This window comes from Arvicanthis niloticus, chromosome 25 (genome assembly GCF_011762505.2).
Source record: "Arvicanthis niloticus isolate mArvNil1 chromosome 25, mArvNil1.pat.X, whole genome shotgun sequence".
Taxonomy (NCBI): Eukaryota; Metazoa; Chordata; class Mammalia; order Rodentia; family Muridae; genus Arvicanthis; species Arvicanthis niloticus.
The window spans coordinates 19,922,047-20,066,225 of NC_133433.1; the positions used below are offsets into that span (position 1 = coordinate 19,922,047).

General features: G+C 40.3%; 2 protein-coding genes, 1 long non-coding RNA gene and 1 pseudogene across 6 annotated transcripts in view; 1 reads left to right on the forward strand and 3 right to left on the reverse strand.

The window, feature by feature from the left end:
• Nucleotides 1–13,357: 13,357 nt before the first annotated feature.
• Nucleotides 13,358–16,526, reverse strand: LOC143438391 (uncharacterized). Its single transcript, XR_013107256.1, has 4 exons — nt 16,414–16,526; nt 16,245–16,294; nt 14,494–14,626; nt 13,358–13,472 (listed from the first exon to the last, which is right to left on the reverse strand). It is a non-coding gene; the product is annotated as an uncharacterized LOC143438391 (long non-coding RNA).
• Nucleotides 16,527–17,856: 1,330 nt separating this feature from the next.
• On the reverse strand, nt 17,857–80,295 carry Rad54b (RAD54 homolog B). 4 transcript variants are annotated; one of them, XM_076924177.1, is made up of 15 exons: nt 80,164–80,295; nt 76,217–76,367; nt 71,651–71,762; nt 42,508–42,702; nt 40,825–41,106; nt 37,323–37,485; nt 34,805–35,030; nt 32,862–33,069; nt 31,361–31,500; nt 29,115–29,405; nt 25,119–25,294; nt 23,321–23,582; nt 21,447–21,513; nt 21,073–21,273; nt 17,857–18,223 (listed from the first exon to the last, which is right to left on the reverse strand). In XM_076924177.1, the coding sequence occupies exons 2-15, from the start codon at nt 76,349–76,351 to the stop codon at nt 18,012–18,014; spliced, it is 2,670 nt and encodes an 889-aa protein (XP_076780292.1). In that variant the 5' UTR covers nt 76,352–76,367; nt 80,164–80,295; the 3' UTR covers nt 17,857–18,011. The 4 variants fall into 4 exon arrangements, with proteins under 4 accessions (XP_076780292.1, XP_076780289.1, XP_076780291.1 ...); XM_076924174.1 differs by lacking the exons at nt 71,651–71,762; nt 76,217–76,367; nt 80,164–80,295 and adding exons at nt 51,265–51,764; nt 51,907–51,981; nt 55,649–56,111; XM_076924176.1 differs by lacking the exons at nt 76,217–76,367; nt 80,164–80,295 and adding an exon at nt 51,265–51,764 and having other exon boundaries at nt 71,651–71,761.
• An 8,077-nt stretch (nt 80,296–88,372) lies between these two features.
• The window catches only part of Virma (vir like m6A methyltransferase associated), a 57,981-nt gene continuing 2,174 nt past the window's right edge, over nt 88,373–144,179 (reverse strand). Inside the window, exons 2-24 of the mRNA XM_076924179.1 lie at nt 139,037–139,152; nt 135,928–136,014; nt 133,816–133,864; nt 129,219–129,387; nt 127,742–127,864; nt 126,646–126,918; nt 120,754–121,894; nt 114,843–115,331; nt 113,125–113,279; nt 111,899–111,981; nt 108,863–108,956; nt 108,177–108,721; nt 107,428–107,663; nt 106,507–106,759; nt 103,591–103,808; nt 101,413–101,545; nt 96,485–96,637; nt 95,902–96,062; nt 94,321–94,417; nt 91,949–92,115; nt 90,886–91,217; nt 89,441–89,584; nt 88,373–88,693 (exon numbers count right to left, since the gene is read on the reverse strand). Of these exons, the coding sequence (XP_076780294.1) occupies nt 88,539–88,693; nt 89,441–89,584; nt 90,886–91,217; nt 91,949–92,115; nt 94,321–94,417; nt 95,902–96,062; nt 96,485–96,637; nt 101,413–101,545; nt 103,591–103,808; nt 106,507–106,759; nt 107,428–107,663; nt 108,177–108,721; nt 108,863–108,956; nt 111,899–111,981; nt 113,125–113,279; nt 114,843–115,331; nt 120,754–121,894; nt 126,646–126,918; nt 127,742–127,864; nt 129,219–129,387; nt 133,816–133,864; nt 135,928–136,014; nt 139,037–139,152 (5,373 nt within the window). The 3' untranslated portion in view covers nt 88,373–88,538. The remainder of the gene's footprint in view (nt 88,694–89,440; nt 89,585–90,885; nt 91,218–91,948; nt 92,116–94,320; nt 94,418–95,901; nt 96,063–96,484; nt 96,638–101,412; nt 101,546–103,590; nt 103,809–106,506; nt 106,760–107,427; nt 107,664–108,176; nt 108,722–108,862; nt 108,957–111,898; nt 111,982–113,124; nt 113,280–114,842; nt 115,332–120,753; nt 121,895–126,645; nt 126,919–127,741; nt 127,865–129,218; nt 129,388–133,815; nt 133,865–135,927; nt 136,015–139,036; nt 139,153–144,179) is intronic.
• Nucleotides 104,318–104,419, forward strand: LOC143438668 (U6atac minor spliceosomal RNA; annotated as a pseudogene).

Genomic DNA, 144,179 nt, shown 5'->3' on the forward strand with positions numbered 1-144,179 from the left:
AAAAGAATAAAAAGAATAAAAATTCTAGCATGAGTCAGAAAGAGACCTAGAGGTTCTCATCCCATCAGACGACTACAGGGAAAGAGTCCCTTTTCTTGGGGATGCAGACACTAGTAGGTGCTCATGCTCCTGTGGGAGACTGCATACCTGTCTGCATATGGGCAGCATGAACTGAACTCTGGGGGATATTAATTACACAAAATTGAAAAAGGGGAGGACATGAAGTTGGGAGGAAGATGAGGAGCACTAAGGAGAATTAAAGAACCATACTGGTGAATTGAAGAACAAGAAAACCTACTCCCACAAGGTGTCTTTTGACCTCCAGACACATGCCGTGGCATGTATGTGAGCACACGCATACATACACGTACACACATACATACACACACATGTGTGCACATGCACACATGCATACATGCATATACATGCACACATGCATGCACATTCATGTACACGCATGCACACATGCACACACACACATACATACACATGCCCAATGCACATTCATGCACAAACATGCATACACACAATGCACACACACACATACACACATATATGCACACACGCACATACATACACATGCCCAATGCACACACACACATACACACATATACGCACACACGCACTCACAATCTTCAGCATGAATGGGGGAGATAAATTCATTATTCCAGTCTTCAGGATGGTAATACTTTCTGAAGAAGGAACCAGGGTGTATTCCCACATATTTATTACATTTTATTCCTTAAAAAAAAAAAAAAAAAAAAAAAAAAAAAAGATGCGAAGCAAGTACTGTACTCTGTTTTCGAACATGGTAAGTGTGCAGCGTGTGGGGGAGACTCCTGTGGCTTTTGATCTGGCCTTAGAAATAAATAGGCCTTACAACAGAACAACAGGAGCCATTTAACGTGAGCTCTGCTCAGCACAGAAGCCCTCGTGGTGAGGCTTCCCTTGGTTGGGAGGACTCAGCAGCGTAGTCAGGGATGAGCAGTTGTGCTGAGGAGGACAAACAGGCAAGTTATAAACATCACAAGGCAGGGGGGCAGGGCTAGGGCTGGGTGTGGATGTCATACGTAGAAAGATAAAGGGGAGTTAATGATGTCTGTTTGCACACGTTACTTGTCTCCACTTTCTGTCCTTGCAGACGAGAGTGATGTGTTCTAACCCAGGCAAAGTGGTCCACACCCGTGACCCGAGCCCTTGTGAGGATAAAGTCACCCTGCTGTACAGACCGAGTTCCTGGTGACCCAGGGCTACAACACCACCCTGTCCACTCCTCCAACTCACAAAGGACAACACTCTTCCTTCTGCCGTCCAGAGGATGTCTTTCACAAGGGAGTCTTAACTCCCCTTTTAAGAACCACAGCAAAGGTTAAAGTGACCTTGTCGCACCTGTTTCTCACGTGCCTTTAACGCAGAATGGTCAATGTGCCATCGTGACCTATTAGGGAAACAGACAGTGGTCTAATGGTGACGTCGTTGATAAATGAGAATGTGTGAACAAATGCATACAGCCAAGAAGTATAGACAGGAGCAACAGAGGGTTGTTAGGCACCATCACTGATGGCTTGGGCTTCACAGAGCCTGGATAGAAGAGAACAGGCCTGCTTTTGTCAGCTGCAATTTAAACACAATTTACTCCTATTTATAGATGCAGCCCCAGCCTAGGAGTCCTTAAAGGTCTCCACACAGGCGGCAGTTGATGAGCTCTGTCTCCTTGGGACTCAGATAAAGAGATCTTTATTGTCAGTGGCTGACAACCCAGCATCTTGAGTCAGCGTCCGAGGAGAAGCGTGTTACGGCAATGCTGCAGAAAGGAGAGTTTTGGATTCTGTACATATGGATTTGTTCCAAGGGAGACCTGAAAAGCCGTTGTGAGAGGCCATGGGCCAGAGCCAATCAGATCTTCAGAACACTCAGCCACACTCAGGGGAGATAAATATAGTTTGAGCCCTGCAGAGCACCCCACCCTTATCTGAATTTGAATTTCAAAATGTTTGGCAACAGCTAGCCAGGATTTGCTGTGTTTTCAGGTTTCTATGGATATTATCTGTGTTACACAGGACACCCTAAATAAATACCAGCTTAAATTTCACTTTTTATTCACTGGAAGTAAAACATAATAACACCTAAGTTGTATAGCAAATCTGAGAACACAAAATTACCTCATCAGCAATTAAAGCAAAACAGAAATCTCGAGATGTGAGTGGTATCTTATCGGTGTGTCCAGAAAACAGGCCTATCCACCAAAAGAAATAAATTAACAAATCAGATTCCATGAAAAGTTCTAAGATTTGTGTGTAGAAAGGCAATTTCACCAGACTAAAAGGGCAATCCACAGAATAAAGGGAAACTTTTGGAAATCATTTAATCTGATGAGAGATTAGTATCCAGAATGTATAGGGAACTAAGACTCAACAAAAACACACAACAAGGAAGGCCACTTCAAGCCTGGAATGGGTCTCCACTCCACAGCAAAAGGCTGAAGCCAAGACTAAGGCCAATGTAAAAAGATACCAACTGAAATGTATAGGACAGACATATATGCAGGCAAAACGCTGCTTATATGTCAAGTAAATAAATCTTTAAAAAAAAAAAAAAAAGTCAGGTGCCTTTAAGCTCAGCACTTGGGAGGCAGAGGCAGGTGAGCTCTCCAGGTTCAAGGCCAGCCTGATCTACAGAGTGAGTTCAGGTTACAGGACAGCCAGGGCTACACAAAGAAACCCTGTCTTGAAACACACACACACACACACACACACACACACACACAAGTGAAATGTCTATGGCTGGAGAGATGGCTCAGGGGTTAAGTCCACAGCTGCTTTTGCAGAAGACCTGGGTTAGTTCCCAGCACCTACATGATAGCTCACAACTATCTGTAACTCCAATTCCAGGGGATCAGACAACCTCTTCTAGACTTCAGGGGCACCAGGGACACATGAGATGCCTTACATATATTGACAAAACATTCATATACATAAAATCAATACATAAATAAAATCAGAATAATTTAAATACTCTTTAAGAACAGACAAATCAATAGTTAGTTTTTAAAAATGCCTTTTCCAGCCTTGATGTGTTAGCATATGCCTGGTCTTGTCACAGCTTGTCATGCCATGTTTGCTTGATGACCCCTTGGAGGCCTACTCTATTCTGAGGGAAGGGGTGATATCTGGGGGAGAGTGGCAGCAGGGGGAGAGGCTGAGGGTAGGGAAAGGAGGACAAACTGCAGTTGGGATGTAAAATATGAGAGAAAAATAAAGGAGAAAATGTAGAAATAATTATTTAAGTACTTGGTACCATTTTCTGACAATATGGAAAGAATAGATTCTGTAAGTGTTGATATTATTGGGGAATTATTTCCTAAAACATTGATTCCTAACTCATTCCTCACACCAAAATTACCAACAACAGAACATGAAGAAATTAAAATAAGCATCTTTTAATCTAGATATTTTACAACAACAACAAATCCAGAATTTGTTATATGATAAATAGCAAATGCATAGTTAAGACCTCAAAGATCTCTTGTGACTTACTATTTGTTTAATTTTTCCATTTATCCAGCTAATCTATGGAGCCCCTGCAGCATTATCCACTGTGCTGGACCGTTTAAAGGCTCAACATATCCTGGGCCACGAAGCACCTTTCTCCCGAGAGCCTGGTTGGCTTACACTGTGAGCCACAGTGAGGCAGTTCTTGCTGCTGCCAGAAGGGGGCAGCAGCAGTCACGGACTCTGTTAGACAAGTCTCATGGGCGTGTCCTCAAGCACAAGTAATGCAAATAAAACATGCATTTCGGTTTTTATTACTTGTGGAATAAACATCATCTGTTTGTTTTGTTTTCTATATTATTTGACAGTTGGAAATCCTTTAATAATTTTTGCATAGGAAAACAGAAAAATTATTACTGGAAGACTCCTGAAACTATCACAATCAGGTAGCAAACCATTCGTTTTTATAAAAGCTTGTTAAAACTATGTCGATCTTACAGGAAAATCAGAAGTTGGTGATTAAGGTATTACTGATTCAACACTATTTATATCAAGTTTTAAAAGGGTTGCTCAATTTTTTATCATATTTTTGTTGACTATTCGGAAATTTCATATCATGAACCCCAAGCACACTCTTCTTCCAAGACCTCCCAGGTCTGCCTCCCACCCACCCTTGTGACCTCCCCCCAACTCTCTGCAAGAAGAAGGGGAAAAGCAAGTCCAATTTGTGTTGGCCACACACTCACTGGAGCAAAGTCAAACTCCTAGTGATCAGTCCCTTAAGAAAACTGAGGCCTAGAGCCTGACAAACACAGAGGCGGATGCTCCTCCCAGTGGAGGAGTTAGAGAAAGGACTGAAGGAGTTGAAGGGGTTTGCAACCCCATAGGGAGAATAATATCAACCAACCAGACCCCCCAGAGCTCCCCGGGACTAAAACCACCAACCAGAGTGCACATGGAGGGACCCATGGCTCTAGCCACATATGTAGCAGAGGATGGCCTTGCCGGGCATCAATGGGAGGAGAGGCCCTTGGTCTTGTGGAGGCTCGATGACCCAGGGTAGGGGAATGCCAGGGCAGTGAGGCAGGAGTGGGTGGGTGGATAGGGAAGCATCTTCATAGAGGCAGGGGTAAGGGACACAGGATAGGAGGTTTGCAGAGGGGAAATATGTAAATAAAATATCCAATAAAATTTTTTTTAAAAAGACAAAAGAAAACTGAATCCTTCCCCACCCTCACCCCGCTGCCCAGAAGGCATCAGCTATGGAGAGCTTCACTTCAGAATTCTTTTCACAATTTTAAGAGTTCTCTGGTAGATTTCTGTCTAGGCTGTTACTGTTTTGGGGGAAGTGATGAGGGTAACAGTTGTCATGGAAGCCTTCTATGTCCCTCTTTCTCACCTGTGAGTCTGCCGTCATCAATACCATGGCAAAAGTAGCTTCCTTGCCCTTTACAGTCAGCCGGAGCAGGGATCATGGACTTAGACATGGTTTCTGGATATAGCAGACCACAGACATCCGCATGGTCTCCGGCCCATGCTGGCTTCAGCATGTCCTCCAGTGGTAAAACAGACCACAGAACCCTACTCACTTTTTATTTACTTAAATAACGTACTGCTTCTGGCCCTTCACCCACACAAAGAAATGTAAAACCCTGGCGATATAAAATGATAGAGAAAATAACACCGTCAAGACATAGGGATAAGTGAAATGGGTTGTAGCTTTTACAGTTACCAGAATGGAAACAGAAGACTGTGCTCTAAGGCCTGATGGGACAACTGTGAGCTGTTGCTGCCCCCTGCAGGCCATCTATAAAACAGCATTTTATATACAAATAGTTCTTGCTAGGATATGAAGCATAAAGTTATAGATAATAAATTAACAAATATTTTATATGGTTGGTTTATTAGTCTTATACTTTATCTTCACATTTTTATTACATTTATTTCACGGTGTTGGGGGCATGCCACAGCCCGTGGAGGTCAGAGAACAATTTGTGGGAGTCTTCTCTCCTACAGTGTGGGTCCCAGGGGTCAAACTCAGATCATGAACCCTAACGGCAACCGTCCTTACCCACTGAGACGTTCCACTGACCCAACATTTTTTTCATAAACCCCCCAAATCCTTGGTTTATTTTGTTTCGAGATTTTGCTCTCAGTAAATACATCTTGATATATATGTTTCTGGCATAAACAATAGAGGCTCACGATACTGATAACTGCTAAAGACAACCCTTAAATTTTCATTTAACTTATGAATCAAATATAGAAATTCTGAAACCGGGCTGGAGAGGTGACTTAGCAGTTAAGAGCACTAACTGCTCTTCCAGAGGCCCTGAGTTCAATTCCCAGCAACCACATGGTGGCTCACAGCCATCTGTAATGGGATCTGATGCCCTCTTCTGGTGTGTCTGAAGACAGCAACACTGTATTCAGATTTGAGCTCTCATTTTTCTCCCCTGTAAAATGGAGAAAATAATAATAAAGACAATAATATCTAAGTTTTGAGATTGTCGTGAATAAAATTAAATAAGGCATATAGATTCAGTAATGTCAGACATGTAGCCAGGAATCCACAAATAATTTATTATTTCTAATTTTCTTATTATTAAAAGAAAGTATGCATTTTAAGTGACTTTCACACAGTCTATGGGAAGGCTAACTAGAACATCCAGACCTGCTGACTGCAAGCCAAGTGTCAGACTGTCACAAGTATGCTCACTTGCTCTTCCTGTAATTAATATAAAGGCTCAGGGTTCCGTAAGATAACCACACAATTCCTGCAAATGGCTATCTTAAATCCCTTCCTATCTAAGTCCTTTATAAGCCCAGAGCATCATAAAGTTACTGACAATCTACCAACATCTAATGACTTCATTGCATTGGAATGACAAAAGTAGTTTGGCTTTTGTTTTTGTTTGATTTTTAATGTATTTTTAAGATTTATTTACGTTTTGCTGACATGTGCCTTTGCACCACACAGACGTGTGCCTGGTGCCTGAGGTCAGAATAGGCTTTAAGACCCCTGAAACTGGAGTTAGGTGTAGTTGTGAACTACTATGTGGGTCCTGGAGACAGAAGCCTTGGGCTCTGTAAGGACAGTGTTCTTAACTGCTGAGCTAGCTTTCCAGACAGATTTTATACTTTCAGATGGGATCTTATACCATAGCAGAGGTTGTCCTTAAACTCATGGCAATCCTCCTGCCTCTGCCTCCCCTGTGCTGGGATTGCAGGCATCAGGCACTATACCTATTTGACAAAGCTGATATTTCATGACACTGTGTCTCATAAAAAGCAACTACATTCCATTTTCCCCTCCACTCTGAAATCTCCTTTTTAAATGCTTTAGATAAATATTTAGAAAGACATCTAAAAAATATCTACTACTTGTTTTTATCAGGCAATTCATTAATTATGTTTCTGGTGGAGCAGAACCAGAAGCCTCATTCCCCAGGGGAAATCATTGCTTGTCAGACAAAGCCACGGTGTCTCCTTGCTTGGCATTGGCGGGTCCAAGTCTTCTAACATTCCAATGATGATGGTTCCAAGAAACTTGAGATGCTACAGATTTCCATCTAGTGTCATTGCTTTAAAAATAAATAATTAAATTAAATTAAATAAAATGTGGGTTCAAGAGCTGGGGGAAAACCCTGAGGCACCAAAGGTCGGGGGGGGGGGTTTGTCTTAGTAATAAGTATCACACAAGTACTTTTTTTTAAAGTTTCCCTGGAGCTGGCTGCTCTTCAGAGGACCTGGGTTTCATTCCCAGCACCCACATGGAGGTTCATAACCATCTGTAACTCTAGTTCCAGGGATTCTGCCACTCTCTTCTGGCCTTCACAGGCCCCAGGCATACACATAACATACATACACACAAGCAGGCAAAACATACACACACACACAAAAAAAAAAAACAAAAAAAAACAAAAAAAACAAAAAAAAAAAAAACAAACCTGTGTTTAAAAAGTGTCAGCCTGTTTATGCTGGCCCTGGTGGCTTTCATTGTGACATTTCCATACATGCACATCACTTGCTCTCTTACACACACACACACACACACACACACACACACTTCTCCAGTGTCCTCCCCAGTCTTTCCTCCCGTCTTAGCTTGCTTCTCTGTCACTGTGACAAAACACGACCAAAAGCAACCCGAGGGAGGCAGGGGTTGCAGAGGGGAAACCAGGAAAGGGGATAACATTTGAAATGTAAATAAATAAAATATCTAATAAAAGAAAAAATAGTGTCCCCACAGGCATGCATGGTCCGTTCATGATAGAGACAAGTCCTCAAGTGAGGTCCCCTTTTCCCAGATGACGCCAGCTTGTATCAAGTTGACAAAAACTAACAGCACACCCCTCTTCCTACTAGTCCCTTCCTTCTCTAAAGCAGCCTCCCTCCCTTCAGGTTTCAGGGCACATAAATCCCATTTTCTTCTTTTTCTACCTTCTGCTTTAGACCCCTTGGTCCCCTTTCTAACTCATGACTTGAACATATACATGGATCCGTCTATCAATATTTAAACTTAACAATTTTGATGAACATTTTAAATGTAGATTGTGCATATGAAAGAAAACATGTGGCATTTGCCTGTGTCTGACTTATTTTGCTTAACGTTTATCTCTAATCTCATTTTCCTGTAAATGTCATGATTTTGTTTTATTTAAAGATCTAATTTCTTATTATGGGTGTATATGGGAGGGAGGTATGTGCATGTGAGTGCAGTGCCCATAGAGGCCAGAGGGAGTTGGATCCCTTAGTGCTGAAGTCCCAGGTGACTGTGGGCCACCTGATGTTGCTGGGACCTGAACTCAGGTCCTATAAGAGCAATACCTGCTCTTAACCACTGGGCCATCTCTCCACCCTGATTCACCCTGATTTTACTTTTCTTGGTTGAAAAATGTGGAAAAAGGTTAGTATGATGTATAATACTTTTCTTTGCCATTCATGCACTGAACTTGCTCCCACTTTCAGCTACTGTGAATATTGCAACAATAAACACGCATGTGCTTCTGGGGCATGCCAATTTAGAGCCCTTTGGGCATGTATCAAGAGTGATGGAATTGAGCGCCCTAACTGTTCCCGTCAATTTGAAGACCCCACACTGCCGTCCACAGTAGCTGCACAGCACCTTCCCAGCGTCGCTGACTGAAGCCTCCTCTCCCCCGTCCTCACCTGCATTTGTTCGTTTTCTTTTTTAGACAGGGTTTCTCCACATAAGCCTGGCTGTCCTGGAACGATGTAGACCAGGCTGGTATCAAACTCACAGAGCTCTGCCTGCCTGTTTCCCGAGTGCCGGGATTAAAGGAGTGAGCCACCACAGCCAGCTGCCATTGTGCTCCTGACTGCGGCCATGCTGGCTATGGTGAAGCTTCAAGGTGCATTTCTCTGGTATGGAGGATGCTAAACACCTTTTCTAGTATTTGTTGGCCATTTGTAGTTCTTCTTTTGAGAACTGTATTTTAATTCAATAGCCCGCTACTCACTGATGAGATGGTTTGATCTGGGTATTTTATTTTTGCAGTTCTTTCTACATTCTAGATGCTAATTCCGTGTGAGGTAAAGAGTGAGCTGGGGAAAGTTTTTTGGTTTATTTCTCGGCCCTATGTTCTTTTCCACTAGTCAAGAATCCTGTTTTGTGTCCTTTTTTTATTACGATGGCTTTGAACCATAATTTGAGATATAACAAGGCTTTGTGAATGCTCTCTTCCAAGGTTCTGCCTTCCAGATGGCCAAGTGAATAAATATTAGAGCAACCAGCCCCTTGTACTACAGCTGACAGTGTCTTCTTTGCCCATGATCAAATGTTAAAATATAAGAGGATTCAAAGAATAAAGGTTGAAGTGACAGCTACTGCAAAGGTTTTGCTTACAGGAGAAAGCAGTCATCACTAGATTAACACTCCCAAGTGCTGATACAAGCCCTAGCTGTTCACATTTGTGCTGTTCTCGTGACAGACTAGTCACAGTGACATAAACCATCGTGGTCCGAAAATTGAAAATAAATACAATAGCAAAGACAAACAAAAATGCAACCTTTGCAGAACTCTGTTATACGTGACTTTGTCAAAGCTTACTTGTGCCTCGCTCTCTCCTCAGTCACCCTCATTGTGACTGAGTGATTCTCATCCCTCGATGCTCACTGACACTGTGCTGTCTCTGCAGTTCTGCTGAGGACGACTCAACTCTATCCCTCATTGTGCCTTTCTTAGCATCTACCCTGGGGAGGAATGGTTAATCTCACTCCCTGATACACTAACAGCGGTTAATGAAAATTAAATCAAATTTGGCACATCATTTGACTTGGCCCTTCGGGTGCAGGCCTGCCATTCATTGACCATTGACTAGAATGCATTAGTGATTTTGGGAGCCTGTCCACACAAACTACGAGTGTGAGTTCCCAAAGACTCATGGGATCTGCACTGCTGACTCAGGCTTCTACCTGAGACATAATTATATTACAAGGCTTGGAAGTCTCTTCTGTAATTAGTGCAGAGAGGTGCAGTAAGTACATAGAGAGTTTGCATTGTGGGCACAAGACTTCAAAAGAAATTTATGACTCCCAAAATATATAATGACTAAATTACATCTAACACTCCAGACTTTCAAGTTGTATAACAAACTCCAATAAAGCATGGTCTGAACTGAAAGACTTTTCCCCACAGTATTTTTTTTAATGATAAAAGCTGAATCCTAAATTGAAGGGAGCCACACAGGAAACTGGGCCTAGTCACCAAAAAAAAAAAAAAAAAAAAACCCTATGTGACACAAGGAAAAGAAAATGATATCCCGTTACACCAAAACTAAATCAGCAAACCCCTCTAGGGCTCAAGTCATCTGGGATCAAATTGGAGAAACAGTACCATCTGCTGGTTATGTGTGATTTCAGCAAGCCCTAGGATTCTGAAGTGGCCAGCGCAGGGTCAAGACAAAGTTGCCTGGGCAATGGGACTGTGGCGTGAAACACAGCTGGATTCTACCTGTTCACTACGCACAACCTTCCAGAGTGGTTACAGAAGACAGCCTGGGTCCAAACCTTGAATTAGGGGGAATCAGAGGCATTCATGTTTTAAACTTAGTGACTCAGTACTAATATGATTAAGTATATTTGCATTGTCATTTAAAAGCAAGGTCACCATTGTAAAAGGTGTACAAAAAAGTGTGTGACTAGAAATTAATTCTGTATTATAATCACTATTACTTCTTGCTGTGGATTCGGTTTAATGCTTGCATTATGGGTTTCCCAAATTACACGGGAATTCACACATCTGCAGATCCCTGCCCCCAGCTGGCTGTAACTGGTAAATGAGGTGGCTGGGCACAGAGGCAGGACTTTGAGGTTCCCAGGCAAGGAACTCGAATGAAGGGAGACTCACCATTGCCGAGGAAGGAAAAGGTCCTGGCCTGAAAAGTGGGAGGACAGCGAGACTGCCAGCATGTAAGGGTCAGGGATTGCGGCCCAGGATGCTGCAGGCCTGGGCCCCTGGTGGCCATGATGGAATAATTTATTAACAGTAATTACTATTTAATAATTTGGTTTAGTAATAATTCAGGAATATCGGAGGGGAGAGTGTGTTAACCACAGGGAGGTTTGGAAGTGTCCAGCCATTGTGCTATTTAAGGCATATTAAATATAAGGCTCTCTCTCCCCTGCTTGTGTGTGTGTGTGTGTGTGTGTGTGTGTGTGTGTGTGTGTGTGTGTGGAGTGGCAGGATGATAGAAAAGCAGCTGATAGCCATATCCTGAACCACAGATGGGGGTGGGGCTTGACGTGGGCTTTTGAAACCTCAGAGCCCACCCTTTATGACACATCTCCAACAAGGCCATACCTCCTGACAGCTCATCAACTGGCAACCAAGCATGCAGATGTAAGAAACTATGGAGGCCAATCTCATTCAAACCTCCAAAATTGTTAACAATTATATGACAGATTGATAGAAATCATGGAAACAAAAAGAACCTGCATTGTTTGGGGGGCTTTGTTGTTGCTGTTTGGTTTTTGTTAGCAGTGGTTTTGGTTTTTTTTTTTTTTTTTTTAGGACTATTTATGTTTTTTAAGATTAATTGTATATATGTGAATATACTGTCACTGTCTTCAGACACATCAGAAGAGGGCATCAGATCCCATTACAGACGGTTGTGACCCACCATGTGAGTGCTGGGAATTGAACTCGGGACCTCTGGAAAAACAGTCACTGCTCTTCACCGCTGAGCCATCTCTCCAGTCCATTGTTGTTTGTAAAGAAGACTTTATTTTGGATTCTGTTTCCAGAAGGATGCAGTCAGTGATGGCAGTTGGCTAGCATGATGGCAGAAAGCTGAGATTACATCTTCAACCTGTGCTGAGAACACAGCAGAGAGCAAACTATAAACTCTTATAGCCTACCCACAGTGATGCACTTCCTCCAGCAAGGTTCCACACCTTTAAAAGTTCCAAAACCTTTCCTGACCCAAACCCAGAAATAAGGCTCCCAAATAGCAAGGTGGGGAGGCATCAAGTAGCAGAGCTGTGGATTCGAAATAAAGAAACCAAAAGCAAAAGCTGGGACCAGGAGTTGCATACGCTGCTGGCTTATGCTAAGTGTACTGGCTGGTTTTGTGTGTCAACTTGACACAAGTTGGAGTTATCACAGAGAAAGGAGTCTCCCTTGAGGAAATCCCTCCGTGAGATCCAGCTGTAAGGCATTTTCTCAATTAGTCATCAAGGGTAGGATGGCCCATTGTGGGTGGTGCCATCCCTGGGCTGGTAGTCCTGGGTTCTATAAAAAAGTAAGTTGAGTAAGCCATGACAAGCAATCCAGTAAGCGTCCCTCCATGGCCTCTGCATCAGCTCCTGCCTCCAAGTTCCTGCCCTGTGTGAGTTCCTGTCCTGACTTCCTTTGGTGATGAACAGCAATGTGGAAGTGTAAGCTGAATAAACCCTTTCCTCCCCAACTTGCTTCTTGGTCATGATGTTTAGTGCAGGAATACAAACCCTGACTAAGACACCAAGTACTAAGAAGTACAGCATCAGCCAGGTGATGGTGGTACACACTTTTAATCCCAGCACTCAGGAGGTAGAGGCAGGCAGATGTCTGAGTTTGAGGCCAGCCTGGGCTACACAGAGAAACCCTGTCTCAACAAAGAAAGTACAGCATTATACATACTATTTGCAGGAAGACAGTGGCCATGGTCAGAAAAAAGCTAAATCAGATAATGTCGGCAAAGAGAACATAGGATACCTCAGACACAGCTGCTTAAGGACCGACAATCACAAACCAGGGGAGAGAATCTGGCCCCCAGAAACCACACTTGATACTTAAGGTAATTTGAATAAAAATGGTCCCCATAGGCCCACAGGGAATGGCACTATTAGGTGTGTAGCCTTGTTGGAGTAAGCGTGGCTTTCTTGGGGTTCACTAAGGTCAATAAGGGGTGGGCTTTGAGGTCTCAGAAGCTCTAGCCTGGTCAGTGTGACTGTCACTTCTTGCTGCCTTTGGGTTCAGGTATTGAACTCTCAGCTTCTCTCCAGCACCAAGTCTGCCTGCATGCTGTCATGCTTCCCATCATGATTACAAGAGATAAAACCTCTGAACCTGTAAGCCAGCACCAATTAAATGTTTTCCTTTATAAGAGTTGCTGTGCTGTGGTCATGAAGTCTCTTCACACAACAGAAACCCTAAGACAATTCCTAAAAGAAACTGGCTGTAGCCCTAGACTGGCCTTGCCAAGTCTATCTCTGGACAAAAATACAGAACTGAAGTTCCCTTTGTGCTCTCATTGAGCCCTGAGAAAGTCTTGAGTTGGTCTGGCTCCCCATACCGCCCCCCCACCCCCCAGTGCCACCAACAGAGGACCAAGTGTTCAAATACCTGAGCCTATGGGGAACATTTCTACCCCATGGTCCCCACAGAGTCGTGGCTGTGATATGCGTGTTGGGGACCAGCCATGGTTCCACGTCCTCCATTTTGTCCTTCAGGGTGTCCGGGCACAGCTGCACACTAAGCTGGAAGGATGAAGGGGGGTCCAGAACAGGTGGGGGTCAGCAGGATCTAGGTCCAGCTGGGGATGAGTGCTGGGTGAGGGTGGGGATCTTCTCTGAGGATTTTAGTTTTAGAGCTCTTTTGGACAATACTCAATGAACCAACTCTCTCAGATGATCTTCAGCGAAACAGCTCGTGTGCACTTTATCTGGGGTAAACAAAGGCTATATGTGAACCTTAAAGCGTAGGAAGGAGTATTCAGGATGAATGTGGATCACTGGCTGGAGTTAAAGCACTGTGGACACCTTATTTGTATGGAGAGGCATTCCAGGAATCCCAGGTACTTGCTGGGCAGGTTCTTATCAAGAAAAAGGAAGCCAGGCAGTGATGGCACCACACACTTGGGAGGCAGAGGCAGGCAGATTTCTGAGTTCGAGGCCAACCTGGTCTACAGAGTAAGTTCCAGGACAGCCAGGGCTACACAGAGAAACCCTGTCTCAAAAAACCAAGAAAACAAAAAACAAAAAAGAAAGAAAAAGGAAGCTACACTTGTAAGTTTGCCAAGGAATATGTGACTTCCTCAGGTGGAAGATTGGAGGTAAGGCTCCTCGTATCAAGCAGAGAAAAGGAACTCTTGCTAAGAAAAAGGAGTCCTCCATTTTGCACCAAGCTCAGAGCAGCTATCCAGACATGGCAGACTGCAACCTTAAGCATCAAGATGCAATACATGGCCCCATCATAATATAAAATGCATGTAATCCAAATTCAGAAGTCCCCATAGTCTTTCAGTCTCAACACTGTTTAAAAGTCCAGAGTCTCTTCTGTGACTCAAGGCCATCCCTTAACTGTATGTGCGCATGCATGGGCAGTCAGTTCTTTCCTGCCACCTACAAGTGGGCCTCAGGCTCGTGTAGCAAGTGCCTTGACCTGTGAAACGTCTCACAGTCTCCTCTTGGCCTTTTTAATGGTGTGGGACATGGCTCTGTGCTCAGATATCAGTTTAGTACTTTAAAACTAAATCTATGAGCACAGAAGCCAACCGACCATTAAAGAGGACAGGAAGTACATCCATCGTCATTCAAGTTCTAGGCGGCTGCTGCGTGGCTTGGCTCACAGATGGTCCTGAGATAGAACCAGTCATGAACAAAATGAAGTCTCTGTCTTCAAGGAGCTCAGCCTAGTGGGAAGAGCAAAGCAAGTTGTCAGTTAAGAGAAAAATGTGTTACGTGCCACACAGCAGAGTCAATGACTTGGAGAACAGAAGAGAATGTTTTATAGATGTAACTCCAATGTCAACAGAGGCCTCTCAATATCTAGAAGTGAGTCTAAACCCCCACAGTCCTTGGCCTAGTAAAGTCCAAATGCTTCTGAGTCCCAGAGACCTTAGCATCTCCCTGCTCCACCACCCTGGGCTCCCATATCACTCAGCCTTTTACCCAGGAAACACAGGTTCTCTCATGAAGCTCAGCCTCTTCTTGGACACACGAGACTATATCTTTAGGATAAGAGTTAAGATTGGGCAGAGATAGAATTGTAGCTTAAAAAATACTAGTAAACATTATCTACTAATCTTATCTTCTTAGCTCTGGAAAAAAACAACAACAAAAAAAACCTTATTTTAAAAAGAAAACTCTTGCATCAGATAAACATTTTCAAAAAAGTAGCAAAACACAAAATCAGCATGCAGAGGCTGAGGAATTTACCTTAGTTGGTAGCCTATCTCCATAGCATGTACAAAGCCCCGGGTTCAATTCCTAGCACAATATAAACTCGATTAGTAGTTTATGCCTGTAATTCCAACACTTGAGAGGGCAAAAAATTAGCTATTCAAAGCCATCCTCAGCTACATAGCAAGTAGAGGCCAGGCTGGACATGAGACACTGTCAAAAAAAAAAAAAAAAAAAACAAACAAACAAAAAAAAACTCACAAGCAAAAGCCAGCATCAAGTTCTAGAATAATGAACTCATCAAGAAAGAAATCAAGGGCAGTGTAGTCCCTGAGTGGCCACCACAGGAGCTGTCAAAGCCACAGTGCCTCTTTCCCACTCCAGCCTGCAGCCCATAAGGCACCACCTATAGGGGCTGTCAGAACAGCTGCACCTCCTTTCCCCACCTCAGGAGCTGTTCATGGTGGCAGAACCTCCTCTCCAGCCTCCCAAAGCGGTTTCCCCTCACTCCCGGAGCGAAGGCACTGCAGCCAAAGCCCCCTGCAGCCTGGAAGGTCTTCCCATCCTAACCCAGGAACCTAATGAAGGAAGAGGGGGTGAAAAAAAAACCACAATCCCCGAGTTCCTCAAGCCGAGGAGTTGAAATCCCACCAGTCCTCACTCTGGACATCTCTGCCCTGCAAAGCTCTGCCCTTTGTTCAATTTGCCTCTGTTCCCTCTGGGGGAGCAGACTGCCAACCCTGGGTTCATCCCACCACACCCTGAACCCTCCCAATAAATCTCTTTTATGAGATGTACTACCTGGTGTGACCTTCTCATCGGAAGAAGACAAGAAGCAATGATGAGAAGAGAAGAAGGAGAAGTGGAGTGGGGCTCAGGCTCCTGAGTCCTCAGCTCAGCTGGGGATCCCCTCCCCTGGGAGCTGCAATGCCTCTGCTGAGGAGGCTTCTCAGAGCTGTGTGGTTCCTGGACTTCCAAGTCATAGGACATCTTCCCATCAGAACAGAAACACTTATAGGGGGAGTGTCCCATTTACAAAAGTTTCAAAACAACAAAACTACCCAGCATTAATTTCTAGAATGAAAACTTTAAGGCACCCGAAAAAAATTAATAAATTGAAAAACTTACTGGAAGATGGAAAGACACCAGCATGGGTTGGTAGAATTACCAAAAGCAATCTGCAGATTAAATGCAATCTCATTAAAAGCCCAATAGTGTGCTTCATAGAACTAGGAAAAAGAATCCTAAAATATATGGATAAGCACAAAAGGCCCCAAATAACACAGGCAATCCTTACCACAATATAACATCCACAGTCACAACAACAAAATCATGATACTGGCACAAAACAAATGAACCAGCCAGAAGCCAGAAGCCAGAAGCCCCTCAAGGCACACTAGAGGCCCTTCCTCAGGTCCTCCAGCCACCAGGTTCCACCCACAGAACACTCTTACCTGCCATAACTGCCAGACTCTGGCCCCACCCCACACAGTAAAAAGCCCAAGCTTTGCACTTGAAAACCCACCAATCTCCATTCTGGAAAGCCCCCCACCACTGCCCCTAAGAAATCCTACATAAACTGTTTTCTGCTTAGTTCCCAAACAGAGGCAGCCACCCTCCTCAAAAAACTGGGTTTTTCCCTTCCAATAAATGTGAAGTTTGTTGTGTGTTGTGACTTTGTTGTATTCCTTGGCTCCTGGCTGCCAAGACAGCTCTCAGAGCAGAGCTGGAATCCTCTGCTCAGAGCAGAGCTTGCACTGACGAAGCCTCTCCTAGGAGCAGAGCTGCAACACTTCTGCTGGGGAAACTGCAGGCAGCTGGAGCAGAACTTCTGCAGGGAAACCCTTTCCCTTCAGACTTGCTACACTTACAGTCTCCATTTGTGGAACACCACTGGATCCATCTTTCTCACTCTGCACAAAAATCTATTTAAAATCACGACTGCAACTGTGTAAACTGCTAGAGGGAAGCACAGACCCTGCAAGACACAGGCACAGGCAGGGGTTTTCTTTTTCTTTCTTTCTTTTTTTTTTAAAGATTTATTTTATGTATATGAATAGACTGTGGTTGTCTTCAGACACCCCATAAGAGGGCATCAGATCCCATTACAGATGGTTGTGAGCCACCATGTGGTTACTGAGAATTGAACTCAGGGCCTCTGGAAGAGCAGTCAGTGCTCTTAACCACTGAGCCATCTCTCCAGCCCTTTTTTTTTAAAAAAGGGGTTTTCTTAACAGGAAACAATGTGTGTGCCCACAATATGTCGGAAGCGGCGGCTCCAAGATATAGCTTTCACCAGCTCAACCACCCTCCTATTCCTGCCCTGCTGTCCCTTCTTAAACTCCCACTTGTAAAAGCAACACAGAGACGAAGCCCTGAGCATAGCTCAGGAAACCATCACTAGAGTAAAGACATCCTGTAGGATGAGATCTTTACAACACCTCAGGAGAGTCATATCCAGGATAAAGGACCACAAAAACGAAACAGAAAAAGCCCCAACCCTAAATCATCCTATCAATGAACAGGCTAATGAACTATATAGACAGCTCTCAAAAGAAGAAACAACCAATACACACTGCGGAAAGTGAGAGGCAGCCTTGGCAATCAGGGAATGCAAGTTAAACCGCTGACACAGGACGTGTATCGATCATGGACTCGTGCAGAGCATGAGCAGACACAGGACAGCACATGAGTACTGACAGCACATAGTTTATTTCAACACTTAAGGATATACACAAGAAAGCAAACAACTCAGCTTTTATTATATTTAAATAGGCATATTGTGAAACAAAGTTCACTATCATAATTTAAATAATTTTGTTCATTTTTCAAAATTACATTTAATTCCTATATTAATTTTAAGGGGAACAAAGGAATGTTAGAAGTAGTCCTTCATTAGATTGCAGGAGCTTGGTTGGTTATATTCTGGAAAAAGAACGACACATTTTCTCTTATTCTTTCAAGAAATGGGTCTGGAAGATTTAAATGGTCTCCAGAAAAATGTTTCCATTGCTTCAGCTGTGACATGGACAGAGGTCTCAAGGAGTTAGACTTCTGAGGGCCGAGCTGACACTGTCTAGAGGTGACAGGGCCTTCCAGCGCATCATCTGAAATAAGTTAATAAACAGTAAGACCCTTTGGAGAGCAGATACCCCATACATACAGAGTCATGTGATGTGCCACATCTGATCACCGTAGTTCAGACCAATCAACCATTCATCCCTTTTACAATCGTGATCCAACAGCTTTAAGGTCTAGTAAGAGAGACACACATCAGACAAATGATCTCCCAAAGAAATGTTTACAAGTACACAGTATATTAGGTAAGGACCGTGGAACAGAGCTGGGTGGAGTCACGGGTAAGTGAGCCTAAGGTCTTGTGTGCCTAAGGTCTCTGGTCCAATCTCCAGCAACAATAAATAGACAAGTTCTGTGTTTATTTTTTTCTATGTTGCAAATACAAACATCTGGATCCGAACTCCATCAATCAATTTCCTTAGTTCCTGCAGGGAGCACACCAGCAGACTCTGAACTGGCTCCCTATGACATGAGCCACAAAGACTGCTGCACTCAGGAAGTCAGGTAAGATTTCTGAAAAGATTTGTTTTTATTTTCTAATTAAGTGGTTTGTGTGTCTGCACGCAGGTGTGTGCATGTGAATACAGGCGCCCAAGGAGGCTAGAGCAATCACAACCTCTGCAGCCGGAATTACAGTAACACTAATAAGTTATCTGACAAATGTATACTTGACTGCATGGGAAAGGGTGTATAAATAAAGGTATATAACTAATTACACATGTAGTGTGGTGCATGGGAAAGGGTGTGTAAATAAAGGTATATAACTAATTACACATGTAGTGTGGTGCATGGGAAAGGGTGTGTAAATAAAGGTATATAACTAATTACACATGGTAGTGTGGTGGGTAAATAAATGATTATACATCCATACAATGTACGATGACACAGCTGAGCGGGGCAGGACCTCACTCGGCTCTGCAGATTGCTCTCCCTAAAAACTTGCAGTGATTTATCGTGTCTACATCACACACCTCCAACTACTCTCTCATCCCACTCACTTTGAAATCTACGGCCTCTTTTATAATAACCATTGCTACACACACACACGTAACACGGGCTAAATTTATTAATATTACTTGTGTATATATGCTTAGAACTGAATTTTTTAAAAAGGGTTAAAAACCATTTTAGAAAATAAGTTTGGGGCTGGAGAGATGGCTCAGTGGTTAAGAGCACTGACTGCTCTTCCAGAAGTCCTGAATTCAATTCCCAGCAACCACATGGTGGCTCACAGCCATCTGCAATGGGATCTGATGCCCTTTTCTGTTGTGTCTGAAGAGAGTGACAGTGTACTCACGTACATAAAATAAATAAATACTTTTTAAAAAGTTAAAAGAAAATAAGTTTGAAAATCATTAAGTCATGCTGGGAGGTGATGGAGTATGTCTTTAATCCCAGCAGAGGCAAGAGCATCTCTGAGTTCAAGGCTAGCCTGGGCTACAAAGAGAATTTGAAGCTATCCCAGGCTACCTAACAAGAACATGACTTAAAAAGAAAAATTTTTTTAAAAAAAGGATAAGTTTTACAAAATAAAGCAGAAAAAAAGTACATAGTAAGACCAATGTCCATGAAGAGAAAAATGAAAATATTTATCTAAAGTTTTAAATCTACTCCTAAAGCAGGGTTAAGATTACGACCTATGAGAAGGAGGCTTGCCTGTCTACATATAAATTCCAGACCAGCCAGAGCTACAGAATAAAACCCTGTCTCAAAAACTAAACAAGTAAAATAAAATCTACCCTAAGAAATAGAAATATATCAATATAACTGAAATATAATTATGATTATGCATAATCATATCTATTAATTCTAGTATGTGCAACATAAATTTTAGAATATGTAAATTTATATAAACTAGATTATATGTTACATAAAACACTAGCTTTGGGCTGGGCTTGTAGCTCAGCGCGCAGAGTACTCAGTCAGCATGTTCAGAGCTCTAGATTCAATCTCTAAAACCACAAAAAAAATTGTATAACATATGAATATGTGTACATGATTTAATGTGTTTATCTGTATATGTGTGTACATCAATTTAATATGTTTGAACATGTTTCGTTTTTGAGAATTTCATATATAAGTAGTGCTTACACCATAAGCACACCTCAAACTCCTTCCTCCCTTTAAGAAGTTAAAAAAGAATAACTTAAATATCAATAAATAACTTAAAAATATTTTTTATCTTCTAAAGACTTATTTTATAATTTCTGTGTTTGCACTTTATGTATCATGTATACAAAACACATGCCTAGTCTGTTACACAGTGCTAGGATCCAATGTCCAGTCCTCATGACCATGCAGCAAATACTCTTAACTGCCAAGTCACCTCTCCAGCCCCCAACAACATCATCTACCAAGTGACCCTCCATCCCTGGACACGGTTTCCTCACTTCCTGCTCTCACCTAGTCCCCCTGCGAATAGGGTCTAACTGTAAGGACAGATATTCTCAGGCTTACTTAACACTCATGGTCCAACTACTGAGAGGCACAGGTGATCATTCTAAGCACCTCAAAGTCTTGCCCCATTATGAATAAATCTTACATGATTTAGACAAACAATATGTATTTCTAATAAGTATAAGATTTTTATGAAATTTCAATAAAACTTTAAAACATCTTTCTTACTCTGAAGCCATTCTATCAGGCTTTGAGAGATTTGCCGACATAGTGAATTTTTTCACAATGATTCAGAAATAAAAAACTAAACTGAGCTTAAGGTCCTACTGAATACATTCTCAAGTGAATACCTGGTACTTGCCCTACAACCCAGGGGATGAAGAAAACTAGTACATGCAAATGGCAGACATTTTAACTACTCTTTAAATATTTCAGACACAAGTAATGTATACTGAGGTAATGAAATCAACATACAACTCACCGGTGTGATCTTCTCCCCCTGTGCACTCACAGTCAAGCAGGTCATGGGTAACACACTGTGAATTTTCGTGTAATGTGAACAAGTTTTTAAGCTCTTCCACTGAAAACTGGATGTGTTCAGATGATCTGGTTAGGTCTACGACGGCCCCAGAAAGGCCCTGCTTACTGATCTGCCTTTGATATATCTTTTCCTCTATTGTCCCTGGGAAGAAAACATCCATTAGATTTCCTTCTTGTGTCTATTATTTGGGTCTGATAAAACATGTTTGTTACTTATTATCTGATAAAAGAATACATTCCAGATATTGAAACACAAACTAACAACAACAAAAAAAAATTAAGGAGATAAATTTTTGTGAGGTGGAGGTTTTTTACCTGTAGTCAGGAGTCTGTAAATATGCACAGGATGTTTCTGACCATCTCTCCATACTCTAGACATAGCCTAGACAAAAGAAGAGTTCTGAATACAGTAGAAGCCGATGGCCCTTGCCACATAAGCGATCCACGGGAATATACTTTACTATGGGGAATTCTGCATTTCACTAATAGTCAAAAAACAAGCAGAGTGCAGCAAGATGCCCGGAGGTAAGAACACCAGCCTGATAATCTGGTGTGAGCTAGAACCTACACTGTCTTAAGACAGTCGGCTCCTACAAGGTGTCCTCTGACCTCCACAGACATACCATGGCATGACTGGCATACACATGCCCTCTTTACATCCTTACCCTGGGTTCAGAGAGGGAGACTGGGCACTCATAGAGCCATGTGAAGTAGCCGCAGAAGGGCCATGCAACAGTGAGATGGGTATCTTAATGAAACATGAAAGCAAATTTGGACAGCCAAGATACAAAGAACCAAGCAGTCTGGGCATGCAAGGTCCCAGAAGCTAATAGTTCACCCTTGAAAATTCCTTAAGGTATCTGCAATCACTTTAGGCTCTCAGAGAGGATTAACTGGGATACTGTGTGTAGCAGGCTATTTCGGCAAAGGGTTGGCATTTATACCTTGCCCACTATCCCAGAATGGCTGCCTCCAATGCCCTTAATCCATGAAGCCTGTTACTGCATTCTTCTCTTATTGACCATGTGTACTGTCTTTTATCCCGACCTTATCAAAAGGGAAAACCTTACCAGGCACAGAACAACACCAGAATGCTTGGCCATCAACATCTACCATACAAAGTACCCACTGATTAAAGCTTACAAAAGAAAATCCACTAACTTGTGAAATAAACATTTCAAAGAGTGCCACTCCCAAGACCAACAAATCAGAGGCCACTTACAGAACCATGAAATGCCCGTTTTCTCTCTGCCCCTGGGCAGTCTAGATCTTGAGGTCAGGATTATTCCCTTTCCCTACTCCTCTCCTACTGAAACTAGGTCTGCATGCACACTCAGCTCAGTCGTATGTCTACCACCATCCTCATCTCCCTCATGCTGACCACCACACCCAGCTCATGTGGTGACCTCTGGAGGGGAAGACGATCGGATCGAAGGACTCCTCAGGCTGTGGTGGAGGCACTAACGCTACAGAACCAACTCCCAGCAGAAGCTCTGGACACCAAACCTTGGGTGAAGTGCCTTGGCTGGGAATGCCCCTGTGGTTACTGTCCCTCATCGGTGCTGAGAATTAAATACTGTTCATACAGCTCTGTGGGGAGAGATGGATAGAGTTTCTGCCTGATCCCTCCTGAACTCTGCCTTACACATTAGCTGATTTTAGTATCCTTGTAAAATAGTAACTGAGTATAGCTGCTTTCCTCAGTTCTCTGAGGCCTGGTAAACCACAAAACTTCACGGCTGTCTCAGGATCCCATAATGAAATACCAACTGAGGTAGAAATCTATCTGTTAAAACCTCATACATAAAAGTAGTCTGTACACTGAAAAAATCCTGGTCTTCTCCACAAAGTTTCCTAAAGAAGTTAATGTTGTAGCCTTACTGCAGCCTCCACAAATCCATCATAGCATCCATAATGTCCTCCCCAGACTCACCAACACCCTGCAAGTTAGCTGTACAGTGTGACCTGAAGCGTGGGTTTGAGTTCTCATGCTGGAAGGAGAACACATCCCCACCTCTCCACATAGAGAAAACACAGGCTACTAATACTAACACCACATGAGGTGGGTGGGAAGCAGTACAGTGCCAGATACAAGACCAGGGCCACCTCCTAACAACTATCAGCACAGCTTCAGCACAGCTGTGTTTCTGGGCACTCAGAATGTCGACTTAATTCGTAAAAATTCCTACCTGGATGTCAGTAGCTGGGTTCCAATCGATATCATAGAGAATTAAGTGAGATCCTCCAATAAGATTAAGTCCCACACCACCAGCTTTTGAACTTAATAAAAAAACAAAATCAGTAGAGTATGTACTATTGAAACTATCAACAATTTGCTGCCTTTGAGAGACTGGTGTCTGGCCATCAAGTCTTGCACAAGCATATCCGTGACGCTTGCAAACTTCTTCTAAGATATTCAAGGTTTGTCTGTAGTTGGATACCAAAATCACTCTGTCAAACAAAAACAAAACGTCATTACATATGTTTTAAAGCAGGATCCTGGATTGTTTTTCTAGTTGAAGGACAACAGTAACACTGCTATTACAGAAGCAGCAGCAGCACCACAGGGACTCCTCCCTTTTCCTTTAAAGTCCTTATCTAAACTTCCAGTCTTTAGATGCTAGAACAAAGAAGGAAGACCAAAGTGTGGGTGCTTCAGTCCTTCTTAGAAGGAGTAACAAAATACTCATGGGAACAAATATGGAGACAAAGTGTGGGACAGAAACTGAAGGAGGGGCCGTCAGGAGACCATTCCACCTGGGTATCTATCCCATGTGCAATCACCAAAGACAGATGTTGATGTGAATGTCAGGAAGTGCATGCTGACAGGAGCCTGATATAGCTGTCTCCTTAGAGGTCTGCCAGAGTCTGACATATTTAGAGGCAGATGCTCACACCTAACCACTGAACCGATCTAACTCCAATGAAGGAGTTAGAAAGAAGACTGAAAGAGCTGAAAGGGTTTGCAGCCCCATGGAGAGAGCAACAATATCAACCAACCAGAGCTCCCAGGGTCTAAACCACCAGCCTGGGAGCACACAGGGAGGGACCCATGGCTCCAGCTGTATATGTAGGGGAGGATGGCCTTGTCGGGCATAGGTGGGAGAAGAAGTTCTTGGTCCCATGAAAGCTGGATGCCCCAGTGTGGGGGAATTTGAGGGCGGGGAGGTGGGAGTGGGTAGGTGGGGGCACATCCTCATAGAAGCAGGAGGAGGGATGGGATAAGGGGGTTTCTGGGTGGTGGGGAATGGGGAAAGGGGATAACATCTCAAATGTAAATAAAATATCCATTTAAAAAAAGATGCTAGAACAAACACCTTGCATCCTTCGTCTCTGATGTTACCCTAAAAGGAGCAGAATAAATAAAATGCAAAAAAAAAAAAAAAAAACAATAACTCAAACTCTATCACATAAAGAAGGAAATGTTTATATGCAAAAGTAAAAGGAGAAAAGTAAGGCAGGGCTGGCCTTAAAAGAGCAGTGGGAAAGGAAATCAACACAGAGCGGGTTCCAGCAGAAATCAACACAGGGTGTTCACACCTCATAGTCTTTTCATTTTTAATCGTGTGCATGTATGTGTACATGCATGTGAGTACAGGTCCCCCAGGGGCCAGAAGAGGTGTCAGATCCCCTGTAGGTAGTTACAGGCAGCTGCTAGCTACCCGGTGTGGGTTCGAGGAACCAAACTTGGGTTCTCTGGAAGAGCAGTATGCACTCTTAACCACCGAGCAATCTTGCTACCCCAAATACCTTAAAATCTCACTAAGGCTCCATAGAAGCAAAGAATGTAGAATATCAGTACACAGAAGCCCAGGTCTCACCTTCATGTGACTTAGGTGACTTGCAAAAATAGGTTCTATGGAGAAAGTAAACAAAAGACCCTAAGTCCAGGGAGGACTGAAGAGGCAGAATGCAGTGACAGACAGTAACATAGGAGGCAGGATGCAGTGACAGACAGTAACATGAATGGCTGGATGGCGGGCTCACTTTTCAGTGGGACGGAGTTCACGGATCACTGCCAGGAGCTTCCCTAACACCTGCAGTTTTCCTGACTCATTCTCAGAGAACTGCAGAGGGTTGTAGCCAGCAGGGAACACCGTCAGCAAGCCTTGGCATAGATTCCTTTCTTCATTTTCTTCACAACTTGAGCTAAATTCTTTACCCTGTTCAAATGTGAGTTAATACTCGTTCACGTTACTGTTTTATTAAGTAAGGAGCAAAACTTACAGGGTAGTCCAAGCCAACCGTGAAGTAAATCTTTGTAGGTCACAATTACCATTTTGAAGCAGTACCATGCTCCTGCACAGTTCCTGGGCCTTTCTAAAGCCCTGGCATCCTCAATACTCTCACTCCCTGACACTCTCATCAATACACACACACAGACACACACACAGACACACACACATACTCTCTCTCTCTCTCTCTCTCTCTCTCTCTCTCTCTCTCCCCCTCCCCCCCCCCCCCGCATCCCTATCAATACTCTCTCCTCCTCCTCCTCTTCCTTCTTCTTCTTCTTCTTCTTCTTCTTTTCTCTCTCTCTCTCTCTCTCTCTCTCTCTCTCTCTCTCTCTCTCTCTCTCTCTCTCCTGGCATCCCTAACAATACTCCTTCTCCCTGGCATCTCCATCAATACCCTGATTACTTCCTGGCATCCTCATCAATACTCTTACTCTCTTACTTTCTCTTTCTCTCTCTCTCTCTCTCTCTCTCTCTCTCTCTCTCTCTCTCTCTCTCTCTCTCTTCCCCCTCACATTCCTATCAATACTCCCTCCACCACCACCTCCTCCTCCTCCTCCTCCTCCTCCTCCTCCTCCTCCTCCTCCTCCTCCTTCTTCTTCTCTCTCTCTCTCTCTCTCTCTCTCTCTCTCTCTCTCTCTCTCTCTCTCTCTGGCATCCCCACCAATACTCTCTCTCCTTTTCCCTTTCTCTTCTCCTACTACTTTTTCTCATGATTTGTAGGTGGCTTACAACATCTCCCAAATGACAAACTGAAACAAGACAACAGTGCCCTGAGTCATAAGTCATATCAGTTTCTTCATAAGAAGTAATGATGTCATCAATAGGCCAACAGAGAAATTTATATTATAACACAGTTGGCTTATATAACTAGAATTTGTGGTGGGGAATATGATGGAGGCTGAACCCAGGGCTCCTATTTTAACTCCAATTACTTTTATTCCAAAGTGATTATAGGTACCTCTGAAATTCTTTCCTAAAAATGCCTAGTTGACATAGAAATACATAAGATAACAACCCCTGCTCAGGTTAAATGGTCAGGACTGGCGCTCTCTCTACTCTTCCTAGTTTACCAGAATTCTCTTTTCTTCTGGAACTTTGTTAATCTACACCCCTGCCTGCTTGAAAGGCTTCTTCCTTTTCTGTTGTTATCTCAGTTCTATGAAGAACCAAGGGCCTGATGCAAATTTCACCTGCTTATTCAGAGCCCTCTCTTCCTTCAGAGTCTGACCCTAGAGACCAGGCTGGCCTCATATGAAGTATAAACTGGCCTTGAACTCAGAGATCACCTGTCTCCGATTCTTGAGTGCTAACATTAAAGGCATAAGCCAACACGATTGGCCAGGTAGTTTGTTGTTGTTGTTGTTGTTAATGCACACTATATTCACCTTTGACCTTATTTAAGTGAGTAGTTAACTACATTTTCAACTCCCCTTATAATCCTTTTTTAGTAGTGCTAGACAAATCTTTCTGGGTAGATATTTAATTGTAATTTGGCTTTCAACAAGGAAAAAAATACTTAGGTAAAGTCACTTGATTAAATATTTGTAGAACTCAAAGAGTTTATATCGGGTTAGATCTATATAATACACCTATAATTTGAAGAAGTCTTGACACAAGGTTTAAACTAAATATTTAAATATGCTATAAAGAACTAACTATTTGGGGTAGAAGCACATTCGCATATACCACACACACATACACCACATACATATCAAACACATATACACACGGGGGGGGGAGGGCATATGGAAAAACATTCTAAATTAAGTGATATATTCTGAGCCATCATTATTTCTTCCTTTTAAGGAAGAATTTTTGGCTTTTCCTGGGCTTTTTTTTTTTTTTTTTAACCATTTTTACCATTGTATATACAATCTGTTTCTTTAAAAGTTGCTTAATAAATTGTTATAACTCAGCTTTCTGCAGTTACACAAAGCTCACTTGTATAATGAACTAAGTAACCAGGATCCGCTGTAGGACAAACCTGGAGAATTCTGTTACAACACTCTATTTTTTAAGTATATAATTAATGATCTCATACATAAGTTAGCACCCACAGTTTTTGTTTTGGGAAGGTTATTTGTGAGGACGTATTTTGATTTTACTGTTTAAATAATTGAATATAAGCTTTCCATGGTGAAGTGGAAATATCATTAATGGTTATTGTGCAATTTCTTTAACTAGACATGGACGAGCTACTAAATTCTTCCCATAATTTCTTGTTAAACCATCACAACAATGCCATCATGAAGTAATTGTTAGCTCTGGATTCCAGATGAGACAACCAACACTTACAGATACAGCTTAATACAAAATTTGCCAAAAGTTAAAGAACTCAAGCTGGGACTTGTGGTGCACACCTATAATCCTCGCTGCTGGGAGGCAAAGGCAAGTAGAATCGGAACCCAGGGTCATGCTCGGCTACACACGGGAGTGACAGGCCCAATGTAAAAACTGATGCCATCCCTAATCTCAAAAATTCTCACCATGCTGCAAACTGCCTTATGACCATTAAATATGCACAGTTGACTCAACTACATCATCATTCAAATTCACACCTATAGAAGGAATATAATTTGGGAAATGGTCGAGAAAAAGACTATACATAAATATCTCTGAGTCCCTGTTTTCTTTCTTTTGGGTTTTTGTTGTTGTTGTTGTTATGTGTTTGTCTGTTTTTTCCCTCTCTTTCCTGAGTTTCTCTGTGTAGCCCAGGCTGTCTTGGAACTCATTCTATAGATCAGGCTGGCCCAGAATTCAGAGTTTTGCCTGCCTCTGCCTCCCGAGTGTTGAGATTAAAGCCATGTACCACAAAACTAGGGTGGAAGCTAAGCACAGTGGGAGGTGCTTCTTGTCCTGGCTATTCTGAAGGCTGAAGCAGGGGATTCATTAAAGAGCCCAGGAATAGAATACTAGCCTGGGCAGTAGAGCAAGACCCCTCTCTTAATAAAAATACGAATGACAGTAATAGTACTTATTCCAGATAGTTGCATAAAGAATAAATAAAACCAGAAAAGGACTTTGTTTTTGGTATACAGAGAATATTTAATAACTATTAGCTAGTACTATTAATAATACCAAAATGTGGTTTTGCTGGTTGGAGACTGTATAATCAGTTTATTTTTATTTTTGTTTCTGTTCTGCAACAGAATCTTACTCTGTAGCCCAGGGCGACCTCAAGGTCAAAGCAATTCTCCCTCAGGCTCCCACAGGCGAGTATTACAGGTGTGAGCACCACACCAATTGTTTATTTATTTATTTATTTATTTATTTATTTATTTATTTTATTTTTTTTTTTTTTTTTTGGTTTTTCGAGACAGGGTTTCTGGGTTTCTCTGTATAGCCCTGGCTGTCCTGGAACTCACTCTGTAGACCAGGCTGGCCTCGAACTCAGAAATCCACCTGCCTCTGCCTCCCAAATGCTGGGATTAAAGGTGCGCGCCACCACCGCCCGGCTGTTTATTTTCTTTTTGTGGATTTTCTGAATTTTCCAAATTTTCTTCAACAATCATGTATTACTTTTATAAAAAGAAAAATAGATTACTTTACTGCTAAGTTCTGTGTTTTCTAACATCACAAAAAACAAATGAGTATACTAACATAAACTAGGAAGGGAGAGGCCATGGCCAAGGCTGGAGAGATTCTACGACAGAACCACATAGGAGGGCTGCCTCACAAATCCCACTCGGGGGCCCACACAATCTAGCTTCGGGGCTCCCAAGCCACACAGCCCTCACTCACTCACCTTCACAGAGCTGAACAAGAGGCAAGGGTGATTGCACAGCTTCTTTAGGGCTCCGATGCAGATGAGGTGAGCGCTATTTTCCAGTAGTCCTTGCAGACAGAACCTGACAGACTGAGAACTGAGGAGCTTTCGGTAAAGTTCAATCTGCAATGCTCCTGGTCGGCAAAAGACTACATTCTCTACCTTAGGGGGGAGATATTTATTGATGACTTCCTGAGTTCTTCTAAGGATGAAACGTCCAGTGAGGCGTGTGAGCTCAGCTGCTCTTCTCTCCCCTAACTCCCTTTCTTCCTATAGAAAAAAGAGCAGACTTAAAAAGTGGCTATGTACAAAAATACCGTAATTATGATTAAAATGGACATTAAATATTATAGAATTATAAAGCATCATTAATTATTTCTATCAGATTTTAGGGGGAGGAAGGGGTGGCTTTTGAGACAAAGTCCCACTACAATAGCTCAGGCTAACCTGACACTCACCACATTGCACAGCCTGCTCATGAATTCAATCTTCCTGCCTCTACCTCCAGAACAGAGAGATTACAACATATACAACTACCGAGCCGTATTAGACATTTCTCAACAGAAGAAACAAAATACAAGTGTGGGATAGGGAACCCAACCATGGTATTTGGGAGTCTAACTCAATAGTACTGCATGTGCAGGGCCCTGGGTTCAATTCCTACCACTGGAGAAAACCAAAGCAAACCTCCATCACATTTTAAAATATATAGTTTCTACTAATTCTTCAAGACTTTCACATAAGCATACAATGTATCTTTATCATAGTCTCCCCCTACTCATCCCACTAACTCCTCCCAGATGAACCCCAATTCCCCACCTCCCAATTTCTTGTAGATAAAAAAAAAAAAAAAAAAAAAAAAAAAAAAAAAAAAAAAAAAAAAAAAAACCACTGTGGTGGTTTGAATAAGAACTCAAGCTCCTATAAGCTCAAATATTTAAATGCTTAGTTACCAGGAAGTAGCACTATTTGAGAATATTAGAAGGATAGGAGGTATTGTCCTGTTGGAGAAGTTATCTACCTCTTCCCCCTCCTTCCCCCCCCCACCCATACCAGTGGATCAGGATATAGCTCTCAACTACTTTCTCCAGCACCATGCCTGCCATGCCTGCCACCATACTCCCTGACAATAACAGACTAAATCTCTGAAACTGTAAGCAGGCCTCCAATTAAATGTTTTCTAAGACTTGGTTGGCCATGGTGTTTCTACATACCTCTTCACAGCAGTAATAAAGTGGCTTAAGTCAGCCACCAGCTCCAATTTGTACTAGCCACGTACTCATAGGTGTGGGCCATTTGCTAAAACATAGTGGACCGGCCAGGTGCCATAGCCTTAGAGAAGACTAATTATCCCTCTCCCAAAAGCCACCAACTGTCATTAGCTCCTTGGCTAGGGGTAGAAGTTCATGGGTCCCTCAATAATGGACAGTTGACTGGCTTGATCTTGAACAGAAACCAAGGCTGCTGTGAGTTGTGAGTCCCTTCAGACAACAGTCCTTTTATGTCCAGAAGATACTGATTTGCTCTGATCCTCCCTAGCCTCTGGATCTCTCTTCTACAATAGTTGTTTGTTTATTTGTCTGTTTGGTGTGTCAGGGTGGGATGCATGAGATAGGACCTTACTATGCAGCTCTGGCTATCCTGGAAGTCACTATGTAGACCAGGCTGCTGGCCTGAAACTTATACTTGCCTTTGCTTGGTGTCTGCTACCCCTGCCCACTGTGAGATGTGTGTGTGGTGTGTGTGTGTGTGTGTGTGTATGTATGTATGTATATGGTATGTGTGTGTGTGTGTGTATGTTAAATACAGTCATACTTTGCAGCCCAACCTCCCCTAGAATTGCAGCAATCCTGCCTCAACCTCTAGGATGCTTTTTAACAATCAATGTTTTCCTTACAATTTTAGTTGTGTAATCTTTAGTGAATGATGTATCTTTATAGAATGGTGTATCTTAGATTTAATAAAATACAGTGTATAAATGAATATCAAAATTATAATTCTTCCAGACATCCTGCTCTTTAAAAAAGAACCATTAGGGCTGGTGAGATGGCTCAGTGGTTAAGAGCACTGACTGCTCTTCCAGAGGTCATGAGTTCAAATCCCAGCAACCACATGGTGGCTCACAACCATCCATAATGAGATCTGATGCCCTCATATGGGTGTCTGAAGACAGCTACAGTGTACTTACAAAAAAAAAAAAAAAAAACCATTAAAGTAAGTTATACCTCAGAAGAAGAAGGCTCTCTTGACACAATGATGGGTTCTTCATATATTTTCCTATAAGACGACAGAGACCCTAATATTCCTGGATTAACAAAATCAACTAATGCAAAAAACTCTTGCAAATCATTCTGAACTGGGGTACCTAAGGAGAGAAAACAGTGATGAAATGCTGAATTTGTCTTTTGACAAAGCAGGGATGGAGGACAGCGGCAACATCTCCATGAAGCAAGTTACCAACAGAACATTCCTTCTAAATGAAATTTCAGAATCAACTTTCTACTGATGAGATCAAACTTAATTTGGAATACAAGGGTCGTAGTAAGCCTCTTACTGAGGCTGTGCATCATCTGCCTACTCTTGGGAAGTGCTATCAGCTATCTGACTCCGTGAGTGCAGCTCTTTCCAAAGCCTATCTTTTACACCCGCCTCAGTTGCCCTCCTCTCTAGAGTTAATCCTTTCTGTTTTATAGCTGCAATGCTGGCCTCACCCTAAACAGGGAGAAGAAATAATCACATATTAAAGCCAAATTCAGTCATTTTCCCATTGTTTCTCTAGTCTAACAACTCTCAAGATCCAAGGTTGATCGTGAAGTTACAAGAATCCACTCAGCTCCTCAAATAGCCAAAGACATGAAAATCACCTAGATTCTACTTCCCATTTCTCCAATTTCCTGTTTCCTTTAAACACAGAATTTTCTAAGTACTAAATACCAGCTTCTCTACAATCCAATTTTTATGTTATTATTACATAAACACATTGATTGGTTATCGGCTAAACATTGGGCATAGAAGTATATATGATATTTGATGCCAATTCTTTTCATCTTTTTCATCATCTTTAATTGATTAAATTTTTTTAAAAAGTAAAAAGAACTAGGCCCAGAGAGATGGCTCAGCAGGGAAAAGGGTTATGGTCAAGCCTCACAGCCTGAGTTCCACCGTGGGACCCACATGGTGGAAGGACAGAACAGATCTTATAAGTTGTCCTCTGACCTCCAAAGCATGTGCATACCCATACATATACACACAAAACAGAAATAGGTAATTAAAAAATTTTTTTAAAATAAGGCTGGGTATGCAAGAGAGAAATGTCTACCACATGACTGAACTAGATTTACACAGATCAAGTCCTCTGGCCTCACAACAACATCAGAACATGATGCCATTACAGCTCTACTTCACAGAACTTAGGAAATCGAGGAACCAAGAAGTTACTTTCCCAAGTTTCGAGTTTCACCAGCTGACTGAGAAACCAAGCACACCCGGTCCAGCCTCATCAACCTCATGCCTTACTATGATACCATTAAATTTATCCCTCAGAAGGCAGAAACAGGGCTGCAGAAAAGTGCACAGGGATTTGAAGATTCATAATCAATCAACACAGGTTTATTCATATGAATTCCCCCAACATCACCAGTTTTTTTATGTCAAGCATCAGATTACAAACTGTAAAGGTTCATTAAGCAAAAGTTCCATTCCATCTTCCCCAGAGTGACTACTAACCAGTGAGAATTACTCTCTTCTCACAAGAGAGGCTAGAAAGGGCTGCCGTTGTCTTGATACTACTGTTCTTCAAACGGTGCCCCTCATCACAGATCAGAAGGCCAAATGTTATGGTCTTAATTTGATCTAGGGAACGAAGTAACATTTCATAACTGATGATAAGGACAGAATGAAATGTAGAATTGATAAACTCCTCGACTTTATGGTCCTAAAGAGAGAAAAACAATATTTAATAAACCATAAACAGAAACTATATAATCAAATCTAAACAGCATATTTTGCCTACCAGTAACCAAATATCAGAATCCATTAACCCTTCCTGTCTCAGTCCTGTTGGGCTGCATTAAGAAGGCTTGAACAACAGCCATGACTTCTCACTGGGATGGGAAGCCTAAGACTGGCCATCAATGAAGACCAACCCAGCCGTGAACTCAGGCATGCTCATTTTGTTCTTTTCCTTCCTTCTGAGCTCCCTTGGGTTTCTCTCCTCTAAAACTGCATTAGATCCCAGGAACAAGGGGCCTGAGTGATGAATACTTTAGGTCAAAGGACAAAATTACACCCCCACACCCAGCAACAGAACCTCCTTAGAATCATCAAAGCCCCATGGAGCTGACCCTAACATAATGGTCTCAGGCAATACCAATCAGACCACAGCCAGACCAGTAAGATCTAGACTGTTAGCATACAGTCTTCTCCTGGTTTCACTGGGAAGCATGGCTCTCATAGTGGAAAGGGGAGATCTGATCTCTCCTCCTTTAGCACCAGCATACTAATGTCACCATCGGGCGTCATCCTTATTGTCTAACCCTAACCACCTTCCAATGCCCTATCTCCTAAAGCATTACAAGAGCCTGAGTGACTTCCAATATTTGGACTTGAATACGCCATCTCCTAAAGCATTATAAGATCCTGAGTGACTTCGGATGGCTGACTTCTAATATTTGGACTTGAAAATGGTACAAAAAGATAGCCATAAAGCCATTCTGTTTTCTCAGTATTCAGTAAAACAAAATATTCAACATTCTATTATAAAATAGATTTTTGTAAGGTGACTATACACAATGTTAGCACCCAGTCTCTGCTGAGGCCCCTGCTCCCAGACATTAACTGTGAACAGCCTTGCCATGTCATCTCAGCCAGGAAGTGTCGTCTGCTGGTCTATAACAAAGGGGTACCCATATTGTTCCTGAGCCACTCCATGCCTCCTGCCCATTCACCTCCTTATCCTCAAAATTACAGAGACTCCCTCTTCTGCCTCTTGGACTTTGATTCTCTTCAGAGACACTGCCATTTGGCCTTTCTGTACTGGGGACTGAACTCTCTTCAGAGTCACGCTGTTGCCTGTCTCTCTAAGTCATTAATGACATTTCTAATTAACTCCTTAGTCCGCAGTAATCCAACTCAGGGTCCTCTTGAATCACCTGCCCACACACAAAACCTGAGTTTTTCAAGGTACAAGCTAATGTACCTGTTTTTAAGCATATTTAAGGTAAATTAGGCTAAACTATAATGTATAAAATATTACATGAATGCATAACACACGTATGTATGTATGTATGTATGTATGTATGTGTGTAATGGGCTACGGTCTCATTATATAGCTGAAGTTGGCCTCAAATTCTGGATCCTCCTGTCCAAACCTTCAAAATTCTGGGATTACAGACATGTGCCCAGCTGTGTTTCTAACTCACAATAGCACATTATCACACCACAAGAAAATGAATACTTGCACACTGAGAGTCAGCACCTGAACATATGACTCTGAGGAACTAAAGATAACCATCCTATAACAACTCAAAATCAAAATGTAGGTCAAAACTCCATTTCTATCCAAGGGGCTTGTAGAATTCCATACACTCAAAAAGCTAAGAACTATACTTAAGTTAAAAGGATAGATATTTTAAGAATGTTTAAGATGTAAACCTTTAAAAATCCCTTACCTGATCAACAGTGAATATCTTGATCCTTTCACTTCCCAGCCATTTTTGAAATTCTTTTCTCCAATTCTTCACCAAGCTTCCAGGGGTAACAATAAGTGTCTTCTTTATTACTGGCTTGCCTCCATAGGGTCCCTGACACTGTAGGGTCCAGATGAGCGAAATACACTGCAATGTTTTTCCTAAACCCATTTCATCAGCAAGAATAGCACCACATTTGCCAATTGTTCTGTTAGAAATAATTATAGTTTACTGAAACACAAAGGGAAAATATTTCATGCCCCGACATCACCAAGAACAGGAAACTGGTAACAATGACCCTGCAGACTAGTTAAATGTTTCATTTAGCTGATAACAACCTATCAATTTTGAGTCTTTAACAATTATAACCATTATGTATTGCGAACTAGTTATCAAAACATGAATCTGAAGTTAAGGACCTGAATATAAAACCTTTATTAACTGTCATCTATACGTAGTTGAATACTAGAGATGAATTACAGTTTTGTATCTATAGTGAGATAATTTAACTATAGCTATGTTTCTCATCACTAACATTTGAACACTTATTAATCAATTTCACTATATCAAAAACAATTCAAAATACACTGAAACTTTAGTCAGCAAGACCTGAGCTGAAATTGTTTAAAATAAAACATATTCTACAATCAAAATTTATCACTCTCAGACAGACAATGGAGTCCTCAACCAAAATAGCTTAAAAAATGTCTGATGCCCTACAATAATACAACTTAAAATGAAGTCATTAAGAATACGTTCAAAATCACACACTTTATACTGCTTGATATTTTTAAGCTCTTGATAGCTACATGATATTTAAAAGTTAGAATGTCCGATGAAATTAGGGATATTACCAAAAACATAAATATAGTTTGTTAGCTTAATTGTATTTCTCTATTAGAAATAAGAACTAATAAGCAGAGTTTGGGAAGATGGTTTCATCAGTGGCACAAATAAAAACCTAAATTCAATCTCAAACCCCACATAAAGAGCCAGGCATGGTGGGACACACTTGTAATCCCCATGCAGTAGAGACAGGGACAGGCAGATTCCCAGGGCTCACTGGCCAGCCAGTCTGCCAAATCAGCAAGTTTGGGTCACTAAGAGGCCATAACTCCAAAACAACAACAAAAAACAAAAAACAAACAAACAAACAAACAAAAAACAGATAGAAACGACACATAAAATTGACTTCTAGAGTCCATGTGCTAGGTGCACGCGCACACACACAGGAACACACACGAAGATGATGAACAAACTCATCAAGAGTTAGTTATATCCTCCTGAAAAGCTTCAAGTGTCACTTCCAGTCGGCTCTGTACTAAAGAACGTCCTCACGGTAAACAAAGTCCAAAGGGAAGTAAGATGCACCCATGCAACTTAACACTCCTTCCCGAGTTCTCTTCAGCTTCCTCCATCACCCATGCAACTTAACATTCCTTCCCAAGTTCTCTTCAGCTTCCTCCATCACCCATGCAACTTAACACTCCTTCCCGAGTTCTCTTCAGCTTCCTCCATCACCCATGCAACTTAACATTCCTTCCCAAGTTCTCTTCAGCTTCCTCCATCACCCATGCAACTTAACACTCCTTCCCGAGTTCTCTTCAGCTTCCTCCATCACCCATGCAACTTAACACTCCTTCCCGAGTTCTCTTCAGCTTCCTCCATCACCCATGCAACTTAACACTCCTTCCCGAGTTCTCTTCAGCTTCCTCCATCACCCATGCAACTTAACACTCCTTCCCGAGTTCTCTTCAGCTTCCTCCGTCATCAGCATGACTTCAGACTGCCAATGATCCTGTGAGCCTCACGCCAAAAAATGGTATTTTCCAAAAACACACTTTTGTAGCCATGCGTCTTTGTGAATAGAGAAGCATAAGCTGACATGGGTAAGTCTGGAGCTAGATCTTTTGTTGCAGCCTATAAAATGTGAAAGTGAGGGCCAGATGAAAAGACTTGGTGAGGTCAGGAAAGTATGTGCAAAGCCCTGAGATCAATGCACAGCATGAAAGTGTGTGTGTGTGTGTGTGTGTGTGTGTGTGTGTGTGTACATGAGGTATCTCTTAGAAGCCACATGGTTTAGAGAACAGGGCCTTCAACTAAGAGCTGCTGATCCCTACACTGCGTCTAACACCGGCTCTTACTACCCACATAACTGGGAAAGTCAACCTCTTTACTTCCTCTTTAAATTCTTAGCATTGTCCATAAAATAAACCTGGTATTTCCCTACCTAGCTTAAAGTTTTGTGAGGAACAAGTGAAATACGATTGATAAAAAGACTAAATTAAATGGGTAATGTAGGCCAGAGCTACTTAAGGTCCTTGCTCATGGTCTACTTCTCACCAAGACACAGGGCACAGGACACAAGGCACAGGGCTTCCACCAAGGACCGCTGTGGAATGCACACACTTAGCACCAACTGACATTTATGGTGCAGACCTGAAGTTCATTCTATCAGATTCTTCTCAAAAAAGCTAATTGTGACCATTTATTTTCCTACCTCATTCCCATCACACACTCATAGAGGAAGATGATTCCGTCTTTCTGATGTGGTCTGAGGTGACGTACAAGATGAGGGTCTATCACCACATCCACAATAGGAAAGCTGTTCCTATTAAACACCCGCTGGTGACTCTTGTCTGGTTGTGGCATAACCAGGGCATCTGAAAGATAAGGTAAAAGTATAACAACACCAGAACTGCTCGCCGTTGTTTATGGTGAACTCTGTGTGTGTGTGTGTGTGTGTGTGTGTGTGTGTGTGTGTGTGTGTACACTAGAAATGAACACACACCTGTAATCCTAGCACTCTAGAGGCAGAAGGAAAAAAGGAAGTTCAAGGCCAAAGGGGGAGAAAAGGAAGGAACAGGAGAGCAGGGTGGGGATGGGAGAGGCAGGAAAGAAGGGAAGAAAGTTACAAACTCTGTGCTCTTTAGTCCTCCAGACGCTGAAATTCACTTCTGTCTAAGAAGGCATCAGTAAGCACAGCATTCCACTGTTAGAACAGACAGCCACTCCCACTGGAGGCACGGTTAGAATCTTGACAAGATGCACTTGCCAGTGTTCAGATTCTCATTCTGTGAAGACTCCCCAAGCTCAGCATAAAGGCTGCCTTTATTTTAAAGCCCGTACAAACGGATGGTGACCACCATTTCTATAAGCTTAGTCAGAACTGAGAAGGGCAAATTTCCCACTGACTTAACCATCATTATTTGCTGAAGGTTAACTATTACATTCGCGAATGCCAAATTCATAAGCTTTTACAAAGCAGCATGAATTAACTGTGGTCAATCCGCAGCGGCAGACCAGCGGCGGGGGCGGGGTCCTGATAGATACGAGAAAGTCCGGTTCCAAAGCTTTATTGTTCAGGGCGAATGTGGATGGGTCTGGATGTGCGCCCCCACCCCCACCCCCCACCCCCTCTCCAAGCCAGGGGAAGCTGGCTTAAACAGGGAGGGGAAAAGAAAAGGAACTGGGAAGGAATAACTTAATTGAGCTACGCCCCCTGGCCTTTAGATAACTCGTGAATATGGAAATCTCGAGGCGGAGGCCTGTAGCCACGCCCTCTACCTGTAGCCGTAGATGGTGACATAAAACCTCTCTGGGAGGAGCTCCTGAGCCAAATGTGTCAGCAAGGCTCAGATAAATGAAAGATGTGGACTCCTCTGCATGGAGGAGTCTGGAATCCGGGGTTGTGGGGAGATACATGCTGTCCCTCACAGGCCATGTCTCTCACAGGCCATGGTCCTGTTGGGTCTCCAGCTATCTCAAACCCAGTGCTCTACTGGGGAGACCAAACCATCTCTTCACGGCCCCACAAATAAACCATCAAATGATAATCTAATTTTTTAGAAATAAGGTAATGCAGCTTAAAGGATTTACTAAAATATCCCCCAAAGACAAAATCAAATGTAAAAGATGAACAGTAAAAAATGACTGGCAATTGATAAAACTGTTTTTGGAGTATGTTTGTTTGTTGGCAATGTGGTTAAAACTGAATTCAATACAAAATATAAACGAGAAAAAAAAGGAAGAATAAAAAGATGAGAAAGGAAGATAAAATATTCTAGCACTTGGGATAAACATCTACTTCATGGACATACAGTCATGGAATGAGAGCGTAGTTCTGTTCACGTTAGCAATGATCCATTCAATCTATCCCCTAACCAGATTCCTTTTTTAAACTCCTCCTTTGTGCTTGGCCACACTGTCAGTATACAGGCAGCAGTGTATGCCTTCCTCTACAGCCTGAGAACTCCCCTCCTAACCTCAAAGGTTCAATCAGAATGCAGACAGCAGCATTGCAAGAACCGATGACCCTGGAGATGCTAACAGAAACCAACAGGGAACCTGCTGTGGCCAAGCGTGGACATGGAAAGGGTTATTGTACCTCACAGTTTGTAAGTCTATCATTAGGGAAGCCAGGCAGGAACTAAGGGCAGAAGTTTGGAGACAGGATGATGCAGAGACTTGCTGGCTTGTTCATCATGGCTTGCTCAGCCTGATTTCTCACAACATTCAGAAGCACCAGGACAGGGTGGCGCTGCCCACCCTGGTTGGGCCCTCCCATATCAATCACCAATTTTTTTAAAAACACACTGCAAACTTGCCTACAGGCCAATCTTATAGAGGCATTTTTTTCTCAGTTGTGGGTCCCTCTTCTCAGATTACACTAGCTTATATCAAGTTAACATTAGAACTAACTAGCATCCTGCCTAATGCTCACAGAGAAACTCTGGTTTTGTGTCACCGAGGATGCAGCAACTCCAGACTACTTGTAACATAGGGACCATGGGCAACTTCTACCATAGGAGTCCAATCAGTCGATGAAGAAAGAGTGAGAACTTTGCGGTCTCTCACAGGAAGGGACTACACCCCCTCAATAGCAAGAAGTGGTTGTAAGATGTAATATCATCCTCCAGTTACCCAAAAAGCTCTCAGGGAGGAGCTGAGACTTGTCAGTGCAGACAGTAAAGTCAGGAAGAACTTACGCCAAAGCTACAAAATTTGCAATGAGGGATAAGCCTACAGGAAAAAAAAAAAAAAAAAAAAAAAAAAAAAAAGGAAGGCTGGAATCCCCAGGCACTGACAAACTAGAACCATCCTGAAGCAAAGGCAGAGGACTCCAGACCCGAGAGAATAGCATCCGCAAGGAAGCTCAGAGTACGCCAATAAGCCGTAAAGCCTGTGCTAGTGGAATGTAAGTGTTCGTCCTTTGTGTGGCACTGACACAGCGCTTCTCAACTCTGCTCTAGCCTTCTTCCCCTCCTTGGAAGTGTGTTATTTATTAATAAGCTTTCTGCTGTAGGTATGTGCATGCTCAATGCTTTCTTCAGGGAACAAAAACCTAGAAATCCTCATAGATGCACACCAACTACCAAGGTCAGCATATATCACTGAAATTATGAATTCACATGTAACCCAGCTCCCAGCAGTATTAGACTTCATCATTATCCCTTATGTGAAAGGGTACATCTGAATATAATCTTCACCTGCAATTTTCAAAATTTCTTAAGTTTTGCATGAGCACATGTGTAGGTAGGTATGTGCAAGCCACGGATTGAATGTGAGAAGCAAAGTCAGGTAATCAGATTTGGCAGCAGGTGCTTTTACCACTGGTCCATTTTCCAGTCGCTTACCTGCAAGTTAAGTTTTGCTTAGTTTTTAGTTTTGAGACAAATATCCATACATACTGCAGACTGTCTTTAAACTCACTACGAAACTCAAGCTAACCTCAACCATTTACAAATTTTAAAACAAAATGTAAATGTAATTCACATGTCAAAAACCTTTAGACGGTAGCCAGGTGGCAGTGGAGTCACGTGCCTTTAATCCCAGTACACAGGAGGAAGACGCAGGTAGATCTCTCTAAGTTTAAGGCCAGCCTAGACTACAGAGCGAATTCCAGTACAGCCAGGGTTGTTCCACAGAAAAATATCTCAAAAAAAAAAAAAAAAATCTTTAAACAATGAAATCAGAAAGTTCAATTATCTTTAAACTCTTACTTGGTGTGTTCGGGTCATGGCGTGGTTTGCAGTTTTGCCAGTCATTCCCTCTATTTCCCTTTGCTTGGGTTGACGGACACACACTTTTGAAAGGGTTAGAAAAGTACTTCCTGGCAGCCTGAGCACTGGGGACGGCAGAACTTCCACTTCCATGCTGAAAACACTTGCCACTGCTGAAGTCCTCAGAAGAGACTGTGCCCAGGATCTCTATCTCTTTCCCGCCAATCACCAGTGTTTGCCCTTCTTCTACATTTTCAAGTTCCTTGAATCTATATCCAATGCCTTTAAGAAAAAAAAAATTAATTGTACGGACATTGTAAGAAAACTTAGTAATAAAATAGTTACCATCCCATGACTATACAAAATAAACATTATACTTTGCATATAAATTATATATATATATATATATATCATCAGCTAGAAATATAATCTATAATTCTGATTTAAAAAAAAAAAAAAAAAAAAAAACCTTAAGAGCCAGAAAATAGCTCAAAATGCTAGGTGAACAAGCCTGATGACTGAAGTTTAATTCTCAGAATTAAAAAGCCAAATCTGGTTTTTAATGCAGTAGTGTCTATAATCTCAGCACTTTTTACAAGATTATTTATTTATTTGTATGTAAACAATATATGCACTTATGTAGGTGCTGGAAAGTGAACTTGGGCCCAAGGGAAGAGCAATATGTACTCTTAATTAAGAAATACTCTCTCATGCCCATTTCCCAGCATTCTTATGGTAAGATGGAAAATCTGGAACAGAACTGCTTGAAATGTCAAGGGCAAGTTAGCCCAGAGTACAGCAACTTGCAAAAGTTGTCCTCTTGCCTCCCTCCATACACACAACATACACACACCACTGTATGCGCATTCCCACGTTCTGGAGTTCCCTCTCCCTCCCCCACCCCTCCCCTCTCTCTGACACATACAAAAGGAAGGAAGGAAGGAAGGAAGGAAGGAAGGAAGGAAGGAAGGAAGGAAGGAAGGAAGGAAGGAAGAAGTTTTTAAAAGTATTTAAGAAATTAACACAGCTGAGATGACACTCCCCACCACACCCCACTGGTACTCCACCTCTGCCCCCACAACCCTGCTATGAGGCATGGTGGGGCAGAAGACACCCAGAGGCCCCAGGTGCCACTGAGATGGGCAAGTCAGCTATAAATCGCATTGATCTCTGAATCTTTATTCCTAGCTTAATGTTCTGTATTAGGACGTGTTACTCTGAAACAATGGTGCCTTCCAACTTAGCTGTATGGATCTAGTCAGGCCCAGCCCCTATGTCCTTACTCTGTATTTAAATTTTTTATTGCGTAGTACTGAAACTGTATAGCACTAAATGACAGCTCTTAATGATTTCAATCACTTAACATTGGGGGAGGCGAACGACGAAGACAAGCTCCTCAATCTCAGAAGAGTGCTAAGACAACTACAGCAGGCTGGCTCCTGTCAGAGGAAATTAAACCCTCGGACAGAATTTACCCTAATGACCTAGCATAGCTCATAACAGCATTAGGCTCACTATTATGAAAAGCAGTATATACTGTATAAAGTTGAGACACAAAATTCAATTAAATAACATCCCAATCAGTCCCTTTATAAAGCCCAATTGTGTTTCAATTGTACAGCAACAAAAATATGCTAATATTTTTGACTAAATCATACATACGAGTAATATATCTCACAATACCTCTTCCAATATCTTTTCCTTCCAAATCTTTCAATGTGAAGGACCTTCCTTTTACAATAAGAATAGCATCGCCTTCCCATGTTTTGTGTTTTTTCTTGGAAGCTTTACACCAAACAACACTGAAATATTTATACAAGCTGCTAGCTTCCTCTTCTTGGGCCTTGGACTCTAAGATTTCTTCAGAGGCCGAGTGAACTGAAATAAAAGGTAAATTTAAAGCATTATTATTGAGGATGACTAATTTCTAAGAATCAATCTCATTCAAACAAAAGTAAACTGGCACACCAATGCCATAGCATGAGTTCCACCCAGAACACTGGTGGTGGGGCAAGAGGACCAGTTCAAGGCCAAACCTAGGATACATGAGAGTCTATCTACAATAATAACAACAGTAATGATTATATGCACAAGAAAATTAGAGTGCATTAAGAAAGAATATACAAGTATCTGCGGGTCAGTGGGATGGTTCAGTGAGTAAGGCACGTACTGCCAAGCCTGTTGATCAGTCTGATCCCAGGAACCCACATGGTAGGAGAGAATCAACTCTCCTACAAATTGTCATCTGATCTCCAATGACATGCAATGCCTCTGACACACAGAAAAATAATGAATGTTAAAAAAAAGTAAAGAGTATTTGACATGTTCATTTTGGTATATAGAAACTGAGCAGTCCCAATACTGGGTGCAAGCACTGCTGAGTATAATGAATACAATGTTTGTCATGCTTAAGCTACATACATTCAACTGAAACAGTGTAGCATGCCACCATAAAAGCTTTGGAGCCTTAGAAATTAAAGCTATTATTCCAATGTCTAGACATGGAGAAATATATAAAATTGTGTTTTAATGACCGATTTAATTAATGGCAAGCTGAGGAAAAGATAAGCTTGCAGAGTTTTTTCAAATTAACAAAATTCTATTTTTCCTTCATTTATTTTTATTTGACAAATTTATATATATTGTGTCATACAACTTAAACATTATGTCTTGACTGACACCTCCCCCATCTCCCACCCCATGCCCTTCCTGGTGGCTGCCATGTTCTTCCTCTATCTCAACATTTACAGGTATTAGATATAAATGAAATCATACAGTATTTGCCTATTTCACCTGCATAATATCCTCCATATTCTCCTATGTGGCCACAAATGAAAGGACTTTGTTTGGTTGCTTGTTTGTTTTTTCAAGAGAGAGTTTCTCTGTAAAGCCCTAGCTGTCCTAGATCAGGCTTTGAAGACCAGGCTGGCCCTGAACTCGCAGAGATCCGCCTGCCTCTGTCTCCCAAGTGCTAGGATTAAAGGCACAGATGGCCACCACCCAGCATATCTATCATGTCTAACAAATGCAATTTTGCTAACTCAAAGTTTCTGTAACTAAATTCTGTCAGCATTGTATTAATCCAGCAATTTTTAGTTCAAAAAACTGATTAGTTTTAAAATTAGATCTTATTGGTTAGGCAATGGTGGCCTGCAAGATAGCATATGATACAGAGTGAGTTCTAGGCCAACCTGCACTATACAGTGAAGATGTTATTTCAAAACAACACCTGAACATGCATTAATTATTTTTGTTGTTTTTTATTATCAAACAGACAATTTTTAAGGTTTTTTTTTTTTTAAAAAGGGTGTTTTAGTCAATTTGTGAACTATAAAATAAAATAAATAAAATAATTAAAAAAAAAAAAAAAGAACATCTACTGCTAGGTGCCAGTTTGATCCCCAGAACCACACTGGGGGCTCACAATTGTCTATAGCTGTAGTTCCAGGAGATCTGATGCCCTCTTTTGCTTTCCACCAGCACCAGGTACTCAGGGTACACAGAATAACATGTAGGCAAAACACCCATACACATAAACACAATTCTTTAAAATGTGGGTGTGGTTATTCTCACAAAATTCCCACCAGGAGCAGTCATTATACATTGAGCAGACACATACCGCTTCTTTAAAGTTTGTTCTGCTTTCTTTTAGATTCCCCAGGGGGAGACAGAATTCCCCTATAAACACTTCAAGACTGTCCAAAGTTAGAGGGATATTTTATCAAATGACTGGAAACTTAGGGATGGCAGCAAGGGTCTGGGAGGCTGAGGAAGGAATGTCACAGTTAAAGACCAGCTGGAGCTGTATGCCAAGTTTTGGGCTAGCCCAGGTTTACATAATTAGACCTTGTCTCTAGAAGAAAAAAAAAGCTAGAAAGAAATATAGTAGATCAAATATTTTGCTGTATTCTCAGATTCCAAAATACATTGTTTTTATGTTGAATATTCTCATTCCTGAAAAAGGACAATTCAATTCTGTAAATTCAGAAATTATAATTAATTTTAAAACCAAAAGACTCTAGACTCAGCAGTATGCCCTTTCTATTATAGAGCAGCAGATGAGCACAGGAAGTGCCCCAAGTCAAGCTGGCCAGCCAGACTAGCTCTGAGGTCAGTGAGTGACCCTGCCTCAGGAAAGAAGAAGGGTACAATGAAGGAACATACCCAATATCAATCTTGGGATTCCAGAGCTCACACACACATATGTTCACACACACAAGAAGTTGCTAATTTATACCACATACACATACAAAAATCAGTTAGCTTAACACCTAACTCAGATGTGTGTGTACACACATCCATGTGCACATACACATTCATATAATGCTTGAAATGCAATTTGGTGCATAGCAGGTACACCTGAAATTCTGACTATCACAATCAATCCTTCTGTTCTTGTCCTTCTGCCACTGAACCCCATAAGTCAGGAGAGGGAAAAGATGAGGGACTCCAAAGAGTAGAATGAAGACCACTGGGAACAGCAGCAAGGAATATACCCTCCTACAGCAGACCACCTGTATGACAGAAAACATTAACTTATCATTTCGCTGACTAACCACCCCCAAATTCCACTATAAGAGTAATGCTTTTGTTTCTGAAATCCATTCCATTCTAGTTCCTCCAAGACCCTGGAACATGATTCCTAAATCAATTCAAAAAAAAAAGATAGCAAGAGACTTAAAGGCCTTTCAGCAAGAATAAAAGGGTAGAACCAAGTTTTAAGGAAGACAGGGTAATTTCTAATCAATAGCAAGCATCTCATCTCTTTTTCTTTGAGACACTATATACTCACTGTATTCTTAGTTGACATGGAACTTGATACACAGAACTCACAGTCATCCACCTGAATGCTGAATTTAAAGGTATATGCCACCATACCCAGCCTTGGCATTTTTTATTATAATCAAATGATTCCTAAGAATAGGATGACATAAATATCTATCTTTAAGCCCAAGCCTTTAACATTCTTTTAACAATTCTAAATATTCAAGTTGTTTTCAAGAGAGCATATGAAATTTAAAGTGTCTTATATAATCAATTCCAAAACTAAATATTCCTATAGATTATTTTTTGATTAAAATTACTAGAACCTCTAGAACTTTGAAATCTGCTGTCTTTGTTATTCTTGTACTGCTGTGAATAAACACCAAACTTATACAAGAGAGTTCTTAATTGTGGGCTTGCTTATAGTTTCAGAGAGTTAGTCCGTAACCACCACTGCAGAGTATGGAAAGAGCGGGCATAGGGCTGGATCAGTAGCTGAGAACTTATATCCTAAGCCACCCATAGAAGGCAGGAAAAGACTAGGCCTGGAGTGGGCTTTGAGGGTTCAAAGCTCACTCCTAGTGACATGCCTCCTCCAATCAGCTCATACTTCCAAATCCTTCCAAACAATCCACTCACTAGGATCCAACATTCAAATACATGAGCCTGTGGGGGCCATTCTCAGTTAATCCACCACATACGCATAGAGTTAAGTAAAACAGAAATTTAACAATTTTTTTTCTGGTAGTGAAAGTCCAGACTGGCCCCAAAGTCTAGCCAATGAGGACCTCGAATTCCTGACCCTCCCGCCTCTACTTTCCTGAGAGCTAGGAACCCAGGAGTACACAAGCACATACCACGTGCAATGCTATAAACTTGAACATCAGTTTCAAGCACGCTAGGTAAGCACTCTATAAACTAAGCTACAACCCTAAACTCAAGAAAGCTTTTATTACACGAGAAAAAAAGAAAGGATGAGGGCTGGAGAGATGGCTCAATGGTTAAGAACACTGGCTGTTTTACCAGAGGACCAGGGTTTGATCTGAGCCCCAACATGACTGTAGCTGTAATTCCAGTCCAGTCCTAGGGGAGCCAGTGTCCTCTTCTGGCTTCCACTGGCACAGGATTACATGTGGTACACAGACATACACACAGGCAAAACACCCATACACATAAAATAAATAATTTCTTAAAGTATATAATAACGTATGAATTACTTCAAATTGAAAATGACCTATAACTTTCTTTACCAAATAAAAATAGTGAATATTGGGCTGGAGAGATGGCTCAGTGGTTAAGAGCACCAGCTGCTCTTCCAGAGGTCCTGAGTTCAATTCCAAGCAATCCAGAGGTCCTGAGTTCAATTCCCAGCAACCACATGGTGGCTCACAACCACCTGTAATGGGATCTGATGCCCTCTTCTGGTGTGTCCAAAGAGAGCAATGACATACTCATATACATAAAATAAATAAATAAATCTTTAAAATTTAAAAAAAAAAATAGTGAATATCAAAGTTCAAGTGTTATGTATAAACCAAACATATTATTTCCTTCCACTCAAGATTTATACAATGACTCTAGGACAGCCAGAGCTACACAGAGAAAGCCTGTCTCAAAGGAAAAACAATGTTTTACATAATAAAAATGTAATGTAATAAGAGGACAGACACGTAAAGGTAGAATATAAAAACTTGAAGGTAGTATCCTTGTCAGGGTTATTATTGCTGTGACGAAACACCATGACCTAAAACAAGTTGGGGGAGGAAAAGGTTTCTCAGTGATGGATAAGACAGGAAGTCACATGGAGGCAGGAGCTGATGCAGAAGCCAAGGAGTGGTGCTGCTTACCAGCTTGCTGTTTAATGGTTTGCTCAGCCTGCTTTCTTACAGACAGTCCTCAAATACAAAAAGTCTCAATATCAAAAAGAAAAGAGATAAAAATATTTAGCTCAAAATTTCTGTGCCATATTAGGCAGCAGGTAGAGGGATGGCTTCAAGAAGGGTTCTGTGGTCAAATAACTAAATTTTTTTTTTTTTTTTTGGCCTTATTTGGGAATTCTCATAAACCATGTCTGAAATGATGGTTGCATAGGGGAAAGAATTAAAATAATGTGGCAGAATTATGTTACATAACTTTTATAATTAAAACAATATTGACTCATAAAAACGTCAGTGAGTTTACTCTGATGAATTCTAGATTTAAAATAAAGAAAAATTAAGTGTATTATTCTACATAGCCCTTAACTGCTACCAAATCGTGTCACTTGACATAGGGAAACAACAAATTTGAACAATGCCACAGAAAAATGTGATTACAATACTATTTTATGTACAACAAAGGAATTTTTCAAAGGCAATTTTGCATCTATTTTAATTTCCACACTGATTATAGAACCAAACCATCGAAAGAATGTACCTTAAACACTTTAAAACTGAATTATTTTCTAGAAACATTTTCACAGAATTATTTTCCACAGAAACACTTGTAAAATGGGGTTTGCTATACAAAGTCAATACTCTCTTTAAGTATGAGTGGCATGTTGAAATTATAACATGATTTATACTGCGTATCTTAACTTTTAATAACTTCAAAAAAGACATATTTACTCAAATCATATTATAAAATATGCTACACCTCAAATTAGAAGATTCATTACATTTCAAATAAAAGTCATAGCACAGATTACAAAGATAAATTGCCATAAAGGCAGGGCCATGGTGGCCACATCTTTAATCCTAGCACTCAGGAGGCAGAGGCAGGTGGACCTCTGTAAATTCAAAGCCTCATCTACAGAGGGAGTTAGTTCCAGGACAGCCAAAGCTACATAGAAAAACGTGGGGGGAAAAAGAAGAATACATCATAACCTTGATTCCCTGATCCTCCAGTGCCAAGTGCTAGGCTTACAAAGATGCACTACACTCACACACAGGGTTCACACAGTGTTGAGAATCTATCCCAGTGCCTCCTGGGCACTAGACAAATAACTATCACCTGAGCTACCCCCTCAGCCCTCGAGACATTCCACAATACAAGTTTTTACTAATGGAAGTATAAAGTATAAAATGCTTTTGTGATTCAATGAAGGAAATTAAGTAAACAAACTAACCTAATACCCTAAGAATCCACTTGATTTACTTTTTCTATTTCTATAACCATAATTTGTATCACTGAATTTGAGTGCATTTTTCCTGAATATCTTTAATCATGTCATCTTGATTATCAAAAAGCCATCAACAGCTTCTCACTTTATATTCAGTTCAGTCTGACTCCGTAAAAATAGCATTTAATGTAATGCATAATTTGGTAACAACTAACATCCAGTTGATACCCTCTCGATTCCTTTTGCCCACACTACTCTTCAACAAGAATTGTTGAGAAGCTGGCTGATTTAAGCACCAAGTTCAATTCTTACCCTTCAGCGAGCAGCAGAGTCCCTAGGGGACACTATGAGCAGACTACTGAACCCCCACCCTAGTTTCTGATTCAGGACTGACACTACTGTCTTAACTAGTGTGTGTGTGTGTGTGTGCTGGCTGTGGATGGAATCTGAAGCCTCAGTTAACACCGGGAAAGTCCTGGGTCCTAGTCAAGGCCCTCCCTGAGCTTTTTACTCTAAAGACCACCTGGGACCAAACTGGCAGGGCCACTGGCATGCCCAAACTCTGTTTTAAAAGCATTCTGAATGACTTGCAAACATTTAATCCCAGCATTATGGAGGTGAATAATCTCTGTGATACTGAGGCCAGGCTGATCTACATAGTGTATTCCAGGTCACTGTGAGAAAAAAAAAAAAAAAAAAGTCCCTTGTTCAAGTCACCAAAAGCTTTCTACATATCCTCACTGAAACCTGCCTGGCTTAGTGTATCTGTGCTTGGACATTTTGATCCAGTTCACCCGTTTCTCTGTGTTTCCACAAGAGTTTACTGTGACTCCAAGCCTACTTTATCTCCAGTTTTTCTGAAACTCTATCTGCCTCATCCAAAAGAAAGCCTGAATTTTAAAGTCCTTCTTCATCAAAATCCCAGCAAAAATGGAAATCAAATATGTAAGACATACATTAAATACATAACATATATTCAATATGTAAGCTTTATAAAAATTTTATTTCTATGAATACTATATTTACAAAAAAATCATACTTAAAAAAGACTACAAGTTTTATGTAAACATGATCATTATTCTTTCCATTCTAAGTAATTTTCATTTTGTTCTATTCTAAGTTTACTATGAAGGAAGTATTTCTCGGAAAGACACTTAAAATGAATTAAAATAATCTTACTCACATGGTGAAAATATGTAATATTTTCAATAAAAATACCTGATCTCTTTTAGCAGAACAAAAAAGAGGAGAGTGTGGGGTAGATACAACTCCCTGGCCTTCATAACCCAAGGATGTGTAAAAGTCAGGATTTTTTGTCACTTAGGGATGGGACCTCAAACACGCCAGAAAAGTGTTCTACCCTTGAGCTATATCTCCAACCAAAAACTGGTTTTAATTAAATAAATTCTCCTAGACCTTTATTTCTATAGAATAAATAAAGAATAAGAATTACCATTACCCCCCACACTATCCCCTACCACCTCCCCCAAAACACTAAGTACTCATAACTTACTCTACCATAAAAAACTCTGACACCTGGAATAAATTATGGTGCCCTCCCTGGTCTTCAATTTCATTACATCTAAACTGAAGAGTTTTCCAAGAATCTTCGAACTCTAAGTTCTACCACCACTCTTTCAAAAGATAAGGACAATGCCAATGTCATGCATACAAGTTTTTTGTTACTGTTAGCTTAACAGAAACTCATCATCTCAGTATTCAGAAGGCTGGAGCAGGAGGAACTTATATTACAGGCTAGCCTGGGCTACATAGTGAGATCTTGTCTCCAAAAAAGAAAAAATAGGAATAGGAATGGATGTAGCTCAACAGTAAAAGTATGTGCTTATCATTCATTAGGTAGCTTCTAATTCTTTCTCTCTCACACACACTCTCTCTCTCTCTCTCTTTCTCTTTCTTTTAACTCTTTTAGTCATCACTAAAATTGTTAAAGATTCAATTATTTGAAGTAATATGTATGCATTTACACAATTTTGTGAATTTTATTGTTTAACACAGGATTTCACATAGCACAGGCTGACCTTGAAATTGGTATGTAGCCAAGGCTGGCCCTCATCTTCTTTTCGTCTGCCTCTACCTCCCAAGGGCTGAGGTTACAGGCTTATGCAGCAGATGCAACTCTTTTTTTTTTTTTTTTATAATCAAAAGATCTTACATGAGGCCAACAGTTAAATGTCTCAGAAAAAAAATGAGGGAAGGCAACAAACTGGGTTACCATGTCAGCCAATCAGGAAATGATAGTATCTAAAGAGAAAATTAAATACTTAGAAAATTGTGTTTAAAAAAAAAAAAAAAGGTTCAAGGCCAGCCTGGTCTACAGAGATAGTTAAAAGACAGCCAGGGCTACACAAAGAAACCCTGTCTCAGGAAAATAAAGAAGGACAGTTAAGAAGAAAAAGAAGAAAATCACGTCAAAAGCTTTTTATAAGATAGATTAACATTCTTATAGGATGTGTGCTGAGCTTCATGATACTCCAAAATTAAAATAATTCTGAAAAATTAAAATTATCAAATTCCAAGAGTGGAGACTTGTTAGAGACTACTGTACTCAGGGAGACCATGCCGTAAGCGAGTTGCTTTCAGCTTCTCTACTTCAATCCTTGCTCTCAGCAGCTCCTCCTCCAGCCGCTGCCTTCTTTTTAATCCATCCCTCTTCTCCTGAACATACAATCCGAAATTCTTTTGATTTTCTAAAATTATCTGATGTTCCTCTTTTAACATTTGCAGGACCTGAGGGTCACATCTTAGCAGAGACCTAAAGTGCTCTCCACTTTCCTGATGAAAAATATCATCTCTCCTCGGGATGGAAGATGGAGATGACGTCATTCTCATATCAACAGAAGAGAGAGATGGAGACATGGATCCTTCCACAACATGCATTAATTCCTGCTCTTCTCTTTGCTCTAAAGTATCACTGAGTTGAGGATTTGAAACCAGGGGAGGAGATGGCTTAATGTCCTCTTCTTGCTTCACCTCTACAGTGATAGCAGCAGGATGGTGGTCCACCATTGCCTGCAGTGAACTGGTCCCAGCTTGGGCAGCCTCATCCAAGTTTGCACTACAGCACAGTAAAAAAAAAAAAAGCATTATGAACAATAAGCATAATATATTTATAGCAAAATCTCCTATTTATATATTTAATATTTAATATTAATGTACATTTAACTATACATCTTTGAATAGAGGGTAGTGGCACATACCTGTAACCCCAGCACTTGAGAGGTAGAGACAGGACAATCTCAAGTTCCAGGACAGTCAGGGCTACATACCACACCCTATGTCAAAAGAACAACCAAACAACATAAAAATGCCATTAATCCCAGCACTCAGGAGACAGAAGCAAGTGAATTTCTGAGTTCAAGGCCAGCCTGCCCTAGTCTACATAGTGAGTTCCAGGGCAGGCAGGGCCACACAGAAAAACTCACTTCAACCTCACCCTCCAAATAAAGCTATGGGTTTTGGGGTTTTTTTTTGTTTGGTTGGTTGGTTGGTTGGTTTGTTTTGGGAGTACCCTCTCCTCTTTGTAGAGGGCCTTTTTCTGAGTGTCTGCTGTACATGTTTTCTCACCCCCAATAAATGCCTTTCTTTAATGCTAATTCTATTGTTGCTATCTGAGATGTTTGAGATTCTTCTGCTACCTGTTGCAGCTCGAGAATTTTCCTGCCTTCTAATTCTTTACTTGGCATTGAAAATGAACCTGATCAAGACCCTTAGACTATATTACAATTACACAGTTGTGATCTGTCATATAGGTGCTGAGAATCTCTCTGTCTCTCTCTGTCTCTGTCTCTCTGTCTCTGTCTCTCTGTCTCTCTCTCTCTGTGTGTGTGTGTGTGTGTGTGTGTGTGTGTGTGTGTGTGTGTGTATGAGACGTGGACATATCATGAGTGTGGGTCCCCACAGAGACTCACAGACATTGTCAGGAATCCTCTTCCACTGCTCTCTACTTTTTCTTTGTTTGATGTGGAGTCTCTGAACCTGCCACTCATCTACTGAGCTAAAGCAGCTGGTCAGTGAACTTCAGTAATCCACTTGTCTCCAGTGCAGGGGAAACTGCCATTTTTAGCTTTTCATATGTGTTCTGGGGATCTGAATTCAGATCCTCATGCTTGCGTGGCAGGCACTTTACTAACAGAATCATCCTCCCAGACTTAAGTTTAAAAAGGTTTTCTACATTTCTTTCTTTCTGTGTATGAAGGTCAGAACACAATATACAGGAGTTGGTTCTCGCCTCCTTCCTTCCACCACGCAGGAACTAGGATCAAAGGCAGGTCATTGGACCTGGCAGCAAACACCTTTACCAACTGAGGCACCTCACTAGCCCAGAAAAGCCATTTTAATGTTCTCATTAATCGTCCCTACACTGCCAAGGTTCTTAGATGCTCTAGAAGTCATTTAGTATGTTCTCTTGCTTCTGTCCTAGACTGATCTACAAATCATAAAAGTTGATGACTCTGAGGAAGATAGTAAACAACTCTCTCCAGGACCAACCATTGCTATTTCAGAACTGTAATGTTGCTACTGTCAGGAGTTGTAATGTAATTATCAGATGGGACCCCCTCCCAATAGAGTCATGACCCACAGGATGAGAACCTCTGATCTAGAGTAAAGTCTAGAATCAGAAAAGGTTAAAACTATAAATAAAATTGTTTTAAATCATCTTCATAATTTTATTAGTATGTAGCATATAAATATAGGCATTATAATCCTATACAAATTAAAAATATGTTTACCTAGATTATTCATACCATTTTGGTGAAACATTCTAAGTAATAAAATATAACATTAGAAACAATATCTCAAAAGATAAACAGAAGTAAAAATTTCTAAAAACTAAAAATCCAAATAAATTTAGAGGATGAAAAAGATTATAAGACATAAACTACTTTCTAGTTTTAGAGACATAAAAATTTTTAACAATTATTTTAAGTTGTAAAGTTAAAAAATACAATAGATATTTTTAAAACTATATAACATGTACAGTAAAATTTCCTAGTAAAGAGTCTAATCAAATTAGTAATAATATTTGTATAAAAATATAATCAAACAGATTTATGAACTTCTGAGATAATTAGGATTTGATATGAGCTCAGCTAAATATATATAGCTGAGATAAATACATAAATGTATTAAATAAATAAGCTAGCAGAATATCAATGTAGACACTAACATATGTGGCATATTTTTTATATTCTTCCTTTTTAAAAACCTAATAAACAGAGTTATTTCAACAATAGATCAGAAATATACGAATCAGCTAGCTCATTTCTACCAGAGAAATGTTGGTGTGTCAAAAACTCATGTGTGTGTGTGTGTGTGTGTGTGTGTGTGAGAGAGAGAGAGAGAGAGAGAGAGAGAGAGAGAGAGAGAGTCATGATGATCAAAATTAAACAGGTACCTACTATGTACTCTTCTGTATTCACTGTATTTTTTAAATATGCCACTAACTAAAATCACAGTATCTATGTATCGTTCTCAAATTATAAAAATCCAAATTTAATACCCAAAAGGTATAATTTTATACCAGTAAAACAAAAACCATTTTTTTCAGGCTATTTTTGAAAAAGGCAAAATTCAAAACAAGTACTACAGTATCAAACACTTTTACTGTGGAGATTACCCATCCAACATAGAATCTCATTGCCATCACGGTGAAAATCTTTAACAGTGGTCACAAGAATTAGCCCACTGCACAGCCATGCCCTGAATTCTCAGATGCAGTGATTTTTTTTTTTTTAATCTATGCTATCACGAAGAAATAAGCAGTATAAGGTAAAACACTAAAAAAATATTTTTTAATGTTACCAAAACAACAGACAGGCTCAGCTAAAAAGTTTTCTCCCCTAACTTCAAAAAGTTCTACAGGTAATCAGCAATTCTGCTTATATAATGCCTCTCCAGGAGCAACAAAGCACACGGAATCTTTGTTTGAAAGGGCCTTCGACTAACAAAGAGTTTGCATTTCTGTAAAGTTCCCTGACTGATTCAGGAGACAAATGAGCTGCCATTTTTATCTTATGTCAAGAATTAAATGTAAATTAGTCACAGGTAACAGCTTTTAAGATTCCTAGGCAATAATCATACTAACCCAAAATTGTTTTCAACCCCTATTCCAGGTTTCCCTTATTAAAACTGAGTTTTATACCTTACAGAGAGCAGTATAAGAAAGTTTACCCTTTCCTATGACCCAATATCAAAGTGAAACTAGACCATTAATCAATTACAGTTTATTCTGTTATGTAACCCGAACTCTTAATTAGGTATTAAGTTCCTTTAGTTAATGTTTCTGTCTTACCAACTTCAAATACACTAGAGAAAAACAGTCTTCACATACACAATCATGTCATCAATGAGTTTGATTTTAAGTTTTGTTACTTTAGTGCATATTCAGGAAATATACACAATAATTCATAAAAAAAAAACCCAAAGTTCCCATTTGCTCCCAAAACTATTAACTTCATGTAAATTTTATGTAAAAAAAATTTTTTTAAACCATTTCGGTGACATGTAATCTTAAAAAAGAATAATTTATCACAGAAGCAAATAATCTAATTTTAAGGCTTTCAAGTTTATGAGGTACAAAGTACATACTAAATGTGTGAAAATGTCATAATAAACCGATTATTTTGTACAACATATGCTAGGAAGTCTTTAAGTTCATGTAGTGATGTCACAAGCCTCATCCCATTCATCTTTCCTTAGCCTTTCCTTCTAGAAACTACAAGATGAAAGACGGAAAGTAGCTTAAATCTAACAGAAAATTCCTCAGAGCTTTACCTTTTTTTTTTTTTTTTTTTTTTTTTTTAAAGAAAGCAAAACAAAGACACTGTTCACTGCTCCCCTTGTGGGGACGCTTGCTATGCACATGTCTAGCACAACTAAGCCAGAGCTCAAGAGATAGGAGGCGCCATAATTCCCACAACAAAATAAAATAAAGCTTACCTTTGTATGTGGTTCCTGTCTCTTATCAGGCAAAAGCTGGAAATCTGGGGAATCATCTCCATAACTTTCTTGGTTGGCTCCGAGATATTGCTTTTAAACTCTGCCTGGGCCTCCCTTTGCTGCAACAGCTCCTGTTTGGCATATTCTTTGAGCCTTTTGTAAAGGCTGCGTAGGCCCTGAGCTGTGCGAGGAGGGCGGTCTACTCCAATTGCATTATAGTTAACTGCTATGACATCCCAGCATCTATTCTTCTCCACTATTACTGAATTCTTATTAGTGTGCTCTTCGAGAATTTTCACATATGGCTTCACAAGGTTTAGCAAATCAAGCTTTTCAGATAAGGTAAAATTGGAAGACCTAGCCTTTCCTACCATTGTTCTTTTGGAATTAAGTAGGCCGTTTCTGAAACCACCATGCAGCCTTCAGCTCTGCTCAGCTCTTTTCACAAACAGAAAGATCAGGCTTAACTAGGCTAGCCTCATTTAGGCCCACGCCTACAGGGGAGGGCTTATTAAAATTCCTCCAGCTTAAGCTGACGCAGGTTCGGGAAAGCTGCTTAAGCCAAGCCTGACCTACATAAAGCTTCTCACAGAAGACAGGAAAGCACAAGCAAAACACACTTGTGTATAAAGGGAGCAGCTCAAGACAGGATTTAATGCACAAAGGTCTAGAGATAAGCATGAAACACAGCTTAAAATTAGCAAATTTAGTGAGAATATCAAATTTCCACACATGTATGCCTGGCAGAGGGGCTGAAACAGCACTGCAGAACCACTTTAATAAAAACAAAAGAGGAACTGTTCTGTGTTATTTGTTTACAAATCTAGTAGACCGGAAAATATAAGACACCAGGGGTGAGTGTAGTGATTCCTGACAAAGCTCTAATCACTGTTTCTGAGCTGGGTGTTCTCCCTTACAAAATCTGCATACTGCTGGCCCTGCTGTCAATCAGGAATTGCATATCCTCTAGCTAGTTAGGTTACACCAGCTCAGACTGCAGTAAAGCTAAGCTTCCTCTTCATTTCCAGCCGAGTATCCTCTGCATAATTTTGTTATTCAAGGACAAATTTTTATTGAATGCTAGATATAAAAAAACAGGTAAAAATATGTGTTATTATTCTACCTGTATCATATGTAAATATACTAGCCTGCTTAAATTAAAAATTTAATTTAAAATTAGTGTAAAAATTAGTGGTGAGAAATGGCATGATCATGTACAAACAAAATCGTATTTCTATTAAAGCAATATTTTTTGTTTATCTTAATCACACAACACGGACCATGAAAAGAAACACCTAGCTATGAGTTTTCAGTTTAATCCTAGTTTGAAGCATATAATCATCATGAAAACAAAACAAGCTTATTTTCTCATGATGTGTTTGTCCAGATGGGGGATTACTTGAAACATATGTGAAAGACTTGAGGTGTAGCAAGCACTTAACATGTTCAAGGCCCTAGCTTTAATCTCCAGCACCTCAAAACTAAAGAAATACAGGTAAATAAAACAAAACTTGAACATACTTGATTCAGTCAAAGACTGGCAAGATAGTATGGCGAAAGCGCCTGCTGCCAACGCTGCTGACCTGAGTTTGATCCCTAGGACCCACATGGTGGAAGGAGAAAATCAACTCTCAAAGCCGCAGGTGCATGCAAGTAAGCAAATAAATAAATGTTTAAGAGTAAGAGCAACTCTTTAGAACGATCAAGCAAACCTGTGCCAATGTTCCTGAGCTCAGCACAAGACCCCAAAACTAGAAATGTAGATCTAGACACAGCTGCTCTGTAGAAAGCAGGAGTGCACAGAAGTGCTACACACATCTCCTGGTGCACAAGGCCTTTATGACTGCTGGACACATGCTGGACCCCGACCTACAACCCAGCCCCGAAAGTTATTTGTTTTCATTTGTTCAACCAAGAAGCAAACTTAACTTGCTGAATTCTCACTTTGTTGGAACTGTTTGCTGTTGATTTCAGACAGTCTCCCTGTATAGCTTAAATTCTCAATGTAGCCTAGGCTAGCCTCCAACTCATGATTATTCTGAGTGCTAGACAATAAATATATACAAACAAGATCAATGAGCCTAGCAAAATGCAGCAAGCAGCAAGCTCTAAATGTAATCTGTCCAAAAAGTAGAAAAAGAAAAGGAATAAAAGCTGGGTGTAGTGGCTTACCTGCCCAAGGAAGAGGAGAGCACAAGTTCAAGGCTAGACTGGGTTATATCTAACAAGACCTTGAGTCAAGAGACAACATGAGCTGATGAAATAGGTCAAACAATAAAGTACCTGTCATTCAAACATGAAAACCAGAGTTCAGTTCCCCTCCACCCATATATGCATGTTTTTAATCCTAGCAGAGAGTTTGAGGCCAGCCTGGTCTACAGAGTTAGCTGCAGGACAGCGAAGGCTACACAAAGAAACTCTTGTCTTTAAAAACAAAACAAAAAACTGAATAGGCATGACAACCTACCTGTAGTCCCTAAATTTAGGAAGCAAAAACAGGATTCCCAGGATAAACGCCTAGCCAATCTGAGAACTTGCCTCAGTAAATAGAGATCAATAGTGGAAGAAGACGACACCAACTCTAGCCTCCTCACACATGCAGCCACCTGCACAGGTTCCCACAGACATGCAGGTATGAATGCACATATGCACATAACACACACATGCAAAAAAAAGAAAAGGAAGGCGATTCCTAAATATTAACATAGTGCACTTAAAAAGAACACATTAGTAATTCCTGTTGTGCTGATATTTGGGATCCAACACAGATACTTCTAAAGTATAGTACTCCATCTCTAAGTTCTGTGAAATAAAAGGCAATCTCAGAACAGAACTTCTCTCATCCCTAAGGACAAGGAGGCATTTCTCTGGCATATCTGCTACATATGCACTATATATGCACCATATATGCACCACACTTTCTATATCTCCCGTTTTCTCACCGTTAGGAACAAAATTTTGTGCAGCTTGGAATAAAGTAGTGTCTGCAAGACAGGAGCCAACCATAGGCAGCTCAGAAGTGAGCCAACCCCAAAGTAGGCGTTGATATGCTAATTAGCTGATGGCATTGATAGGCTAATGAACCAGCCCTTATCTTAGACGTGAACCCTGATTACATAAAACTAAGACTGGCAAGATAGTCCGTATGGCGCCTGCTGCCAACGCTGCTGACCTGAGTTTGATCCCTAGGACCCACGTGGTGGAAGGAGAAAATCAACTCTCAAAGCCGCACTATATATATGATCCTAGGAAGCACTACTGTGCTCCTACTGTGCTCCTGAGACTTGGCATCTCTAATCCTCAGGCTATACCTTCTGCAAGACTCCATTTTACAAGCAGCTTTTGACTCAATCATGCAAGTGGAAAAACTGCATTCCTGAGAGCTCTGTGGTCAAGCTTCACAAAAGTAAATAAATAAAAAAATCATATGAATGACAAGAGAAGACAGTATAAAACAAAACTGTGTCAGGTTCGGTGGCACATACGACAGCCCTAGCAGAGACACAGCTGGATCGAAACTTTAAGGCCAGCTCAGGCTACACAATGAGATCGGGTCTCAAAAATTTAAAAAGAAATATTGAAGCTGGAAAAAATGGTACACATCTGTAATTCGAGCCCTTTGGGAGGCTGAGACAGGGATCACAAGTCTGAGACCTCATGCAAAAATAAATAAATTTAAAAGCAGAGGTTAAATCTATTTCTGTAGGAGGTATGTAAGTCTTTGTGCTCACAGATACCCAAGCACTAGGGGATTAAACACATGGAGTTGTCTTTGGTCCTCGAGAAGGCTGGGACCAAAGGTGGTTAATAGCCCTGGTGACCTTTGTGCTGAAACCATACCAGACTGCCCCAGTCCCTTATCTGGAGTTTGTTTGTCTCAGTCAATCTATAAGGCTATCTTCCCCCAGACCCTTATCTTCAGGCTATTTTCTCAGTTAATATAGAACCTATCTTTATAGAAGTTATCGTTTGTACATGTACTCTTACATGGAAAGCGTTTCAATGCAGCTGTGTTATAGGCTTTGCTGTGCACATGGGATTGAGCTAATTATCACCAGGAATACTTTTTCCAAGTTGTGCTATGTGTATATATACCTAAAATAAACTCGAAACTTGAACCAACACTGGCCACTAAGGTGTTGAACTGAACTGCTTTTGCCTTATCTTCTGCAAATAAACACTCTGATGCCTTGGTGGTCAGAGAGATCTTTGAATATTATAATTTCATTTTTTCCACACTGGTCCTCACAAAAGCAGATTCAAAGAAGCAAATAAGTCTAAACCGATTGCTAGGAAAGGAAAAGTTTTTTTTTTTTTTTTTTTTTTTTTTTTGAAGGACCCCTCGGAGAATATGTTTTACTAACAAGGATTCAGAAACTATGAGAAACAGCAAAACAGGGAAAATGAACTCCACTTAGAAAAATGCATGTCATAAATGTCCCTCAAATTTTAAACGCCCTCCATCCATCCAACTGATGGGAAAAGAATTTCTGCTCTAACATTAAGACACATGACACTTGGCACTGTAAAAGAGAGATGGACCACAGTTCACCATTCACACACACTCACAGGCCTTGAGAAGGAGACTGTCCTACTGACAAAGGCCACACAGGAACTCAGCAAGCACCCAGTGATGTGCAAGTCAGCCTCACAGGAAGGATTAAGAGGACTAAAGTGGGGCTTCTCTAACACTGTAGCTGGCAGAAAGTGAACCTGCTCCTTAGAAATAAGCAGAAGCCATGCATGAAGCCTTCAGACAGAAGCTGTTTCAGCTGGGAAACCATACCACCAGAGAGGTGTGGGAAGAGTGGGGGAAGCTGTAGGAAGCCCTTCTGGTTTTACAGTTATTGAGGCAGCAATTACTATTGAAAGTTCAAAATAACCCAGACTAGTGGTGTGACTTAGTAGTAGAACAAGTGTCTGAAATCCAGGCAACCCTGGGGTTTGAACCCAGCTCAACTAAACTCAACTAAATAAATTTTTTAAAAAAATTAAATTTTAAAAAGAACAAAACAGAAAGGGACATTTTTTTAAAAAGGGAAAAGAAAGAAAGAAAGAAAGAAAGAAAGAAAGAAAGAAAGAAAGAAAGAAAATACCAAAGAGGCTCATGAACATTTGTCCAACATCATTAATCATTAGAGAAATGTAAATAAAAACCACTGATGTTAGACATGGTGGTACAGCTTATAATTCTAGTACTTGAGAGGCAGAGACAAGAAGACCAGGTACATGGTGAGTTTGAAAGCCAGTCTGACCTATATGAGACACTGTCTCAAAAGTCAAATTAATTATGTAGGCTGAATTAACGTAAAGAACTAATCTACAATATGAGAACTAGTTAATAAAACTATTGTACTAGAGATATTTGTTGAATAAGTAGATTTTAGTTGCTTTTGGCATAAGAATTAACTGAGATGGTAAATATGTTCATTTGTTTCACTACAGAAACCATTTTACTATCTACAAGTATCCTACGACATCACATGACAAGGTTCAAATACACGCAATTAAGTTTTTAAAAAACGTTTCTTCTACTTCATTTTGTCTAGTTGTATATACACACACGTGAATGTGGAGGTCAGAGGACAACTCTCAGGAGTCAATTCTCTCCTTCCACCACATGGCTCCAGGGATCAAACAGCTTATCCAGCCCACTGAGCCATCTTACTGGCCCTAAAGTTTAGTTTTTAAATATTTTTTGGATTGTGCCTTGAGTGGAGAGGCCACCCCAGTGGCGAAATGCTTTCCTAGCATGTACAAATACCTGGGGTTCTCCAAGCATTTGGATGCAGGGGGAGGGTAGTCACACATGTGAATTAGGAACTACTGATTAATAGGAATGTCATCTGACTACTGCCTTTCTCCATGAAAGCCTCGTCCATCTAAAAGGTAGTAATGTGTATACCTAACAGAAAATGTGGCACTCCAGTCTCTTGAAGAGTTCTGGATATTCCTAACTAGTAGCTTCAAGCATATACAAACTTCAGAATAAGCTGGAAGGGTGAACAGGAGAGGTCAATATCTGAATGATCACAGAAGTTTTCTCAACCAGATTGATCCCAGAACGAAGTTTAATAAATATATTTGCTTGCACCCACAGCAAAAATTCCAGCAGTCCCTTCACATAGATTGTTTTATAAGCTTCTTTATCCAGAGAACTAAAAGCAACTTAGTTAAAAGATTCAACGATGTCTTTACAATAGATATATTCCATTTCTCTCACTGGAAAATAACTCTACACACTTCCAAAATCATGAAATGATTTTGTTTATTTGCCAACCTAAATCTTCATAAAGGGACCTTTAACACAATGAATAACCTTCTTAGTTCTTAATTTTCTATGAGAAATGAATCATTAAGTAACATCAGGAAATTCTAAGTTAGAAAACAGTCTACATGTACTTGACCTGTACTATTTATCTGAGTGGATAGCACAGTGGATGGAATCATGAACACCTAAGACAGGCTCTCCAGAAGATGTAGAAGTCCAGCCCTGCAGCAGGAGGTGGACAATCAGAGACAAGTGGATCCCAGGGGCTCACTAGCCAAAATGTTGGCTCCAAGTTCAGTGAAAAAAAGAAAAACTTTTCTCAAAAAATAAGGTAGAGGACCTGGGGAGATGGCTCAGCAGTTAAGAGCACTGGCTGCTCTTCCAGAAGACCTGGGTTCAATTCCTAGCACCCATATGATGGCTAACAGCTGACTACAACCCCAGTTCAAGTGGATATGATGTCCTCTCTAGTCTCTGTGGACACTAAACATAAGTGATTTACAGATATACATGCAGACAAAATACACACACACACACACACACACACACACTCACACAAATAAATTTTAAAAAACCAAAAGATAAAAATACGGCAGAAAAGCTGGACGTGATTGTGATCCCAGTACTCAGGAGGCAGACAGGACAATCTCTTCAACTTCAAAGCCAATTTTGTCTACTCAGCAAGTTTCAGGCCAGCCAAGACTACAAAATGAGACCCTTTCTCAAAAACAAAACAAAATTTAAAAAGAAAGAAAGAAAACCTAAAGGCAAAGCAACAAGACATAGCACATAATCCTGGACTAACAAGGAAAGGCATATTACCATTAACACTGTCTTGATCCATTCAAGTTGTCATAACAAAATACCACAAACTGGATAGCTTATGAACAACAAAATTTTATTTCCTGCTATCCTGGAGACTAGAGACTCCAAAATCAAGGCACTGGAATATTAAGTATTTAGAAAAGGCTGTATACATGGCATAGTGTCCTGTGTCTTCAAATGGTGGAAGAGGCAAGGACACTCTAGAAAGCCTATTTTAAATTGTTTTCAGATTTACTTTATTTTTATTTTATGTGTATGAGTATTTGTCTATACCATGTGCATGCCCAGTGCCTGCAAAGGTCAGAAGAGGACATCAAATCCCCTGGACTTAAGAGTTACAGATGGCTTTGAGCCATCATGTGGGTGTTAAGAATAGAACCCAGGTCCTCCAGTGGGGCATCTAGTATTTACAACCTCAGAGCCTTATCTCTAACCCCAGAGCCTATTATCAAAAGGCATAACCACATTCAGGAGGCTCTACAGTTCGCTTACCAAACACACACTGAAGATCTGAGAGTGACTAGGACATAATGTCAGCAGCTTATTTTCAACAAGTTCAGAAAAAGTACAACTCAGACAAAAAGAATATTTCATGAATATTTATTTTAGTCTTGAATATTTAGGGGGGTGATCTTGCTATATGGCTTAGGCTAACCCAAAATTTTCTTCAACCTCACAAATACTGGTATTACAAGAGTGTATCACACCATATCTGACTCAAATAATTGGAAAATATGGTGATAAATTTAAATTTAAAAATACAAGAAAGGAGATGGTGAGATGGCTCAGTGGTTAAGAGCACTGATTGCTCTTCCGGGGGTCATGAGTTCAAATCCCAGCAACCAGATGGTGGCTCACAACCATCCATAATGACATCTGGTGCCCTCTTATGAGGTGTCGGAAGACAGCTACAGTGTACTTACATAAAATAAATAAAATAAACAAACAAACCAAAACAAACAAAAAAAAAAAAGGAATACATAGGAGAAACCTAACTTGAAACAATAAAAGTACTTTAAAAAAATAAAATAAAAACACAACAAAAATCACATTCTTAACTATTAAACTATCAAATATCAAAGCATAAGTATATACTTATACACAGTTGAACATCACCAGGCTGTTGGGGGGGACGGGAATCACATACAGTTCAACATCAAAAAACAGTACATACATTGCGCAAGCATTGCTAATGAGAGCATAGACCTGTACTAACCTCTGCAAAGGTCAGCTGACCATTACCTACCAGAATGATGAATGCATATTCCTTGTAACTATTCTCGTGTGTGTGTGTGTACTCATTTTAGCTTTGTGTATAACACCAAAAGATCCCATATAACCTAAAAATTCATTAATAAGACATTGACATGTTCATACAGTGGAATCAGTTTCTTAAAAGTGAATTAGCTAGACGTGCTGGCATGCACCTACAATTCCAGCTGAGGCTGAGGCAGAAGGATCATGACTTTGAGACCAACCTAGGCTACTCAGCGAAGGCAAGGCTATCCTTTGCTACAGAGCAAAAATCTAAGGGCTGGGGAAGACAGTGATGGATGTTCTCCTGCTATTCTGGGTTCAGCCAGCACCACTGGGTGGGAAGTGAGTTAAACACACTAACTAAGATTTCTAAAAAAACTTCTGTGATTAAGAGTTCCTAGGAAAAAAAAAGATAAATCTTCAAAATGAACCTTCCACAAGGCAAATTAACTGACTAGAACTTCAGTGACTGCAGAGTCTAATTACAATTTATTTTAGGCTTTTTATTTTTTTGTTTTGTTTGTTTTTTGAGATAGGGTCTCTCCTGGCTGTTCTGGAACTCATTCTGTAGGCCAGGCTGGCCTCTAACTCACAGAGATCCCCCTGCCTCTCTCCTGAGTGCTGGGATTGAAGGAGTGCACCACCATGCCCAGCTCCTTGGGCTGTCTTTAACCACCTCTGGGTAGGACCTAACATCTTAAGACTAACAGATAAAAAACTTTTTAGTATGTATTAACTTCTTAAAAGCCTAGTTTTCACTGACCAAAAGGCTAAGAATCATCAGATAGATCTGAGATCTTTCCACCCAGTTGTAACTACCTACTTAACGCTTCCAATGTATTTTTAAAGTGATTTTTAAAGTGTTTTTTGATTTATGACTTTCTTTGTTCTGTTACTATAAAAATTTCCTGAAACTGGTTCCTTTGTGGAATATGGAATTTGGGGTAACTTAAATCTGTGTTCACAAGCCATGGTCAGTCATATTTGGCTCCAGAATAAACTATCTGTTATTCTCTTTGAGATGACAATTATATTTCTACATCAACACTATTGTAGTAAAAATGATGTAAAGAAAAATGCAGAGTGGTCAAAATGGTACAGTGGGTAAGGATGCTTGCTGCCAAGCCCCACGGATATCTGGAGTTTTATCCCCTGACCTGCACACTCAAACATAAATAAACAAGTAAACATGTAACAAATAAAATTTTTTAAATGCAGTGCAACTAGTTAACTGCTACTTCCAGAAAATACAGACATACAATTTTTACTATCTGTGTTGGCTAGTTCTGTCAGTGTGACACGAGCTAGAGCAATGGTTCTCAGCCTTCCTAATGCTGCAACCCTTTAGTACAGTTCCTTATGTTGTGTGACCTCCAACCATAAAAGCATTTTTAATGCTACTTCATAACTGTAATATTGCTACTACTATGAATCATAACATAAATATCTGTTTTCCAATGGTCTTAGGTGACCTGCAGCCCACAGGTTGAGAACTGCTGAGCTGGGCTGGAGCGATGGCTCAGCCATTAAAGGCTAGGCTCACAACCAACAATATAAGAGAACTGCTGAGCTACAATCATCTGAGGAAACCACAGCTGAGAAACTGCCTCCTAGGAGCCAGCTGTAGGCAAGCCTATGGAGCATTTTCTTGACTGATGACAGTGTGGAAGGACCTGGCCCACGGTGGGTAGTCCTGCATTCTATAAGAGTGCAGGCTGAGCAAGCCATAGAGCACAAGTCAGTAAGAAGCACCCCTCCATGGCCTCTGCATCAGTTCCCGCCTCCACGTTCCTCCCTTGAGTTCCTGCCCTGACCTCCCTCAGTTAATGAAATCTGACCTGAGAGTTGGAAGATGATATAAACCCAGTCCTCCCCTAGCTGCTTTTGGTCATTGTGTTTTACCACAGCACTAGAAAAGCAACTAAGACAATAGCAAGAGAGGTTGTCTCTAGGGAAAAGAACTAGACTCTAAACATAAGGAAAGACTTTAACTATACCACAGTCATGCACTATCTATTTTAGAAATCCACGTGTTTATTGTATTTTCTTTTCATTATTATCATTTACATGCATAGAGATCAAAGGATATCTCTGTGGAGTTGGTTGTCCCCTTCCAACTTTATGTGGGTTTTGAGAATTGATCTCAGGAGGCAGGCTTGCATGTCAGGTACCTTTACTGCCTAAGCCATCTCACCAGCCCTATTTTCTCTCTAAATGTCATATTCAGAATAGGCAAACCCTATTTGAGACAGAAAGCAGATAAAATATTGTGAAACCACACAAAAATGGTGGTTGTACAGCATTGTTATTTGTCAATGCTGGTCATTAATTATACACTTTAAAATGGTTAAAATGGTGATTTTTGTTACCTCTATAATAAAAAATTATTAATTAAATATCAAAGCAATAAAAATCACATTAATTTGATAATGATCTCTTGCTATACCCAAAGTGATAACCACAATAATATACAATACTAACAGATCAGGCCCAGACTTCCATGCTCAATAAGCCTTCTCTCCAATACGGAGTGTGGCAGCTCAACACCTGCCCGCTCTTGCGAATGGGATTTTCCTTTAGTAAGACTGTGCCGCTGACAGTCTGTCTGTAAAAGGAGCCATCTAAGAGACTCAGCAGTAAGTGTATACATTTATTAAGATCATTCAAAATTTACATAGAAATTCTAATATCTCTGTGAGTTCGTACACCTGTAGAGCATGTCTAACGATTTCTAGGGACCCAAGACTCATTTGAAAACCACATACGTAATCTCTCCACGAAAGACTTTATTACAATTTGTTCTATGTTTAATCCTTCACACTTGGGAAGGAAAGGATTGAGAAGGATTGGACAAAAGGCGGAAGTATTAATTCCCACTAATCTAGTGGTACTTGTTAGGATCAAATACCTCACAAACTACAAGGAGGAAAGGGCTGCATGGCACATGGTTCAGAGGGTAGGCTTCCTCATGAGGAGAAAGGTGTGGTGGCAGTATGCTGCTTGCTCACATCCCACAGTACAGAAAGGAGAATACTGGCTTTCAGCTGGCTCTCTCCTCCATTTTTATGTAGTGCAGGCCCCAGCCCACAGGATTGTGCTGTTCACACTCAGGCTGGATATTCCCTCCTTACTGAAAGCTAGAAACTCACTCACAGACACACTCAGATGTGTGTCTCCTAGGTAACTCTAAATCTAGTCAAGCTGACAATGAAGACTAGCCGTAACAAGTGGAGGACAGTAGTTCATAATACTTTATTATACAGGAAGGCTGGGGGGAAATTAGTGACAAGGAGCTAATGTGCTAATTATTCTGATTTGATTAATACATACAGCATACATGCACTGGAAAAAAAAATCACACTGCACCTTATAAATATGTATAATTATGCACTGACAAAACAAAAAATGCCAGGGTTGGTTTGATAGCTCAGTTGAAAATTCCATGTCTTATAGGCACCAACCTGAGTTCAACGTCTAAAATCTATGTAGAAAAAAGCCAGGCATGGTGGAATGTGTTTGCAATCCTAGTGCCAAAGAAGTGGAGGCAGGCAAAATCTCAGGCTTGCTGGGCAACTAACCTAGCCCTCGGGCAATCACCAGATCAGTGAGACTCTGTCTTTTAAAAAAAAAAAAAAACAAAGCAGAGAGAAAAAGAAAAGTAAATTAAATAAATTACTTTTTTAACGTTTAAAGAGATGAAAATGTAAACTACCCTAATTTTTTATCATTATACATTATAAACATGTATCAAAATTTCTTGCCGGGCAGTGGTGGCGCACGCCTTTAATCCCAGCACTTGGGAGGCAGAGGCAGGCGGATTTCTGAGTTCGAGGCCAGCCTGGTCTACAGAGTGAGTTCCAGGACAGCCCGGGCTACACAGAGAAACCCTGTCTCGAAAAACCAAAAAAAAAAAAAAAAAAAAAAAAAAAAAAAAAAAAAAAATTTCTTAATAACCCATATTCATATAATTAAAAGAATTTTTTAAATCCTCCCCTCTTCATCACCTCAATTCTTCTCATATTACTTTTACTTTATTCATTTGTTTATTTCTTTTATTTTATTCATTTGTTTATTTATTTACTTATTTATTTATTTTGGTGTAGGTGTGAAGCATGGAACTGAACTCAAGACCCCACACATGGTAGGCCAATGTTCTGGAGGTAAGCTATGTTCTCAATCCTTACAAACGGAAAACAAAAATCTATCCTAGTCCTCTGCCAGGCCTCACACCAAATGCCCTTACTTCCTTTCACATCTATCTTCCCTCCATCAGCTTAGTCACATTAACAAATCCCTTACAACGCGGCTCTCTCTCAAAAGCACACAGACCATCACAACCCAGTGGCCTTGTCTCGCCTACTTGAGTACTCAGAAGCCAAAGACTTGGCCATGAATGTCAACTACAAAAAATGACACATCGTTCCAAAACCCCTTCATGAAAGTTAGCATTTACCTTTGTATTAGTCAGGATTCTCTAGAGGAACAGAACTTAAAGAATGACCGTGCACGCGCGTGTGTGTGTGTGTGTGTGTGTGTGTGTGTGTGTGTGTGTGTGCACGCGTGCACGCATGCGTGTCTGTGTATAATATTTATTAGAATGACTTACAGGCCACAGTCCAAATCATCCAACAATGGCTGCCTATGGACATAAAGCCCAGAATCCAGTAGTCGCTCAGTTCTCAAGACTGGATGTCTCAGGTGGTCTTCTACACTGGAATCCTGAAGAAACAGTCTCTAATGCCAGTGAAGGAATGGTCTTCCGAGCAAGGCAAAGGCAAGCAGGAAAAGAACAAAAGCTTCCTTCTTCCACGTCCTTTTATACAGGCTTCCAGAAGACTACAGTGTCTTCCAGCCTCAAGATCTGGATTAAAGGCATGCCTTTCAACTTCCTACTTCAAATTAAGCAAAAATCCCTGACAAGTATGTAGCTGGTCTTTGCTGCTTTGTGGATTCTTCTTTCTCTCTCCACCCTTTATTCTCCTCCCCCTTTTCACTCCTGATCACTAGAAGGAAAGAAAGAAGGGTAGAGGGCAAAAAGATAGGGATCCCTGAATCTAACTTCTCTCCTTTTTGTTTCCTCTCTGACTATTAACAAGCTGCAACCAACTTCCCTGAACAACCAACAGCCACGACAAAGACTCTTGGGACTCTAGCATTTATATGCCCTCTGAAAAATTCCCAGAATTCCAAACATCTCACAATCACAGGCAGTCATAGTCAGTTGCTTTGGGCAGTTTGAAGCAGCCCCACATCCCCACATCTCGGATTAAAATGAAACACAGTCTTGCGTTTCTGTGATTCTAAAGAAAACAAAATTCCTGAATTCTCACTACACAGGTAGGCCTTCCATTTGGTTTTAGTTCCAGATGTAGTCAAGCTGACAACCAAGAATAGCCATCACAACCATAAACTAAGTCCATCTAAACATGATTACATCTGCAAAGACCTGCATTTAAAAAGAAAGTCACATTCACAGATATCAAAACTTAGAATCTGCCTTTGAAGGGAAAATAATCAACTGACATTTCCCCTTTCCCAGGATTTGGTTTTCACAGGCCCAGGCCAAAATGACTCAGTTGGACTATTGGTAAGGAAAAGGGGCTGTGTTGGAAACTTTTATGTCAACCTGACACAAGCTAAAGTCTGAGAGGAGGGAACCTCAGCTGAGGAAATGCATAAATAAGACAGGGCTGTAGGTGAGCCTGGAGGACATTTTCTTAGTTAACTATCGATGAACAAGGACCCATTGTGGGTAGGGCTACCTCAGGGCTGATAGTCCTAGTTCTGAGCAAGCCAGTAATCAGCACTTCTCCATGGCCTCTGCATCAGCTCCTGCTTCTAAGTTCCAGCCCTGTCCTGACTTCCTTCAATCATGAACAGTGATGTGGAAGTGTAAGCCAAATAAACCCTTTCCTCCCCAACTTGTTTTGGTCATGGCATTTCATCACAATAACATTAACTAGAATACAAGCTATCCAAAAATGGGTTTTTCTATCACACTCTCTATAGAAAAAGCATTCTCCGAACATAATACTATAGACAAGTACCCAGTGAAGTAGAATGCAGTCAAACCATCTTATGGAACTCAGTGGTAGAGAATCTGCCTAACATGCATAAGACCATAGGTTCAGTTCCTAGCACACAGGAGACGGGAGGAAAAAATATAAATGAGGCATAATATAATCAACTCCTGGATTTAGAATACTAACTGAACTATTTAAATTCTTTACATATGGGAAAATTTTCAAAACAAGAAGGTAATGTGGGGACATGGGGACATATTTTAACTGAAAAATACAGGTTTACATCTCCCCCAGAATGAATTAGATCTAGAATTTAAAGGGTGTCAAAAGGTACAATCTGTACATGCTAAATGTCTCTCATCCCCATGCCTTTCTATATACATCCTTCTGCATCAATTCACCAGAGAACAAAACATTTCTTGGAGTGAGTGGCCTTGTCTCCAATTTGACCCCTCTGAGAAAGAGGCAGGAGAGATCAGAAGGTTGGAACCGGCCTCCCACTCCAGTGAATTCACTAAATCAGCAAAGGGATTAAGGGTTCGGTGAATTAATTCACTCTTCGATTTATTTTAACTCTTAACTCTTCAAATTTAGTATTGAAGAGAATGACAAATTACATGTAGAACACATAAAGCACAAATCAGTAACAGATTATATTCCGTAGTAAAAACATCATTCTCGGATGAAGAGGTCAGCTACCATACAAAAGACAAAAAGACAGGAAGCACACAGCACTGACTGTCCGCCTTAGGCCTACCAGTGAAAGAGAAAGCCCAGAGCAAGAAAACAGGGAGTCTGGAAGCAGAGAAGGAGGGAAGGAGACTCCATCAGACAAGCACAGCCACACTGACAAACAAGAGGATGGATAACCAGAAAAATACACAATTCCTTTTTCTACCTACAGAAACGAATTCACAAAAAGGCTAAGTGATTATGTCCTTAGTATTCAGTAGCCCCAGAGTTGAGGCCAGCTCCCAGCACTTGGCCATTCAAAGAAACATGAAAAAAAAATTATGCCTTTCCCAAAGCCAAGTAAACTCTGTAAACTACTTCACTTTTAAGCTGTTTGTATCTCCAGCAGACACAAAAGGAATCATAATTATTTTGACTCAATTCAACAACGGAGAGATGGAACACAGGTAAAATCCTTGATTTTCCTGAATAATTCAAATATGATTTGACCTTAACATAGAGTACAATAACGTTGTGATTTGCTTATTTCAAGTTTTTCTCTTCTAGTTTAGTAGTATCAACATGTTTATTAAATACAATTGGTGCTTAAATAGTGTACCTGATCAATAATTTTCCTATAGTCTTAAACATACACCAACTACAAAACACAAGATTTCAATTACCTGGTTTTAAGGTTTGTTCAGATTTCTTATTTTGTCAGTGCTGTGGCTCAAACCCAGTATGGCAAACACTCTTAACCACCAAGCTACAGCCTTTTAATTTAATGGTTATAAATTCAACTTCTAAAGATAAAATTTGACAACAGATAACCTGAAGCAAAACATCCAATGGCATTAGAAAAACAATTATCAAATTAACATTCGTTCCTGACTAATCCTTCTAGAGCACTGAGATCTAACTTTAAGTGTAAACATAATACAGTCAGTGTCTTACCTGGAGGCAGTGGATCTACTCTAGCCCTGCTACCCACTTCCCCAGGGCTTCCTTCAGTGGGGCAAGGATTTGAACTGCATACATCTGGATCGTTTTGTGGCTGCTCAGCACCCTAAAAAAAAAAAAAAAAAAAAAAAAAAAAAAAGATCCATACATACATACATACATACATACACACATATATGATGCATGAATTAAATTTAAGTTCCCACATGGTTATATACTATGCTCTAAATTTAAATCGAGCTACCAGTTTCAACATATCTGTATTAACAATAGGTACTTTTCCAGAACCTAGGTTCTACAGTTGGAAGGCAGCCTAGGATACATAACAAGGCCAAGGCCAACCTGAGCTACACAGCAATTCAAAGTCAGCCTGAGTTACGCAACATGCTGTTTCGAAAATTCAAGTGCTCACTGGTAGAGCACTTGCCTACCCAAGAAAAAGGCCTTGAGTTTAAACCTCAGAACCACTAAATGAAAGTTGAAATAAACCAAATACTCCTTAACTAATGAATGAAATGTGTAAGACACAGTAAATGGATACAAGGGAATATTACAAAGCGCTGGGTGAAATAAGCCCTCTCAAACATACTGTCTAGCGCCCAGAACCTACAAGATGTTCTACCTTATTCTACTGGCAAATGGGGTTCAGAGGCTGCGTACATTAGGGACTTTCAAAGACATTCTCATGATACAAACCGATCCAATCTAACCAAATGGGTTCCGACTTCAGAAAAGCAGAGAAACAGCAGTTTCCAGTGCTGGCTTGAAGAGGGAAATGGAAATCATAGCGACCGACAAAAGCCGGCGCACGCTGCTGCATCCTAGTAGGAACAGGCTGAGGTAGAAAGGTCAAGAAATCAGAGAAGTAAATGGATTCTTCCCTGAAACCTCCAAAAATCAACCTAGGCCTTACCTTGACCTTAGCCCAGTCAAGGTACTGCATGTGGTGATGTAAATGAGAAATGTCCCCCATAGGCTCAGGCATTTGAACACTTGGTCCCGAGTCAGCGGTGCTGCTTGGGGAGGGTTAGGAGACGCTGCCTTGCTGGACGAGTCCATCAGTAGAGACAGACCTTGAGAGGTCACAGGCTCACCCTACTTCAGCTCACACTCTGCTTTATGTTTACATTTCAAGATGTCTCTCAGCTTCCTGATCCCGCCACCATGCCGACTGCCTGCTGCTATACTTCCCACCATGATACACTCTTACCCTTTGAAATCGCAAACCCAAGTTCTTCCTCCTATAGGTCAATTCTGGTCATGGTGTTCTATTACCGCAACAGGAAAATAACTAACACAGGTACTTTGACCGTGGCCTGTGTGGCTGGATGATATTCAGATGTGTATATAAACCACATCTGTTCATCAGCCATCCACCTACTGATGGACTCTTGGCTGTCTCTACCTTGTAGCTTTCAAAATTGGACAGGACATTTCTGTTGTTAAGTCCATAAATCCATGGTACCATGTTACAGGAGTAAGAGAAAACTAGTATTTCACCAATAAGAACAAATTACTACTGATGCCTGCTATAACGTGGATAAACCTGGAAAGCACGCTAAAGGAAAAAGCTATGCAAGTTACAAAAAGGACATGGTTTACATGAGTTGATTTATATGAAATGTCAAGTCTAGAGACAAAATATATTAGCTGTGTCAAGTCTGCAGAACTTAAACATGTAAGGCCTTTTTTTTTTTTTTTTTTTTTTGAAGTTATGAAAATGTCACAATTGACTGTGGTGATAGCTACACACCCTTGGAATCAACACTGGGCCAGGCAGCATTGCTGCACGCCTGTAATCCCAGCACTCACAAGGCAGAGGCAGGGGATCTGAGTTCAAGGCCACCTTGGTCTACAGAGTAAATGGGCTCCAGGACAGCCAGGGCTACACAGGGAAACCCTTGAAAATAAGAAAGAAAGGGAGCGGGGACACTAAGGAAAGGGAGGAAAGAGGGAGGGAGAAAGAGAGAAAGAAATGCCAAGCACACTCATATTCAGACCAAAAAAAAAATCAAGAGTTCAAAAATCAGCTGGACAGTGGTGGTGCATGCCATTAATCCCAGAACTTAGAAGACAGAGGCAGGAGGCCAGCCTGGTCTGCAGAACAAGTTGGAGGACAGCCAGGGATACACAGGGGAACCCTGTCTTGAAAAGCCAAAAGAAATAAAAAATCAATTAAAAACCAAGGAAAAGATTTAAAGTTCTGAGCTGCTGAGTAGCTAGTTGGAGAACTTGCCCGACATGAAGGAAACAGTGGATCTGAGCGCTAGAACCATATAGAACAGGCACCGTGGCACACACCTGTACTCTAGCACTCGGGTAGGACACCAGAAGTTTAAGGTCATACGTGGCTTCAAAGCAAGTTCAAGGCAATGTGAGCTAGAAGAAACTGTCTGAAAAAGGAAAGAGGCCAATAAGATGGCTCAGTGGCTAAAAGCACTTACTACCAAGCCTTACAGCCTAAGTGTGGCCCTCAGCGCACATGACACACAGGGGCACTGCAGCACACAGGCACTCACACTCACACGTACAATACACACATACAATACACAAAATAATAAAAACATTCAAAATCAAATCCAGTGTATAGTACAACATAGATGAGCTTTGAAAATATAAAACCCCAAATGGCAAGTAGCACACAATCCCACCTCTTCCTAGTACATGAAGGAGTGAAACTCCTAGACAGTAACAGTCCCTACCCAAAGGCTGAGTGTTACATGTAAGAGTAGAGTTTTAGGGAGAATTACTGTTTAGTGGGTACAAAGTTTCTGTTTAGGCTGCTGAGAAAGCTTTGGCACCAACAAGGATTCTTGCACAATGGCTGAAAGTTATCAATGCCATTAAATTGCACATTTAAAAATCCCTAAAATCTCAAAAGCCAGGTATCTTGTAACCTCAGTTCTCAAGAAGCAGAGACCGGAGGCTCAAAGCAACTTGAAAGACAACCGGGAATACACGAGTTCCAGGCCAATCTGGGCTACAGAGAACTTGACTCAGGAAAAAAAAAATACATTTTATGCTATGTTTTACCCCAATAATAACTTAAAAAAAAAAAAAATGACTTAGGCTGGAGAGATGACTCAGCAGTTAGGAGCACTAGCTTCTCTTCCAGAGGACCCAGGTTCAATTCCCAGAACCACACAGCAGCTCAGTATTGTCTGTAACTCCAGTCTCAGAGGCCCTGATGCCCTTCTGCCCTCCATGGGCACCAAGCACACATGTGATACACAGATATACATACAGAAGAATTTATATACTTCATATGTTTCATATATCACCTGTGCACTTGAGAACCTTCTTCTCAGACCTAAAACAAAAATAATCCTTTTAGGACTAGAGAGCACTAGGACGTTGAGAAGGTGAACTGCTCTTGCAGAGGACCTGGTTCAAGCCACGTGGTTGCTAATAATCACCTGTAGGTCTAGTTCCAGAGAATCCAACGCTCTCTTTTGCCTTCTGTGGGGGGACTGCATGCACATGGCTCACAGATATATATGCAGGAAAAAGACCAGCACACATAAAATAAAAATATATAATCTTTTTTCTTATAAGAACTTTATGAAGATACTTCTAGTAATCTTTTGTTTTGTTTTTGAGACAAAGTATCAAAACTTTCAAAGTCTCACACTCCCAATCCTCCTGCCGCAGAATTGCTGAAATTACAGAAATACACAATCATCCTGGCCCAGCATTTACTCTTTATAAATTAAACACCTAGAGGCTGAGTTTGTAGCTCCATCAAAAATCACTAACCTACCATGTGCAAGGCCCTGGGGTCACTCCCTGACCCCCAGCAAAGAAAAGGAGCATAATATAAAAGTCTGAAATAATTATGTAAATTACTTATGTATTTTTTTCTCTTTAAACTAGTTTCTCCCAAGCTTCAATTCATTGAATCAATAACTTGAGAGGAACACTGACTAGACTTTTTATTACATTTATTATGTATCCGGCAGGTAGCCATGTATGTGCACACCACCATACACATGAAGTCAGAGGACAACTTATGGGAGTGGGTTCTCTCTCACCACCATATGAGACCTAGGGATTGTGGTCAGGTTGCCAGGCTTGGTGGCAAGTGACTCTACCCACTGAGCCACCCTGCCAGCCTCTACCCACTAAGCCACCCTGCCAGCCCACACATGACTTTCTATAAAGTCACTGTACTTCCTTGAAAAGATTATTTGCTACTAACAAAAGGCCACATTGTTATTTGTAAGAATTCTAGAAGATTTTACCAGAGCCACTGAAAATTCTAATAGGCAACAAGGTTTTACTTTTTGTTGTGAGGTTTTCTTTTGTTTGTTGTTTGGTTTCTTTGTTTCATTTGTTTGATTGCTTTTGATAGTCTCACTATACAGAACAGGCTGGCCTGAACTCATTAAGAATCCTAAGCTAGTTTTGAACTTATGACAATCCTCCTGTCTCAGCCTTCAAAAGGACTGGATTTCAGGTATGAGGAACCATACCTAGTTTTAGGAGGGAAGGAGAAGAAGAGGCAGGGAATGGGGAGAGGGAAAGAGAGAGAGCATATTACGACCCCCTTCTTTTATTTACCTGCGACAGTTTTGTATCTGGACTCATCTTTGTCATCTCCTTACTCATGCCTGCATTACTTCTTCCTGGAGGTATGAATCTTGTTTTTTTAAAGGAATTTCCCTGCACTTGACTTGGTGCTGCAGATCGTCTCATCTTCAGTAATACCAACCTGAAAAACACCAAAATAGAAACCATCCTGAACATGATTAGAACAAATGCCTGTAACTCCAATCCCAGAGGGTCTGACAGCCTCTTCTGGCTTCTGAAGGCACCAAAGTACATATGCACCCATGGAGATGAACAATCATACATATAAAATAAGAGCAAGCTTTTATAAATAGAGAAATAAGCCTAAGATAACCTGGGGTAGGAGAGATGGTTCAGTAAATAGAGTGGTTATGTGCAAACCTAAGGACCTAAGGTGGGAATACTCGATACCCATGTGACAGTCACTGCAGAGGCAGCGTGCATCAGGAACTCCAGACAGGCAGAGAGGTGCAGCTCAGGCTCACTAGCCAGCTGCTGCAGCCAAAACTCTTAGGTTAGTGAGAGACTGGCTCAAAAATAAGATGGACAAATGAGAAAGAAATCTCAACATCAACTTCTGGCTACCACACACACCTAAGCAGGCAAGAGTTAAGTAACACACACACACACACACACGCACACACACGCACACGCACACAAACATGCACACAAACACATAACACACACCTACACCTGCGCACAAACCAAAAAAAGAAAAGGGGACTTGGCATGGTGGCTCATGTCTTTAATCCCAGCATTCAGGAGGCAGAGGCAGGTGGATCCCCCTGAGTTCAAGGCCAGCCTGGTCTACAGAGCAAGTTCCAGGATAGCCAGGGGTACAGAGAAAAATTCTTGTCTCAAAAAAACAACAAAAATATAAATGAATAAAACATAACAACAATCATGTCCGTTTTCTTCACCATTACTGTAATGGTTTGAATAAAAACGGTCCCCATAGACTCGAGTATTTAAATACAGTGATGGACCTGTTCGGGAAAGATGAGTAGGTGTGGCCTTATTGGAGGAGCTGTAACACGGACGCTGGGCTGAGATTTCAAAAGCCAGCACCATTCTTTTGTCTTTGGTGGTGGTTGAAAATCAGCAAGTTCTCAGCTACTGCTCCAGCCTGCTACCATGCCCCCGGCCATGACGGTCATGTGGTCATGAGCTCTAACCCTCTGCAATCCTACAGCCCAAATTAAACGTTCTTTTTATGTAAATTTCCTTGGTAACTGTGATGATTCTTGGTTGTTGACTTAACTATATCTAGAATTAACTAAAAATCAAGTGGCTGGTACAATTGATTTATCAATTAAATCATGGGAAGTAGGAAGACCTACATTTAATCTTGATATTTTGAAGTGGAAAGATACACCTTTAATCCAGATCTTTTGAGGTGGGAAAATATGCCTTTACTCTGGACCACACCTATTGACAACTTATATAAAGGACATGGAAGAAGGAAGCTTGCTTTCTTTGCCATCTCCCTCCACGCCCCCATGCCCTTCCCACTCTCTCTCCCTGGCTAGTTCATCCCTTCACTGGCATTTGAGATCACTCCTTCAAGATTTCAGCATATACTGAAGACCAGCTGAGCCAGCTGAGACATCCAGCTTCCGAGTGTGTGTGTGTGTGTGTGTGTGTGTGTATGTGTGTGCGCGCGAGCACGCACACAATTTTACAAAACACTAGACAACCATTGCCTAGCATATACATAGTTACCAAAATCATCTGGCTAACTCAGAAATTCAACTTTTATTATAAGGAAGTATCAAAAATATGCTTAAATGATAATGTATGTTAGTATCACTTATAGCAAAAAAAAAAAATCCACTTGTCCATAAACAGATACTAGATAAATAAATCATCATATATCCATGCTCACAACCAAATACAGTCTTCACAAACTCCTAAAATTCTGAGTCTTTATTTATTGCAGCTCCTCCATCTAGATATGTTCTCTTTTCCTCTGAGCTTTGACCATTCTTTCCTCCGTATGAAGCTGGAATGCTTTTTTTCTTTAATTCTACCTTATCCTTACGAGCACTCTGCATCTCCCAAGTACCAGCTTAGGCGCTTCATATGCACTACCTAGGCACTTTTCATGCTGCAAGAAAAACTGCCCCATTGTTTCCCATGAATATAAACTCTAAAAAGAAGTTTGTTAAAAGTTGATCTAAAAATAAAAATCCAAGCCAGGTGGTGGTGGTAGCAGTGGCACACAACTTTAATCCAAGCACACAGGAGGCAGAGACAGGTAGATTTCTGTGGATTCTAGGCTAGGCTGGTCTACAGATCTAGTTCCAGAATAGCCAGGGCTACAAAGAGAAACCCTGTCTCAAAACACACACACACACACACACACACACACACACACACGGCTTCAAACTCTGAAAATTTGAGACCCAATTATTAGTACCACCTGATCTAATATAGCAAGTATAGTCACAGTGTAAGTACATCAAAATATTATATATTATTATTATTTGGGGCCTATAAACTGGACTGGCAGTTAAAGGTACTTGTTCATCAAGCCTGATGACCTGTTCAATCCCCAGGACTCACATGGTGACCTCAAAATTGTTTTCTTTGAGCCTATATACATACGATATAAATAAAACAAATGAATTGTTGGGCTGGCAAGATGGCTCAGTGGATAAAGACAAGCCTGATGACCAAGAAGCCTGAATTCAACCTCTGGAATCCATGTAGGCGGAAGAAGAGAACCAACTCCCACAAGTTATCCTCTAATTTTTATACGTGCATCACGGCACAGGCATACCCATACACATAGACACATACACACAAAAAAGTATAAATAAAAATTTAATATAAATGAATTTCATAAGACTAGCAAAATATGTGCTATGACATTAACATTGATTATCTATCTCTGCATATTAGACTAACAAGCAATTTTTATTGAGTTCTTTTCAAACTTCAAATTTCCCAAAGATGACGTTATCTTTAGAATAAATTACACTGGTTAAATTTATCATCTTTTGTTAAATCTAAAATGCCATCAATTTTCAAATATGCCATTATTTTATATATTCAAAAAAATCAGTCCATCATTGCATTCATTGATAGCTAGACATCTCAATTTCATTAATGTTAAAATGAAATACATTAACTATTTGATCTAAGTTTTTACTAGTTTAAAAGATTTGGGTGGAGGTCATGCTCTGTGATTTCTTCAAATACAAACCATCACTACAAGCACAATCTTAAAGCAAATTATGAAACTGGTGGTCGTTGATCTAATTTGTTGATGCATTTAAAAGTAAACTACAGAAATCAGTTTATTTCCCCAAACATAGCAGCATCTTTACTAGTTTGCTTTGTTTTCTGAGTCAAGGGCTCTCTAGAGAGCCTAGACTGGCTTTGAACTTGAGATCCTCCATCTCCTGCCAGGCTTTAGCTAGTTTGTAAACTAGTTTTGCTGAGATCTTTTTGACAGGCCCTAGAAAAAAAGCCACTTGGCAGCTCTACTGAAATGCTGCAATTTCTGAGGCTTGTAAAACGCACCTGACTAAATAAATCTACGGCTAAGATTAGGTTTCCCCAGGAAAACCAGCCAGACCAGGCTGATATCTGGAACACACCGTGTTTGCCTTAAAATCCTCCAGAATTAATGTAAATTGTTTGCTTGTTTGTTGAAGCGGGGAGCGGAGGGAAGAGCAAGAGAGAACCAGTGGGTAGGTGAATCGCCAAGGGAAGACGCTGGATGGTTCTACAACCTCCTGGCTGGCACCAGCTGTTCTCAGACGCCAGGCGGCCTCCAGGCCGTGGCATCCGCAACCGCCCTCCCGCAGGACCCGCCCCCTGCCCAAGGCCAGCCAGCGCGGGGTCTGCCGCCGCCCCGCTCAGCCCGGACCTCCGCCATCCTGCACCAGGCCCTGCACGCGCCTCCCCGGGCCTCCGCTGCAGAGACCTACCCGGCACGCTAACCAAAACCGCGAGCAGCCCACAGCAGGTTCAGACGCCTGCCGCCGACCAACTCGAGCTTCCCGCCTTCATACAGCCAACCGCCGGCCGGGCGCCGGGCATGCGCACCGCCGCGCGCAGGGCCGGTTCCGCCCCCGACTCTGATTGGTCGACCGTCGCAGCTCGCGTACCTTTGCACTTCCTTTTACTTGCGCCTAGGTTTGGTTCCGGTTGTCTGCTAGATCTAAAACGCACTATTTGGTTCCAGTCTTCGGATCCTAGCTGAGGCGACAAACCTCACAAGTCAAATCAGTGAATTATGATTCGGATCATAGAAGTGTGTGCATCACTGAGGTACACGAAATCCTGTTACTCGTTCAAGTGACATTGAGTAGTAGCTGCAGCCCCTAAGATGTTTTACGAGCCCTTTTAAGTTCTAGGAATATAAAAACAAATGCGTGATTTATTGGACTCCCGTGAAAAGGAGGGCTCCTTTAGACTTAAAAAAAAAAAGCACTATTTTAAAGTATTGTAGACAAGGTCTTGATATCATTCAAAGGATTGTCTGAAAGAACTTCCAAGTGTTACAATAATGCGGCTCTTTCTGCCCCAAGAAATCTGGAGTTAGATACGTTTGAAAAGAGTGGTTATACAAGTTTGACAGAAATTAAAAAGCACCCTGTTATGGCCTCTTCGGACATGCACACATGTAGTACACCCGCATAAGTGCCTGCAAAACACCCATACACATAAAACTTAAGTAAACCCTTCCTCCAAAAACAAAGGTTTCTTAGAAACCTTTGACCAATCTAACTCAGAAGCCACCAGCATTGTATATATATCATATACAAATATATATGATATATATGATATATATATCATATAATATATCACATATATATAATATATGATGTATATTATATATGATATATATAATATATATTATATCATATATATAATAATTATATATCATATAATTTTTATACGTACATCATGGCACAGGCATACCCATACACATAGACACATACACACAAAAAAGTATAAATAAAAATTTAATATAAATGAATTTCATAAGACTAGCAAAATATGTGCTATGACATTAACACTGATTATCTCTGCATGTTAGACTAACAAGCAATTTTTATTCTGCGTTCTTTTCAAACTTCAAATTTCCCACAATATATATATGATATATATATTATGATATATATATATGATATATATATATATATAGTTTTGTTTTTTCGAGACAGGGTTTCTCTGTGTAGCCCTGGCTGTCCTGGAACTCACTCTGTAGACCAGGCTGGCCTCGAACTCAGAAATCCGCCTGCCTCTGCTTCCCAAGTGCTGGGATTAAAGGTGTGCGCCACCACTGCCCGGTTTCAACATTGTTTATATAACTGCTGTAAGATATTGATTTTTCTCTTGAGACACCCACACCCACACCTCTGTATCTAAGAGCTGCTATTTCTATTAAAGCCTTGCTTAAATCTATGTTAACATTTCTTAATAAACTCAAACTTGGCTTCACACTGACTTCTGAAATTATTTTCTATGGCAAAGTCAAGAATCCCAGCCTCACCCGAGTAGCAATCACTGAGACCCCTCTGGCCCCTGCAGGCGGAAAGCTGTTGTCTGTAGCCTCTACTCAGCTGCTGCTACGGTGCCTCCCTTTCCACAGGCTGTCAGAAAATCATATCCATTCTTCCATACAATGTCTCTCGACTGTGGCCCAGGGTGCAGCTGAAGGTAGCAACAAGAGTTTAGCTGGGGACAGACTAAACCCAACTAAACCCAACGGCCTGTAGGGGAAACTAACTTTTCTCCATCACTTGCTGAGCTCAGCTCACAACACTATTGTTCAGATATAAGCAAGGCAAAAAAAAGAAAAAGAAATTCAAGCTGATGAGAGAACACTCATTCAAGTTACCTGCTTAGTCTTCCCCCCAAAGCCCTCCTTACTTTCAAAGGAGGGACCAAAACACCTAGTTGTCTAATAACTTCAGAAATATCTTGATGTGTTTCTTTTTTATGCTATGCACTTATTTGCATGCACATCACAGAAGATCTGTAAAGAGTCACAAGCATTTTTATATAGCTTATTTTTATTTCATGTGCATTGCTGCTTTGCCTGCATACATACCTGTGTGAGGGTGTTAGAAGCCCTGGAACTGGAGTCACAGACAGGTATGAGTCAACATGTGGGTGCTGGCAATTAAATCCAGGTGCTCTGCCAAGAGCAGCCAGTGCTCTTAACCGCTGAGCCATCTCTCCAACCACTACCCACCCCTTTATAAACATTACTTAAATAAAGGCATTTTTTTATGTTCAGTCAGTAACAGTTTTAAGTACAAAGAAACAATGAAATTTCGCTATCCTTTCCACTACACACACACACACACACACACACACACACACACACACACACACACAGATAAGGTATCACTGTATAGCCCTGGCTGTCCTAGAACTCCCTTTGTAGAGCAGGCTAGCCTTGAACTCAGAGAGATTCACCCTCCTCTGCCTTGGGATTAAAGGCATGCATTACCACACTTTGTTTTTTTAAAGAAAATGTGGCCCAGGACAGTTAAGAGAACAGCACAGGAGGCTGGTTTGTCTAAGGAGCGGATACATACCTGCCCTTCAGGAGTGATGTTTAGTAGAGAAAGGGCCTTACCATGAGGGGCTCCCAGTGGAGGAGCATGACAAAGGCTGCAGTACAATGTACCAGAAACAACATGAAGGAAAAGAGAAGCTCCACCTAAAGCCTGGACAACGTCACTGAAACAGATAGCTCAGAATAAGAGCAAGGAAGAGCCATCCTGGACAGAATGGTGTATTGAGGGAGGCCCCCAAGAAGAAAGCTTTCAGAAAAAAAAAAAAAAATCACCCAAAGAAGAGGATATCTGACTTTTATAATTAGTGTGGCAGGGTAAGAACATAAGCTGGAGGCTGCAAAACCATAATACAAACTGCTTAACTCTGTTCTAGAAAGAACAGGGGTGGGGCTAGGGCATCTGATTTCTTCAGACTGTCTGCTGGCCGGCCTCCTGCAGTGACCAGCTTCATAAAGGAGAAATAAGACTGATTTTAAAAAGCCAATACTCAGCAGTTGTATTAAGTTGCCCAAGCAAACCTTGAGTTTACAATCCTCCTGCCTCAGCCCCCATGCCTGACTCTAGTCATTTCAAAATACATCATACATTGCCATTGACTATTGTGCTACAGAAAAGCAAACCTAATTCCTCTTCTCGGAGCTCTGCATTAGTTACTGACAATGGTAGTCAACTTGTTAACCAACATCAATACCACAGCTCATTTCTACTGGCTGGGGATTAGACATCTGCTTTTAGTCTCTTCACATTACCCTCTATGTCTCTTAGCCACCCCATTCAATTCTGAGTTGCCAAGTTTTACATGATTATACCTGTAGTGTGTCTCTTCTCATACTTCCTCTCCACCACATGTATTCTTAGCTGTTAAGAATGTATCTTGGCTTTTTGTTTGTTTTTGTTTTTTTGTTTTTTTTTCCAAGACAGGGTTTCTTTGAGCAGCCTTGGTTGTTCTAGAACTCACAGATACTCACCTGCCTCTCTGCCCTTCCCCCAAGCACTGGGATTAAAGGTGTGTGCCACCACTGTCTGGTCAGAATATGTTTTTAAAAGGCTTCAGATAATTTAGTTTGCTTATATCACACAGTAAGTTAGTAAATCACAGAACCAGGATTAGCACATAGCTCTTCTCAACTACTAATTTTCTTAGATTTCCACCAAAATAAGCTTCAGAAAAAAAAAGTTACTAGTATCTTTTAATAGCTTTTTACATGCTTCTGGAGTTATTCAAAGACATATTTCACAGAGTAAATAGCAACTGCACCATTCCAGAGCATTTAGCCATCTAACACCACCCCTAGAGAAAGCAGTCTCTAGCAGCTGCAGACTTAAAGGGAGCTATTAGGTTGCTTTAGTTCAAAGCAGTCCCAAAGTATTCCCAGTCTCTCTCACCAAGAGTCATCACTGAGAATGAACACAGTTTGCCAACTTGAGTTCTTTATCAAAATTTACTACCTTGAGAACATGTTTTAAAAGTTTGCTTTTTCATCTTGGTTTGGTTTTGGTTTGTTGGTTGGTTACTTGGTTGGTTCTGGTATGTGTATGTATGGTGTTTGCATGATGTGGTTGTAATTCTAGGACTTAGAAGGCAGAAGGATTCCAAGCCAGATGCCTGGCCAGACTGCAAGGCAAGACCTGTCAAGAGGGGGAAACAAAACAGAGAAAGAAATGCAAAACAAAATACCTGAATTTCACTATTTTATTTTGCTTTAAAATGAAAACTGTGCAAAAAAAATCTATTTTAAAACCCTCAAAAATGGAATGACACACTAACAATAACCAAGATGTCAAAAATTATATTTCGCAGATTTGGAATTTGGCTCAGTTGGGAAAGTGCTTTCCACATAATCGTTAGGACCCCAGTTTGAATCCCTAGCACCCACATAAAAAGTCGGGCATAGTAACATACACGGAATCTAAGTGCCAGGGAGATAGAGACACTAAGATCAGTGAGCTCCAGGTTCAGTAAGAGACCCTATGTCAAAAATTAAGGACAGGGCCAGAGAGACAGCTCAGCAGGTAAAGGTGCCTACAACCAGACTTGAATCCCTGAGACCCACATTGTAGAAAGAACTGACTCCCAAAAACTGCTCTCTGACATAAACACACACACACACACACACACACACACACACATCATGCAACCAAAGCACACACAAAATACACGAAATCTTTTTTTTTTTTTTTTTTAAATGAGAGGGGCTAGAAAGATGGCTCAGTGGTTAAGAGTACTTGCTGCTCTAAATTTTAGATAACATAAGTTTGGTTCCCAGGACCAACACTGAGTAGCTCACAACTGCCTGTATCTCCAACTCCAGAAGGACCCCTTACCTCTGACCTTGGGCACCTGCACTCAAATGCACATTAACCCCCCCCCACACACACACACACACACATATTTTTTTCAGATTTTAAAAATATGGTTACAACCATAAAAGTCTTATTTACCATGAAAACTTTGTAATTCTAAGAAACACATCAGAAGTTGCTTCAGGCCTCCCCCCATCGATGTGATGTTCAAGTTGTTTAGCTGCCCACACCTTATAGAGCCAATAATACCCAACTTCTCATTTCCTCCCTGGTGCTGAGACTGGTGTCAACTAGCCTCATCCCTGGCTCTCACCTGCTGGCCAGTACTCTGCTGGCACTTCAGCCTGTGCCATTTCTCTAGACTATGGGCTTTTATGACCCATTTAACATCTCCACATTACTTCCGTTTAATTTTTTTATAGGGGGTCCCACTACGTCACCCTGACTGGCCTAGAACTCACTGCTGCCTGCCTCTGCCTCCTAAGTGCTGAGATTAAAAATGTATACTACCACACCCAGTCCTAAATTTATGAAACTAAAAGTGCTCATATTTCCCATCTTTGCCTCTATATATAGTTCCAAAAAAGTTGTTACTTAGCCTGACATTATAAAAGTGTGACATCAAGATTCTCTCCCAATTTATCTATTTATCTATTTTGAAATTACTGTAAAATACCTACAATAAAATAATTATACTGGAATGTACTGGTTGGATTATTTAAGAATTCTGGGTCATTTCATATTCATACATTTAAGACTTTATTATTTCTCTTTTTAGGGACATTGTTTATACGATCATTGTCTTCAATATATTGTACATTTCCTGAAGGCAGAAAACACCTGGCTTTAGGCTGGTAAGTGGCTCAGTGGGTAAAGAGCTTGCCAAACCTGAGTTTGATCCCCAGAACTCACAAAAAGAGAGAAAGTGCCAACTCTACCAAGTTGTCCTCTGACCTAAATAGACATGCCATGGCACACTCTCCCCACCCCCATATATCACACAGACATACAAGAATACATAAAGCATAAAAGCCAGTACGCTGCTCTAATATTAAGGCCTGAATTAAGGCACTAAGACACGTGGAGACATGCTCAGGAGACATGTTCTATCTCTTGATTGAATCCTATAAGTTTTCCCAAGGTTTTGTACAAAGCAGTAAAAACTAACCTAACTGAACAGCTACTGTCTGAAACTCACTATTACCAGTAAGTTATAAAATAAAGCCCATCAATATTTTAGTCTTTTTATTTTTGGGAATGAATACAAATTTTTCTATCCTCTACTTATGCTAGAGATGAAATGAACTTTGTCCCCAAACATATTCTGAAGTTCTAATTTCTAAATAACACCACTGAAGTGTCTAATGTCTAATGAAGTGTCTAAACATCCACTAAACCAAAATTCACTCACAACCCCTCATTTTTGAAGAAATGCAGTTATACACAGATCTAAATGTACATGTAACCCTAACCCTTCATCTGACTCATTTCTGAAATGACAAATCACAATACTAGGTATTTGGAATTTTATTTCTATATGGTGAATTAATCCTGCTTAAGTTCTAAGTAGCCTGCTAGTGTTCATCTCCTTTCTCCACTTCTGTAGTCCAGGATCTCACCCAGGGAACTGTGCTAACCATAACAGGCTAGTATTTGCACTGCAGTATAATTAATTAAAATTATCCCCCATCTGGCTTAACCAGAGACAGACCTCCCATGATTCTAAATTCTATCAAATGTACAACACTAACCATCATAGCACAGATGAAAACTGATATGAACTGAAAGCGTCTTAAATGCAAGGCTTATATAAATGAGGAAAAAAGTCAAGACCCCTTACAGATGTTCTCACTCACTTTACAACCCAGAAAAAGAGGTAACATCCTGATGCTACAGGTGGAGAAAGCTAAGGTATGTGATTCAGATGGTGTAGAAATACAATTCAAAACCCAGGCTGGCAAACTCCTTACACCATCTGTCCATGATAGAAGAGGTCCTCAACTATAAAAAGACCATGTGAAAAAGCTACAAGGAGTGCCTCGCCAGAACCTGATCACACCAAAGGCCTGACCATGGAACCATGAGATCATTTTATTATACAAACCATCCAAGTCTATGTTATTATGTTATAGCAGCCTGAGCAGGCCAAGAGCTTGGGTTGTTCCAGACGATTAAGAAGATGTTCATCACCTTGTACTTAAGCATCAGAATCCTTACACCTGAACTCTCCATGCACATGCATGCATGCACACACCCACACAGACCTGCACACACAGAGACGTGCACATACACACAGACATACACACTTACAAACACACACGCACTGCTAGTGGATAATTACACATACTAGGCAAATACTTCTACCAATAAGCTAAACCTTCAATTCTAAAGCTGAAAATTTTCAAAGCCTTTTTTTTTTCCTAATAAACAGATATGAAATGTACTCAAGTGATTCCCCAAAACAGAGGCTATTAAGATAGAATGAGACTCATACACTTATTTTTGTTTAAGAGAATTCTATATTTTATGCCATTTATATAGGCTCAATGAATTAAGACATACCTTGGGGCAAATATGGCTCCTTGGTCAAAGTTATAAGTTTTATTTCTGAATATAAAGTAGATGCTTCCGATTCCCAAAATAACCATATTAGGATAAGCCAATTTTTAGGCTTTAAATAACTATATAATAAAATAGCATCAGTAGGTCCAAACTTGAAGCAAAGTCTGTACTTCTCTCTATCATAGAGAAGTGTTTTGCCTCTTCTGGTATAGCAATGATTACTAAACTGTGTGGTGGGCACCTTAGTAAATAAGCATGAGTGTTTGAAATTTTTGAGGAAACAGCAATATCTGCTGGACACCACACAAACTACTAATTTGAGGTAGTTCACATTTGCAGCACTGGGTAGCACTGGATGATTTTCCACGACAGCACACGCTTATACCAAATGTTCAGCAGTTTGATAAACAGTACTGCTCGAGAACCCAGCCAGGGACGGCTGCTGCTGCCAAGGATGCGGCCTTCAGCGGTGTCCAGTTACTAGTGGTGATGGTGAAAAGTCTTCAGTTGCTTGGACCTAACTGTTTAATAAACAAAAGGATTAAGTTTGCTTTTGGCCTAGGGACACTGAAAAAATTCCTGAGACACACTAAAGGGTGTCACAGGCTAAGAAAGTTTGGGAATATCCATAGTATAAGCAAGAAAAATACAAAACAAACTCATTTAGTTTTTCTCTTTCTACCTAGAAATTTTCTAAATAAATACCATATAAAAATGGGAAAAATATATACAAACATACATACAAAGTTTGGATTTTTATTGAAATCTTGTTAAGTATCAAACAAAATCTGCTTTCTTCAGATAAAAATATTCTCTCAGATGTATCCAGATATAACCGCTAAGTCTAAATTGGTCCTTCAATGTCTGTTTTTTGTCCTCATGAAACGTCCATTTACTTGGGTCTATCGAGTAAAGGACCGTACGTGCCGGCCTCTACCACTGCCTCCACTAACGAACTTTCCTCTCGAGCCTCCACTGCCGCTATTTGTACTAGCCCAGGACGGTCCGAGCCCCCCACGGCCTCTAGAAGCTCGATCCCGGGGACTAGGGCGGTAACCTAGAAAAGAAAAACAAGACCACTTTTAATTCAAACATCCTTTCCTTGCCTGTTGTATCGTGCTTATACTTTTAAGCAGGTAAGCTGTGACTTCTGAGAACTATATCTCAAATAAACTTATTTTAGAGCTGCAGAGACAGCTCTGTGGTTAAGGGCATTTGCTGCTCTTTTAGAGCAGTGAACATCCTGCCTTCCCAGTACATGTCAGGTAACTCCAGCTCCAGGGAATCTAGTGTCTTCTTCTGCCCTCTTCTCTCTCTCTCTCTCTCTCTCTCTCTCTCTCTCTCTCTCTCTCTCTCTCTCTCTCTCACACACACACACACACACACACACACACACACACACACTCGTTTAAAAAAAAAAAAAAACTCATTTTTAGAATGCCCATTTAAAACCAAAGCTATGTCTGACAAGAATCCTAAACCTGAGATAGTAATGTAGAGAAAAAAGATTCTATGCTTATACAATACTGTACACAGAACAGTATCTACTATATGATGCTACTTTTGCTATCAAACACTTTGCAGTTCAAAAGGCACCATAACAACAAGTTTGGTTTAATAAATATGGCCCATCATCATGAAACATTTCAGATTGCACTGGGAGTTGTTTCATTCCCTGGTATAAGCCTGACTTTAAAATACATCAACATGCTAAAATAAGTCTCTCCCAAAACAAAAGGAAATGACCTTCACAGTTTGAAAAGAAGGACTTTCTCAGCAGGAACAAGCGGGGAGGAACCCGTACCTGTAGAACTAAGAGGCCGTAATGGTGGAAGAGGACCCCTGTTAAAGTTGCTCTGGCCCCCTCGGCTTTCATTATAATTTCCTCGAGGAGTATTCTGAGCACTCCAACTTGAGCCTCTTGTTCCTTCCCGACGACTGTAGTTTCCTAAACACAGAGGACACAATCAAAACTGACTGCACACTTGGATTGCTTCCCTTGTTTGGGGAATTTTTGAATAAGGGTCTTGCCATTAACCAGCCTCAAACCTGCAGTCTTCCCGCCTTCTAACTCCTGAGCGTGGTTACAGGTGACCCGCATCACATGCCACTATCCAATTCAATAATGAAAATCTGACAGGCTCTTGTTATTCCTCAAGGGTGATACAGCAGAAGCTGGACAGCTCTACACTGGGCTGCATCACACAGTGGTTAAGTGCAGGTTGACTATAGCACCAGACTGCCATGGCTCAAACACTATTCTGCCACTTACTTTCTCATCTGTAAAAGTGGGTTTTCAGAGAGCTACACCATGGAGCTGATGCAGGAGTACTGGACAAAGTCCTGAAGACAGTCCCTGATGCCCTTCTGTGCACATGACTGTATTAATGCAAACTGACTCTCCTTCACTCACCTTCCTCACTCAGCAGGTATGAAAGCACGTCAGCAGTTTACCAGTTCTAAGGGACCCACTGTCTGCCTAGTCTGGACTGTGTAAGCATGCACATACATATATGTGCATGTGTATAAACACATAAACAAATAAAACTGGATTTAAAAAAGAAGAAAAACATATAAACCAGGTACAATAGTGCATTCCCAGTGCAAGGTCAGCACTGGGAAGAGGAAGGCAGCAGAGTCATGATCCAGGCTAGCTTCAACTACGTAGCAACAACCTGTCTCTGAAGGAGAATGCAGAGAGCAATGAAGATGGCACAGAGGGGAAAAGAGCAAGCCCCCAAAGCATGAGGAACTGACTGTGGGTCTATTACACCCAGAGAAATGTTGGGCAAGCATAGGTGGCCCACCAGCACGTGAGAGGCAGTGACAGGGCATCTCTGTGCCATGCCGGCTAGCTAATCTAGCTGAATTAACACGCCTGGAGAAATGGCTCAGCGGTTATAAGCACTGACTACTCTTCCAGAGGTCCTGAGTTCAATTCCTAGCAACCACATGGTGGCTCACAACCATCTGTAATGAGATCAATGCCTTCTTCTGGTGTGTCTGAAGACAGTGTACTCATATACATAAAATAAATCTTTACAAAAAAAGAGAAAGAAAGAAAAAGAAAAAAAGAAAAGGAAGAAAGAAAGAAAGAAAAACCCTTGTAACTAAAAGTACAACATATCAAAGGGAGTGACAGGGGCAGCCTAACTGTAGGGAGAGAGAAGTCTCTGAGCCCATTCTATCTGGGACACGTGTTTATTACTCCGTCACTCAGGCCCCTTAGAAACATACATAGGCAGCTACCTTTTGAAGCAGGCGGTGTGAAAAACCTGTTCTGACTGTGGAAAGCACCCCGTCCTCCTCGACTGCCGGAAAATCCACCACGAGAAGAAATCTTCTGTGAGACTTTGAGTGGCCGTTTTGGTGGGGGTATTCCATCTTGAGGGACCACTTCTTTGCTTTCAGCTGCAACAAAGTCATCCACATGCATAGATGGTGGCCTACTTGTGTTCTGCTTTCTCTGACGGAAAATATCATGGGGCCGTATGCCCTGTCCAAATCCTCCCCGGCCCCGGCCTCTTGGTGGTGGCACAACGTGAGCTCGTTTGGCAGGTTCAATGTATTCAGATTTTCCACTGTTAAGACAAAAGCACTCTATGAAAAAAATGTTCTTTTTCAGATTTCCAATGAAAATATTAGAGTCCACCTTTACAATACTGAAAATGAAATTTCACTGTTTGGCACTCCACTATAAGAACTGTTCCAGTAATATAACTTTCTGTGATAATATAACAAACTAACTAAGAATCGTGTGCTTCTTTATTGACAACACTAACAATATTTTTGTTGTTGTTTTGATACAGGGTTTGTCTGTGTAGCCCTGGCTGTCCTGGAACTCACTCTGTAGACCATGGTGGTTGAATTCAAGAGATCCCCCTGCCTCTGCCTCCTGAGTGTTGGGATTAAAGGCATGCACCACCAACACCCAGCAATACTAACAATATTTTTTTAAACAAACCAGTCTGTTTCTTGGTCAATGAAAAAAGAGCACAAAGACTTACAAGTGCCCTGGGTTCAAACCCCAGCAACAGCAGCAATAAAAACACAATAGCATGCACCAGTCACTTCCTGAAATTACTCACTTTAAACATTCTTATTATACTTATGCCAGTCAAGATGGCACATACTTTTAATCTCAGAATTTGGGAGGCAGAGGTAGGCAGATTTCTGTGAGCTTGAGGCTAGCCTGGTCTAAACAGTAAGTTCCAAGATAGCCAAAGCTACATAATAAGAGAGTTTCTTGTCTCAAAAGATTTACAGTTATGTGTTTATTGTAAAATAAGATCGTCAGTAGAAGGAATTTTACCTTGAAGTTATGAATGTCTCATGCTTATGCTTCCCAAGTTTAAATCCCTTAGTAGTCTTGGTTCTTCCTGGAGATGACGGTTCTGACAAAAATGAGCGCTCTAGTTCCGCGTGCAAATCAAAGTCACTGCAGCACTTTTCAGAGAGCTCAATTAAGTCAACCTTTACCTACAGTCATAAAAACAAAATAAACACAGTCAAATTTGTAACTTTCACTACAGAAACTACCATTACCTACAAATTCTATTTCATTCTCATGGTAAACTGATTATATATCTACCTCTATCTTTTCAGGAAGTACTGGTATTAACAAAAACAGAAAGCCCTAGGAATTTCATAGCATTCCTCCTCAAAGCTGCAGGTCTGTAAATCTAGGGAACAGCTATGTGACAGGGAATTCAGAATTACACTATATAAATTAATAACAGAATACACAAAGAACATTTCCAATAATGTGGAGATAATGCAATGGCCACCTGGTGTGATCACCCACATCCATTAGAAAAGGGTTATATGGTGCAGACTCCCAAAAGCTTAATATATTTCATGACATTGTAATCTATGTTTAATGTTAAAGAAACAAGAATTAAAGCTACTTACAAGGTCTAAAATTTCTCTAAACCATGGTCGCAGTTATCATTGTGAAAGAGTCCTATTTAAGTTTAAAAGAGCAAGTTTAGCCGAGCAGTGGTGGCGCACACCTTTAATCCCAGCACTCAGGAGGCAGAGGCAGGCAGAGCTCTGAGTTTAAAGCCAGTCTGGTCTATACAGTGAGTTCCAGAACAGCCAGGACTACACAGAGAAACTGTCTTGAAGAGCCCCTATACCCCTGCAAAAGGAAAGCTTACATTTTGTCATGTTTTGTTTTTATTTTTGTCAAGTTGTCTGTAGCTCAGTATGGCCTAGAAAGGACTGTGTGGCCCAGACTGGCTTCAAACTGTAGCAATTCTGTCACTTTAGTGCTGGAATTTCAAGTGTGAGCCACCACTCTCAGCTGAAAACGAACAACCTCTCACACAAATATTTTAAATTGTACTGCCTAATATAGTACCTTAGCTTGGTTTTTTTTCTTTTTTTTAAGGTTTATTTATTTTTACTATATCTGTATGAATATTTTGCCTGTGTGTATGTATGTGTCTGGTACCAGCAGAGGTCAAAAGCGGGCATCAGATTCTGGAGACCTGGAGTTAGCGGTGTTGTGAGCTGCTATGTGGATGCTAGAACTAAAGGTAAGTCCTCGGCAAGAACATCAAATACTCAGCTGTTGAGCCAGCTCTCCAACTCCCATGTGGGAGGATTTAGTGAATTAATTAAGACTCAATCATAATAAAGTTCAATGTTTACTGTTAAGAGAGAGGTTCTTACCATATATTGTATAGCCCTGGCACGCTTGGAACTCACTATGTAGGTCAGACTGGCCTTGAGCTCACAGATATTCTCCTGCCTCTGCCTTCCTAGGACTAAGATTAGAGGTATAGACCACCATGCTTAACCAAAATTCAGTGCTTCAGTCACACTACCTAAATTTTAATTTTCCAAGAGTCACACAAAGCTACTGGCTACCAAAGAAGGAAAAGCTTAGAGCACTTCTATGCAATTTACTGGACAGCACAGTTCTAGTGAATCACTAAGACGTTTAAAGTAAAAATAAATTCTTTAATATAATGTTAGTTACACTGTGTGTGTGTGTGTGTGTGTGTGTGTGTGTGTGTGTGTGTGTGTGTGTGTGTGGTTTTCCTTAAAGGAAAAGCAGCTCTCAGTACATTAAACACATCTTAAATACAAAGGAACCCATCCTTTCAGTTTCTATTTCATTACTCATGATGAACACCAGTATCTTCTGGTCAAGGGAATGTGCCCAATAGACTGCTTTGATAAAGGAAGTAGGTAATACACAGGGACAGCACAATGTGGCTAAGATCATCTGCAGCAGCACAGCTCTGAGAAGCACACACAGCCTGCATTTACACTAAGGAACCTTAGCAGTACCATCCTTAAGAATATCAACTACTGTTTCCAGGGCAGAGGTCCATACCATTTCTCTCCTGGAACCCAATGCAGAACTGACAGTCTTGTCAGATACGTTATTCTGTGCTCCAGCAGCATAAAGAAACCATATGCTCCATGTTTTCCCTCATCATAATCTCAAAATACAAATTACTAACAAGATCAAAGTGAAATGGATAGTATAAAAATGATGAGGTCTAGATTTCAGTAAAGTGGGCGACTGTCATAAAGATAACATGAATCTGCCCTTAAATGAACCTTAAGTGTATATACTAAGTATATAAACTGTTAGAATGTTATCAACACAAAAAGAAGCCAACAGAAATATCAACTTTTTCTAAAAGTTAGTAATAAAATCTTTTATACCAAATCCAGATCTGTATCAATCTCTTCAGCCTGAAATGGAGTAAACCACATAGATTTCAACTGATCATCCATGACATCAGCCAACACATATGCAGTCCTAGAATATGGAAAAAGTATTTGGTCAAAAGCAGGATCCCAAAATAAAGTATTTTGGCTTATCTAAGTAAAATAATTAGATAATAATCTTCTAGAGTATTAACAGGATTAGCCCTTAACCATTCAAAAAGCTATTCATGAATCAGGTATCCTTAAAAACCAACACTTCAAAAAATAAACCCGGTGGGGCTGGGGGGAGACCAATAAAATGATTCCTAATGATGTTCTGCCACACCCACAGATCAGCCTGGTCTAGTCTTCAGAGAGGCTACCTCTGGCAGCTGACGGGAGCAGATACTGAGACCCATAGCCAAACATTAGGTGGAAAGAATGCCCAGATTGGAGGTTTCCATTGGGTCCGTCCCCTTGGAGCTCAGAGAACCCCAAGGAAGAGGGGAAGAGAAATTGTGGGAGCCAGAGAGATAAGAGGAATCGACCAGAAGAGCACAGTCTGCAGAGCCCCTCTGGAATCAACTAAGCAGGGCTCATGGGGGCTCACAGGGACTGAAGCAGCAATCACAGAAGAACCTCTGTGGGTCTGGCCTAGGTTCTGTGCATATATGTTATGGTTGCTGGCTTGTTATGGGTGGGGGGGGGTACTGACAGTAGGAGTGGGGGTGTTTCTGACTCTTTGGACCGCTTTGGGACGCTTTTCCTCCTACTGGATTTCCTCTCTCAGCCTTGATGTGAGGGTTTGTGCCTGGTCTTATTGTATTTTGTTGTGGCATATTTGGCTAATGTCTCTGGGAGGCCTGTTCTTTGCTGGCCAAGGAGGGGTTGCTGTGAACCTGGGGAAGAGGGGAGGTGGAAAAGGAACTGGGAAGAGTGGAAGGAGGGAAGCTGCTGTGAGAATGTACCATATAAGAGAATAAATAAAAAATAAAATAAAATCCAACTCTAACAGGCTTGAGGCTCTCAGTAAATCAAACAGAGCCTGGATTTATTTCCAAAAATGCAGGTTGATAGCACTGTACCAATTTGAACAGAAACTGTTAATATTTAAATATTCTAAATACAGAAACTGTGTCATGTTAGATGGTCAATAAGGCTATAGTATACTCTAAAAGTCAAGAGACAGATACCCTCAGTTCAGTATCATAGTTTATACCTATCATTCTAGTAGTCAAAAGGCTAAGGCAGGAAAATCACAAATTCTAAACCACCTAATCTATATGAGATCCTATTTCAAAGGAACAACCACAAAAAAGAAGTTACATGTTTTCAAAGCTTGAGTCAGTCAACCTTGGTCTGTCAGCCTGTTTTTACTCAGTCTATATGCCAGACACAGATGTGTATTTTTAAAGTTTTTCTTAAAAAGCAAAATAAACAAACAAAATTATAATATGAGAGAAGCTGTAGATAGTCTGCAAACTTAGGAATTTTTACTATCTCATTCTTTAAAAACAAAAACTTTGTTGACCCAATCTAGACTCTAGCTGCCATTATTTAAATACTCTATTTAAACTCAAATCCTGGTTATTTTACCTGTTGTTAAATAGATTCTGGAGAGACTCTGGAGCTGACAGTACTGGCTCTACATCCTGGTCACTGAGGGGCAGAGGGTCACCAGATGACTCCAGCATCTGCTTCAGTCCGATTACATTATCCAACAAAGACTCCAGACTGTCATCATCTTTTGAATGTTCCTAGACACAGACATAAGCAGTAAGAAGGTGCCAGCAACAAAGCCTGAGCACTTAACCTTATCTACTGACAGCAGCAAAAGGGGTAGAAGGACTACATACTAAAAATCTGCAACACCATCCAGAAGTCATCAACTTAACAACAAACATATTAAAACAAAACAAACATCAAAACCACTTGTCATTTTATTTCTAAACTATGGCAGCAGAGGCATCCTGCATTCAAAAATAAACAGTTCAAACAAAACTTCCTTTGTTTACTCATGAGATTCATGAGATGATGCAGAAGTGCACTCCAAGTTAGTAATCCAAGAGTTACCCAGCTAAGGGTTCTCTTATTTCAGAAGATCACCATGGAAAGGTGGGATTAATTACACTGAGAAGGAACGATGATTTATTACTATTTTTTCTAGTTTTCTTTTTACCAAAACAAGCTTCTCTAGTTCAAGGAACAGACTCTCTGGACTCTCTTCTTTGCTCTGTAGGAGCTGTTTTAACTCTGCAGCGTTAATGCTCATCGTCCGGGGTGGGTGAGCTCCCTCTACCTCCATGAGACCACTATCATCTCCACAACAGCCCTGTAAATGTCACACACAAGTTAAATTTAAGAACAGAGAAATCTACAAAGATGCTTCTCAATTTATTCATCTGTTTCAGCCATTTGCTATGATGTTCCCTTCAATGCTGTACAGCTTTTACAACTCAACAAACGGCTAGTTTTAAAAAGGACTTAGTTTACTGAAAGTGAAAATGTTTTGAGTAGATTAATAAAATAATCAGGTAAACACATATATTTAAATTACTGACATATTTCCCAAAAAATATATATTTAATACAAACACTTGTACTTGGTAGGACAGATAACTGACATATGTTGGAAAGGCAAGAAGATGCGTGCAAGAACAAAGAACTGAAGGACCCCGAATTACATCTCTGAAGACAAAACAGGCAATAAGAACGGCAACTATCATATATAGGACCTGCCAGACTAAAAAACAAGTATTTTCTACTTTTAAATCATATATATTATAAACACACAAAAAGATGCATGTTAGATAGTTATGTATATGCCAAGCAGTAGTTTTAGTCCAACATTTCTTGTTTTAAGTGACTCAAAATGAATTATGCTCTACCAGGAACAAAATCCCAAAATAAAAGTGTCACTACCAATCCTGATGCAGGATTTAATGATTTTGTGCTGAGTGTTCCTAAGTTTAGGTACACCATGTGTGTGCAGGAACATATGAGGACCAGAAGAGGGTATCAGATCCCATAAAATTGGAATCACAGGCAGTTCTAAGCTGCCTATGTGGGTGCTTGGAACAAAGTTCTCTGCAATAGTAGTATGCACTCTTAACCACTGATCCATCTCTCCAACCCTAAAGATTTAGTGGTTTTTAACTGGCACAAACATTTCAAATTTTGTTCAGAATTCATAACATTTGTCCTATAAATGCTCAACTCAAAACCTAAATGAACATTATTCCTTTAAAAGTAGTAATAATAACAATAATAATAATAATAATAATGTCTCACGTAGCCCAGATTGGCCTCAAACTCACTGACAGCCTCTCCAATCCTCTTGCCTCCATTTCCCAGTTGCTAGGATTACAAGCATGTGCCACCTAACTGGGCTAGAGAATGAAAAAGTATTCTTAACAAAACCACTCTTGACCCGACCATGAGCCTGGTGGAGCACTTGCTCTTTTCAGAACACTAGACTGAGGAAGTAAGGGCACTGGCTTTAACGAGAAATCCACAAACCACTGTGTTTATAGACCTACTGCTGTATGCTGAATGATAAACAAGTTCAAACAGTGAACTGAAGGAGTCAAGGCTCTACTCAGACTATCCTCTAAAGGTACTAAAAGATTCTATACATCCCTAAGAACCCAACCCAATCAAAACAGTTTTCTTATTTGTTGGTTTATTTGCAGTGGGGATCAAACCCAGGGTTCTGTGCAATCTAGGCAAGTGCTCCACCACTGAGCTACATTCTCAGACCCTAGAAAGTTTTTAAACAAAACACAGTACTTATATTTTAATGTGTTTAATTAAAAGTAGTCTTAGAAAACAGAGGATCAATAGCTGAACAGTAGTGATTTTTTAAAATCACTTTAATCCCAGCACATGGGAGGCAGAAGCAGGAGGATCTGTGAGTTTAAGGCCAGACTGGTCTACAGAATAAGTTCCAGGACAGCCAGGGCTACACAGAGAAACCCTGTCTCAGGGGGAAAGGGGGTTGGAGAGGTGGGTAGAGGGTCAAACATACAATGTGATGATAAGTAGTAACAATTCTTAAGGCTTTTTACAAACTAAACTCCTGTGTGGTTTCAGGAAAATAGACATTTTATAAGCTTGTGTGTGAAGCCACCATAAATTTCATCTGTCAAACATTTTATCTATTAAGTTGTATAATACAAGCCAAGTGTAATGGCAACATTTATAATCCAAGCCACCAGGGGACAGAGACAAGAAGATAGCAAGTTTAAGGCAGTCTGGGCTACTTGGCAAGTCCAAGGACAGCCTAGACAGTTCAGTGACATCAAATTAAAAAGGAAAAGGGGATTGGGGATGTAGGTCAGTGGTACAGCACTTGCCTAGGATGTGCTAGGTTTCAGTGGTACAGCACTTGCCCAGGATGTGCTAGGTCTCAGTAGTAGAGCACCTGCCTAGGATGTGCTAGGTCTCAGTGGTAGAGCACTTGCCCAGGATGTGCTAGGTCTCAGTGGTAGAGCACTTGCCTAGGATGTGCTAGGTCTCAGTGGTAGAACAGCTGCCTAGGATATGCTAGGTCTCAGTGGTACAGCACTTGCCTAGGATGTGCTAGGTCTCAGTGGTAGAGCACTTGCCCAGGATGTGCTAGGTCTCAGTGGTAGAGCACTTGCCTAGGATGTGCTAGGTCTCAGTGGTAGAGCACTTGCCCAGGATGTGCTAGGTCTCAGTAGTAGAGCACTTGCCCAGGATGTGCTAGGTCTCAGTGGTAGAGCACTTGCCCAGGATGTGCTAGGTCTCAGTGGTAGAGCACTTGCCCAGGATGTGCTAGGTCTCAGTGGTAGAACAGCTGCCTAGGATATGCTAGGTCTCAGTGGTACAGCACTTGCCTAGGATGTGCTAGGTTTCAGTGGTAGAGCACTTGCCCAGGATGTACTAGGTCTCAGTGGTAGAGCACTTGCCCAGGATGTGCTAGGTTTCAGTGGCAGAGCACTTGCCCAGGATGTGCTAGGTCCTACCTGAGCTCAATCCCCAACAACATACAAACGAAACTTTAAAAAGAACACAGAATGAATCACCACAAACAGCCTCTGAGATTGTGACACACCATCAAAATCATCAAAGTATTCAATTAAGCATTCCAAAAGGACACCAGTAAGGGCTCAGAGGGTGAAGAGGACTACACCAAAGCTAACATCAATCTCAGGGACTCACACAGTACAAGGAAAGAATAAAATCCCAGAAATTGTCCCCTAATTTCCGCAGGGCATTTTTAATTTTTAAAAAAAAAGATTTATTTCTTTGTTTTATTTAAGTATACTGTCAGTGTGTTCAGACCAGAAGAGGGCATTGATCCCATTGCAGACGATTGTGAGCCACCATGTGGTTGCTGGGAATTGAACTCAGGACCTCTGGGAGAGCAGTCAGTGCTCTTAACCACTGAGCCATCTCTCTAGCTCCAGCATTTTAATTTAAGAGTTTCAAGAGGAGGAAAGAATCAGAAATATCTGAAGAGATAAGGCTGCATGCTTCCCAAATTTATGAACTATACTGATATACACTTTCAAGGAATTACCAAACTCCCAGTATGAGAACCATGATGAGATCCACATACAGGTACCATTAGGGCCAATCTAACCACTCTCATGGCTATTAAATGACTAAAAGGTGAATAGTTCACATGTGTAGATTTGTTGGACGCCAGGTGACTCATTTGCAAGACAGGGGAAATTTCACCACACTCACAGAATGGTGCTCATTTCAAAACATACAAATTATTTATTTCTGAAATTATCTGCTGTCGGGACCATGGGTGAACAGGATTAACTACAATTTTAGAAAACAAAATTGTAACGATCAACAAAACTGACAAACATTTAACCAGAATTAGGAAAAAGAAAAGAAAAGAAAGAAGAGAGAGAGAAAGAGACAGAAACATAAAGAGAAGCAGAGGCAGGGTACTAGCCCAGCATGAGGCCCCAGGTTCAACATCCAGCACCACACAGAGGAACAACTCAATTTACTAAAATCAGGGGGGGAAAGGCTTACCAGAAATTTTAGAGTTTATAAGAAAATACTAAGAACAATTATATGCCATCAGATACTGAAGATGAACACAAAGAAATGTATTTCCAAAAGGATAAAAAAAAAGAAAACTTAGGCTTAGAAAAATCTGAATGGACTTAATTAAATTAGTATTTTTAAAGAGAAAAGGGCTCCCGTCAGCAATCATTCTCTAAAATTGAAGCAGTACAGAGAAGATTCCAGGCCCCAGCACAGGAATGACATCAACCTGTAACTCATTCCATTTCTCAAAACACAGCAAAACAAAGCTTTTCCAACAAAGAAAAGCCCAGACCCCAAATGGCTTCATTAGTGAAGTGTATCATACAATTAAACAATCTATGTCAAGCAGTGGTGGCACATGCCTGTAATCCCAGCATTTGGGAGGCAGAGGCAGGCAGATCTCTGTGAGTTTGAGGCCAGCTTTGTCTACAAATTGAGCTCCAGGACAGTCAGGGCAACAGAGAAACCCTGTCTCAAACACACACACACACACACACACACACACACACACACACACACACACTTCCTAGTCAATCTTTTTTTTTTTAAACAAAAAATTGGATTATTCTGCAATAAAAATATGTAAGAACTCAGAGTTTCTAATAATGTGTATAATAAAGTTCAGGGGAGTAACACTGTCAAACTTATTTAACTTCAAGACTTTACTCTCTCCCTCTTTTTTTTGGTTGTTTGTATGTTTTTCAAGACAGGGTTTTTCTCTGTGTAGCTCTGGCTGTCCTGGAACTCTCTATAGACCAGGCTAGCCTCAGACTACGAGATCCACCTACCTCTGCCTCTCAAGTGCTGGATTTAAAGGAGCGCACCACCACATGGGGGTCCCCAAGTACTTAAGACAGGCTTACTAATGGCTTCTGAACATGGACCAGTACTGAAGGGTCTTAATCAGATCTGAACAAGCATGAACAAGAACCTGCTGTTTTGTCTTTTACACATTATTCTACTTTATAAGGAGATGAAAAGGGCATCACTCTAAGTTCCAAGATATATTTTTAATTGAAGTAATTCATAACACTTTAAAGAAATCAAGTAAAAATAATAAGTGCACACTTACCATTGCATCAGAGTTGAGGATCTGTCTCATGAAGTCCAGAGACGCTGACGCCAGCTCGCCAGTGTCCTTACTGAATGTGCTGACCACTCGCTTCAGCAAAGTATGCAAAGCACTACTGTTCTTCCTTAAAGAACTGAAATGAAAGGGAACAGCAGACACATTAAGAGCTGTAACGAAAATAAGCCAGGCACAGTGTTACACTCCTGTACGCCCAGTTCTTAGAGGGCAGGAACGAGAAAAGCCCTAAGCCAGTGGTTCTCAACCTTCCTCATGCTGCAACCCTCTAATACAGTTCTTTATCTTATGGTGACCTCCAACCATTCAATTATTTCGTTGCTCCGTTATAACTGTAACTTTGCTACTGTTATGAATCGTAATACAGAATATCTGGTATGTGAGCCTGTACAAGTGTTGTTCAACCCTCAAAGGGGTCAAGACCCACAGGCATGCTAGGCCAACCTGGGCTTCAAAATGAGGCTCTATTTCAAAAGGAACCAAGACAAGACAAGACAAGACAAAACAAAACAGATAATACATCAAAATGTTAAGTATATAAGATTAGTATGAGAAATAACTAAGTTCAGAAAATTTATTTTACTATTTTAAAAAACATAAAGACACACTTAGGTGTCACTGTTCACAAATTTAACCAAAAAAAATCACTTCATTTTAATCTTCAATTACATCATTTTTTTCCCCTTTTCTTTTTTTGGCGGGTGGGGTTGGGAGTGGGGCAAGCTCTCACTTACAGGGCTAACCTCAAACTCACAATCCTCCTGCCTCAGTTTTCCAGCTGCTATGATTACAGATATGTATCCCCAAGCCTGACATTTACTAAAAAACTTGCCTCAAATAATAAACTTCAAAACCTATCACAAGCAACCTACTAGTTCCCTATTTAAATTTTCCCTATATAAAATTTTTTCATAATGTGAAGGTTTCCCTAACATAAGAGGGTTAACACTATTTCAAAGATTAACCTGGGAAAGCTAACTTAAGAATAACAAAGAAAATCAAAGGCCTAAACAGGTCTATGAACTTCCACTTAAGAAACAGATGGTAAATACTTAGGTTTTGTGGGCCATCCACAACTCATGTGTTAACTACTGCAGACTGGCAGTGGTTTGCAGTAACTACGGAAACCCAGACTCAGCCTATAGTCTAGTTTGCCAACCCCAACACAAAAAATAAAGTTTGTTATACTTTTGCATAACAAACCCCCTTGGTGTATGTCTAAAATCCTGATCATAATTAGTCTATACACTTAAATGGTTCTTAGCTTCAACAGAATTTCAAGGGCAAACCATTTCAATATACAACTGTCTTTTAAGCTACAACATAACCAGACAAATGGAAATAAATATGATGTTAATACTAAACAAGCATTTCCATTTACTAAGTAAGTCAGGTTGTGAGATGCCACTGGATAAGACATACATGCATGTAAAGCAACATAAGGGAAGGAAGACCAGCCTCCTGTTCCTGAGAACCTTTTAGCACAGTCAGATAGAAAGTCATGACAAATAGAAACGAAATCAGACCTGAAGAAAAAGATAATAATAAAAAACAAGAGGCTCAAAACTGGATCAGCCCAATTACTAGGGACTGCAAATGAGTTAGGTCTGTAAATGTTCGAACAAAAACTGGAGTCTATATTGGGCATTTGGCTCACGGCTATAATCCTAGCATTCCAGAGGCTGAGGATCACATGTTCCAGGCCACCCTGGGGTACAGACCAAAGCCCTTTCTCAAACAAACAACCCAAAACAACAATAACAAAAAAATCTACAGCTAATATATCTATTAGAATGTCTTTTAGAAAAATTAAAAAAAAAAAAAATCTGGCAAAGCCAGGACGTGGTGGCATGTCTCTCATCCTAACTACTCTGGAGGCTGAGACTAGAGGACTGAAGCCCAGGGGTCTGAGGCCACCAGAGCAACACAGGAAGGCTCCATGTCAACAAAACAAACAAAACAACCCTGATGCTGCCAAGTTCTGATGAAACTAAGGTGTCACTGGGACTCTAAGGCTCTGGTGATGGAAAGCAAATAGGAGATACACTTTGGAAAACACCTTGGCAGCCTTTGATTCGTTAAATAGCCACCTATCACATGACCCAGTAATTAAGTACAAATTAACTAAGTGAGGCATAGTATATTAAATTCTGCAAAGCCTACCTTTTTAAGTGAAACAATCCATAATCATGCTCTGCAAGAAACATCATTGTGCGAACACACGTCAGCAGACAGTTGTAACTGCTTTCGGAGTTGGCTAGAGTTGCCAGCAGACAGTCACAGATCGCAGTCATCAGCTCTTTACTTGGTAGGGAGTTGGAGAGCTGCTCAAGCTCAGAGCCAGGACCTTCAGAAGGGCTTGGCAAAATGAGTGCGATGTCCTGGGGGGCAGGGAGAAACATTTTCAAATGAGTATCACCATCCACTGTTAGTTCTAAACACACACCAATTAATACTTAGTAACAATCGTATTATTATTAATACTTAGTAACAATCGTATTAAAATGCTGTTGGGTACTGGAGAGACAGCTCGGCAGTTACAAGCACTGGTTGCTCTTCCAGAGGACCAGGGTTCAATTAGCTAGCATTCACATGGTGGGTCACAACCACATGAAGTTCCAGTCCCAGGAGATCTGATGCCCTCTTCTGGCCTCTACAGGCAAGCAAGCATGTGGTGCAGAGACATACATTCAGACAAAACAACCATACAAGTAAATAAATATTTTGAAATTATTGTAATGATCTCATCCCAAACATAGACTCAAACAGATAAAAAATATGCTCCTTTATAATAAGTTATTATAAGAATGTATATCTAAGGAACTAGACATAGTATTTTCCTTCACACTATTTTTTACCCTTAAAGAATCCTTTAAAATACATCATCTTCCATTTGCATAAAAGACAAAGAATTTAGCATTGCCTTTGACAAGGATGGAAGTCACTCTGGCCTAACAACACCCATACATCTAAGGCAGCATTAGCTACTTTTGCTGACTCGGACTCAGAAAGACACAGACCACCAATATTCGTTCTCGTTCCTTTCTCTCTCTCTCTCTCTCTCTCTCTCTCTCTCTCTCTCTCTCTCTCTCTCTCTCGTGGATCCTAGCTTCTCATTTTCAAGTCATCAGTGTGGGTGTGAATGTGGTATAGATCATGAAACTAAAAGGGGCTGTGTAAGGGGAAAGGGATTTTAAGGAAGAAAACTAGGGAACATAATACTACCCTGCATGATAATAATACTACATAATACACATAATAGTAATACTACATGAGACGTGAAGATGGAACGAAGACTCATGCAGGCAAGAAGCATGAGCAAGACACAGCACATAGGAACATGCCATCTGCTGGGACAGTCTGTTTCCTTCAGGGATGTAGCCCCTGATGTGTGAGATGGTCCCACACTCATGTATATGCTGGAGCACTAAGTGGACTCAGTGGGTTAGGGGGGAAGAAACAAACAAAATTGCTAGGTAAGAGTGGTGAAGAGACAGAGTTAGAACTGGGGTAAACTGGTGGGTAGACTTGATCAAAACATATGTTTATGAAATTAGCTGACATATTTATACTTTACAGTAAAAGAATGACCTTTATAATGAACTGAGCAGGGGGCATAGTTTCATAGTTTCAATTTAAGATGGATTTGTTTGTAAAATACTTTAAATCCGTCTATGATTCACTGATTCACACTCCTTTTTAGATTATAGAAGCTTCTAGAAATAAATTCTTTGGCAGAAATCTTAAATGTATCAATAATAAAGTTTCATTAAAAGGTGTGGACAGAGCAAACAAACTTTAGTCACAATCTCCAGTTAAATGTCTCCCTCTAATTTTTAACTTTTAAAACTCAAGTTTTGCCGGGCAGTGGTGGCGCACGCCTTTAATCCCAGCACTTGGGAGGCAGAGGCAGGCGGATTTCTGAGTTTGAGGCCAGCCTGGTCTACAGAGTGAGTCCAGGACAGCCAGGACTACACAGAGAAACCCTATCTCGAAAAACAAAACAAAACCAAAAAAAAAACCCTCAAGTTTTCTAAGTGGAGCTAACTACACATAAAGAAACATTCACTACTCATTTTCAGAAGTCACCAGGGCTTTCAGGGGCATGTCAACACAGATTTGCATCAGAAGGAAAATGCAATGAAATCTCCGTGAAAAGGGCAGCAAGGGTCAACAGTCGTGGGAATCAGATAGATTACTTAATGAGCACCAGTCACAGAAGCCTTAAAACCTTCATAAACCAGGTCCACAGTTACCATCTACCTTCTGAAAACTGGCAAAAGTGTCCCTGCATCTTCAATGTAACCAATCTGAACTTTCACTAGCCAACACAGGCTCTTAATAAAAATACTGTCTGAGACAAAAAATCACACCTGATGACTAGCTGGCATGAGTATTCGAACTAGTTAACAATGCATTACTACACGGAAATGTCCTTTCAAGATTCCAGACCGTGGAGATAGAATCTGCCTCACGAAAATATGAACAAGTCAACAGCATGGAGAGCAGGAGAAAAACACTACACTGCGGAGAGCAGCCACACGAGTAGGCCTGGTGGCACACACTGCAATCCTAGTACTTGGGAGTGGAAGGAAGGAGGAATATCAGGAATCCAAGGTCAGCCGTGGTTACCTAGCAAGTTTGAGGCCAACTGGGGCTACAAAAGACTAACCATACAAAGAAGTTATCTTTACAAGAGACCAACATATTAACTCAACCAAAATCAAAGTTATAAAACTGAACGATGTAATTAGGAAGGAAAGTAATACAGCAAATATTAATCAGCCATAAAAGTATTAAAAATTTTGCATAAAAGCTATTATTTAGGTTGGTAATAATACTACAAAAGGAGAAAAAAATCTCCTCAGAGTCCCAAAAGCTAAGCCAACTGAAACTACCATGCATCAAATCAGTTCGCTCTTCCTCCACTTACCAAACCTCCTAAATAACCCAAAAGTAACACACCATGAGCAAGCTGCATTCTTTGCTATCACTATTACCAGACAAGAATTAAATTACATCAAGACAAGCAATTAAGTACACACCAACACAAACAATGACAATAAAAACAATGAATACCTGGTCACAGAGAGACTGCAAAATGGATGTGACATATTCCACGCACTGTTGGCGAATAACACTGTCTCCAGGAGACCGTACCAAAGCTAAAAGATCCTGGAATATCTCTGCATATCTTTCATCGCCTTTAACAGTTCCATTAATTAGATGCAAAATAGCTAATTTACAAGCTTTGTGTGAAGCCAGAGCATCGAGAAGAGCAAGCAACCTGGTGGTTTGGCTAGTATACTGTTTTTCTTTATCTTCTGAAGTGCTGAAATAAAATCAATATGTTCAGTAAACAAGGTTCTTGATTTTAAACACGATTTAATATTTTCTATATATCAATTCACACAAATTTTGCATAAAACATACACCTCATTCCCTTAATAAAATGATTTTTTCCATAAGTTTATAGTCACTGTAAAATTTTATGATTTCAGGATTTCAATAATATACTTCAACTCAGAGTAGATGTTTATACTTCACCTTTTAAAAACTGCAAAATTGGGGCAGGAAGGTGACTCAGGAAGTAAAGGTATACTCATAGAGAACAACCCTAAGGACCTGATTCAGCCCCCAGAATCCACGTACAGAAGGAAAGAAAAAAGCAACTATATGAAGTTCTGACCATACATGTATGAATGTGTATGTGCATGCATACAAGCAAGCATCATGCTATAATGAAATTTAAGTAAAAGTCCCAAATCAAGACCTTCAACATGACTTATGAAATGAGAAGATAAAGCCTTCCAAAGAAAATAATTTACATATATTAATATGTGCATACGTGTGAGTGTGCGTGTGGGTGTGCGTGTGCGTGTGTTTACACATCAACGAAGTTATTTGGGCTTACTAAACCCTAGTTTCCAAACTATGTTAAAGAGGGTATCTGTGTCAAGAGTAACTTGAGGAAAACTTCTTAAGGTGGAATGAAAATACCTTTGCAAGTCTTCTACAATCAAATCCAACACAGTTCTCATGATCAGAAGAGCGGTTGGAGAGGCAAGGTCACACAACTGAACACAAATACGCCGTAACATATGTTGAATGGGCTGGCAGGTTGTGCCAGAGAAAGAACGAACTATTTCTTGGAGCAACTTTGCTTGAACATGAAGGTGCATGCTCCACAACTTTCGGGTGTTGAGTGCCACTGATATATCATGTGGCTCAATAACCTGTTAAAAAAGTATAATGTGTGTGTACATAGATTTTTTTAATATTTATTATAGTCGCAAAACTGTTCAGGAAGAACTGTCATAAAAAGAACACCTTTACTGCATGCTTAAAACATAATCCACTATTACACTATTACAATTAAACAATTATTTGAATCCAACAGGTCTAAAAAAAAGTACTGTTCTCAGGTTAGCAGTCAGTTGAGCAGAGTCCATCGGTGAAGCAATCTAATTTGCAAATTCTAAAACATGATAAGGGGAGAAAAAAGATTTGCAGTAACAGGAAAACATAAGTACAAGTATACATAGCAACATGATAAAACTCACTTCACAAAAGGCATTTAAAATGTTACCCCACACTTCCAACTCTCTTCAGTTTCATCTCACCCTCAACTCAGTTACTCTGTCTTTGGGGGAGGAAGACGAAGGCTTGCTTGGATTTGACCAGCATCCCTGGCTTTACTAAGGAGCTACTGCAGTCATTACAAGATGCATGTGATATGGAAGTGGTACCTGCGTGGTCTGCATGGGCAAGGGAAGAGGCAGCAGCTCTGAAAGGAGTATGAGTCCAGAGAAGAAGCCTTCCGGAACCTTCAAGATGGAAGAGAGAACTTCCTTTAACATTAAAGACCAAGTATTGTTGGCCAGAGTCTCTTCAGAGATTGTGAGCTTCTCATTAACTCCTTGTGTAAAAGTCAATAAGATATCAATGATATCATTCTGAATTTTCTGCTCATCACTATCCAAACGACCTGAGAGAGGGATAGAGCACAGGAGCATGTGTAAAGTAACGAGTGCTGAAGGGACACGCATGTCCTTAAACTCAAAGGATCCGCCTCGCAGGAGCTCTGTCAGCATGGTTTTAAGAAGAGTGAGCGTGCAGCGAGCCATTGAAATGGTAGTAACTCTGTGCAGGGTAGTCCCCATGTTCACATGGAGCCTCCAAGGCTGCGTCAAAATACTGTTCAACTTTTGCAGAACCCGAATAAAGGTGTCCATTCCTTCAGCAGAAAAAAGCTGAATAACAGCAAGGTTCCATTTGAGGTCTTTCTGTTGACCTTTATAGAGGGTAAGGAAGGAATAAGAAAAAACAAATTACTTACATGTTAATAATCAATCAAGAATATCTTGAATATTTAATAAATGATATTTAACTAGGCTTAAGTATGAAGGTTTTCAAAGCATGTTAATTATATTACCTTCTACGGGCGGTGGTGGACATGCCACATTACAGAGAACACGTAAGGCAGTGGTAAGGCCAACTCCTTCTGCAGTCATCAAGTTATCAATATTCTTTAAAAAAAATAAAAGCAAACAAGCTTAAGTCAGTGAAAGCTCTGAGCTTCAGAGTACTGAAGTGTGCAAGGCCCAAGGCCTACTCCTCAGCACAAAGGCTGCAGTGGCGCTGTCTGCTCTGCGCAGGCTTGAAGCAGGAGAAAGCTGGGCGTGGCGCTGCACTCCTGCAGTGCCAGCATTGAGAAGACTAAAGCAAGGAGGATAGTGGCGAGTTTAAGACCAGGTTGGGTTACACAGTGAATTCCAAGGCAACCAGGGTTAGACTTAATACCCTGTTTTGTCTCAAAGAACACACAAACAAAAAAAAAAAAGAGACAACATGTAAGAAAAACCCCAGTACAAAAGAAACTTATGGAAATTACTTCACCTTAGGTACATTTCACTTTTTCTTATAAAATTCTTTTTTAATTTTTTTAATGATTTATTTATTTTTACCTTATGTGTACTGTGTTTGGTCTGCATGTATGTGTGTATAAGAATGTCGGATCACTTGGAACTAGAGTTACAATGAGCTGCCATATATGTACAGGGAACTGGACCAGGGTCCTCTGGAAGAGAAGCCAGTGTTTTTAACTGCCAATCCATCTCTCCAGCAACATCACAGGCATGTTTTGTACTGTACAATATTATGTTGAAAATCAAATATAACATATTTGTAAATTTCAAGTGCTAAAACAAAGCAGTAAATAAAAACCTATGACTCTTTGTATTAAGAATTTAACATAAGTCTTTTCTACATACCCATTTTATATTGTCTTCTCTCAAAAATGAAGCAATGACTAAACTGGAAGTGAGCTCCTGTGTTCTGGGGTTTTTGTTTTGAGTCCAGGTCTCACTAAGATGCCCAGATTAGACTTTCAACTTTAGTCCTGCTCCCCGCCCCCGCCTCGTACGTGGTTAGAATTACAGATCTGTGCCACTGTGTCAGACTGTACTGTAAAAGCCCCATGTATTTAACATTATTTGTATTTAATACCTGACTATGTTTCCAAATACCAAATAGTTTTGTTTATATTTTGTAGCTTTCACAGACTAACATTATAAATAAATTTATAACTTGAAAATTTTTAATGATTTAAAATATTGCAACTTCTAAGTCTCAGGATATATGCTTTAAAAGCAAACAAGCAAGCAAAATCAACCCGCTCTCCCTCATATGCTCCCATTCTGTATTATCCATTTGCCTTGATACTTTCTTACAGTTCTACACATCTCTGAGGCAACAAAAACTCACCAAGTTTCAATATTGGTTCAACTGTATTTAGTGTGTCTTAGGATAGGATTACTTCTAGTATAAAAGTTAACGGGGTAATGACTTGAACAGGATGTGGTGGTACGTGATACGGTCTTAGCACTCAGGAGGTAGAGACCAGTCTAAGTTCTAGAACCAGATCCTACCTAAACCCACAAGGTTTATGAGGAAATCAAAACTTTGTTTTGTTGTTTTTTGAGATAGGGTCCTATGTAGCACAGGCTGGCCTCAAACTCACCATCCAGCTGACGATATAGCCCTGAACTAGTGATCCTTACAGGTGTAGACCACCATACAACGGCTCCTGCGGTGCAGGGAATGGAAGTCAGGGCTTTGTGCACTCTAGGCAAGCAAGCACTCTGCCAAAGGAGCTTCCTCCCTAGGAAGTTTTAAGGCAGTGCTTTCTGATGCTGTCTCCGCTGGCTTCAAACTTGCAATCTTTCTGCCTCAGGCACTTCAGGGCTGAGATTACAAGCATTCACCACCATGCTCAATTTAAAATTTTTAGTTATACACTATAACCCAATGTCTTCTCTTCTCTTTTCCCTCTTTCTTTTTTGAGACAGGATCTCATGTAACCCAGGCTGCCTTTAATCTCGGCATCAAGGAGGCAGAGGCATGCCAATCTTGATGAGTTACAAACTAGCCTGGTCTAAATAGTGAGTTACAGGCCAGCAAGGGCAGTGAGACCTTGTCTATAAAAGAAAAAGAAAAAAAAAAAAAAAAAAAAAAAACCCCAACCCCCCCCCAAAAACAAACAAAAATATTCTTAAGAGACACAGAATGAAAAGTCAAGGGATCACTAAGACAAAAAGATCTGAAGCAGATAGCCTTAATCAATACTTTTCTTTGACTTCAAAAGAGCAACAAATTGGTCAATATATATAAATTACTTTAATAATATACTACAGCTGCAAAACCAAGGTGACTTCCTCTTTTACAAAAGACACAGTTCTAAACATAGGAGTAGGACGTAGTTCAGTCTATACTGATGTAGTTTGTGTTCTCATCTGTGTGCCTTCAGCCCGTCTTGCTATGCTATACACTGGATCAAGAAAAAAGCGGGAGGAAGCAACTTCCAAGATTAATGATGGATGAATTGATATTTTTCATTATGAAATATACATGAATTTTTAATATTATGATTATAAATTATAGATTTTACAGATTTCAACTTTTAATTTCAACTACAGTTATCAGTATCCAAAACTAACAACAGAGAAAACTGGTCCACACTAGAATTGTCTGGAATTGGCTATATCAATTTTCACTTAGATATTATGAGTAAAATTAGTTTATTAATTAAAATTAGAATACCACTAGCCTTTAACTTGAAAGGTTTTTGTAGGGCCTACGAGACAGCTCATTGGGTAAAAGTGCTTTCCAACAAGCTTGAAGACTTGAGTGCTTTCCCTGGACTCCACATGGTGGGAGAGAGAGCCAACTCCCTATATACTCTATACTGTACTCTGACCTCCAAACCTGGAGTAGCAGATAATTTAAACAGAGCATTACATGCATGTGTGTTCATGTACATGATTACCAATATCCATGCATCGAATATTATACAACAGTTAAACAGATCAATCAAGGCAGTGATTTCTCCACTATCTAGAGGGTAACTTCAGTATCATCTCCACATGTCATCAGTTTCACAACAATCAAAGCCCTTCTAATTTTTACTTACCTGTTTAACATATTCAATTAGATTTGGGATGCAGTTAATTTCAAATCTGAGGTTTTTCAGAGGTTCAAGCCACTTGCCAAGTTCTTAAAAACAACAAAAAGAATAATTTACATTTTAAAATGGAAGTATTTATAACAAAACTTTTTCCCCAAAAGAAAACACCACAACTACAATCATTTCAATCATCTAAATTTTACAAAAAGATAATCTCTGGTATTTGTTTTTTAAGATAGGTCTCATGCTATACTCTCAAATCAACCTCAAACTGGTAGGATTACAGGGGTATGCCACCATGCCCACTTTATGTATATAATTCTTTACATGTACTGTAAAATGAAAATGGCACCCTACTATGTTGATTCAAAAAAATACTGATGATTATTATCTCATTTTCTTTAAATGTTTAAATGCTTATCCAATCTGCCTAATTAAAATCAATTTATTGCAATAGTCAATGAAAACACTAAAATGGGGTAGTGGGAGAAAAAAAAGAACATGCTAAAACAAAATTTATAAATATGATTATAAATTAATATAATGCGGCATTTATTTACCTATCTTTAATGCTGCCTACAACCCCCAATCCCCCCCCCAAAAAAATCTATATATATATTTCTAGTAGAATTGAGCTATGCAGAGACATTTTATTGAGTAGACCTTCTTCCTTTAACAAGAAATGTTACTTCTTTTTTTGGGTGTAAGACTCTGGGTGCTATTCTTCAGGACTTTCCAAGAAAAGGAAGGTACTGTCAAACCTTTTCATTTATATTCTAAAACACTTTATGAAACCTTAAGTTTTATAAACTCTTTTTCCTAAAAGGCAATTCAAGAAAATAAAACTGAGTTGGAGAGATAGCTCAGTGGGCAAGGTGCCTGCTGTACATAAAGCACAAGGACCTCAGCTCAAAGCGCTGACACTCACACCAAAGCTAGGCATGCTGTAAACAGAGGTCATACACCTCAAACATCAGCACTGGTGTGGCAGACAAGTATATCCCAGAGGCTTGCTAGCCAGCCAATCTAATTAAAAATGGCAACCGTCAGGTTCAGTGAGAGCCCTTGTCTCAAAAATATAAAGTGGACAGCAGCAGTTAAGAAACACATCTGCTGTCTTCTATCCTCAAGACCTATGCATGCACACACTGCATGCAAACCACCCACACACATGAACATACACACAAATATAACAATTGTAAGAATTCAGCCTTTTAAAAAAGATACCATACCTTGCAATTTAGCATTATTTTCATCTGCTTTGCAAAGCTTCAATAGAGATGCTGCGTGCTGTTCTAGCATCTGGACATCACTGGAAGACTGAACCACCACCAAAATAAGTATGCATGCATAATTATAAGCTACTGACTTCTTAGACTTGGAATCACTGAAATAAAATAAGGTTTTTAAATGTGGGGGTATGAAAATAAGTTTTCAGTAATAATGTTTAACATTTTTCGTATGTTGTTTTAAAGAGATCAAGGAAATTTATAATCCAACATTATCAACATCACCTAACTTCTTGAAAATAAAGAATGAGATTTTATACTTCACCTTCAATTCACCTGACAAAAGTATCAGTAAGAGTCATCCCTTAGTACCTATGGAATACTGGTTCCAGGACCCTTATAGACACCCAAATCCGTGGAGCCACCAGTGCCTTAAAGTGGCACAGTATCTCGTGACATGTGCATATCTTCACATCTACTTCCAGTCAATTCCACACTACTTGGGTGGGATACTTAATATGATAAAAATACTATGTCAATAGATGTTGCATTGTTTACACAATAAAGACAAGAAAAAAAAATCTCTTAGGTGCTCAGTGCACAGTCTCACTTTATGATCCAGGCTAGCCTAAAACCCAAATGTACCAAAGGATTTAAGGATGACTCAAATTTATAATCTTCCTGCCTCAGCTTGCAAGGACTGGGATTAGAGGCATGTACTACCATGCCAGGCTCAGATATATTTCTTCCATGCCTAGTTTTTCCCTTGAGATAGGGTCTTGTTCCATAGACCAAGCTGTCCTCAAATTTACAGGTATGTTCCACAATGCTCAAACAATCTAAGTATTTTTGAAAGATAAGAGACAACTGAATATAAAAACAAACTCATAAACATTACAGTAGGAAGTAAAATTAACAAGAACAAATGAACAATGAAATATTCACAAGCATGTTTCACTAACCATGAGGACTGGGAAGTACGCTGCGCTGGTCTCCTTTAAACCCTTCCTCTACCCTCGAGAACGAGGAGTGAATGTGATCATCTGCCGCCCTCACTTGTCTTCCACCACAGAATCACTAAGACACTACAGCTAGGCAGAAGCCACTGTAGCTCGCCCTTCATAATGACCAGGAGTCACCCCTTTGTGGAGGTAACTAGTTACCTGGCCATGCCACCCTGAACATGCCCAATCTTGTCTGGTTTTCCATGACATAAGCAAGGAAGAAAGTCTGTCTTCTCACATGCTAACGTCCTCTGCCCTACTGGGCATCTCTTCAGTGTCATTGTCTCCCTCATGTCTCCCCACTCAGCCAAAGCAATCCAAAACCAGAGCCATGAATGGTTTGGAGAACAGACAGTAAGTGTGGGCAGTACACTTAGAGTACACACTTCTGGGCCTTACGATATCCTTCTCTACAAGTCAGAGGGAGACTGTCCTTGTAACCTTTCTCAATACCAGGAGGGACTGAAAGTAGGAAAAAAAGTTCACTGCATTGCTTACCAGACACACCGCAGACTCCTGTTAGTCTAGCTCTTAACTATCAAGTTATGACAAAAGATATACAGATATATGTGTGTATATAAACAAATCTTAAGATACACATACATACATACATTACATATATCCATGCCAAAGAGACTTCTTTTGTAAAGGAACTAGCCCATGAGTGACCTAGATTCCTAATGTAATTGAGATTTTAAAAAGTAAGTAGAAAATTACCCTAGGGCTTCTTTGGAATAGTACTCCATTAGAGTAATGAGACTTTGAAGGTTTTTGTCAAGGCTGAAAACATGGCCAACAGCTGATCTTCCCACAGGATTAAATGTAATCAAATAAAGATTATGGAGGGTGCCCAGGAGATCAGAATGGTCAGTTTCTTCACTGGCTGTACAACGCTGGAAATGGCTGAACAGTTCTGTGATGCACTGCAGAGTCTGAGTTGAGTCCTGCAGCCACAAGGCAAAGGCATCGTCAACTCCGTCAGACTGAAGGCCTTCCTCTTCGTCTTGATCATAAAGGTGGCACAGAGCTCGGATCAACAAGTTTGTTGCTTCATATTCTGACATAAAAAAGAGAAGGCCCTTTTGTGACTGTGCAAGAAACTTTAAAACATCCTTCGTGGCTTGCAGTACACCAGGATGGGCACTTGTTATTGGAATCGACAGAAGCAAGGTAACCAGCTCCAGGAAGTGATGGCTGTGAAGATACCTGTGGAAGCCAAGTGACACATGTCAGGTTGGTGTAGAACACTCTTCCCTTCCTCAAAACCACACGACTGTACAAAAACCACACCTGAATAGCTTTAATTACAGAAATGCAGTTTTTCCCAGAAAAGGAAATAATGATTATGATGTACCAACTCTTTTCTGTGGTGTCTTATAAAAGTGAAAGTTCTGACTATAAAACAGACCCTCAAAACATGACTGGAGGCAAGTTTTCTTGTTTTAACTTAATCATGACTAATTCTGATTATCATTTCTAAGCCACCTGCCAAATAACTCCTTTTTCTCTATGGTCTCACTCTACTTACAGAGTACCAGCCTCTGTGAATTAGTGTATCTAGGTATGTAAAGACTTAGATTTACTGTATGATATAAGTTAGTATCACCAGAAAAAAGTTACAAATTATAAATTGAAGCATGCAAGTAGTTACTACTAAAGATAGAATTTATTTTTCCCCTCAATACAAAATCTAAGAACTACTCTTTTGTATTTTATGTCAGCATCAGGTTGGTCTAAAACTCACTATACAGCCCAAGTTAACTTCTAATTCATGGCAATCCTTCTGCCTCAGCCCAACCAAGTGATGGGACTACTAGAGTACGTCACCAGGCTCTGGCTTCAGAACCAGTTCTCTTATAAATAGTGTGTGTGTGTGTGTGTGTGTGTGTGTGCGCGCACACGCACGTGCTATCAGAGAACAACCTGAGAGCTGGTTCTCTCCTTCCATTGTGTGGGTTCTGGGGATCAAACTGAGGTTGTCAGGTTTGATGGTAAATGCCTTTATTTATTGAGCCACCTACCAGGCCCAGAACTATATCTTAGTATACAAAACATTTTTAAAAGATTTATTTTTATTAATTATGTGTATGTATGTATAAATATATATATGTATATATATATATATATGTATATATATGTATACACACATACACACGTGTGTGTGTGTGTGTGTGTGTGTGTGTGTGTGTGTGTCAGTACATGAGGTGACCTGAAGTGGCCAGAGCCATTGGCTCCTCTGTGAGATGGAGTTACTGGCCTCTGTGAGCCACTTGATAAATGTGGGTGCTGGGAATCAAACTGGTTCACTGCAGGGGCAGTATGTATTCTTAAACACTGGGTCAGCTCTCCAGCCCCTAGTCTATGTAATTTTAGAAGAGCAGTTAAAAGGTACCCATTACTATAAAACAAACCTACGGGTTCCTGACAACTTTTACTGTTGTTTTTGTTTCTTAAAACAGGGCAAAGCACTGCAAACCCAGGCTGGCCTGACACTATGTAGGCAAGGTTAGTCTCCAACATGTGGCAATTCTCCTGCCTCTACTTCATGAATACTGGGATTATAATATATCACCACACCTAGCTAAGCTCTTCTAAATCAGTTTTTTAGAAAAAATATCTAAAGTTTTTTAGGAAAAAAATTTTCCCAAAAATTTTGAAATGGGAAGAAATTTAACAAAGTTTAGCTTAACGCACATTTGTTCACTTTGAGTTAAGAAAGTATTTTACTTTCTTAAATTTGAAAGTCTGATTTTCACACATGTAGTCACCAAATGGCTTCTGTAAACTGTTAAAATATTACTAAAAAGTAGAAGAAAGGTCAGAATTTATATTTATCAAAAACTAAAATTGACTTTAAATTGTTAAGATTAATGTTTACCTTATGCTGTGGGTGTTTTGCTTGCATGTATGTCTGTGTACCATGTGTGTACAGTGCCCACATAGGCCAGAAGAGGGCATTGAACCCTCTGGAACTGTAGTAGCTGATGGTTGTAAGCCATTATTTTTTGAGTGCTGAAAACCAAACCCAGGTCCTCTAGAAGGGGACAAGTACTATTAAGTAATGAGGCATCACTCCAGGCCCTAAAATGAGTTACTTATTCCTTTCACTGCTTAAACTGAGGGTTCCAGAATATCTCATAATAGTCATGTAATTATTCATGAATATCATGGTATTCATAATAAACACCCTTAGTAACAGTTTTCTATAAACCCAAGAGTAATTCAAAATGACACAATTACCCCCAGTACATCCTTAACTTCCTTATAGACTGTCTGGAAAGCAGTTAACACAGCAAGCTCCACATGGCTATTTCTATCTACAAAGACACACTTCAACAAGGTGGGCTCGTGGCCAATACCTTCAAATAAGATTACAGAGTCCTCATTTCCCAAAAGTCAAGGATGGCTCACCATGTCTAAGTCATTTATGCAACCAAAACAATTCATATAAATATCTGTTTCCTTTCTGGAAGTAGAGAATTCTGGAATACTACAATAGTGAATTGATTCCTGAGAGCCAACTAGTTTGATATACAGTTTCCACATTGCAAGGATATGCACCAAAACAGCACCTTTCTTTCCTTTTTTTTTTTTTTTTTTTTTTTTTTTTTTGACGCTCCAGTGTCAAGTTTCTAAAGAGCAGTTAACACTTCACACCTGTCCCCAGGGGAGTCCTGTTCCACACAAGTCATTAAGGCTCTGCAGACATGACCATGTCTCCCCAGACCCTGGCTATGTACCTTACTCCTCTGTGAACAGTGCCTTGGACCCTTGCTCAGATCTGCTAGAAAATACTGGGGCTGACTTTGTAAACCCTCAAATATATTGTTAGAATCTTTCTATTACTTCAAAGTAATCCTTCCAAAATGCAATGATTCTTTTTCTAAGATTCAGTTCCTGTCAATAAAACCAAAGTTCCAATTCTTGCCATGACTAGAAAGTTCCAAATGCTCTTATTCTTCCCACAGTCTCTCTTCTTTCTATCAAGTCTCAACGCTAGAAATTATCCCTCATAGACTCTCCAAAGTAGCACAGGATCTGTCTTCCCTTCTTGGTCCATACCACTATAATAAGCCAAATATTTAACAAGCAGTAACTAGAATCTTCAGCCTTGCTTATTTACTAATTTCAGTGATTTTTCTTTCATACTAATCTTGCAGCATAAAATTTTAGAATACTACTTTAACTATATCAGCTACTCCAAAATAGTATCTTGCTAATTCTGAAAATATAGCTCCAAGTGCCTAGCACAGCATCCAAGGCCTTAATTCCCTCTGCTATATATCTGTCTCCTCCTCAGCAGATGGAGTGAGGAAGAATAACATTTAAGAAGCAGTTAACTACTTTCTCCTCGGTACTGTCTAAAAGTAGCTTTCTTACATTCAGTATCTTCTGCCACCATCAGGATGTGACTTTATGCCTCTCACTTTATGAAAAATGAAGTCACTAATAACAAGTGTCTCAATTCCTTTGGTATATATTTTCAATATTATAAAAGTAACTATATTTGTGTACTCATGGTTTCTATTCTCCTACGAAAGCCAAAGTCTCCCTTTTTAAACTAGACTATTTTTTTTTTAAGACAGGGCCACAAAAAATAGCCCTGGCTGGCCTAGAACTTGCTATGTAGACCAAGCTACCCTTTAAGTCACAGAGCTCCAACTGCCTATGCCTCCCAAGTGCTGAGATTAAAGGCACACTGCCTGGCACCTTCCTCAAATCCTGTTCCAGCAATTGAGCTCTTCCTCCCACTTCTCCCTCCTTACTGAGTTTTAAAATCTGTCATTCTTCCCAGTTTACAAATATGCTTTCCCATTCTAGAAAAATGAAATGAAAAGCTTCCTTTTTGTCCACAATGTGTCTTTCTAGATGTTGCCTTACTTCCTCATTTTTTATTTTCGAAGGGTCTCACACAGTGCACGCTGGCCTCAGACTCGCTGTGCAGCCAAGGATGACATAATACTTGTGATCCTCCTGCCTCCACCTCCTAAGTGCTGGAATTACAAGCTAAGGGTGAAACCCAGCTTCTGCAAGCTAGACAAACACCTGCCAACTGAGCTATATCCCCAGGCCCTGCACTCTCATCTGCACTGGCCTCTGAAGCCAGGTGGACTGGAAGAGCAGCTCATACCACTCTCACACCCTCCTCCTCAGCTACAGGCCAAACAAACCAACCAACTACGTTCCTGAAGTTCTAACACAATCTGCACTCCAAAGCTCATGACATGACTTCACATTTTTCTTATTTTCTTATTTTCTCAACCTCATGTGCTTCCTGATCTTATTTCTTCACTGGTTTCTGCTTTGTTAATGTGTATGCCAACAGTCTCTCCTACTTCTCATCTAACCTTGCTGCTTTCGTTCTAAGCATTCCACTCTGCTCTGGGCTAGCATATCTGTGCTCTCCAGTGTTCCATGTCTGGTTTTCTTGAAAGGCATGAGACTGCTCAGACCACAGGAAGAGAAGCCCAGAAGCACGAAGTAGTTCAAGTCCCTAGTGGCCAATGTAAGAGGTAAAGAGCTGGGGAACTGGGCCCCACCTGAGTCTTTCAGTAGAAGAAGGGAACTTATTTTAGCCAATTCCTCAGAGGTTCCTCAGGGGAATGAGCCCCATTTGTCCACAATAACAAGTCTCCTAACACTTTCTTTTATTCTGTTTTCCTCTCCATATCTTATTCTCCTCAAGAATTTCTGCTTTCCAAGAGAAGCTCTCACACTAGAACCTCCACACAAGACTTTGGACTTGGTTTTTGGAAAGTACTGGACAACCTCAATTAAAACCAGGAATGGCCAACTCTAGATTCCAGAGCACACAAGTACCCCCACTGATTACCAATGCACTCTGTCACAAAGCAACAACAAAAAAGCAGTCATAGAAATAATAAAAGGCCTGCCTTTTCATTTCTTGTTAGTTCAAAAATTATAAACAAAATGCCAGACAACATTTTTCAAAAGTTAAAACAAAAGTAAAACTCTCTTGTGGATGAGTAAAAACCTAGTGTGGTTGGATCATTGCATGAGACACTAACACTGACAAAATTCTACTATCCCATAACTAGAAGGATTGATGACAGATGCAAAGTGATGACATTGAAGATACACTATCAGGACCACAGAACTACACCATTTTTTTTTCCCCAAGACAGGGTTTCTCTGTATAGCCCTGGCTGTCCTGGAACTCACTCTGTAGACCAGGCTGGCCTTGAACTCAGAAATCCACCCGCCTCTGCCTCCCAAGTGCTGGGATTAAAGGCGTGCGCCACCACTGCCCAGCTACACCATAACTTATGATGGACAGGAGTGGTCAGGAACCAAGGTTTGACAGAGAGCCTCTCCTTCCCATGCCATCCTTTTCTACCATGTCCCAGGAGGTCGGCTGCTTTTCATTCATTTTACTTACAGACAACTTACACAAGCACTGTTACTATTCACTATCATCTATGTTCCTAACTCAGCTTTAAAAACCAACACAGTATTTCTAAGTTTGCTACTGAATACCTATTTTGAAATATCAACTATTCTTACATAATTATGTACTACATTATGAACAGAAAAAAATCAAAGTCACAACATAAAATTCCCTCCAATGATTTGTGCACTATCTTTCCCCAGACCAAGTATATCTTACCTAAAGAGAACAGGGTATGGGTCATCCCTCTCTGGAGGTCCAGTAATCCGTGCTATTGTTGGGAAAGACTTAACAGGAGGTTGGATCATTGTATGAGGTGCAGTTTCCATTAAATGAAAAACCTCCTCTAAGAGATTAATAAGCTTTTCTATTTCACCTTCGCTTATATTTGAGGATTCCAAAAGATCCATGTCCATAGAAGCTTCTACTTCATTCTCATAATCTGGGTTTGGTCTCTCCAGTACAGCATCTGTGTCATGATCAGGCTCACTGTGGTTAGGAACAGATGAAGTTTTCTCTGCTATATGGTCACCAAGTCTTTTAATCTCTGACAAGATTTCATAGAAATGGCATTTTTGAAGAATAGCTGAGCCAGCAGTGACAACCCTCACAGTCTGATCCAGAAGTATGAGTTCTAGAAGTTTTTGATAGCCACTTTTCTCATTTTGGGTGCTTCTTAAAAAAGCCTCCATTCCTTCTGTCATACTAATGACACTGTCCAAAGCTTTAAAAGCATTTAACTTAAGGGAAGATGAGACATGATCAGCAAATAGGAGATCAAACAATACATTGATCACTCCTGCTTGTAGCAATTCTGTGACTCCTGGAGCCCCACATTCTGCTAATGAGGTCACTAGCTTGGTCCCAGCTTTGAGCTGTCGGACATTTAAGGCTATGGGCTGGCGAAAGGCTACTTGTAAATTTAAAGCTTGCATTGTCCAGTCTACCAACTGGCCAAGGGAGTCTTGTTTTGTGTTTTTCAATTGTAAATAGCTTAATCCTTTTATAATTAGACTTGGAACTTCTTCTAGAGCTGTCACCCACTTTGCACCCCTGTCTTCGTGATACAGATCCAGCAGTTCAGTTAACTTCACCGAAGCTTCTACTGCCCCTGAATTTTCTTTATCTGGACCCTGATCCTTCATTCTACTGATTTCAATTTCAAAAGTAGTTCTGTATGGGCAGCTGAAATACAAGAGTGGTACTAGCTCCCTGTCATACGGGTCATATGTCATAGGAGGAACAGACGCCAGGTCTTCTGGAGTGTATTCAACATCAAAGTTTGGATACTTGAAAGTTTCACGTTCCAAGTCAGCAATTCCATCTTCATCACTAGAGATCTGCTCATAGCCATCGTCCCCTAAAAATAAGTTTAAACAATATTTAAGCACTACATCACTCTTATGACTATATGAACACTAATTGATCAATACTCTTGCTTTATGGTAAACCAAGCATTTGAACTTTGAACAACTGATTTCCTCAAAAAAAAAAAAAAAAAAATCAACTTTTGCTGCCCTTCATAAGAAGAATTGATAATACTTATACTCTGTAATAGGATAATTATGGATAAACTTACTGGCAAACATTTCCATTGCCTGTTGAGCTTTATAATTTATTCTGTGATGACACCTTTTCCTGACAGAAATAAAATTAGAAATTTAAAACAACAAAAGCAATTCTCTTAGAAGGAAAGAAATTAAACTTAACCTTCTAAGACATTTAACTTTTTACATTATTTTTGATTTTGCAGGTCTCTGTGCATGAATATGTACACATGAGTGCCCAGGGAGGCCACAGTTATCAGATGCCATGGGCTGGAGTTACAGGCAATTCTGAGCTACCCAGTGGGGACGCTGGAAACTAAACTTAGGTCCTTGCAAAAAACAGTTCATGCTCTTAACCAGTGAGTCATCTCACCGTCCTCTTCAGAGACTTTAAAAGTAAACTTCTGTATTTATTCATTTCTTTATTAGGGCTTGGGGACATGTGTCACAGCACATGTGTGCAGCTCAGAGGACAACCAGCACGAGGCAGAGTCACCTCCTTCTGCATGTAGTTCCGGAGACAGAAAGCAGGTCATCAGGTTCGGCAGTAACAGCCTTTACTTGATGAACTATCTTGCAAGCTCAAGATTTAATTTAATTCTATTAAATTATTTATTTTTATTTACTTGAGACAATTTCTCATTATGTCAACTAGGATGACCTGGAATTCACAGAGATTTGTCTGCCTCTGCTTTCTGGGTGCTATGATTAAAGGTGTGTGCCACTGCTCCCAGCCCAAGCTGATTTTTAAGATTAAATAAAATGAGTGGTAAAGATAAGTAAGGGGAGGGGGAGATGGCTCAGAGGTTAAGAGCGCTGGCTGTTCTTCTATAGGTCCTGAGTTCAATTCCCAGTGACCACATGGTAGCTCATAACCATCTATAATGGGATCCAGTTCCCTCTTCTGGTGCGTCTGAAGACAGCTATAGTGCACTCCTATATATAAAACAAATAAATAAAGATAAATAAGAACACTGCAAGTCAGGTGTGGTGCTCCAGGCCTGTAATCCCAGTACTCAGAGGACAGAACTGCTCTGAGTGGCAGGCCAGCCTGGACACCAGTAGTGTCTCAGGGCTAGAGATGCGGCTCAAAGGTTATGAATACTTGCTGCTCTTCCACAGTGCCCAAGGCTCATTTCCAATACCCACATGGTGACCCACAACCACTGTTCCAAGGGTCTAAAGCCTTACAATCTTTGTGGATACTGTACACATGTGTTATACAGACATGCATTCAGGCAAAATACCTCTACACAACAACAATAACAACAACAAAAAAGAAGACTGTCTCAAAAAAGGGAGGAAGACTGAGGAGATGGCTCAGTTGGTACAGTGTCTTGCACTCAAACACAAATTCTGGATTCTGATAATCCAGCACCCACAAAAAAAACCCCAAGTAGAAGATGGGGAGATGGTTCCGAGGAGGATGTGAAAAAACGAGCACCAGAGTTTGGGTATCTGGAACCCATGTGAATGTTAGGGCGCAGTGAAATGCATTTATAACCCCACCACTGAGGGTAATGGGAACAGAGACAGGTGGATCTTAGGGGTAGCTAGCCAGCCTGCCTAGCCAAAACAGTGAGCTCCAGGCTCACTCAGAGACCACGTGTTAACATATAAGGTAAGAAAGTGTTATAGAAAAGATACCCAAATGAGTTAACTTCTGAAATACACACACAAACACACACAACCACACACACACACACCGACCAACAGAGAGGAGTGGGGTCAAGTGGTTAAAGCGCTTCCATTCAAGCCTCAGAATCTGAGCTCAGAATAAACCCCAGAGCCCACATAAGGCTGGACCTTAGTACTCCATCAAGATGGGAAGTAAAATAAGAACATCCCTCAAGTCTTCGGGCTGGTTGGCCTGATTATATAGCTTTGAACAAGAGCCCCTTTCTCAAGGTAGAAGCAAGGACTGACACCAAAGCTTGTCCTATGACAAGCACACATGTGCCTATTCTTACACAACACATATACACATACATGGGAAGACAAAAAAGGAAAAAATAGTATGGTAATTACAAGATGAAGTATTCTCTTTTCTCTCTCTCTCTCTCTCTCTCTCTCTCTCTCTCTCTCTCTCTCACACACACACACACACACACACACACACACACACACACACACACACACACTGTACAGGGCTAAAGAGATATTCACAGATCATTTCCAGACAAGCAGAGTTCAGTTCCCAGCATCCATATCAGGGCCTCACAACGACCTGTAACTCCAGTCCAGGAGATCCAGTGTCTTTTTCTAGCCTGAGAATCTGCACTCATATGAACTTACCCATACACAAAATTAAAAATAAAATATTTAGCTGAGCATGGTGTTACACCCCTTTAACTCCAATACATATGATGCAGAGGCAGGTCTTGTTACTGGAGGCCAGCCTGACAGCCTGGTCTACAGAATGAGACCTAAGAGAGACAAGGCTACACAAGGCCCTGTCTTGAAAAATCAAAAAAAAAAAAAAAAAAAAAAAAGCCTCTTTTGTTAATCACAAAATAAAAAACAGCTTTTTTTTCCCTCTGTATCAAAGTAGAACTAAAAACAAGGACATTGGTAGGTTTTATTTCCTAACAATATGACTGCCTACTTATAAAAAAGAAAAATGTATAAAGATAGCCCAAAAGAAAGGACAGCAACCCACCCACAAAACCTTTGATCCAAATTATGTCCTGCCTACAAAATGAACAGAGATATAAAGATTGAGCAGAGAATGATGGAATGGCCAACCAATGACTGCCCCAAATTGAGACCCATCTCATGGACAAGAACCAATCCCTGATACTATTAATGATACTCAGTTATGCTTGCAGACAGCAGCCTAGCATAACTGTCCTCTGAGAGGCTCCACCCAGCAGCCAATGGAAAGAGATGCAGAGACTCACACCTAAATGTCAGATGGGGCTCGGGAGAAAGGAGTTGGAAGGAGGATTGAGGGCCTTGAGGACAGGGACTCCAGAGGAAGACCAACAGAATTAACTAGTTCAGACCCTTGGGGGCTCCCAGAGACTGAATCACCAACCAAAGAGCAAGCACGGGCTGGACCTAGGTCCCTGCACATATGTGGCAGGTGAACAGCTTGCTCTTCATGCAAGTCTCCTAACAACTAAAGCAGGGGCTGTCACTGAGCCTGGAGCCTGCCTGCCTGCCTGCCTGCCTGGGATCTCGAACCCCTAAGTGGACCAACTTGTCTAACCTCAGAGGGAGAGGGTGCACCTAGTTCTGCAGCGACTTGATGTGCAAGGGGGGTGTTAAGTGGGGAAGAGACATCCAGAGGGGAGCTTCCCCTTCTCTTTGAGAATAGGAATATTCTCACCTGAAATAGGGAGAAGACTTGCATGAAGGGGTACTAGGAAGAGAGGAAAGGTGATATTGGGTTGTAAAGTGAATTAATTAATTATTAATTTTTAAAAAAGACATCCCTCCCAAAAAAAATGTTTCTAGAAAATTACTCTAGTCCTCTCTTGACATTCCTTCTCACCCTTAGTAACACAGTCATGAAAAGATGAATCTCTGGGAATCTGACTCTCTAACAGCTCAGATACACTGTAAGTCAACCTGTTCATTCTTGCCTTCTCTGCCAAGTCGTCCTGCCTAAGAAAACTACTGGATGAAATGTAACTATCTGCAAGTCATACACAAAAATCTAAACATGATTACTTGACAATCTGGGAATGGAGGAAGATAAAAAGTAACACTTAGAACTTAATTATGTATTTATTTTATAAAAAAAAAATTGAGGGTGAGGGTTGTTTTAGAATTATAGGGACATCTGTGATTCTAAATGGGTTGTAAAGTGAATTCCAAATTTCATCTCACAAGTGACTGTAATGATCTAACTCATAAATGCCCCTATAATTCCAAAACAACCCTCACTTATTGTTTAAAGCTAAGGTAAATTGTCATTTTGTATAAATGTTTAGTATTGCACGTCATTTCTTGCAAATTAAGAATTTTTAAAAGATATCTGAGTTAATTGGTCGATTAACTTTTTTCTTGGTCAATTAACAAAAATTGATCATGTTTTGTTTTTAAAAGAAAACTAAAACCTAATCAAAGAATCACACCACTCAGCCACATGTACTTAAGCTGAGCTACCCAGACAAATTTCTGAAAATCTCACAGCATTTTGCTAAAGTGTTTCTATGGCATCTATCTTTAGAAAGTTGGCCTAGCTTATGATACATCAATGCCTACTCTAAATAAAAGTGACCTATTCTTAGACCCTGCTTTCCTGCCCAATGCTGATGGTACCAAGTAAATGCTGATGGCACCATGCATAAGCCAAATAAAACCTCCCCAGGGAAATGACAGAGTCAGGCACTTGGGACTAAGAGGAGGCAACACCATCACATAAAGAAGTCAGGCGACAGAGAATACAGACAGAAGACAGAAACCTCAGTTGCTATCATGTATCATGTAGGCCAAACTACATGACAGTTAGTGCTCCAACCCACTTACTGCTACTATGAACTTCTGTGATGCTCAAAGCAGCATGCACTTAGTATCTAATACTTAAATTCAGAAAGTCCTAGCTAAAGTTACACACCTTCACCTTCTTCATCCTCTTCACCTTCTTCCTCTTCATCTTCCTCCTCATCATCAGGGATACTGTCTACAGTATGGCAGTCATCCTCATCTTCATCCTCTTCTTCTTCTACATCCACATCATCTTCATCATCTTCTCCCTCTTCTTGCTGTTCCTCTTCTACCTCCCCTTCATCGGAATACTGACCTTCCTGTGGGACAGAACTCCTATCAGGAGAAATGGGCTCAAAGTAATCTTCTCTATGGGGAACATCTTCTTCTTTATCACCAGACACTGAAAAAATGAGATTTAAAGCAAACTGTTCAATGGTTTAAATACATAAGGCAGCAGGGCTAGAGCCTCAGTCACATGATACATGCTGATGATTTAGCTCACAAACCCCTTTTTAAAATAGTTGATTAATAACGTGAGACTTTTATGGTGACATATGCTTCTAATCCTAGCACTTGAGAAATAGAAGCAGGAAGATAAGGAAGTCGAGGCCAGTCTCAGCTCCTTAGTAAATCAGAGACCAGCCTAGACTATAGGAAGCTCTGACTCAAAATAAAAATAAGCCCCATTCATAATATTCATTATATAACTTCATATAAAGTAAACTATAGTATTTTATGCTCTGTAGTATATGCAAAATTCTTTTCAGGCTTTAAATTATTACGCTGATTTTTTTGACCAATACACACTAATTATTTTTAACTGCTATGTAATATTACATCAATATTCTATTTTCAAAGCACTGTTGGTATAACTTCAAATTAACTAACATTTTTTAATAAGTTGTTCTGCAAACAGGAAAAACACAAAGAATCCCCTGACAGGATGGGAATGCCTGGGGAGAGGAGGCAACCATCAAGATACAATCACCTTAGGTTTTTCTTTAATTAATAAGCACCACTTGAGTTGGGCGTGGTAATGTACCCTTTAATTCCAGCTCAGGAGGCTGAGGCAGGTGGATCTTTGAGTTTAAAGCCAATTTGGTTTGCAAAGCTCCAAGACAGCAGGGCTACACAAAGAAACCCTGTCTCCAAAAATTAAACAAAATAAAAGAAGCACCAGGGATCACTAGTGGGGTGGGGGGTCCCTAGCACAGATTTTACACCTGGCAAAGACATAGGGTCATCCTCATCGTCATCAGGTGGAGGAGGTCCGGGAGGAGTTCTTGGTCCCCGTGGCTGGGGTCTTGGAGGACTTCCATTAAACTGATCTTCTTTCTCACCATCAGCTACAGATGGGAAACAACATGTTCAATTATTAAAGTATACTGAGACGAACTCACAAAAAATGTTTTTTTATCATCTGAACTTATCTTCAGAACTGAATGATAATATAAGCCTCTCTTGCCTGGAGACTTAATTAAAATTTTGCTGACTAATCTAGAAATCTAGAATTTTTAACTGCCCACACATGAAAATATGATATAGTATAAGACAATGCCCTGAAAACATGAAAACTTAATTCAGACAGGAAAATAAAGACAAAAGTTCTATTTCATTTTAATTGCCAAAAATTAGAAATTACCCAAATGTCTTTCGGTGGATAAAAAGTTAAATAAACTGTGGTATGGACTGGGGTGCAAAGTGATAAAGCACATGTTCTGGGGTTTGAACCCCAACATCTCAAAAAAAGCCAGCAAGCACAACACACACACATGCATGTACATCACACACACAAACTTAAGACACATAAAAATACACAGCCCCCCACACACACTCAAATTCCTACACATAAAAATACACACCACACAAATACAAGACACACACACACACCACACATACAAATAACTATAGCATACATATCCACACACATACAAATACAACACACACACACACAAAGCTCTGAAAAGGTTAAAGGGAAAAATGTAAAGCATATTCTTTTCTCACAAAAAAATTCATAATCTGGTTTAAAAAATGTTTTATCAGTACAGAAAAATAAAGGGTTTTTAAAAAGAAAGAGTAATGCAAAAGAGTAACTGGGCTTAGCATATAAGATGAAGATAAAAAAATTAATAAAAAGTAGTGTGAAGAAGCCTGCCTACAATCACAGGAACATGAGGCAGGATAGTAAATTAGAGGCCAGAGTGGGCCACTGACTGAGGACACACACGCACAACTACTAGGATTAAATTATTTTAAATGAGGCCAATAACAAAGAAAGGAAAGAAGGACAGATAGAAGAAACAAAGAAAGGAAGATAGACAGACAGACAGACAGCCCACCTGCCAGCTGGCCAGCCCGAGACCTTTGGGACTGTTTAAAATGCCCTCTAGAACCAGACGTGATGATACACTTTTAGTCTCAGCACTCAAGAGGGCAGATCTCGGTGAGTTAGTTCTAAAGCAGTTAGCACTACATTCTAGACCCTCCCTGTAGAAGCAGGCAAGCTGGCTAACTAACTCTTCAGAAAAGGAGAGGAAGAAAATAATAAAAATGAACTCTCACTGACAAGGAGACTGACAAATATGCTAAAGCTTATACAAAGCCAGAGGAAAAACTAGGAAAGCTCTTTGGAGCAGCTCTTCTTGCTACCTGTAACAGAACACAGCAGTTTCACTGGGAAAAGCAAATTCAACTTCTCACCATGTTTTAGATTCCTTTTCAAAGTCGGCTGTGGCTGGGGAGGAGGTGGAGGTGGAGGTGGAGGTGGTGGAGAGTCTCTGTCATGGCTTATCACTCTATCTACCGATCCATATATTGCCAGGGTCAGACAGTTGTACCAGCCTCTTAGTACCAGACCATCAGTATTTACCTGATTGTTAGGGATGGTAAAATATCTCAAATTAATGTTTTAATATGCCAAAAGCAAAGTGATATTAAACTAGTTTATGGTTCAGCTAAAGTCTTTAAAAGCATCTGCTGAAGAAACTGGAGGTTTGGCTCAGTAGTTAAAAGTGTTTGTAGCTCTTCTAAAAGACCTAAGTTGAGTTCCCACCACCCACGTTAGGGGTCTCACAACCACTAGTAACTCTAGATTCTGAGGGGTTCTGGTGCCTCCTTCTGGTCTCCACAGGCACTGCATTTAAGCTTTAGGTGCACATATGCATGCACCAATATACACATAACTATTTTTAACTTAAATAAAAATAGAGACTGAAGAGATGGCTCATCAGTTAAGAACACTAGCACTGGCTGATATTAGAGAGGACCCAGACTCTATCCTCAGCACACATGTCATCTCATAACCATCCATAACTCCAGCTCCAGGGAATCTGATGCCCTCCTCTGGCCTTCAATGACACCACATTCGCATGGTATACAGACACACATACAGACAAAACACCCAGATACACATATTTTTGTTGTTGTTTTCAAGACAGGGTTTCTCTGTGTACCCTTGGCTATCCTGGAACTAACTCTGTAGACAAGGATGTCCTCAAACTCACAGAGATCCACCCGTCTCTGCCTCCCAAGTGCTTGGATTAAAGGTGTGCACCACCACTGCCTGGCTAAAAATAAACATTTTTTTTAAATTAAAATAAGCAAAAATAAATATAAGCATTGCTGACAAAGCAAAAGGCCAATATTGGTGAAAGTCATTCATAGGCACAGATTTTACATGGTCCTCCAGTCCCTAGACCTAAACCCATGCTAAACTAAGTCTTTCCATGTCCACAGTTGACATCAACTTTGTTCAAAATGCATGGACAAGCTCTCAAGCAAAAGAAGAAAACGGAGAATGAACTGGTAAGAGTCATGAAAGGAAACAGACCAAGGTTTGTCCTGTCTCAAGAAAGATAAAGCTCCATGAACTGTTCAGCACTTCTCCCACGGAAACCAGGGAAATATGCTCACAAGTAGCCAGCCATAAATGAATACTTTCAGCAGCACACTCAGCCACAAGTGACACTCAGCTTACTATCTAGCCCACTGACACCCACCTCATTTCTGGCAGTACTCAATAAACTTGTCTTTCTTTATTTTGTTTTGTTTTTGGTTTGGTTTGGTTTGGTTTGGATTGGATTGGATTGGTTTTCAAGACAGGGTTTCTCTGTGTATCCCTGGCTTTCCTAGAAGTCACTCTGTAAAATACACTGGCCTCAAACTCCGAGACCTACTTGCCTCTGCCCCCCAAGTGCTGGGATTTTTTTGTTTGGTTGGTTGGTTGATAGGTTAGTTTGGGTTTTAATTTTTAGAGACAAGGTTTCTCTGTGTAACAGCGCTGGCTATCCTAGAACTCACCTTGTAGATCAGGCTAACCTCAAACTCTCACTGGGATTAAAGATGCATGACACCACTGCCTGGTAAACTTGTTTCTTTAAAAAAAAAAAAAAAAAAAAAAAAAAAAAAAGTTTTAATCCCAAAAGATCAAAGATTACCAACACCATTAGTCTTCAGTATTTTTCCTTATAAACTAAATAGACACAACAGCTTACATTTTTATAACTTAATCACTAGCTCCACACATTACTGTGAAGGGTCACGACAAGCACCATCCCTTAAAAATTGAGTCTGAACAACAGTCTGCACTCAAGCTGGGCATGGCAGTAGGTGTCTGTGATCCCAGTGCTCAGACAGAAGCTGAATGCAGGCAATGGGCAGGAATTATGAAAGAGGGTATAAAGGTAATTGTTTCTGAGTTCTAATTCTGTCATGGATATCTTTAGTGTTGGTGGTGGATTAATACACAAAACATATTTGATATTCAAAGTATAAAATTTAGATGTGAGGTAGTGTCGCACAACTTTAATACCAACACTTGGAAGGCAGACAGGTAGATCTCTATAATCGAGGTAAGCCTGGCCCACTTTGGGAGCTCCAGGCAAGCCAGGGCTACACAGAGAAACCAAATAAATAAATAAGAATAAAATGTAATGTGAAGCTCCACAGCTTCTGTTCCGAGTGCCTATGCTAACTATATAGAAGTTCACTGAGCTATACAGACTTTGGGTCTGTTTAACTTTGGTGTGTGGTATTTTTATTCATTTTCAATTTTTTCTTAATAAAAGTTTTTGTTTGGTTGGTTGGTTTTTTTTTTTTTTTTTTAACTAAAGAAAAAAGAAACAACCTGCCCTAGAAACCAAAGCCCTTGACTTCGAAATTCTTTTCCCAGGCTATCTTCTTGGGTAAAGATAAAGTAGTGTGTCACTGAATCCCCTTCTGGAGGCACTACAGGATGAAAGAAATCATTAATCTCCTTGATGAACTCTCCAGGGAAATTGGAGAAAACATCAAAAATGATACCCGAGATTAATTATCAACTCTGAGCAGACATCCCACTGCAAAGCCGGGTATGGTGCACACAGGAGACTGGCCAGGAGGTTCAGGAATTGAAAGGCCAGCCTTGGGTACTTAGTAATCCTAGGCTCATCCTGAGCTACACAAAGACCTTATCTTAAAAAATAAATATTGGGCTGAAAAAATAGCTCAGTGTTAGCAGCATCTGCTGTTCTACCAAAAGACCCAAGACTGGATCCCAGTAGCCACAGACTGATGCATAACCACCTGTAACTTCAGCTCCAGGTAATCTAGTACTCTCTTCGGACCTACATGGCTATCCACACATTACACGCACACAGATAACACATACAACAAAGACACACACTGACACACACAAAATAATAATAACAATTTTTTAATTTTAAAGAGATTTTATTTCACTTTAATTAGCGTATCTGCTTATGTACGCACACATGGGCACAGTGTTCTTCCAGATTGGAGGCAACAGATGGATCCCTCTGAGGATGGGGTTACGGTGGGCTGTGAGCACCCTGACATGGGTGCTGGGAATCGAACTCAGGTCCTCTACAAGAGCAGTAGTACACACTCTTAACCACTGACCCATCTTTTCAATCCCCCAAAATAAAATAAATCCTTAAAATGTGTGTGTGTGTGTGTGTGTGTGTGTGTGTGTGTGTGTATAAGCAAAAAGGAATCCTATTGTTAGGAAGATAAACAAATAGATAAGAAGATAAATTTGCATAAACAGGATACAAAGGATTAAATACATATAACCCAGAGTTAATTCTCAAGCTAAGTGGGCCCACATTATTTCTATATTTCTTTCATTACATGACTCTAACTAAAATGCCATTTGGTACATAAAGAAATAAAGCAATTATTGATGTGAAAGAATATGAAAAGAATATCTTTTAAAAACTTTAATAAAGGGCTGGAGAGATGGCTCAGCAGTTAGAAACACTGACTGCTCTTCCAAAGTTCAATTCCCAGCAACCACATGGTGGCTCATAACCATCTATCTGTAATGGGATCTGATGCCCTCTTCTGCTGTGTCTGAAGACAATTACAGTGAACTCACATACATTTTTAAAAAAATTAACTAAATTAAAAAATAAACCTCTAACAAAGACTCTAGAGAGATGGTTCAGAAGAGCAAATACTATTTTTGTAGAGGACCTGAGTTCAATTCCCAGTACCCACATGAGGCAGCTCACAACTACCTGTAGCTCCAGGAAGATCTAGGGACATATATATGTGTGTGTGTGTGTGTGTGTGTGTGTGTGTATGTGTGTATATATACATATATACATATATATACATATATATATATACACACACACATATATATATATACACATACACGTATGTATATATATACACATACATTTATGTATATATACATATATGTATATATACTTATACATATGTATATATATATACACACACACACATACAGATACTTATGAGTAATTTTTAAAAATAAATCTTTTTAAACAACAACAAAAAACCTTTAACAGGTCATAGAAATATCTAGTAATAAGTTACTGAACACTAAAAACTTATCTGCCCAAATAAAAGAAGCCCTAAATATGTCCATGTATGTGCACTACATGAGTACCTTATGTCAGCAGAGGTCAGAGGAGGGCATCAGATCTCTGGAACCAGAGTTACAGATGGTTATAAGCCACCATGTTGGTGCTGAGAACCAAACCCAGGTCCTCTGTGAAAGCAACAAGTGCTCTTAACCACTGAGCCATCTCTATAGCCCCAGTACTTTATTGTTTTAAAACATACTTTATTTCATACCATCAAACAGCTCAAACTCTTTGGAAAGAGAAATAATGGGATTTTAAAACAACTTATAGTTGCAAGATGCACAGACAAAAGATAACATCCTGGAACATTGGGTCCAGCTCTGTGTCACTAACTTACTTAGATCAAAAGCTGAACAGAAGCAAGAGCAGCAGAAACAAGGTAAAAAGGTCACATTGATAATTACCTTCGAGTTTGGTCTAAAGATGATAGATGTATTCTCATCATATTCCAGACTGTGAAAAGGGTAAGAATAAAAACAAAGGCTCAAATAATAAAAATTACAAATTATGAAGTTCTGGCTGGTGAAATAGCTGACTGCATAAAGCACTACCTAAGTCTGCTGACCTGAGTTCACTCTCTGAAACCTACATAAAGGCAGAAGGGGAAAACCAACTCCACAAAGCTGTGCTCCGACCCATACAACCTCACCATGGAATGTACATGTAAAAATAATAAATAAAGCCTCACTTCCCAAGACAGCACCATAGAACGTACCTGTAGCCCTGTGCTGGGGTCTCAGCCCCAGGCAGCCAAGGTACTAAGAATGCTGAAGGGTAGTTGCAGGGGCCTAGTGGTTGACTTTGGGTGCTTCCAGACATGAACTGGGTCTACAGCAGATATACTACAGTGTCCTATGTTTATTAAAGAACTATTTTAAAGTACTCTCAATGTACAGTTACTAAAATAGCTAGTAATTTCTTTCTCTCCTCCTAAGAATGAAAGGGGTTTCTGCTGTTCCTACATAAGCTAGAACTATAGTAAACAATTTCCTACACTCTATAAACTGCTACAATGTTATCAGTGATAATCTTACAGCTTTTTCCCCCCAAAGTATGTTTGCATCAGTTCAGTATATTTCATTATTTTAAGTATTTTCATTATATGAAATCTACCATGTCAGGTACTTTATTTAAGTGTTCCTCTGTTAGCAAAACTCGTATAGTTTTTTAATAATATAAAATCAATAAGGAAAACAGTTTTCACCAGCGTTTAGTTTTATATTGAGGTACTCATGTTGGAATAAAGTGACATAAAAAACAAATACTTTTTCAGGTTTTTCTATTTTCAAATATTTCAATATAAATTTTTTCAAGCCACAAAAGACTGATGTAATTGGTTGAGATAAGCACACATATTAGTTGAGATTTTAAAAGCACCTCCAAATAAATCTAAAGGACAGTCAGATAAAGAACCCCAGCACTGTACGCTAACAACTGTATACTCTGTGTAACAAACTGTACACTATGGGGCTGAGGATATCAGTTTGTGATAAAGTACTTGCCTGGCATCCAAAAGCCCCAAATTCAATCCCTAGCACTCCCCCTCAAAAAAGTACAAAGTTTAAGTTTTTGGGACCAAAACTTAAGAAAAGTACTCACTCTACAGCTGGGGGATACTGCTCAGTGTAGAACTTAAGAAAAGTACTCACTCTACAGCTGGGGGATACTGCTCAGTGTAGAACTTAAGAAAAGTACTCACTCTACAGCTGGGGGATACTGCTCAGTGTAGAACTTAAGAAAAGTACTCACTCTACAGCTGGGGGATACTGCTCAGTGTAGAACTTAAGAAAAGTACTCACTCTACAGCTGGGGGATACTGCTCAGTGTAGAGCACATTCTTTTTTTTTTTTTTTTTTTTTTTGGTTTTTCGAGACAGGGTTTCTCTGTGTAGCCCTGGCTGTCCTGGAACTCACTCTGTAGACCAGGCTGGCCTCGAACTCAGATATCCACCTGCCTCTGCCTCCCAAGTGCTGGGATTAAAGGCGTGCGCCACCACCGCCCGGCTTGTAGAGCACATTCTTAGTTGTCTACAGTCCTGGGTTCTAAAAATGATAAATTTTCAATGTAATTTCCTAAGAAATTAAGAGAATTAGGGAAGAATAAATGACATCTGCTAATTCCTGGAAGGTATGTATTTTTTTGCATCTTTAAGCAAACTTCATTTTTTTCACATTATAATGAGTTCTTATTAAACTCATTCAATGGTTATTTTGCCTAACATAATTTTTAAGAATCAAAAACCTGCCTTTTCCAGATCAAGTTAGTAATAAATCACATAATAGTATCTTGTTTATGATACATGCACATACATGTAAAAAGCAAACAAAAGATAGCTATTATTTCACAAACTTAAGCTTTTATTTTGTTATTAAGATTCTCAGGAGCTCAGCATTTTCATAATGCCCACAGAGAAAATTGTATCTACCACCAGATACTTCCTTCTATCTGCACAACAGGGGTTTGTTTGCTTTCTGCCTCAGTAAGGTTTCTGATAAAGTTACTTTGTACGTACATACCTTCCCAACCTATCAAAAACTGGAGCACTTGGTTTGCTTACATTATTGAAGAATAAGTCTAGCTGAAATGTGTGAGGAGATGTTTCCCTGTAAAACAAACAAGAACAAAATGTCAGCCTGTTTAACAATTAGTTCCTACAGTAAAACAAAAACACAGTAGGTACAAAGTCCTGAGAAATCTTAAGACTAGAAAAAAAATATTCCAGAGATTTAAATTTTAAAAAAGCTAATGACTTGCTTATTTAACAGAATCATATCTAGTTCTCAAGTCATTTAAGTATTATTTAAAATGAACTTTTAATCAGAAGTAAGAAGGCACACATATAAAACTAACAGGGATTGCAAAATGGCTCACATAAAGGTTCCCACCACCAAGCACAATAATCCCAATTCAATCCCCAGGACCCATACAGTGGAAAAAGAACCATCTCCTGAACGTTTCCCTACAATTTCTACACACACTGTGGCATAATCATGTCCATACCCACATCCACACATCCTCTCCACAAACAATCTTAAAAAAAAAAAAATACTAACAAAATCCAAAGCCAGATAAGGTAGTGTGTGCCTGTATGCCCAGCACTTAGAAAGTTGAGAAAGTGAGCTGGGAAGTCTGCTACAAGTTCAAGATCAGCCTGGGCTATACAGTGAAAAGCAAGCCAGAATGTAAAAAGCAAGTATTGCTCCTGCAGAGGACCCAAGTTTGGTTCCCAGACACTACCCTGGGCATCTCACAACTGCAGGTAACTCCAGCTCCAGAAATCCAACTCCCTCTTCTGGCTTTCATGGGAACCTGTACTCATATGCGTGTACGCACGCACGCACGCACACACGCACGGGCGCGAAGGGTGAGGGGGAGGGACTAAAAATAAAAATTAGGAGCAGAGGTGGTGCACACCTTTAATCCCAACACCCTGGAGACAGAAGCAGGCAGATCTCTGGTCTACAGAAATAATTCCAGTATAGTCATAACTACTACACAGAGAAACCCTAATCCCAGCACCCAGGAGGCACAACCAACCAGCCTGGTCTACATACAAAGCGATCTCTAGGATACCCAAGACACAAAGACCCTGTCTTGAAAACCAAACTGGAAAAAAAAAAAAGTTGGATCCTTTCAGGACATATCCTGTAGCCCCATCTGGCCCTCAATTGCTATGTAGCTCAAGAGTACTTTGAAGACATGATTTTCCCAAGTGCCAGAAACACATGCATGGCTCCCTACCCATTTTAAATTTTAGTTTAGTTTTTGTGGTAGTTGTTTTTCCAGACAGCATCTTATACTGCCCTGGCTGGTCTTAAACTTCAAATCCTCCAGGTTCTACCTCTGCAGTGCTGGATTATAGGCATGCCACACTTACTTTATGCCATGCCTGGGGATCAAATGCAGGGTTTTGTACATGCTAAGCAAGCACTCTACCAACTAAGCTAATTTCATCTCTCCTAAATTCCTTAAACATGGAAAAAATGTATGAGATCTATTAAAAACAATAATTAATCTAATTGTTTTATATTTTACATTGTAATTTCTGAATGATACCTCTGAAGACTTTTACATCTACTTCTATAAATAACCAAAAGTTTTTTACAATTAGGAAGAAATGAACTTTGACCCTGAATCTGTCCCACAATATTCACCAGAAATAGTTACAAATAGTAACAATAAAATGAAATGTATCAATATACAAAACCAGTACCTATGCTATAAGCTAAAAGGTCTTTTAAAAATTCATTTATCATATATATTCACATTTTCACAGAGCCAAACTTCAGCTTCTTTCTCCAACCTAGAGTACTAAAATTAGAAAATAATGATTATTCATATCACACACACACACACACACACAAAAAATCAAACCTCCCTTTTATGTCAATTATTAAAGTTATCTAATGTCAGGAACAACAGTCTTACATTTTATTTCCCACCTAACCCAAGAAAGAGAAAGTAACACATAATCAGTTGCTAATTACAATCAATGGGTTATTTGAAGCTACAGATTTATGAAGTCACATGTATAAGGGGTCTGGGGAGTGGATCAATAGGTAAAATACCTCCTGAAAAAGCATAGGGACCAGAGTTCACACTCCCAGCACCCTCATAAAAGCCAGATATGTCTATAACCACACTGGGTGAAGGAAATCAGAAGTTAGAAAATTTCAGGGACTTGCTCGCCATCCAGTCTAGCCAAAAAGTTCAGCGAGAGACAGTATCTTAAAAAATAAAGTGGAGAGAGCATGAGGAAGACACCTGATGCTGGCCTCTGGCTTCTGCATACAAATGCATCTGTGTGTGTACATACACAAATACACAAAGTCCCATGTATAGTGCAAGCTAGACACTGTAGTACATGTCTACGGTCTCAGCTACTTTGAAGACTGAGGTAGAGTCCTACATTAAAGATTGGCCTGGACAACTTAGTAAGACTGTCTCACACTAAGTTTCTAAGAAAGGGAAGGGAAGGAAACAACAGTGTAGAGTTTGTCACTGGCCCTGAGTCAATCCCTACTCCCAAAACAAACAGAAAAACACATTTTTAAATATTCAAACGAGGGGCCAGAAAGATGGCTGAAGAGTTAAGAGCATTTGTTGCTCTTGCAGAACTCAGCACCTACACAGTGGCTCACAATCATTCATAAAATCCAGTTTCAGGGGATTTAGCAACTCTTGACTTCTACAGGCACACACATGGTACACATACATACATACAGACAATACACATACATACATACACACACACACACACACACACACATATTAGATATAAAATTATTTTTACTTTAAAAGGAAAAGTCACCTCAGAGTCACTTCACCTGTGCTAGGAATGGTCAATGATAGAATGCTTATTAGCATATAATAAACCCTGGGTCTGATCCTGAGCACTACCAAATATATTAAAAATAAGAAAAATACATATGGCAGGATATAAAGGCACACACATTTAATAACAGCACTTTGGAGAGAGAGATAGACAGATCTCTGTGAGTTCAAGACCAGTCAAATCATTTAGGGAGTTTCCAGTGTCTCAACACGCCACATCTGGGGGAGTGGAGGGGATAGGGAGAAGCATAGTTACATTTAAAAAAAAAAAATCACAAAGAGTTGACTTACCCATATGCTCTGTTGTCAGGTAAGCCACTATGGGCCCGTACTCCCGGGGGTATAACTCGGACTTCATTGATATAAACCACACATGGAAAACGAACCACATCTATATGAGAACTTTGCTATAAAAAGAAGGATAAAACATACTATAAGTAAAACATTTCTTTTTCAATTCAAAACACACATTTTTTTTTTCAGCTTAAAATGAAGCCAACAATCTTACAATCCAGGGATAAGATGTAACAGTGTTGTAAAAGCACATACCTCACAAGTGGGGTGGGTGTCTCTGTGTGTGTGTGTGTGTGTGTGTGTGTGTGTGTGTGTCTGCAGTGCAAGCCTTTAATCCTGACATTTGTGAGGCAGAAACAAGTAGATCTCTGTGAGTTCAAGACCAGTAAGTTTCAGGACATCCAGGACTACACACAGAGAAATCCTGTCTCAAAAAAACAAACAAAAAACTAAAAGAAAACAACAACAACAAAGCACATGCCTCACATGTTCAAGACCCTGGGTTGAACCCTTATCACCAAAACCAGTCCATCTCACTAAGCATATAATTAACTTTTACATTAACTATGATGCTATATAAATCACTCTTTAAAAAATCCCAGATGATGGGACCGGAGATGATTCTTGTCAGCAGTCAAGAAGGTGTGCTGCTTTCCCAAAAGGACCAGAGTTCAGCTGCTAGCATCTATTAGTTCTCAATTCCAGGAAACCCAATAGATCCTCTTCTAAACTACAAAGGCATCCACATATATGTGGCACACAGAAAGTTACACACACATATATAAATAATAAGTACTTTTAAATAGTTTAAATAATTATTTATCCTAATAATAATGTACCTAATTAATCTCTCAATTGATATTACATAAAATTTTCTGCAGTACACTTATCTCTTCACTCATGTTTTGCTTAGACCAAACTTTCTATTCATGGCTCCAGATACTCAAGAAAATGTTAATGGATGCTTCAAATATATGGATACATAAAACAGACACCCACTGATAAATGAAGTAGAAATGAAGTAGGCAAGTCTGGGCGCGCCTTGAAATGGAAGGTTCAGACTGTGACATGCCTTCCACCTTTCCAATATTCTGCTGCTTTTCTAAAACATAAATGTCATGATGAGCTACCATGAACAGTATAGGCAATACTCTAAGGATGGCAAAGGTACAATATAGACAGAACCTGAGACCAAACACTAAAACTGCTGTATTATTCCTAGGCAATTTTCAATTCTTTTCAAGATTACTTAAAGAGAAAGTCCTATCCCATGTAAGGCCACAAAAACAAACAAACAAAAAAGCCACCCTTTCTGTTGTTGTTGTTTAGTTATTCTGCACACTTGAGCTACTGCAAAGAAGAAGAAGAAGAAGAAGAAGAAGAAGAAGAAGAAGAAGAAGAAGAAGAGGAGGAGGAGGAGGAGGAGGAGGAGGAGGAGGAGGAGGAGGAGGAGGAGGAGGAGGAAGAGGAGGAGGAAGAGGAGGATGAGGATGAGGAGGATGAAGAGGAGGAGGATGGGGAGGAGGAGGAGGAGGAGGAAGAAGAGGAGGAGGAAGAGGAGGAGGAGGAGGAAGAAGAGGAGGATGAGGAGGAGGAAGAAGACGACAGTGACAGTGGTCGTCATCGTCTGCTAGGCAAGCATTCTACCAAAGAAGCCACACCTCCAGCCCTAAAATATACTACTTATAAACAGGAAATATTCAGTATTAGCTGTTACCACTTCTATTAACCATATATTACATATTTCTGTAAATTCAAGGCTAGCCTAGTCTGCATAATGGGTTCAAGGCCAACCAGGGCTACAAAGTGAAATTTTGTCTGAGGCAAATGGAAGGTCAGGTGAGAGGACAAGGAGCCACTTGTCCTGTTAGGGGTTATGTGGTTAGTGATAGACAGCATCATGGATGAAGGACAGAGTTCAGTGTTTTACTTGCCAGGTTTGAAGTATCTAAAGACATTTAAATGGGGATGTCCCTTGGGTTTTAGTAGAAGGATCCCAGGTGGGAACTGTTCTCTGTCTATAGGTGAAGGTCTCAGGGTTTGTTTGTTTGTTTGTTTTGTTCTGTTTGGTTTTTTGAGACGTTTTGTACTGGAGATTTGGAAAATATAAAGAAAGCTGTTATCAACTAGAAAATATAGAGTAAATACTAATTATAATAGGTGGGGGGTTCGGATGAAAGAAATTAACTCACATCTAAATATATTAGCTTTCTACTCATTTACCAAATAATCTGTGTAAATCCTAAAAAAAATTCTAAATAATTATTTGCATACTAGACTTTTATCTTACTTCTATTTGTATTTATTTGTCTATCTGTTTGAATTGTGTGTGATGTAGCCCAAGCTGGTCACCACCTTTACAGCCAGAATTAATTTTAAAACTCCTTAATGCCTCTACCTCCTGAGTGCAGGGCTCAAAGGCAGAGGCCACCATGCTCAGCTGACCTTGTAGTTTGATTTACAATACTGTTTTGTTCTTTTATTGAAACATCATTTTCTAATGATCAATCCTGTTAGTCTGAAACCAGTAAGCATGACTTTAAAATATGTAACTATTTATGTGAAGAATCAAAGAGTTAATGAAGGTTGATCTATGAAAGGTTATGCTTTCTCTATTGTGAAGTTTTTCTTGTTAAGTCTTTTTTTTTTAAGTGTGTATATGTGTATAGTGTGTACACCCAAATGCCATGCATCAAAAAACAACTCTATGAAGTCAGTTCTCTCCTTCCCCCTTGCCATGGTTCCAGAATTGAACTCAGGCTGTAAAGCTTGCCCGTCATTTGCCCACTCCATTTTCTAAGTTTTCTATAATGAATTTAAATGTGCAGTGCCAAGGGAGGCCAAAGGAAGGCACTACATTCCTTGGAGTCACAGGCAGTTGGAGGCTGCCTGCTATGAGTGCTGAGAACCAAACTTAGGTACCTCTGCAAGAGCAACAAGTGTTCTTAATCACTGAGCCATGTCCATAGCCCCAAGGATTGATTGACTGACTGACTGATTGATTGATTACTTGCAACTACATATATTTGTATGTGTTGAGGGGAGTAGGTGCAGGTACTACTAACCTAACCTGGGTCCTGTGGAAGAATAGTATGCACTTTTCCCCATAAGGCTTACTTTAGTTTTAACCATGTGTGTCTGCACACACATGGAGCTGGGGTAGGAGCCTATGGAGTTGGAGTTACAGTTGTGCACCTGACAGGGAAACTAGGAACCAAATCAGGGCCTCTGTAAGAGCAACAGTTGCGCTTAACTACTGAACCATGTCTCCAGTCCGTTTTTAAAGGAATAGCAATACAAATCACAATTTAGGAATTTTCTTCCCTTTAAATATTTAATGTGTGTGTGTGTGTGTGTGTGTGTGTATCACATTCATGGCACTGCACACATGCTGGTGCCTGAATAGGTCAGAAGGGGGCATTTCATCCTGAAACTGGAGTTACACAGCTGAGTAATCCTGGAACCTCTGCAAAAAACAGCAAATGCTCTAAACTGCTGAGTCTCCTTTCCAGCCCAGTCAAACTGCCATCAGTAGTTCAACTAGAACTTCATTAGGAATCCTCTTCGAAAGTTTAATCAACGATTAACTTCCATACAGATTACAAATTTCTTTAAAGCAACTCAACTATCTTGTTTATTTTTACGAATTGCCTCTCCTTCTTGTTTTGTTTTGTTTTTTCGAGACAGGGTTTCTCTGTGTAGCCCTGGCTGTCCTGGAACTCACTCTGTAGACCAGGCTGGCCTCGAACTCAGAAATCCGCCTGCCTCTGCCTCCCAAGTGCTGGGATTAAAGACGTGCGCCACCACCGCCCGCCCGGCGCCTCTCCTTCTTGATGTGCTTTGCATGCACGACTTCCCTGTCCCACTGCAAAACGGATGGCATCACTTCAGGGCCAGGAAAAATGTATGGTATACATTATATAATATATATACAATATATATAATATATTTTCTTCCTGGTTTTGTTTGGTTTGATTTTTATTTATTTATTAGGGATGGGGGGTGCCACAGTGCCTGAATGGAAATCAGAGAAAACCCTATAGAGGCAGCTCTCTCCTTTGACCAGGTGGGTCCCAGAACCAAACTGAAGTTCTCAGGATTGGCATCAGGTGCCTTTACTCAAGGAGCCACCTCACACACCTTGTTTTTGTGTGTCTCCTGTGGCCCAGGCAGCTGTGAGCTTGTAATTCTTTACATGAATGGAATGCAGGCATGCCTCAGAATGTCATTTTACCTTAAGGTAGCCCTGTCAGTTTAAGGAAAGCACCTGACCTTTTACCATAGTTTTCTTATCTATAAAATGAAAACAACTTTCAAAACTAATAGAGGATCAGAGAAAATTCCTTCAAATAACCAAAACACTGTACCTAGCTCAATAAAAGCTCCAAGCATTAATCCCATCTGCTAACTAGCTTTCACTGCATCTCATCCTTTCTGATTTTGCCATCCATTTTCACTAAACTATTTATTCTATGGCTGACCAATTAATCTACCTAGCTTGCTAATCATATAATCTCCATGCTCAAGGCTAAAGGCTTCTAACAAAGAGTCTATACTATTCTGGAAAAGTTAAGGAGTTCCATGATATGGCCTGTCAGCAGCCAATTCACACAGCTACTTTAGGTACAACCTAACAGAAGACTCACTCCAACAGCCTTCCTTTCCTACAACAATGAAACAATTCCCATTTTACCAAGGCCAACTTAATATGTCAATTGCCTTAGTGAAATCATCCTTGATATTCACACAGGAGAAACCTCTCACCAAAACTCTGCACCTTTATATGTTCACAAAGACAGCTAAGTAAGTATCAACTAGAGTTTCCTACAGCAGACACTGATTAAGAATTTTGTTTGGGCTGGGCAGTGGTGGCGCACGTCTTTAATCCCAGCACTTGGGAGGCAGAGGCAGGCGGATTTCTGAGTTCGAGGCCAGCCTGGTCTACAGAGTGAGTTCTAGGACAGCCAGGGCTATACAGAGAAACCCTGTCTCGAAAAACCAAAAAAAAAAAAAAAAGAATTTTGTTTGGTTTCAGCGCCTTTTGTTTTTTGGGCTTTTTAAAACAGGAATTTATGTAGTCAAAGTGGATTTAAACTGAGTTGTGGGGGGGGGTTTTTGTTTGTTTGGTTTGGTTTTTGGG

Excerpts from the sequence above, each read along its gene's own strand:
- Rad54b (XM_076924174.1), bottom strand. The coding sequence starts at position 56,022 with ATGGTAGGAAAGGCTAGGTCTTCCAATTTTACCTTATCTGAAAAGCTT. Across the intron at positions 42,703-51,264 it reads AGCAACTCGCTTACGGCATG|TTCACTCGGCCTCTGAAGAA; the intron begins GTCTCCCTGAGT and ends CTTTTATTTCAG. Across the intron at positions 21,274-21,446 it reads TTACAGACTCCTGACTACAG|GGACAATAGAGGAAAAGATA; the intron begins GTAAAAAACCTC and ends TTTTCTTCCCAG.